The sequence below is a fragment of the Perca fluviatilis genome, chromosome 6 (genome assembly GCF_010015445.1).
Source record: "Perca fluviatilis chromosome 6, GENO_Pfluv_1.0, whole genome shotgun sequence".
Classification (NCBI taxonomy): Eukaryota; Metazoa; Chordata; class Actinopteri; order Perciformes; family Percidae; genus Perca; species Perca fluviatilis.
The window spans coordinates 1,650,339-1,772,234 of NC_053117.1; the positions used below are offsets into that span (position 1 = coordinate 1,650,339).

The window sequence follows — 121,896 nt, forward strand, 5'->3', positions numbered from 1 at the left end:
GATTGAAGGGAGCAGCTAACGATACCCCTAATGTTCACAAAAATGCATTAAATTGAAATCAAACATAGTTGTTAGCTTTATAAGACCTTGGGGTAGCTGATATATAAGTGGCGTGATGAAATTCAAACGGCAACTGGCATCCGGCTAGCCCCGAGCCCCGGTAGTAAGTAACTGAGAAACAGTGACTTTCACTGGGTATGGAGGTTGCCACTTTCTCTTCAGACTGTGTGGAGCTCCTAAAGTCCGACACGTCTTACCAAATTTGCAATTAGCCGTACATTTTAGTAAAATGGCCCATTTGAGCTTTATATAAAAAGATATAAGAAAAGAATATCATATCCTCCAATATTGAAAAACAAATAGTTTAAAATAAAATGTGTAGAAAAGAGAGTCAGAAGACAAGGAACCCCAGGATGTGTGGAAGTTTAAAGTTGGATACAAAATTTCCCAAGCTAACATCCAAGGAGCCTGTGCAAGCATAATGAATGAAGGTACAGACCACTACAAAAAGACCGGCCGTCTCAACAAAACCACACCAAGAGACCTGGAACTGCAGAATCTACAGCTGAGGTGGGAACTCTGTCATGGACACTCATACTGCACAAATCGGCTTTATGGAAGAGTGGCCAGAAGAAGCCATTTCTTAAAGATATCCAAAAGTGTCGTTTAAAGTTTGCCAAAAGCCACCTGGGAGACACACCAAACATGTGGAAGAAGGTGCTCTGGTCAGATGAAACAAAATCAAACTTTTTGGCAACAATGCAAAACGTTATGTTTGGGAAAAGAACACAGCTCATCACCCTGAACACACCATCCCCACTGTCAAACATGGTGGTGGCAGAATCATGGTTTGGGCCTGCTTTTCTTCAGCAGGGACAGGGAAGATGGTTAAAATTGATGGGAAGATGGATGGAGCCAAATACAGGACCATTCTGGAAGAAAACCTGATGGAGTCTGCAAAAGACCTGAGACTGGGATGGAGATTTGTCTTCCAACAAGACAATGATCAAAACATAAAGCAAAATCTACAATGGAATGGTTCACAAATAAACATATCCAGGTGTTAGAATGGCCAAGTCAAAGTCCAGACCTGAAGCAATCGAGAATCTGTGGAAAGACTGAAAACTGCTGTTCAAAACGCTCTCATCCAACCTCACTGAGCTCAAGCTGTTTGGCAAGGAGGAATGGGCAAAAATGTCTCTCGATGTGCAAACTGATAGAGACATACCCCAAGCGACTTACAGTGTAATCGCAGCAAAAGGTGGTACAAAGTATTAACTTAAGGGGCTGAATAATTTTGACTAATTCAGTTTTATTTGTTTAAATTTGAAACATAAATTTCGTTCCACTTATATTTGTCCCACTTGTTGTTGATTCTTACAAAATTACAGTTTTATATCTTTATGTTTGAGCCTGAAATGTGGCAAAAGGTCAAAAGTTCAAGGGAATACTTCAGACTATAGTTGAGTTTCAGAAGTGAATTTAATAACAAAATAGTAGACAATGTATAACTTTGCAGTGTCTGAAATATGAGACCTGCTTTCTCGTCTCCAATGTGTTTCTATGTGGTTCGCTCAAACCAATCAGCGTGCAGCTCATCTAAATATTCATGAGCATACCATATTTGGAAGAAAAGCTCTTGTTACAAATAGGGCCATATTCACATGGTAGTTAAGGGCCTAATAAAATAGCATTCAGGCAATTTTCAGCCCAACCAATGTTACATACCCTATTAGGAGACCTTAAGGAACAGTGTAAAATACCCTATAGCCTATAATCATTCTATCACCCCTTTAAAGTATCTCAATAAAGGAGAATAATGTACCGGTAGTCCTTAATGTCTAGGTCTATTGTATTTTATCAAAGCTGCACAGCTCAAATACTGTAGCTATATCGCTTCAAAGTTTGGTCAAGTGGAAAAGAAAAAAGACTGCAAATAATGTCCGAGCCAAGCGGGATCAAGGCATTTTTGACTCCTCACTAGGAAGGGCAGAGCCATGTAAGGTGCATACTGCTACTGCTGGTCCTGTGTTAGTTTATTTTATTATTTTCTGAGTAATGATTCAGAGGATGCCTGCCTACCTTAGAATGTTAAAGGGAACCAAACCTGTTCAGACAGCTGTCAGAGGATGTCAGAAGGCAGACCAGGAGCTCCGGGCCTGCCTTAACTAGCTGGCTGAGACACATTTGGTGGAGGTGTGAACAACTGTTTTGACATTCCCTTTTGTGAAGGGTTCTGCAGATTAACAAAAACTGTGTGAGGTGCAAAAACAACAACACGAGAAGCTAAGGTAGGTCATATATCGAGAGGCAGCGAATAAAAAAGGAATAAAAAAACAGCAACAGATATTTGCAGCTAAATATTGATGCAGTCAGACACGATTTACACAAGATATCTTGAGACAAAAATGATGACTTGTATATGATGACCAAACAGGTAGTGGCCTTTAGTGTTAAATTCACAATAGTCTAATAACCAAAAATCTCAGATAATATCTGGTCTCAATGATATGCATTTTATAACCTCCTGCTGAGTTCATCAAATCCAATTCTTCCCCATTCCAAAGCAGGGCATTAATGCTAGCATTTGTGGCTGCAGGCCAGTAGCGCGGTAGCACGCTTGCAGAGTCAACTACTCTGATGCCGTCCACAACAACCTCCACTGAGCACTTCACTTGCACTCCTCTCGTTTCTAGATCACAGTCCTGTCTGAAGGCTCCAGTGCTTTCAAAACAAGCATCTGTGAGCGAGGCGAGTCAATGGATTGTGGATTTTCTTAATAGGCAAAGGTTGTATCAGAAAAAAACCCTGCTACTCTCTTTGCAGATACCTGATACGGCTTCACACTCTCCTCTCTTACTGTCCCTATAAGCACATGACTGTACCTGTGCAATTTAATCAAGCTGTTTAATTTTGTGAAAAGCAGCAATATGACAAACTGAGAGGACAATGTGCTAATAACAACTTTGACTTGACTCAACTTTTATATTTTTTTAAGATTGTTTTTTGGCCATTTTAGGCCTTTATTTCTGACAGGACAGCTTAGACTTGAAAGGGGAGAGAGAGGGGGGAATGATATGCAGCAAAGGGCTGCAGGTCGGAGTTGAACCCATGGCCGCTGAGTGGAGGACTAAGCCTTTTTATATGAGCGCGTGCTCGACCAGGTGAGCTAACCAAGCGCCCGATCTAACATTTTTAAGACAGCAGAGACAAGGACTTTTACAAATACCCATAAGAACTGTAGTACTGTAAACATCGTGGGATTTAAAGGTCCTATGACATGCTGCTCTTTGGATGCTTTTATATAGGCCTCAGTGGTCCCCTAATACTGTATCTGAAGTCTCTTTTATATAGACCTTAGTGGTCCCCTAATACTGTATCTGAAGTCTCTTTTATATAGACCTTAGTGGTCCCCTAATACTGTATCTGAAGTCTCTTTTATATAGGCCTCAGTGGTCCCCTAATACTGTATCTGAAGTCTCTTTCCCGAAATTCAGCCTTGGTTGAAGGTGGAAGATGGGGATGTGGCCTTGACCAACTGCCATGCTTTGCTCGTTTGCAAACCATGATGTCTCTCTCTTTCTCATGGGCGGGCCAAATTCTCTGGGCGGGCAAAGCAGAGAAAGGGGAGGTAACCTTTCCCTTTATGACATACCTGTCAAGTATCCCGTTTTGGCCGGGAGAGTCCCGTATTTTACCCTTCTTTCCCGCCGTCCTCCCATATTAGTATTTTCCCGTAAATCTCCCGTATTTTAACCTGCGTTATTAAAAAGTAATAATACCCCGGGCCCGAGCGGAGTAAAAAAAAGAAAAAAAACATTCCCAATCTGAGCTCTGTCACTAGCCTCGCCATAACTGCCACCTGCAGTAGCCGACTACAGGTACTGTAGGTGGCTGTTGTCGCGAGGTTAGTCTGTGAGGTGAGATGAGTGTGAGATGGACGCTACGACAGAGACGGTGCGCTGCCAAAACTTATGAAGGCTTTACTATGCATTCCCCATAGAAATGCAAGTTGAGAAAGGGTGTTTAGCATGGTACGAAAGATTGTTACAGAGAATAGGAAGACGTTAGACAACAGAGCTGTTTGCGCTCTACTCTCATGTAACATGAACCACTCTGGCCCAGCCCACTAATACACTCCTTCCAAAACAGTCTTAAAGAATGCAAAGTCTGCAACAAATTTGTACAATAACTCACTAAAGAAAAGTAATGTGAAATTAAAAGAAACACTGTAAAAGAAAAGCAATATGAAATGAAAAGAATGTGTGGAATGAAAATAAAATGTAAATGTAAAGACAAGCAATGTTATAAATTGTAAATGTTTTCAGCATTCTGCATCAAGTGGTGATTTTAGCTTTCTTGTACACCTGTCTTAAAATGTGAGCCATACTGGAGCTTGGTTGGGGTGGTGGGACTGCTCGAGGTGGGCACCGGAAAATTCCCCTTATTTTCAAATCCAAAACTTGACAGGTATGCCTTATGACGTCATATAGAGAAGATTCAGATTGGCCCATTTCTAGCCACTTTGGGACCATAGGCAGGCTGGGGGAACTCATATTAATATTAAAAAACCTCATAAAGTGAAATTTTCAAGCCATGGGACATTTAATCAACACCAAACAGAGGACAACTCTTGTAATGTCAGCTCTATGTGTCACAACATAATTCCATCAAACACCTGGCCATAACCAAAGCATGGACCACAGAAACTACCTCAGTTTACGTGCTACCCTTCTAATATAAAACAAAAACAAAAAAAACAATACAGGATTAGGACGGGACAGGAGGTTTTTTTTGTGGGAGTGGGATGGGACAGGAGTGAAAATCCACTCCAGTCTCTAGTCCTCAACCTACACTGTAAAACATCATACAGAAATTTAGTGGAATTTACTAATATTTTCTCATTAACTACATTAAATGTAAATATATACATTTTATTAATTTAAACTATTAGTCTTGAATGGTGTTGAAGGTACTGCTGAGAGTTCACTCAACTCAATAAAATTAGTTTCTAAAGAAACATCATCAGCATTGGATAAGATAAGATAAGCTATTAGATACAACTTTATCACAAGGGAAATTGTTGTGCAGCATTTTAGCAGACCTCCCAGCATGCATTATTTTGAAGTTGAAACCCTCTTTTTTATGGAAATGGAAAATTGTGTGTCTTTAATAGGGATGCACAATGGACCTTTTTCACAGCAGACATGTTGACTTGTCATAGTAGGAAAAGCACAGCTGAAGTTGATAACCTTAACGATGGCTCAGTTCCATCAAGTGTCCCAGTAAGCTATTTCAGTGAGTCAGCATGCACAATACCAGGACCTCTCCTAAGTGGAATGCAGCCATCATTAATGGTTTTGAATACAGCTGTGCTTTTCCTACTATGACATGTCAACATGTCTGCCGTGAAAAAGGTCTATATATTGTTTTTTTTATAATCATTGCAATAGCAACATGCGCAATATACACATTGCAAAAGGCTGCAACATATCGCGATAGACACTTTTTGTGTTAATTGAAAGAAAATATCAGTAGTGCTGCCTTTTATATTCAATTCAATGTTCAATTTGTTCAATAAAAGAAGTTTAGAAATTATTTCCAACAAGCAACTTGTTGTACTTTAGAAGAATACTGAAAGCAGCAGAAATGCAGAATTCAGTACGTTATAATATCTGTTTATTTATCGCAAGTAGTATCGTTATCGCGATATTCAACGTTATCGCATATTTTCCTCATATCGTGCAGCCCCAGTCTTTAGTACATAAAGATAAGTAATGGTTGAAGGTTAGTGTCCTAAATTAGTTACTGTGAGCAATGCCACATGTTGGCGCCTCTCTAGAGCAGCTATGAGTGCTTCATGTCAAATGAAAAACTGACTCATCAAATGGAGATATAATAATATATATCTAATGTAAGTCAGCGTGACTCAACAGTTGTTGATTGAATTTAATATCTCAAGTTCAGTAAATTAACTCAGTTTAACATTTTCACGCTGAAGTAATTATTCAAGTAGTATAGTTAACTCATATCTTTAATTAAGGCAGCAGGGGAACTATTTTTTTTTTAAGTTGAGTCAGCTTAAAATGATTTACAGTATCCTTCTAAACCACCCATTTCCATATCCCCAAGCATGTTCTCACACAGTCACACACAATACAAAAACACACACCACCCTGTGATGACAGACTGTTAATCTGCCAATGGACAATGATATAAGATACTTAGGCTATTTACCAACCCAGCTGCATTTTGCACATCTGGATAATAACTGCATTTAATTTTGTATCATCTGATTTCCGAAATACTGATGCTTGAACTGCAAAATAAAATTGGTTATGTTGTCTTGAGTTAATTGTGAGTCAATTGTACATAGGAATGCACTACCAGTAGTTCAATGCCACGATAATTAATATAAAGAAAAAACAGTGTTTCTACACGAGGCTAGCTCTGATGTCATATTATGGTTACAAACAAGGTAAATAAATAAGTAAGTAGTTTATTATAAACATACATACAGTATGTATGTGTGGGTATCTACTATTATAAACTAATGCAATAACATGTAGCAAACCTGCACAAATGCAATTAATTTGTAGACACTGTATATTTTATGCTGTATTCAGTCAAATCCATATTACATAATGGCATGTTGGGTAATCTCTTTGTTCACAAGCAAATACCACTTACAGTTAATATAGCATTACAATATTTGGTAGCTAAATCAACTGCATAAGAGACGAACGGTTGCATTTGTTAATGATGAGCCTTGATGACAGGAAAGAGCCCCTGGCTGAGAAGTGCAAGGGGAGGTCAGATTATGGCTGCAGGCATCAACAAGTGCTGATCCCGCCAGTGTCCAGACACGGCGGAATCAAAGCTTATTCATTGAAAGCTTTACAACCAACACACATGCAAACAACATACCACACTCACCTTATCTGTGCCTCTAATCCGGCTGTTCTTCTTTGCTGTGACTAACCGTTGTCTCTGGCTCCACGCTACTTCCCACTGCGACTGTTTCAGGAGTTTCTCCATCTTGCAAGTCTTCTGACAACCCATTGTCCCCTGGCACATAAAAACAGATATCAGGTTAAGCCATAAAACAATCACATTACATCTCAATGATACCGTCCGTGTTTGTTACGAGCAATAACATACCATGACAGAATGGTTTGCATGCTTCCCCAAACGCTTGTCATAGTCAGCAGTGCCGGATGATGTCATAACTCCAGCATGTTCAGATTATAAATATCTGTATTCAGCAGAGTTACATAATAATGAATGTTGGATTATTGTTAGTACACAGACAGAAGAGACGGCACAGCTGCCGCAGGAAATACATAAAACTTAAGCATAAAGACGTTTGATGTATGTTTAGAGGATACATTTCATGAAATGAAAAATAATGTTTTCAAATGCACAGCTAGTTAAAACTATGATATATAAAGAAGATATTTAGATTGTCTACATAATTGGACTAGAGCCTATAATTACAATTTTCATTTAGCTTTAAAATGGTGATTCACAGTAGCTGTGGGCTATAATTTGTCTACAGACTAATAACACTGTACAAAATCCAGTAGATTTGTTTTATATTTTACTACCACCCACCTCAGATGCAGAATAAGCCAGGCTCCAGCAGAAATGAGACAGCAATTAAAACGTCCAGTGGGCCGGTCATTAGTTACACTACAGTTTCCACTGGGTCATCCAGGCCAGCGTTCTCCAAAACCACTGCAGAAGAGACTATTAGCTGTTGGATTTCCTTCCCAGTCAGCTCTAATTCCAGTTAGAGCAAGCACTCTATTGGACTATGCAATTCACTCTTATCGTTTTAATAACCCGATACATATCTCATACAGTGCACCCAGTAACAGAATAAATCTTTCTGCAGCCTTTAAATGAGAGTCGCTTCTACACAGGCCAAGTAATGTGATGCCTCTTGCATCAGAGACTGCAATATGAGGTTCACTGTTTTTTTCTCATTGGCCAGATAAATTTTGCCCAATGTCCATTTATATCAAATATATATATATAGAAGTCATTCCAAACAGTCCATTCTGTTTTCCATTATGTAAGTCTTGAGCAGCTTTTAAAATATGAAGGCTTAGAAGGTTATATCTGCACACTCATGAGCAGTTCCTGCAACTATAAACACAGGATTTGGCATCCAGTAAGAGTGTAACATGGTTTGTACTAGGGTTGGGCAATATGTTAAAATTTTACAACCGACCACAGTCAGCCCAAAAACTTCCGATTGGCGATATATATTTGTGTAGACATGTGTGCTTAAATAGAAGTAAAAGTAGACTAGCTCAACTACCTGAAAAAATGACTTGAGCGGGGAATAACTTAATAAGAAAAAGAAAACGAATACCAGCACACTTCTGTCTTTTCCCCACTTCTTTTACTTTGTGGATATGACTGCCATCATTTCAACCACAGCTATTCTTTCATAGGTAAAGGTAAAGAAGTATGGCTATGGTCAGTTTATGGTTTGTGATGAAATGTTACCTCATCATCTCCTGATTAGATAATCTCAGGGTTTTTCCTGACTCATCGGGCTTTGGGGGGTGACAACGCACGACAGTAAGTATGATTGATCCGCATACAGTAAATATATGCATTTGCCTGTAATTTCTGACAATTTGATAAACAGAAATGCCTATTATGCTTGAGTAAATGGAACCCTAATTAACAAAACTGCTTTTAAACGTTAAAATCACAGGGAGAGTCCGGTAGGCCCCTACAGCCTGACACTGGACGGTAAAACTGAGTTTAGCGCTCCTAATCAAGTTTATGTTCTGCTTGTTCAACAGTTGTTTGGTAAATTGCTAATAAACATATTCAGAGTGGATTTGAATTGCTATTCTTTCTCTAAATTTTTATCATTTTAGCACTGGTGGTCCTTTGGTGCTGGCTAAAACCTTTGGGGGGTGCGAAACATTGCTCTATGTAGGAAAAATCTGAATCTGCTAAATATAGACCACAACAATTTTCACAGTATCTGTTGAGCTGAATCCTAGAGATGAGCCTCAAAGAACTACACTTCCCAGAGTGCACAAGCAGCAGCCAACCTGCTGCTTGCCTGGTCATTATCACTGATTTGGATCACCTGTTAAGACATGGAGGTTCTCAGTCATTCAGAAAAACAAACTCCAGAGAGAAGTTGCTCCAAGTTCACTCGTATGTTCAGTCCAAAGACTCCAATGGTCAGTGAAATGTTTTATTTTATCACATGGTGTTTAAAATACTGCTTAGTATGTTTGAGGTATGATTATCTGCTATGTAAATTGGTTGAGGAACAGTGGTTAATTGATTCTGTGGTAAATGTGCTTGTCCTAAAACAATGTTCCAGTTTGAGAAAGTAAAAGTATAAGATACAAAAGTATAGTAACAAGTTAAAGATATTGTTGTTAAATTAAGTTAAATGTTAAATCTTTGTTAATGAATTTGGTAGTTCATGAAATTATCTTTTCTTTAGTTTGTGTAGCAGTCTGCAGTTTGTGGATAATTCAGTTAACGATTATTTAAATTGTTTAATTAAATATTTAAACTAAGTTTATTAATGTTTAAAGGTTTAAACTACTTTAAGTTCATTAATATGTTCTAATGTAAGTTAAATTCATTGAATGTTTAATATGTTTAACTAAAATGTTAACATTCTGTTCTGTCTTTAAAGGTTTACAACCTAAATCACTGAACAGACCAATCAACTGACAAAGCACAAGCAAAATAAAAGTGAGTTGGAAATTTGAGTTGTCCCTGTGTCCTTTGGATGGTGAACAAGAGTAGGACTTGACAGTTGTAAACCACGTGGAGCGGCCTGGCCCTGAGGATAAACGGCTTCAGATCCAGAAATAAGCTGTCGACGCAGAGGAAGTCAAGATGGCGGAAGATGTCCTGGGGAAGTCGGTCCAGCAGCTAAAAAAGGAGAGGACCACTGCAAAAGGCAGCTTCACCAGACAAGCCAACTTCATTTCAAGAGGAGCAAGCAGCATGCTTCAAGTGGAGTTAAAGGAGGAATTCTCTAAGCTGCTTCAGAAAGATGCTCGATGCCAATGATGACTACAGGATTGGACTGGAGGCTGACATTAAGACTGAGGATGAGGAAGCAGGTCTTGATGGACAGCAAGAGGCCGACATCAATAGATCTGTAAATGAAGGTGAAACAAAGTTGGCGGAAATAAGAGACATTGTTCAAACAAACCTGTGGTCGAGGTATGGGAGGAGTGAACTGCTTGTTGCGATCCTGGAAGCAGAAAAGAACAATGATAAAGCGGCTGAAGTACCTGTGGAAAGTGCCAATTTGGAGGGCTATGAAGTGCACCTCACTCTCCTGGAAAAGAGAATAAAAGAGGCTGTCTCAGCAATGTCAACATGGGAGAGATGGATCCCTGTAGAATCAAAGGACGAATTAGATGGAAGAGTGAAGGACGTAAGAGCATCCTACCACAGGCTTGAGTTAAGGAAAGCTGAATTTGCCACAGCACGGACGATGCAAGGCACAGGAGTGAAACTACTACCCCAACCGGCAACGTCTACACCAATAGTGAGAATCAAGCCTACCTCTCTACCTGTCTTCAATGGAAGCAAGAGAGAATATCACAGATGGAGGAAAGACTGGGAAAGCCTGCAAAAGCAGGGAGAGCCATCCGGATCACCTGAAGTTAAGAAAATTCAACTCCTGGAGAGTGGATGACAAAATCTCAAAAGACCTCAGACTTTCAACCTACGACACCGCCAATGACATGTTCAGAGTCCTGGAAAACAGATATGGCAACAAGTCAACCATCACAGTGGAAATTCTTGAAGAGCTGGAGAAGATGCCACATGTGAAGGGGAACCAGCCAAGAAAGGTTATCGACCTCATACAGTCAGTGGAGAAGGCCCTAGCAGATCTCACAGAGTTGGGAAACTCTGGAGCCATAGACAACCCACTGGTAATTAAAACCATTGAAAGCAAGTTGCCTGACTTTATTAAAAGAGACTGGTTGATGTTCGTGGTTGAACCCAGAAACAAGGTCACACCAGACAACCACTTTGTCATGCTCTTGAAGTTCCTGAAAAGTCAAGAAGAGATACTAGAGAGACTCGAACAGCTCAGAACTGTGGAGAAGGCGGAGAAAGCAGATCGTTCAGACAAGAAGTATGACAGAAAGATTGCCTCAACAAAAACCACAAAGAAGGAAGATCTTGATGAGGTATGTGGTGTCTGTGGTGACAGTGGGCATAACAACAAAATCTTCTTCTGTAGAAAGTTCAAAAAACTCAAGCTACCTGAAAAGAAAGCTGTATTGAGAAAGCTGGGAGCATGCAGAAAATGTCTTGGACGCCATGATGGAGATGGATACTACAGAGACACTTTCCTATGCAGAAACAAAGACTGTAAAAGGGAAGGCCGTGCCCCAGACCACCATTTTTTTCCTCTGCCCAAAAGGAGAAGTCAATAGAGGGGAAGAGAGAGAGAGTGGAAAGGACAGCAAAGGTGAAAGCAAACTGACGGAGGAACAAGAGGAGATCTTGTCTGAACTTTCCCCAGAAATGGCAGATCGATGCAGAAAGGCTTTCACCAACACCAACAAAACCACAGTCACACTCGATGCTTCAGGCCAGTCTGAGCTGCTGCAGAGAAATGGGCTCTCTGAACTTCCTGTAATCATGATGCTGATGAAAGTCACTGCAAACGCAGGGCAGAAGATTGGGACTTTAATTGACCTTGCTTCAGATACAAATTACATTACCCATAAGGCTGCTGAAAGACTAAGTTTAAGACATGAGAAGATAACTTTAGTTGTGCATGGGGTTGGTGGTATGACCATGGAGGTGAACACACAAAGGTATCTCCTCAAAGTCAGAGTCAAGACACCGAAAGGAACAGAGAGAGCTCATGAGATGGTCTGCTATGGCTTGGATGAAATTGCCAGAGTGCATCAAGTAATTGAACCTGAGAAGTTGAGGAAATTCTTCCCAGAGGTCAACCTGAAGGAATTGGAAAGGCCAGAAGAGGAACTTCTCATTAGCCACCGAGAGGGAAGACTCGCTCCCCAGAGGGTAAAAATCATTGGAGACCTCGTCTTGTGGGAGGGTCCATTGGGGAAGACAGTTGGTGGAGCACATCCCGACTTATTTGAAAAAGTGGAAGTTGCAGCATATGAGTCCAAAACGCACTTCGCTCGGTCCATGAGGACAGCAGCTGTCAAATATCAAGAAATCACAAGTCCAACAATTGACACAGACCAGCTACAGCAGGAGGACATGGCTCAGACCAGGTTTACGGCTGCCAGTAACCGTGAGTTCCTTGAGTGGTGGCACTGGGACCGCATCGGAGCTGCATGTGAGCCAAGATGTGGAGGATGCCGATGTGGAAACTGTCCACCAGGAGGAAAAGAAATGACCCTGGCAGAGGAGAGGGAGCTGGAGATCATTAAAGGAGGCCTCACCCACAAGAAGAAGGGGGATGCTCATACACCAGCTCCACATTGGGATGCGAAGTATCCGTGGACGGTGGATCCATCCTCTCTCCCAAACAACAAAGGTGCAGTCCAGGCCTGTTTTTTAAGGATGGAAAAGCAACTACACAGAGAGCCTGAATGGAAAGTCGCATATGCTACCCAGATTCATGAAATGGTCGAACGAGGCGCAGCCATGAAACTCACCAAAGAAATCATGGACAAGTGGAACGGACCAGTGTGGTACGTAAGCCACCTGGTGGCGCCAAACCCCCATTCGGTGACAACACCAGTTCGTATTGTATGGAACAGTAGCCAGAAATACAGAGGCGTGAGTATGAATGATCTTCTCCTGAAGGGACCAGACGTTCTCAACCCTATCAGAGCTGTCCTGCTGAGGTTCAGAGAAGGGACATATGCATCTCTAGGAGACATCAAAAAGATGTACAACTCTGTATGGCTAGAGGAGCGTGAGATGCACCTTCACAGGTTCCTCTGGAGGGACAGCCCAGATGAAGAGATAAGTGATTATGCAATTACCAAAGTCAACATTGGGGACAGACCTGCTGGTTGCATTGCTCAGCTGGCTATGAGGGAAACGGCACGCCTGCCCAAATTCCTTGACTTGGAGGAGGAGCGCAGAGTCATTGAAGAGGACAGTTATGTGGATGACCTCTTAACCCTTGTGTTGTCCTTCGGGTCCCAGTGACCCGAAGGACAACACAAGGATGATGTACTTCCGTTTACTTTTTTGAGAATTGCTCTCTAAACCCTGTTTTTTGTAAAGTAAGTAAGTAAAGTTTATTTCTAGAACACATTTAAACACAGTTTAAGCTGACCAAAATGCTGTACAAACAAGAACTAAGGTGCTGTATTAACCCTTGTTTAGAGAGCAATTCTCAACAAAGTAAACGGAAGTACATAATCCTTGTATTGTCCTTCGGGTCACTGGGACCCGAAGGACAACACAAGGGTTAACCTCCCAAAATGACCTGAATATACTTGACAAGCTCACAGCAAATGTTGAAGAGATCTTGAAAGCTGGAGGTTTCTTCCTCAAACCGTGGGTCAGGGCAAAGTGGGAGGCAAGGAATGGAGACCGAGGTTCCAACAAAGACCCAAGGTAAAACCTTAATCCTTCCAAATCAAATGAGGGACGAGGACAACAAAGCCTTGGGTATCGGCTACCAAATGGATGAAGACAAGCTCTACATGTTAACCTCAGTTAACTTTTCCAGAAGAAAGAAGATGAGAGTTGGAAACGATCTTCTCAACGAAGAAGTGAGAACAGAGACACCCAATCCACTGACTAGGAGGGCTCTTTTAAGCCAAGTGGCTGGACTGTACGACCCAATTGGCTTAGTCACACCTGCCAAACAGAAGGGAGCAATTCTTGTCAGAAAAGCATTCCAAGAGGGAGGGGGTGGGAAACTGACCCAAGAAACCTGGGACAAACCTCTCTCAGAAAGCCTCAGAGAAGAAGCCATACAGCTTTTTGAAGAATATGTGCAGCTTGGACTGGTGAAATTCCACAGGAGCCTCACACCAGCTGGCTGGGAAGGGAAACCTTGGGGCATCACATTCTCTGATGGAAGTGACAAAACCTATGGAGCTGTAATGTACTTAAGATGGGAGACAAGTCAAGGCACTAAAGTTCGATTTGTTGAATCAAAAGCCAAGCTGACACCCCTGGATCAGAAGGGAGAAGCTGTAAAAGCGGAGATGTGTGGTGCTGTCTTCGCAGCCAGGATCAAGAAGTATGTGGAAAAGCATGCTCGAATGAAGATCGAAAGATGGTTCCATCTACTTGACAGCCAAACAGTCTTGGGAGCCATTCAAAGAGTCAGTTATGGGTACAAAACCTTCTTTGCAAATAGAGTGGGTGAAATCCAGAAGGCTGGACCGGTTCAAGACTGGTGGTGGATCCGGGGAGACCTAAACATAGCTGACATCATAACAAGAGGGGGTGCTCCTGAAGATTTGATGGAGAATTCCACATGGCAAAACGGACCAGCATTCCTAAAGTGGCCAGTGGAGGAGTGGCCTATAAAATCATCTGGAGAGGTTGCAGCTCAAGCCAGGGAGAGTGTAAACAAGCTCCAGATGAAGGCATTCTCAGGTGCATTAACAAGAGCTCAAGCAAAGGCAGTTCAGCAGAAAGAAAAAAGCCAAAAAGGCACCCAGGAAAGTCCAAAGAGTGACACTCAAGACCCTCTGGTAAACCCAACTCTTCTTCTAGGAAGGAAGCCCACTAGCTGGGTTAAAGATCTTGTGGATGTAAGAAGATTCAGTAGCCTGTCCAAACTGGTGAGAGTCGTTGCCTGGGTTTGTCTGGCTGCTAAGCAGTGGCTGAAGAGAAAAGGCCGGGCCCCTAAACAGTCAAAGTGGGAGGTAGGACCAAGCAAGCTGTGCTGACTGTCAAAGAACATGAAGAGGCACTCAAAGACCTCTTCCTCGCAGCTCAAGATGGTGCAGTTTTTTCAGACACAACTCTTAGCAGACTGGCCGTATACAAATAGGTGAACTCTGGACTGCTAGTTTGTGGAGGCAGAATCCAGATGTTCAACGAAGATAAGACAGCAGTGCCAGTTTTGCCTTTTGATGCATGGGTGTCCACACTGCTGGCACACGAATCCCACAAAGCAAACCATGAGGGAGTGGCAGGAACCCTCCTCCGGATGAGGAAGAAAGCCTGGGTAATAAAAAGCCGTAGACTTGCCAAGAAAACGGTTGACAGCTGTGTGGTCTGCAGGAAAAACAAAGCAAGACAGTGTCAACAAATCATGGCTGATCTGCCTCTAGAGCGAACTGGCCCAGCTGCACCTTTTGAGTTTACCACCATGGACCTGTTCGGCCCTTATGAAGTAAAAGATGAGGTTAAGAAGAGAACCAGACTCAGAGTATGGGGAATAGTCTTCTGCTGCATGGCTTCCCGAGCCATACACACTGACGTGGTGAGTGACATGTCATCTGAAGGATTCCTGCTAGCCTATCAAAGATTCACTTCACTAAGACACCCCAGGAAACTCTGGTCAGACCCTGGCACCAACTTTGTGGGAGCCAGACCTGCACTGGAGAAGCTTCACAACTTCCTTAACCAACTAAACAAGTCTGAACTTGAAGACACAGCTGCCAAGCATGGTACAGAATGGTCATGGAAGATCCACCCTGCAGACTCTCCCCATAGGAATGGTGCAGAGGAGGCAGCTGTCAAAGTAGTGAAACGGGGGTTGAACAACCTTGGTGGAGATGGCGTTTTCACATGGGGAGAATTCCAAACCTTTCTTTTCATGGCAGCCAACCTTGCAAATGAGAGACCCATCGATGCAAGAACTCAAAGCAGAGAAGACTGTGTAGAGTACATCACCCCGAATTCCCTGCTTTTAGGACGTGGCAATCCAAAAGGAGACCCTGGAGATTTCCAGTTTGATGGCTACCCTTACAAAAGACTTAAACATATTCAAGCAGAGTTAAGCCATTTCTGGAAGAAGTGGAGCCAATTGGCTGGACCTAATCTGTTCATAAGGAATAGATGGCACACCAGAGAGCGAAATGTGGCTGTTGGAGACGTGGTCTGGTTGGCTGACCAAAATGCCTTGAGAGGACAGTACAAGCTGGCTAGAGTGGTTGGTGTCAATGCTGACGGCAAAGGCATCGTAAGGGATGTGCTTGTGAAGACTTTTCCCAGCTATCTTGTTCACATCACAAAGGCAAATGGCAAAGATGCGCCCACAAGAGCAAACAGTGAGAGAACCAAGAAGCTTAAAACCAAAATCCCAGCCACAATACTCCATAGAGATGTCAGACGCCTTGTCATTCTACTTCCCATTGAAGAACAAGCAGAAGTGTGAAGGGCTCGTGTGACCTCTCTGGATTTGAAAAAACCAGGAGCTCAAGTGGGAGGTGTTGGGCTGAATCCTAGAGATGAGCCTCAAAGAACTACACTTCCCAGAGTGCACAAGCAGCAGCCAACCTGCTGCTTGCCTGGTCAGTCATTATCACTGATTTGGATCACCTGTTAAGACATGGAGGTTCTCAGTCATTCGAAAAACAAACTCCAGAGAGAAGTTGCTCCAAGTTCACTCGTATGTTCAGTCCAAAGACTCCAATGGTCAGTGAAATGTTTTATTTTATCACATGGTGTTTAAAATACTGCTTAGTATGTTTGAGGTATGATTATCTGCTATGTAAATTGGATGAGGAACACAGTGGTTAATTGATTCTGTGGTAAATGTGCTTGTCCTAAAACAATGTTCCAGTTTGAGAAAGTAAAAGTATAAGATACAAAAGTATAGTAACAAGTTAAAGATATTGTTGTTAAATTAAGTTAAATGTTAAATCTTTGTTAATGAATTTGGTAGTTCATGAAATTATCTTTTCTTTAGTTTGTGTAGCAGTCTGCAGTTTGTGGATAATTCAGTTAACGATTATTTAAATTGTTTAATTAAATATTTAAACTAAGTTTATTAATGTTTAAAGGTTTAAACTACTTTAAGTTCATTAATATGTTCTAATGTAAGTTAAATTCATTGAATGTTTAATATGTTTAACTAAAATGTTAACATTCTGTTCTGTCTTTAAAGGTTTACAACCTAAATCACTGAACAGACCAATCAACTGACAAAGCACAAGCAAAATAAAAGTGAGTTGGAAATTTGAGTTGTCCCTGTGTCCTTTGGATGGTGAACAAGAGTAGGACTTGACAGTATCTCTCAAGATCACCAAGTTATTACATTACAATATTACATTAATAGTATACTCCAATAAGTATATAACATTTATAAATTTCATTTTTTGCTTGTTGTCGTTATGTTATGATTTTGCAAATAAATCAGCAAATCAGATATGCATGTCTATTATGTCAAAAAGTGAATATATAAAGACCATCTACATGTCACAGTGCCTTTAAAGGAACAGTTCAATGCTATAAATCAATCTAGTTTGTTTTGGTGTGAGCTGCTGCCCATTATTGTTGCCCAGAGATGATATACATGATGGAACTACAGTAGATGGCACTTGGCACGTCAAATATGGAAGCATAGAGGCATGTGTTTGTGGCTGACAGCGCAATATGTAAAGAGTAATGGCGTTCTCCTTGGCTGAGCTTTAACCATAGACTGTAAATATTAATATTAACTAGTCTATGGCTGTAATGTTAGCTAGCTCATCATGTCTCATGCCTCATTGAAGCTAATTAGGAGATAATGATGTGACGTTTCAAAATGAGTTGCCTATTAAAGTGCCCATATTATGAAAAAAACATCACTTTTCTGTGATTTGGGGTGTTATTTGGTGTCTCTGGTGCTTCCGCACACATACAAACTTTGAAAAAATAAAAAAAAACTGTGTCCTAATACATCCATGGTGTCCTGCCTTTAGTCTCCGGGTGAGCTGTTCATAATCTGCACGGCTTTCCATGTCACTAGCCGAAATGAGGGGGCTAGGGGGCTAACCGTTAGCATGCTAGCGCTAGCATGCTAGCTCATTCTCAATGGCAAAACAACACACACAAATTCACCCTAATCTACAAAATAAATTGTACAGAACTACTTACATGTCCCTGTTGTAATGTGTAAGGTCTACAACAATAGTATGATGTTTACGACAGTGACTTTTGCGGTACGACTGCCGTCATACGTTGGGTATAGAATGTTGGCACTAAGCCCGCGAAGGTAGTTGGTCAGTATTCAACGACTGTATGTATGTGACATACCTGAATATGTTATCACAGTAAAGCATACTAACTACTCAACCTACGTCTGGTCATTTCAAACACCGAAACGGGAACATCACACCTGTTCTGCAGGTATTCCACGCAAAGTTGGAAGTGCGCCCTCGTTTAGAAGAAGTCTCCCGGCTAATCCTGCCTTGTACTGACCGAAGCTGGAGAAACGGCTAGCTAGCTCATGTGGTCCTTACCTAGCTACTGCGGCTGCCAACAAAGATGTTACAGAAGTTGAGATGTCTCACTCTGTAGCTAAAACAGAGACCTGACACAGGGTGAAAATAGGAGCTGCAGCAATGTGCAATACAACAAAAATATGGTGTTTTTTGAAAATTAAACCATGTAAAGCTATTCTGATACAATGTCAAATAACAATTATGAACGTGAAAATGAGCATAATATGGGCCCTCCTTCGCTTTTACCTGAAGAAAACCATCTCTTTTTTTTCTCAAGTATAATTTGTCCTCTACTTCTCTGTCTCTCTTCATCAGGCTGCATGGATGACCATGACTAGTTAAATGGTTAATAAAGTCACAAAGACACGCAACAGTTAGCTTAATTAACGTTAGTAGTAGTTTTGGAGCATGAAATACTGTGTGCACTAATACAACAAACACACTTCCTGCTTCAATGTCAGCACGGTTCTCTGATGTACAGAGACCAGACCAGCCTTGTCACCCGGTGCTGGCTGCATTCTGCAGTGTTTGAAAGCCATAACGTTACTCTGTCAATTAATGGGGAAGGTACCATTTGTCATCTGAATTTCCCGCTGTAGCCATTTTTTCGCTATGAACAGGGTCATGAGGGGGCGTGGCTGCGGAAAGATAGTGACCAGCCTCAGCAGAGTAAAAGTAGGCCTATCGATGATGGTTTATGTCTAAAAAAATTATAAAAATACACATTCCAACAAGAACATTTTTTCAAAAACAAAAACGTACTTGACCATACCAGACCATACACTAAATCCAAATAAAGTATGTATAGTAATAAGTAACTAGGAAAACTAACAAGAAGCCTAACAATCTGAGAATTGGACACAGCGAGCATTTAACAGTACACTTTTCATTAGGAAACACTCATCAGGTCATTGTGATTGGTGTAAAAAAAGACAGTTTAACATATTCTAGTAATGTGCAAAAAATATACAGAGAGACAAATAATGATCACACAGTTACAGAAAACAGGGCAAATGGGGGTAAAGTATGTCTTCTAGACGCCAGTGTAAAAAGTAGGCCTATTTTAAAGTGTGGCCAGGAAGACTATATCAAGAAGGAAACGGTAATACAACATTAAGGATGCCAACTGTGCATCCTTAATGCTGCTTTAAAGAACAATGTGCTTCAAAGAACATTTTCTACATATACAGTATATATGAACACAATTCGATCATTCTCAATTCTGCTCGCTGTCACAGTAAGCATACTCTCACAGACTACAGTATGGAATATGCCTATACACTAATAATTTTCTTCATAATAGTGTTTTTTTTTAAACAAAAATACACTGATTACAATAAAACCCCCCACCATATCTCGCAAAATAGTATTTCTATACATTTGTTCTCCTTTTCCAAAGCTTCCAACACCTACATCTTGCCACAAAAATTACTGATCCAAATAAACTGCTGTGTCCAAGTTAAATCACAGTTCATAATATCACTTGACTTGACATGTAGGATGCCTTGCTCAGTCACATACAGACTTTAAAGACATCCACTGGCATTTCACTTTACTTGCACCTCTGAAGTTTCCTTTGATCTAATTCAAAGACAGAAAAGAACTTGGCCTCCGGGGATCTACTTCCACTTTCTTCACTAATCTTGTTTGGTTGATTACACGGAAGTCAAAAGCTTTGTGCAAAGTGCTTATTAGTCCTGAAGTAAACAGCACCCTCTGCTTCTTTCTGTTTTCCTCTTAACAAACTGAACCTCCAAATGTTTGGAGTGTTAAAAGAACAGAGAAAATAACCTTAATTCTGTCTGACAAATTCAGACTATTTATGACCGATATATACAACTGTATAACCTTTGAAATGAAAGGAAATAAACAAACAAAAAATACGCTTTGCAAAGTCTTTTTACACTTTATCTTTTATTTACATGGATTCATTATACTGTTTCAATATAAAATACAAGATATAACTTAGAATCAAATAAACAAAAGAATCAAATACCCAAATTTAAATGTGTGCTCTTGAAATAAAATCATCCAATAGTCCTACATTGTAGCATGACTTTTTTCACATTAATATTTCAGTCATCACACACCGTGATCGTTATAAATATAATATATTTAATAAGTTAAGGTTTCATATGAAATGTTAACAAGGCACTTTTGTAAGGTTGCTGATTTAGACTTATTGAATGAAGTGATCAATTCTGTTCGACTCGAAAAATATTTTTTTCTGATTGAGACAGTTTACTAGAAATGCTTGCAGAGAATTTTGTTTTTTTTACAATTTTCTATTTATAAAGGACTCCTGAGCTGCAGTAATTTTACATAAATATAGTAAATATATAAAAGGACAACAGAACATAAGGAGCATAAACTTAACATGTAATCACAAATTAAACATCAATTCATAAAGAGAATTGTCACAATATCATTTGAATATCAAAGACATTTTGGGGAAAACTCTTATTTGCTTTATTGTCAAGAGTAAGATGAGGAGATGGATATCATATCGCTCTCATGTCTGTACGCTAAATATGAAGCAGCAGCAGCTTAGCTTAGCACAAAGACTGGGAGCAAAGGAAAACAGCTAGCCTAGCTCTGTCCAAAGGTAACAAAATCAGACTACCACCATCTCTAAGGCTCAAAAACTAGCACATTATATCTTGTTTGTTTAATCTGTAAACAAACAAAAAAAGACCCATTGTGTTTTTTATGTGGGGCTATGTGCCAGGAGATGTGACTTCCTGGAGCTTCCGCTAGTTGTCTGGCAACCTATACTATGACAACAAGACTCCAGGAAGTCACTACGTCACTACGTCTACGGTGCAAAGTGGATCACGCACATCATACCTACTTCAGTGTGGTCATGTGATCCTCTCTGTAATGCTGTTGGATAGTGGATGTTCGAAAAGTTTCATCCCTGCAGGAGCTGACTACAGCTGACTGCTGTGAGGGTGTGACTGGTGAAACCCATCACTCATAGACTCCAACTATTATGATGAGTAAAAGGAGTAAACCTGCAACCCCACACATGGCAAGGCCGAGAAGTTTCTGTCAAAAAGAGAAGGAAAGAGACAACTGCGTTACGTAACCTTTAAACCATTCGACGGCTAAATGAATAAATGAATTCATGGTTATATAGATGAATGAATAGATGAATGAATGAATGAAAGTTGTGTTTAAGGAATGGACGTTGTTGATTAATTGTTACTCACACAGTAGTTCTCAAACAGGGGGTTTGGTTAGTCCAACAGACAGGCCAACAATTAGTGCAATCACAGCAAGCAGGATCAACAGAGCAAAGGCAAGGATAATGTATTTCTGCCAAGTGAAGAAGAGGGTGTTATTTGAACTTCAATTCAAAGTAGGATACCGTTAAAAAAAAGGCTATAAACAGATTCATATGGTAGTTGTGACTTTGATATCTTGTATAATTGACAATGTTTTATTTGTGACAATTTAGCAACACAGAGTTAGAAAGGCACACATACCCTCCGGGATTTTTTCTGGTATCTCACTGCTTTTTTGGTCTCTTCTTTTGCACTACAAATGTATTCGACTGCATTGGAGACGTTCTTCTCAATGTTGTTAACCATATCCCCCTGTAAATGAAAGAATCATGATGCTTTTATTTATTGCATCTTTTATTGCGTTTTGTCTTGGTTAGGGTTGCAACGGTATACCGATTCCATGGTATGAAAATCATACCGTGTTTTTTTGCTTATCTACGGTATTGAACATTTTATTTTTTTATTTTTTCAAAAGTGAGTTTTTACACATATTTCCATAAAAAAGGTTTTAAATTTCAATTAAAATAAAGCGTTTGATCAACAACAATAACAAAAAAAAAATTCAGTTTTCATTCCTTTAAAGGTCAGGGTTAAGAATAATAATTGTGTAATACCACATTCCAGTGAAAACGGATACCGTGAAAATCTCACACCACTGCCACCCTAGTCTCGGTAGTATTGGTAAAGAAACGTAGTGGCTACATACTGGTACACTTGGGAGATATAGGAAGTGTCAAACTATTAGACGTTGAAAAATAAAGACTACATTTCTAATAGATAAAGAGAAGCTTTTACTAATAACCCTTTACAATTAGATGTAGCAGGTACCTGAGTTTCTACCAGCATTGCCATGTCCATGAACATCACATGGAGCTCTCTGATGCTCGACTCCAGACGCATGATGTCCTGGTGTCGCGACTCTATCTCATTTAGGGCCTGACGTGTGATCTGGGAATCAGAAATGATCTAAGGGAGAAAGACAGAGAGACAGGGTAAAATATTTTATCCCAAAGCACCAAACAAATGTTCCCAGCTGTGTGTGTAGAAAAAAAGGCCTGGCAGCACTCAACCCCACCCTAAATGTATTTCTCCATCACCACTAGATGGCATTAATAGCTTGTAACCCTGCAATAACAGTATACTGCGCACAGTAAAGCATGAGAAGACTTACATCAGATGTGAAGATAGATGGATTTCCGCTTTCTAACATGCCCTCCAGTTCTTCATTGGTGGTCACTTTTCCAGCTAAAATAATAAATAGCAGACAATGATTAACCAGCAATGAACCGAACCTAGAGAAGGGTTGTTAAAGACTTCTACTTCAACTGGATCCTAGATCTAAAGATGCCTCTGATTGCAACTTGAGGCCGTTTTTTTTAAATGTAAACTAAATGGTAGTTCCAAAACACCCAGATACTGGAGAAGAGGCATGATGCAGTTTCTGAAATTTGATAAAAAATAAGATATATTTTACAGGCCTGTGAAGATTTTATATTGAAAAGGCTGCAGCTACTGGTAGCTTGTTAGGAGAAAATTCAGAGTCCTTTTATTTTTGCTCTGGACTTTGATGCAGTATCTATCAGTCAAGTCAAGTCAGTGTTGCACTAATGTCAATAATGTAAACAACAAGTGTCTGTGCTTAGCCCTGGTACAATATATACTGTTGTGTGCTTAATCCCAGGATAATACAATACTGCTGTGTATAAAAGACTGTTTGTGGGAAAAAAAAAAGACCTTTTTGTCCCCCCCCCCCGCGAAAAAAAAAAATTTTTTCCCCCCCCGCCCGCCCGACACTGCTACAAACACAATGCTGACTTTTCCCCAAGTAGTAAGGATACATCACTTCCTCTTGGCTCTGTTTTTAGGCTTTAGAAAATCTAGCCCATGACAGGAGACTTTGGCCAATCACAAGTCATTTCAGAGATAGAGCGTTCCTATTGGCTGTTCTATTCCCGTGCGACAGAGAGTGGAAGGGGGCGGGGGAGCTGCAGGAAGAGGTTGGACTTTACTTCAAATTCTGGCGTTTTTTTGCTTTCTACCCACTGATCACCCTCTCCAACCCACACTGGTTAAACAGTAAGTGTGTGGCTACGACAGCTTTGGTGTCGAACGGACCACTACCGAAAATCTTTCCTGCCACATGCCATAAAACTGTACAATAATTTACAGCTGAGTGTGAGATAACTCTCTCATTACCTCACACATTACAGTATTGCACTATTATGCTACTTGCACATTTTTATTTTATTATTTATACTATGTAGGTTGTATATTTTTATTCTACGCTTGTATATACGTGTACATTCTTTTTCATTCCTCTAAGTATATTTTATCTTATCTTTCTGTATGTGTGCTGTGTCCATGTTAGTTGCTGCTGTGATAAAATCTATCTATCTATCTATCTATCTATCTATCTATCTATCTATAACTGCAGCTTTATGAATTCTTTTGTAAACCTACATTTTAAATACTAAACATTGATAGCAAAACATACTGCAATTTTAAACTACAACTTTTAGCGCAACAGTTGTTAACAATGCATTTATCAGTGGACTGCTAATTGAGATAATTCATTGTTGTCAGCTCCTGCTGTGGTTTTCAGTGTATTGCCGGATAAGGGTTGTATTTGTGACTAATATTAGAAGTGTCTGAGGAACAAAAGAAAGCCAGCTGCCCTCATAGAGAAACAGCTGCTGAAACTCTATAAAGAGAAAGCTTTCTTTTCCTGGAGCCATGCTTCCTGTTGTACAAAACCCTCCCTGGAGATACAGATCTCTGTGCAGGTGCTTACTGTATGTCACACACCTTTTGCGTTGGCTATTCCTCAGAGAGTCTGAGCCAAACACAGCAAAACACAACACTATGACAACTCATCGATACACAGCAAGCATAAAAGTCACCGCTGAATGTGAATGAATGATGTAAGTCCACAACGGCACAGGCCGAGGTTCATGTGGCCGTGCCAAAGAGGTGAACTACTGTTACACAGGCGGCCCGAGCCCTCTGCCCGTTTCCCGGGAAACGCAAACACAACGAGGCATCTCCAGTATCAGGCTCTTCCGTCTGCAGCGTGGAGAACCAGAGCCTCTCATTACTGCTGGCCGCAGGGACTGTGAGAGCCAGTCCTATTTTTTGCTTTGCGCTATTGTCTCGTGTTACTCAATGTGCATAATACAATGCACCTAATGCACCACACACTGTCTTTGCATTCGTTTGTCAATGTAATTCTGAACAGAGATGACCGAACAAAAAGTGGAAAATGGTGGACCAACTAATACGCTTGTATGAATGCTAATACACCTATATTGTTATTTACGCTGTATATTGTGGATTCTGTAGTTGTTGCTAGTTTACACATCCTGTTAATGCTGTACTCCTCATTTCCATTTATCTTTGTTTCTCAGTACCTAACTCTTGCTAGTCATGGATCTTTTTTCTATAAACCGGTTGGTGCTCTATTGTATAGCCTATTCTTTGATTAATTCTACTACTACAACTACTGCTCATTTAAGTTCCATCAAAACTCCCAACACATTGAAAATCTACTGTTTGGATGTGATCCATTGTGACTTTGGTTTGTGCAAAAGAGAACTTTGACATGAGAAGAAACCTGAAACAAATCCATCCAGAGAAGGAGAGAGGAAACCGGTGTGGTCTGTTTCCTGGATCCTAACGTGCTAACACAGCTTCAAGGTTTTATTTGTCTCTTTTATCTCTAGATTTACAAATCTTGACCATTCAACCAAATTCAAGCAATTGATGTGTTTAAAAAAAATAGGAGTATTTCCTGTTTGTAGTAACAATTTACTTTCATTATCATAACTTTAAAGTTTCAAAGACTACTAAGCCTCATGAGGGTTTAGGGGGTCCGTTATTTTTCACGTACTTATCTCCAGCTGTCTCTGGATCCTTCCTTTGCTTCTTTCCCGAAAGGACACTTGAGTCTCATTGTACTGGGTCATGACCTCCACAAACTTCCTGGACAGCACTGTGTGCTTAGGACAAGTGAAAAAAACAAGGACAGAGGGTGAGAATGTGGGCATTTCCGACTGCAGAATTGAATGACTTACTACCCTAATAGCAGTTCTGTACAAGATACTTACACTATTGAAATTAAAAGTACATTTGAATGCTCTTAATGATTATGCACCATCATATCTTGAAGAGCTCATAGTACCCTGTTGCCCCACTAGAGCACTGCACTCTCAGAATGCAGGGTTACTTCTGGTTCCAAGAGTCTCCGGAAGTAAAATGGGAGCCTGAGCTTTCAGCTACCAGGCTCCTCTCCTGTGGAACCAGCTCCCAGTTTCGATTCGGGAGGCAGCCATCGTCTCCACGTTTAAGAGTAAGTTTGAAACTCTTCTCTTTGATAAAGCTTATAGTAAGGGCTGGCCCAGGTTCGCCTTGGACCAACCCTTAATTATGCTGCTATAGGTTTAAGACTGCTGGGGAACTTCCTATGACACACTTAGCTCCTCTCTCCTCCTCCCTCTTTCATTCTGTGTGCATTCATGTCCCATTAATGCATGTTATTAATTTGGGGGGGGTGGCTTTTTCCCCGGAGTCCTTGTGTTTTCTCGCCTCGCAGATTTCCTTGGATTGTGGTGGCGCCTGGATCGTGTTAGCAGCTGCTGCTGTGGTCCTGCTCGACGCCCTGCTACGCCTCGCACTGCTTCTACTAATATTACTAGTCATAGTTCTATTATCTTCATTGTTACTATAATTGCCACTGTTCATCATGCCAACTGCTATAATTATTATGAATCATATTCCTATATATCTGTACCTGTGTATCTGGGTCCCAACCGGCAGCGGCAGATGGCCGCCCACCGAGAGCCAGGGTCTGCCTGAGGTTTCTGCCTGTTTAAAGGAAGTTTTTCCTAGCCACTGTCGCAACTTGCTCTTGGGGGGAATTGTTGGGTCTCTGTAAATTATAGTGTGGTCTAGACCTACTCTACCTGTAAAGTGTCCCGAGATAACCTCTGTTATGATTTGACACTATGAATAAAATTGAATAGAATTTAATTAAATTAAATGAGTATAAAATTAAAAGAAATGCAATGCCAATCAACACATCTTGTTAATAGTGAATGTGGCAGGTAAAGTTGTGAATTTCATAGTAAATAATTATAATACTCTAACATCTTGGATAAATCTATACAAAAACATTTCCCCCAACTGACAGATGATGATGATGATGATGATGATGATGATGATGATGATGAGGATGATGATGATGATCATGTATGAGCAGGAAAGTGTGTATGTGAGGAGTTAGCATTCATCAGCTTGTTTCCTGACCTGTGTTTTCTGGATCCTGAAGTCAACAGAGGATCTGTTAGCTACATCATCTTTGGGCAAACTTTGCTCCATGGCTTGAGAGAGAGAGAGAGAGAGAGAGAGAGAGAGAGAGAGAGAGAGAGAGAGAATAGAATAGAATACTTTATTCATCCCCATAGGGAAATTCACATGTCTAGGAGCTCAAAGAAGCAACCACATTTGCACACTAAAACACTAAAGTTATGATACATTAAACAACAGCAGGCAACATCTCCTTTGGTATGGTGTAGTCAATAAACAAGTGTGACAATCATGTCATAGTTGGACTCACATTTGAGTTTAGTTCGCACCACGTTGGCATTCCCTTTGATGTCATTGGTCAGTGCATCCAGTTGGTCCTTTGTTCCTTCGCACGAACACAAATAGGGAAACACGTCAGACTTGGTTTGGTGATGAGGAAAAATAAAGTCATTCAGCTAATCACTTTGCCTCTTTCTTTCTTCTGTAAATATTGGATTTGCTGTGATTTCATCTTGTAACTTGGCAACAACCCTTTTGGCAATATTACAGAGGTCACACACAGCACCAGCTCTTTGTTCCTTCCCTTGTGACCATTTTCCACGTCATGGATCTTAAAACACTGTACTGTGTTACATTAAATATAATCACTGAGGATGCCAGGGCACTGTAAACTGGCTCTTTGTCTTGCAGGGTCCTCAGGCTCACACACTGAACAAAGCCATTAGAAATACTTTGAAACTATATCTGATTAGTAAGAGAGATGGTACATTGTACACTGGTTGCCTGCAAACATTTGCAAATGACAGCATGTTTGAATTCCCGACTGTTAAAAGGTTCCTGACAGAACAAGTCAGAGCCCAAACTACGATGGTTTGTGAGTTTTGGGGCAAAACAGAGCCGTTTCCTTCACAGGTTTCCGGCCGGGCAGCCATTCATATACAATGAGGAGGAAAATGTAACAAAGGAAGTGAGACATTTTCACTCTGCGCCTCACAAGTCAAACTCCAGCCAAGCAGCTCTCAATAAAACTGAATGCACAAATGAATCCCTTGAAAACTACACAGACATGTCAACATTGAAATTGAAATGCCCTCGGAATTCTATCATAAAGACACACACTTACTGTCATCTGGGTTGGGTGCAGACAGGATCATGCTGTGCACCTTCCTCACCTCTTCCACTTGGTAGGAGATCTTATCAATGAGTCCTCTGACTTCTTCTACCTGAATCCATCAATAACACATCAGTATCTTGATCCCCAAACCTGTGCACATACTGGAAGTTGCAGTGATGATACCCACCCTTCTGAAGAAGCTCTCCATGAAGCCATCTCTGTCCACTGCGACTGCAACGTCCTCCTCTGCTCGTGCCCTACTCTGCACGGATGAAAAACGTGCGTGAATGACTTTTTGTGCAGCCAGAATGTCTTTACCTGTCAAGGTGTATATACAGTTAAAGCAAGACACTCACAGCAGTCAGTTCAGCCAATCGATCCTTCATCACACCGGCCAGCTTGTCTCCCGCCCAGATAATTCTAGTAAAAGATCTGGGTCATCCTGTATGTCTCCATGTGTAGAGTTAACATTGATCCACCTTACTGTGCACTATGAGGTCGAGACGGCTGAATTGGGCTAAGGAACAACAGCAGGCCTACGTTAACAGCGTTATTGAGGCGAGATAAATAGGTAGAGAGCGCGCCAGGCCTTCAAAAGTTTTAATAAAAAATAACGGTCGAAAGTGATTGTTTCTGGTCGTGTCGATATTTCTCACCGCACAAGCGCCAGGTCCACAATATCTCTTTCCCCGGGATCCGCCTCTCTCTCTCTCTCTCTCTCTCTCTCTCTCTCTCTCTCTCTCTCTCTCTCCCCGCCTCAGGGGGTTGGAGAAACTATAGTCCACCCCCCTTCAATTAAATTTGATCGGACCGTCAACAAACTGCATTAATGTAATCATATTCTGTTTTTGGGAGGGTCGGCATTAGAAAAGGAGGAATATTACATTACCTCCATTAAAAACTACAAGTATTAGTCTTTTTTGTGGTTTATTATACGAAAACCACAGTGATTTTTATCAGATGATGAATATTAGTTTGACAGCAAACACACCACCAGGCAGTCATACGAGAAGGTTTAATAAATAATAGATGCGCACAGCTGGTTGGACGCTAAACTACTGGCTATCTGGCCACACGGTGGCGCTGCTTACCTTGATATGTAAGCAAGTGGCCCTTGGCAGCCTGGAACATGACTAGTAGAGCTTCTAATGACTCCCCCACCTGTGGGTATCCTCCCAAACTATCACTATTTCACTTACAAAAACTACAAGAAAGACGAAGTGTGACCCACATCTCATTCGACACATTTGACATGACCACGATATGTCTGCAGGAATTTACAGTGTGAAGTAAGTTATCATATTTAGTAAATCTTCGAGTGGTTGAAATGTAATTAACCAAACCTATGAGGTCACTTCTAAACGGTTATACTTAGTGTTGCAGATACTGTATCTGTGCGACTCCAGTGATTTCTGGGTCTGCTTGCCTTTCAGAAAGCACCCATCAGCAGCATCCCTGTTGTTCCCAGAGAGTCCTGGGTGTTGTCCTGTAATTTAACCCAATATCGAAACTAGTCATGAGAGCACATGTTCATACGTATATTTTATCTAAACACCATTTGGATCGCACAGTGCAGATCCTGATCTCATTCATTCCCCGCGCAATCTCCAATTACGCATAAGTCATGCCATTTACGCACAGTTCCAACGCCCCTCCTCAGAAGATCCAAAAAATGACATCACGTTTTGCAATTCCCACGTTCAGTCCAACAAGCCAGTAAGGAGCTTCTCTTCTCCTGGCCATTTCCAGATGCAGCCACAGAAACACAAAGAAACAAGTACTAGTTTACTGTATCACGGATTACAGTTTTCTGCGTGGAAGTTAAAGTTGGTGTTCAGAATTTTATCATGAGAGGAACACTTCTGACGTTTTCCTGCCTCGTGCCAGAACACTAAATTGAATAATTTTTTTTGTTCTGGTACTGTAATTATTATTTATCCATATTTCAAAGATTGGACACATGGACTGATCAGAAATTTTCACAGCTTGGAATAATGAGTGACTCCTCCTGGATTCATCTTTGTTTGGGGATTTAATAGTTGTTTTCAGAAAAGACGTGTGTATGGTACATTTTTCAAAAGCTATGGAATTTCCTTTACGAATTCATCTTTTTTCAGCTTTTGTCTCCTGTATCAAGGTAAGATCATAAACACAACTATAGTCCCATCCTCTCATGTCATAGTCGGATCATCTTTTCTATAGCACCCTTTACAAATACATTTTATTTTTTTATTTACAGGTTTATGCTCAAGTGGTGAAGCATCCAGGTAGTAATGCTTGATTGCTTTCATTTTTCCACACTTTTGTGGAAGTTTTAAGTTGCCAAATTAAAATAAGATGACATTGCACAACTAAATACTAGATAAGAAATACATAGTGAACTGTAAAAGTGTTTCACCATCTGCTCACTGCCAAACTAGAAAAATGTGATTGATTTGTTCACTGCCCTACTCATTAATCAGAATAGTTTGTATAACTTTTACAGCTGTTGGGTTCATTATTATCAATCTTTTAATCCTCCTAAAATCCCAAATGGAGTGCCAGGAAAATCAGTTTTGAGTCATGGGACAGAGCTTGATTGGGGGGAAAGCCCTTTCTGGATGCTTGTTTACCCGTGAACTCTCCGTCCAGGCCTGCAGGTGTTGGCCACGGCCTCACATTATTGGCCTCTTGATGCTGTGGACGGAATCCATGAACTGTGGGACCAGATTGGAAACAGACCAGGTTATGTTAACGGAAGTAACATAAGTATGTGCATACATAAATAGATTGTGTATACTCATATGAATGCACCACCTAAATGTCTTGCTCTCTGCATGTACTCCACCACCCACCTTCCAGCCACAGCCATCATTCTTTTTTTTGTGTGCTGCTGTGTTCAGAGTGTTTATATTGTATGTCAGATTTATCACTGAAATTATAGAACACAATATTCATTTGGTGTGTGATGTAACTTATGATTTAAAATGCTGCAATACTTTACATCCCATAATCTGGAGGTGATAAAGGTATGAAAAATGTAGCGATTAGATCATTATTCTGCATCTTAGAGTTGTTTTAATTGGTGACGGACTGAAAGACAATAAAGTCTTCCACATGCATCGAGTTTGCAGCCGTGTGACTTTGTCACTATGTACCTTTTCATACAAATGTTTAAGTTGTAGAGGGATCAGGTATAGACTTGAGTCTGATGTGTGGAGTCACTCTGAGTTAAGGAAAATCCTCAAGTGAAGAGGAAAAGACCTCTTTGAGCGCTGCTGCCTCTGTGCACTCAGCTCAGCATCACTCTGTCTCATACCTGCACACCACGTCCCTCCTGTTGTCTTCCTCTCACTGTTCTCTTGTGTCCCCTGTTATGTGTCTATATAGGTGTGAATCACTGTTTCTCTCCGTTGTCTTTGTCCAGCTCTCAGAATCCACAACCACACTGTGCTCCCTTCCTCCCATAACTCTTCCTATGTGTATACCAATGACTCTGCCTACACTAACATTTCTGCAACAGTAGGTGAGAATCAATCACTTTCACCTCACTGAAATTAATTTGTGCATCACTCACCTGTGCTCTCTGTTGTCCTATCTGTATCTACACACGGTTGAGCGTGCGTTTCACACATTTCTCCTTGATCTGTCTTTTGTCTGTGCAACACGAGATGAGGAATTCTTAGCCTTTTAGTTGTATGTTATTGTTCATTAGCTTTAGTCAAACCAGAGTTGTTACATATTGATACATCTAAGCCACTTGTTTAATGCATTTGTATTCTTTTATGAGATACCAAGAAAGCTGTAAAACCCTCATCATCAGTTGCACAAAACAATTTATGATTTGTTGACTATTAAGGGACTTTGGATAATTTGATTTGTTGGGTGAACAGAGAACTGAACATCTGGATTATAAGTAAGTAGACCCCCTGGCTAGCTCATAATTTTCAAGCGAAATGATGCCCTTGATTTGTGCTTTGCTGCAGATATTGTTGAAGGAATGGTCAACAAGGGCATCTTTCTGAATGGAGATAACGGCGGTACCTTTCTCCACTTTGGAAACTACCAGAACTCTTGTATTAGTGACCCTACTTGGTGTGGTCCTGAGGGTGAGTGCACAGTCATTTCTGTACACGGCAATTTGGCGAAACCCTAATTATTTTAACCCCATTTCAGTCTTGTATTTATGGCTACAGGTGATTTTTCATCACTTTTTCTAGGAATTACCTTCTCCTTTTTTTGGAAAAACCATGAGGCAGAGTCACGTTTTGCTGTAGCCTCTGGAGGGAAAGTTATCTCTAATGGCTTCTCTGTCTACACCAATAACTATGGAGGATACGTGGAGTTTTACACTCGAGGTAACAACCACAGATGGAAGGCCAACATCAGAGTTCCAGGTACTGTGGATGAATTTGCCTTTTTTTATTACACACTGTTTTCCCATAGGCACCCATATGGAATGTATTTTGGTCTTGGAAATATATATTTTTTGGTTTTCAACCATAAATTGTTAGTTAGGTAATTGCATTCAAGGTTTTGTTAACTGAAACCAGATGTAGCCGCAGACAGTTGATTTGGCAAGTCAAGGGTATTTCTTTTTATCTTTTGCTGTATCACAAAACATATAATTATTATGGACGTGTAATAAGATGTGGTCATTTCCCTCTTAATAACAATAATGTTTGGTGATTAGAAAACGCCAAGTTGGATGACATTTGAAAAATAATAATGGTCTGAGTATGACCAATACTTTGACTTGTGAGAATAAAGATTGGATTTAAATGAGATGAAAAGATTTGGTAAACTGTTTAGACAAAATGGAAAAAGGCTTAAGGTTATGTGAAACTTTTACAGCCCACTGAGCCCAGTATTTTGTTCTCAAATGACTTCTGTCATCTTGTTTTTGCTGCAATTACTCAAGGTTGTGTTCACCGGGCGTCATAACTCAATTTAGATTTGAGTGTTCTGTTACAGAGATCCAACTTCATCTGGTTCTCATACAGCGTGACCATGGATGTATTAAGAGAACGAGTGTGACATGTCGAAGTCTCTGGACATCGGTCACTTCTCTCTCATGTGTGAGGAAAAGCCTTGAGGGTGATAGGTTAAACCTTGAGGTGCCATATTACCAATACAATTATCACTGAAGGCTAAGAATGTTACATTAGACATCTCTACATGAAGTGAAAGTTATAGCATTTAAGTGGGGGTGGTCTTTGGCACAGATGGTTCATATTCTAACTACAAATGAGATGTGCGCTTGGTTGTTTTGCTCTTTTGGTGGAAGTGTTTTCAGATGTGTTGTCTAATGGCCCGGGACTCCTTCTTGTCAATTTACTTCAGAGATACAAGGAAGTAAGTTCTTTGTAGTGTAAAATTTACTGGAGAGAGCTTGGACCAGAACAGACCCTGGCCTCAAGTTGTAACAAAGTCAAATGCAGTGTTTTGAGCTGAAACTAAGAGTCAATTAAATAATTAGATTTAAATGAATCAGCAACTATTCTGTTTAGCAATTAGCATCTTTTTAAGCCGTTTTTAACCAAGCTAGCATTACTCCAGATGCTAGCCTGCAAAGGACATCCTATCAAACATAACGTTAGGTGTAGCTGGCTACTTTGTGTTGCTAGGCTAGCAAACGTTAGCAAGCTAACACCTTAACCCCTATACAGTCTGTACACCCTGACCCTATACAGTCTATGCTCTAAACTAAGATGGTGGTTAACATGGTTAACATTATACCTGATAAACATAGCATGTTAACATTTTTATTGTAGCATGTTAATATAAGCATTTAACGTTAGCTCAAAGCACCGCTTTGCATCACAGGGCCGCTATCATGGCTGTATACTCTCAACCAAAATGCAAATATTTCCTGCTTCCACCTGTAAGTTTAACATATGGCAGTTAGCTGAACATATTTGAGTTGAAGACTGTTTGGACTAAACAAGCAATTTGCATACACCCTTAGACTGTATTTAATAGTGCTCTTGGAAACTACAATGGGACATTTTACAGAGAAGTTGATTCATTGATTAATCGAGACAATAATCTGCAGATTAACAGAAAAGTTAGAACATCATTATTCTATGTCACTATCAGCAGCAACAAAAAATATTTTAGAGGAAAAACATTATTGATACAGTACCTGAATGTCTGTGTCCTGCTCAGTTTTCATTATTCTCTTTCTTTTAGTCACCCACTCTTGCATTTGTTGCCTTAACTGTGTTGCAGTGCTTTACAATTCTACATAAATCATATATAGGCTACTATAGTATGTTTCCTCTTTCAGGGCCTTACTGGACCCACATTCTCTTCACATGGACAACAAAGGATGGTCTGAAAGTATATATTAATGGGACCTTCATTGCTGGTGACACAGCTGGCAGTGTCTCAGAGAACTATGGGGACCCATACCCAGACCTTGTCATCGGAACTAGAAACGACAGAGCATCTGGTCACTATGTAACAGGCGCCTTTGATGAGTTTGTCATCTGGGAAAGGGCCCTTTCATCTCACGAGATCTTGCTCTACTACAGTGCAGCCATAGGTAGGACATCACGCTCTACTGGAAAAGTATTTTAATGCCATTCTACGACATGGCTTATCTCTTACAATGCTTTTCTCCCTCTTGACTGTGCTCTGAGGAAACTGGGGTTAAAAAGCAATTTCCGTCCTTGTCCTCACTACATTCCATCCACAGCATTCATGCATAACAATAAGATATTAAACTATACAAATATACCCCAGCTCCCTGTTAAATGGCTCTTCTTGCACAAAACATTTCCATGACCTTCACCATGTAAGTGCCATGGCTCACATAGTTCTGCCTTATAAGTATTTATAAGAGTGCAGAAGCATGTTGGGTTGCAGGGGCAGATCATTTTGATTTAATGTGACAGGTTATAATGCGCTAGGACAAAAAAAAAACAGTCTTGACTGTTTTTAATCTCTTGCCTCATTTGGTCAGAGTGCCATAAATGGACAACAACATGTTGACATTAATTTATGAAAACCTTTAAATAATAAAATTAAACTGTGTGATAATACATATTACCAAATTCCATGAAATGGCTGAAACCTGGTGAAATTTAGCTATAATTTTTTTTTTGCATTTTAGGCCTTTATTTTTGACAGGACAGCTTAGACATGAAAGGGGGGGAATGACATGCAGCAAAGGGCCGCAGGTCGGAACTGAACCCGCGGCCGCTGCGTTGAGGACTGTATATGTGCGCAAGCTCTACCAGGTGAGCTACCCATGTGTCCAGCTGAATCACCTTTTGCTGCATATGAAACATACTGATTAGTGACGGGCCACGCTGCCTCTTGCATTGTGTGTATGGTAAAAGTATATGAAAACTATCACTGTGCACTATTAGAGCTTCAACTGCTCACAATGTATGAAGCATGAAGTGCACGCTGCCTTGATTTTTACTCCGAAGTTGTTACCAAAAGCAATATATTTCGCAGACCATTACCAGACGCAAAGAGCCCGACTGTTATGGTTACAGAAAAATATTTTTACTTCTCCAGAGCACACATATAAAATGTTGCATTGAACCAAAGAAGAGCAGGAAAGGTTCAGGCTGATACCTCTCATGTACGTCCATATATGGCCATTTTCTGGTAGCTAGTTAGTGCTGTTTTTATCAAATGACAACAAAGACATAAAATTTATCTTATCCTTGTACAGAAGCAAGTGGCAGAGTATTATGTAGTTGATTATCCCAGTTTTGTGGAGGTTGTAATATATCTCCTTTCATGACTGGTTATGGTCCAGCCTCATAAACTGTAAGCTGTATGCTGATAAAACCCAGCTACATTACAGAGGCCTAGCCTGGTCAGGTACAAAGCGATGCTCTAATAACAAAAATGCTTCTCAAATGGGGATATCCAAACTAGAAAATGTAACACAATGTATACATGTCACATGTGTGGTAATATATTATAATAGAGCCCTTTGTATTGTCTTTTCTAGGCCAGGCCATGGTTTCTGTCACAACACCCAGACTCTCCAAAGAAATCACTTCAACTGCACCAACAGTCGTAAGTTTGTCAACTCTGACTCTGCAAGGCTCAATGGTCCACAACAACAAATGTGATACCTAAATGTAATTGTATGAACTACATGTGTGTATCATCTATTCATAAATATAGCATCCACATAGAAGTGGTATGAAAAATATGCAAACAGTTAATTTTCTTATTGAGCTGTTGTTTCCTTTCAAAGATAGAAAAGCTGGAAAAAAGGATTTTGAGAGCACATGTGAATAGATTCATCCTGTTTATTAAAGGGCTTTGGATGTTGAAAAGGGATAAAGGGATAAAGAAATAGAAGAAAGTGGAGACAGCTGCTCAACGCTATGCACAAAATGGCTCCCTGTAGGGCACTGGACTGAAAAAGAGCAACACTGAATCACTTGTCCAAAGAGTATCCCGAACTCAGGCTATCAGTCACTAAACATCCTGTGTATGTTGGAACTGTGTGCTTCTTCGGAAACTACCTCCTGATAGTAAACTTCATGTGATGCCTGATGTGTTGTCTCCCCAGACAGCCACTGAAGTGAGTCCTTCTGTCGTCAGCAGTAAGCACGAGGACGTCCAAAGCTCCCAGGACCTGGAGTCCTTGCCGATGTTGGGCTTTCTTAAGGCACTGCCCAATAGGACCATTCCTCACAACACTGCCAACAACCTCACACAGGTTTTGGAGCACAGTCCAACACACACACACACACACACACACACACACACACACACACACGTTTCACACAACCAGTTCACACACAGACACAATGCCCACCCATGTGCATATGATGCAACAGTTCCGTGATGTCCATTTTCTTCCACCCAGGCTTTTCTCAAAAGTGTGGAAGAAGTGCTGTCCTCTCCAGGGCTGCCTGAGGTAAATGAGTTCACACTGTTGTTGTGCAATGTTCAAACATGACATAATGTAACATATGCAATTTGGTGAAAACTTTAATCCAAGGCACTAAGGGGATCCATGAGTTTGAGATTTTAACACCACATATTTTGGCACAAGTGGTGCCAGCAGCTATAACAGTACCTGGCAGTGTACCCACACAGGATTACAGTATGTAGTCAAGCATAGTGGTGCAAATTGTATAAGACAGTGCTGCTGACTATTAGGCGCCCTACAACACAATGCTTTGAATGTAAATTTGCAGCGTCCTGTTACTGTCCTGTTACTCATCCTGGCCAAATCTCCGGGCTCTTATACACAAACACATTTTTGCCAGAAGAAAGACATTCTGAGCAAGTGTGTGGTTTCAGTACATTGAGTGCTCAGAACAAGCATGCTTGTTTTTGTAGGAGCAAGCTGAAACAGATGTTCACGTAGGAGAACGCAAAACTTGGACAGTGGATACAGTGTTCAGTAAAGCCCTCCTGTGATTGCCTTATCGTATCAGATTCATGCTGAGTGTTAGAAAATGTCTTTCTTTATCAAGTTTTTGTATGACTTGGATATCTACACTTTAGGCCTGTGTGTTGTTATTAAATTAGTCTATTTGTGCTACTGTCAGGCCACATAGCTTAGCACTACAGCTAAATGCTAAAAAGTAGTTTAGCATTTAGCATTATTCCATAATTGTCATTTGTAGCCACAGTGGCCACTGTTTAGCAAAAGTTAGCAAATTGTATTACTTTAAATGTTAATTTGTTTGATTTGCTAAAACTTTTTCGTTTATTAGTTTATTATTTCTCCAGCTTTATATTGCACTCCGATCAAGCTGGGGGACTCACAAGAGACAGTTTAAAAAGAATGGTCAAAATCAACACAAAATAGTGATATCACACTGGAAACCACATTTGCTATAATGCAGTAGCATCATTTCATTGTTCCTTTCTACCTGGTATTTTAAACTCCGGCATTTGTAACACATGCTTTCTGGACAATTTTACGCTGATGACATCATCACGGGTTTTCTCTTAGACTTTTGAAAGCTCCCTTCATAGCCACAGAAGACATTATACAACTTTTTCATGACAAATAAATTGGCCTTTGGGTGCCCCTTTAACTTGACCTATTTGTAAATGGAACCTGTGACGAAAAAGCTAAGAAAAATTGTGTCTGAAAGACAGAAATTGTTCTAAAGATGTGACGCCAGGTTGGCATAAGGCAATGCTGGATATTAAAGGCAGCGACTGAATTGATTGTTTTTCTGTTGGGTCATTATTTAGCAGCAGTCCATCCCTGTGGTCAGCGGTCTTATCGAGACCGTGGACAGAGTGATGGAACACATGGTGACTAACCTGGAGCCCAGCCCGAACTCTCTCATCTCTCTGGGTGGAACATCTTTTGTTGCAGGTCAGTATGCTGTCAGCTCTCCATAAGGTGACTCAATGTTTGTAGTTTGTGTAAGGGAAGACGGATATGGAGCATCAAGCTGACATCATTAGTTTTCTTACTCAGAGGACATTTGCGGGTCAGAAAAGCAAGAGGTCAAACCCCTCCGCTTTCCCTCTCGCGGGTGTGGGTCTTTGCATAATATTTTGTTTGCCACTAAGCTTGTTTGTGTCTTTCTCCCAAGAGTGGCTTCACATCGTTTATCCACCCCTGACAAAGCAGATGTGTCTCGACGCTTCTCAAGTCTGTTTTTTCTCAGCTTTTTCTAACCTCTGACCCCCGCAGATTACTCTCTGATGAAATTCCCACAGAACTACAACCTGCCACATTACCGCTTCCCCACACAAGGCAAGAGTTACATCTCCGTGCCCGGAGAGGCCTTCACCATGCAGTGTAAGTGCAGATATTACAGACGTTCAGCGACATGTCTTGAGTGATGCATAAAGCAGACCTGTCTAGATTCTCTGTATAAAAAGTAATAGCTTCTCTAGGTTGAGTGTGAATACTGCACTTTAGTCGTGGTCTGATTCTGCCAAGAGAAAGTTGTCCAGCTGGGAGGCTCTTGTTATTTGCCAGTAATTTATTATGCTTAGATTTAGGACTTATAACATAGCATACAGTGTAGGACAGGAGTGCCATGAGAGCTTTTGTGTGACTTTATGGTGCACCGTAGAAATCTAGCTATGACTTTAATGTTGGCAGTTACCCTTTTATTCAAAACAGAAAGAATGAGGGAGAGAGCACTTTTTCTCCACTTCCCTCTGTCATTAAAAAGAATGGACTCACATAGCGGAGTGAGGGAGAGCAGTAATTACGGTGGGCATTAAAACTCTTGTTTGTTTGACTTTGCGTTCAGGTCAGATACCCTTGGCTCCACCTGGCCGCTACATGCACTGTGTAGCCATACACTCACTGGAATAAAAAAACTCATTAAAGGACTCTTATCAGAAATGGAATATATGTTAGTGCTTGACACATTAGAGCCAGGACCAATTAACTCATAGCTCTAAATACCTGGCTGTATGAAATGCTCCAAGGGAAGGTTTTATATCCTAATTAAGTAGAGAGCATGCTATACATTAGTGTGTTTGGATACTATTATTATATTTTTCCTTATTCTTTCTTTTCCGTAGGAGAGTTGTACAAGTAAACCGGCCACCTTAAGATCTCTTGTGGGACTTGATGGAGGGCTTTCTGTCAGAACAATTTTTTGGAAGGTTGAAAGCTCTCCTGCAGCATATATACACCTCACATTTGTTTGACATCAGTGAGCTTTTGTTGTCATATTCAGCCGGCGACTGGGTAGAGGGCCTTTGAAAAGAGGAACAGGACCATTAAGGATTTCCTCCAATTTCATTGTTTATCTTGCAGTATTGAGAAGGGACTGAGCTGGATGATAGCTCAGATTAGGGGAGGGGGGACCAGACCTCCTTGCTCTCCCAGTGGAGTCATGTAGAGGTTTCATAAGATTTCCCAACATCCACGTGGTTTGCGGCCTTCTCCCTTTCACCCTTGTGCGAGTGTACGGTCGTCCTATTAGTCTGCCGGTGCCAGTGTGCGGCAGCAAGGCAGCGTTAATTAACTTCCCTTCTTTGTGAGCATTTTAGCAGCACTGCATTACATTCCCCTCCCGCTGACCAGGACGTTCAACTACTGTACGTTGTCTTCTGTTTTGTTTTTTTTCAGCTCAAACCACCATAGTTGGCCTCTTCTACCACAACATGCACAACTACTACAAGGAGATCAGCCCAGTCAAGACCAGGTAGGAGGACGGGAAAACACCCAATGTGGAAAGTCAGATATTGTTAGTCCAGTCCAATCATACCACTTTGGTTTTGGCCAGGGTTTTATCCAGGAAAATACATTCTAAACAAAATCTTTCAAGCAATTAAAAAAAAAAAATCTGGCTTCTCTCTCTGTACTTCCTGTGTGGTGCATCAGGTCCACTGGCACTAAGGCGCCCCTGCTTCCTGAACCACAGACAGGGTGATGCCTGGGGCCCGGGCCTTATCTGTCCTCTCGCCTATCTCTCATCTCACCACTCAACCTCCACTGACTGATACACCCTGCTATTAGCGCTACGTATCTCAATACTGGACCAGCTTGTCCACTCGTGCTGCAGTGTTTTCTAACCGAACATGACACAACAGCGATTAAGCAATCTGTTTCCCCCACTTTATACTTCATAGAAGTTGAAGTACAACACGTGAAATATGTGCCTGTACATTTGTAGATGTTTGTGACTGATTGTTTTTAATATGGCTCTGCGACTGGCCCGGCATCTCTGTGGGTGAGAATGTCCCCTCAGTATCATGATAGAGAGGTGATGCTTGTATGATCCCAATGTCACATATCAGATTGCCTTGAAAAACTATTGATGCAACGCTGCTTGCTGCTTGTCAGTTTGATTAATTATATAAACAGTCAGCTGATCAAAGTCCCACTTTAATGCTACTGCTCCGGGGCCCGTGTGTTACACTGGCAACACACATGTTGATGAGTACCAGATTAAAGTGGTTTTTTTTCCAGATTGATCTGACTCTATTGGCTAAATACGATACTCAACATTCAGAACAATAATATGGCAGTAAACAAATATTTGCGATGTAAAGATATAGTGGAGTAATAGCGTCCTGAGCAGAAAATAAAGTCACACTCCCTTTGTGTGTGTTGCAATCCCAGTTTCTCTGTTCTTTGTTTTGATAGCCGGTGCGCGTGTGTGCATGTTAGTGCATGTGGCCGTGAACAAACATAGGTATTTCACGTATTGGGGAACGGTCTGTGAGAGCCGTGTGGAGGCAATCCCAGCCCACTGTGTTTTTAGTATTTTGAGTACAGCCCCTTTAATGTACCTATTGACTTCTTCTTTCTGTCTCTTTCTTTTGTATTTTTATCTGTGGCTCTTATTTCTGCCATTATTTGTTCTTCCTGTCACGCTGCCTTTCTTTTTTTTTGTCTCTCAGGATTAACGAAGCAGCTGATTTCAAGAATCACAAGATCCAGGTAGCAAGCTGTCTGATCTCTCTAAAAGTGGAGCCTTCACCGGCGCTGTCAGTCAACCTCTCTGGAGCCCCACTCATCAAGATTGTCCTCACCCACATCCTGGTAAGAATCAACCCATACAATGTCCTTTCTCTGCTATCCTTTTTGTGTGAGTCAGTCATACTGGGAAAATTGAGTTCTTTTCCTGTTGGCGGGTGGTGTTGTTGGGTGTGGGACACCCACCTTATCAGAGGAAAGAGGGCCATGGTACATCTGTGGCTACAGTAGCCGGATCCCCCCATATGAAATCTATCAGCTCTATTTTTGGCGTTCTCTTATGTAAGAAAGTAAGTGTCTATCACTGACCAAGGCTTGTGCAGCTGGGCTCCCACCGGCACAAAGAGCGAAGCCTATTTTGGTTTTCATTAGGGTGCCTAACTCTTCCATCGCTGAGCATGTGGCTTCCAGAAAGCAAACTGATTATGGACATTTGAAGTGCAGGCTTAGGGCACTTTGAAAGGAACAATAACTTTCTTTTATGAACAACATATTTCTTTTGCTGCTTTATGGCAGGAGCTGTGCCAGTTTTCCATGGGAATTGCAGTCGAAACTCATCATGAAAATTAACTTAAAAATGTGTATCGCATTAGCTTGCTTTCCTGTAAAGTCAGAAATGTGGCAGTGTTCTTCACAGCCATGTATAATATATGTATACATATATTTTTTTTTATTATTTGCACATTAACAGGATTATGAAGCCATTTTCTTCATCCATATGAATTGAGTTAATATCCTATAAGACTATCATACAATAGCATTAATGAGGCAGTCGACTAAACCCCCAACAATGTGGCTCTGTTTAGTTTACAAGTCCTACAAGAATTATTCACTTTTCTATTGAAATGAATTACCAAAACATTTAGTTTCTCTCCTCACTCGTAAGAGCACAAATGAAAGCCATGCAGCTTTATGAAACCATGGTAATATTGCTTTGTTTGCCTTCACTTTCCCTAGTGAAATAAATGTTTATTCTGCAATCATCTGGCTTGGTTCGTGTGACAGTGATTACTGTGTTTGTTTAAGCAGACACCATGGGAGAGGGCTTATAATCTCCTTTGTTATGGGTGCGCTGGAAATGCTCACAAGCTCTGCTGTCCAGTGGAGTCAAGGTGTTTCTATTTTAGTGGGATTGCCTCTACCCCCGATCTAAGGATGAATCACGTTTCTTACATTCTTTCCCCTCGACCCCGTTACAAATAAGCTGTTATACTTATTACTAACGTGTACTGATTGGAACGCACCATGCCAGCATATTTCAATTTCATTTAGGCTGCATAGTTTGGACGATGAATTTCATTTAGGAGCTGGATTGTAATTTGGCACACAGCACTTTTGGCTGCGATCACATACAGAAAAAGGGTTGTTTTGCTTGAACTGTTTTGCTGCACAGACCTGTTGTTGGATTTAGTCGAAAACCGGCTATTTTTGGAGTTTTAATGTCTTTGGCAGCTGGTGGATACTTATCACCTCCCTAGCTTGGAGGCAGGGAGGGCGGCTCACACAGTATGAGGCCAACCTTTCCCATCATTGTTTATGTCGCTCTTTACTGTGTGCACAAGTTAAACCTCAAAGATTTCCTCGCATGGCACCAGTTCAGTGGCCGGGAGTAAGTGATTTGCAACTGACCTCTCTGTTTATCCCCAGAAAGTAGACAAACACCCAGTGACTTCATTAAAACCTAGCCGGGGGGGACTGAGTGTGTCTGAAGCAGAAATGTGTCAGCTTTCTCATCTGTCTTCTCTTGCTGTCATGGTAACAACAAGTCCTGTGTGCCATCTCTTGTTCTGTACAAAGAGTCACCTACCGTCATTGCTCAGACCCCAAATGTCATCCATTTTCTCTCTGACACCTGCCATGATAAAAAATGTATCGTACCGGGGATTGATGGAGTCACCAACTTGTAAAGAACCCTGTGTCATGGCAGGTACCACTCACTGAAGGTCTAAGCCATGTGCTTGGTGTCGGATTGACCCTGCGGTCTTGATTGATGCCCTCTGAGTACACCGAAACAGCCTGGTGAGGTCATGCCATTCCCAGCTGACTGAGTCAGAGCCGATGTGCCGCCATCACATGTTACGTGGCACGGAGCGGGTTTGATACCAGACAAGGTGTTATCAAGGCTGCTGGAGGCCCACATGCTTTCTCACGCCATTCAGCTGCAGTGTTGATTGGACCCTGGCTCCATCAGTGATTTATTACAGCTGTCTGACTCAGGTTTAGTTTGAGAGAGAAGAAGGGGAGAAAAGGGGAGGGTGGGGGGCATCGGGGTCCGTAGTTAAACATTAATACATACATAAAAAGGCCGAGACCTCCTCCCTGTCCGCTTCTTCCGTCAAAGCATCACGCTGATGGTATGAAGTGAATGAATGGAAAGATCGATTTCATGAGCAAAGTGGATTTATAGGGTCAAAACTGAGAGGATTTAAAAAACAGATTTTGACAAGCGGGCCTGACTTTACAGGCTTATAAAGCAGTGTGTTAGGTTGGCGGCTCCGTAAGAAGGGCCGAGGCGAAAGGGTGAAACTGGGTGGCAGCACTGGAAGAGCACTGGTGGCCTCTATCTGTCCCTCAAGTCACTTTTATTTCATTTCATTTGTGATGTAATGTAGAACTACGGATGATTAGTTTTAAAGAAATTGTTGGGGCGCCTGGATAGCTCACCTGGTGGAGCGTACGCCACATGTACAGAGGCTCGGTCCTTGTCGCAGCGGCCGCGGGTTTGACTCTAACCTGCGGCCCATTGCTGCATGTCATTCCCTCTCTCTCTCTCCCCTTTCACATCTTCAGCTGTCCTATATAATAAAGGCCTAAAATATATAAAAAAATAATCTTTCAACATTTTATTATTTTCTTTCTGGTGGAGTTAAATGAGAAGATTGACACCACTTACAGTATATCTGAATGTTAAATGTAAGGCTACAGCTAGCAGCTGATTATCATAGCTTAGCTTTAAGACTGGAAACAGTGGGGAACAGTTATTACAGATCTGTAATAATCAAACCAAAACAAAGTCCACCCACCAGCACCTCTACAGCTAACTAACAAAGCCAAACATTTTTTTAAACGGCACTGGTTTCGGAAGGGATTTTCCCCTTTTAATATCTAAATTGATTTCATTAAGAGTTTAAAGCCGAAACCAAGACAGCCATCTACGAGATGAATTGTGACCATAACACAAATGCTTCGGCGCAAAGGCCCATTTGAAAAAATGGGCAAAAAAATGGCAAAGGTACTAGTCTGTGTGTAGAGGCGATCAGGTACTTTAATGGCAACAGCACGCTCTCCTGTTTGCGGGTTTCCATGGTAACAGCGAGCTCCACCATTTGGGAGACATCGCTGTTATGCTTAGGATTGTGGGTAGTGTAGTACCTCTCCATGACATCGTGGACAAAAAAATGATTTTCCTAAAACAAGTTTGATATCGCACAGAGCTCCCAGCTGAGCAGAGCAGCACCGTGCACTGGCGCCACCGAGGGAAGCCAAACGCCGTCCACGCGTTCCCGCACAAACATAACACAGAGCTGGATTCAAATTGACAAAGTATCCCTTTAAGAGACAGACCTGAGAGCGGTATCAATCTTCTCATCTAACTCTCAGCCCAGAAACTAAATAAGTGGGTTTTTTTTCTCAAAATGTCAAACGTTTCCTCAAACATCTTTTCTACACACACTAAAACTTAAGAAAATTGGATTATTAAATGTATCAAACTGACTCGGATGACTACACCATTACTTATTATTATTGTCAGTTCAAATATTTAGTGACTGGACTAAGGCTTCCATTAAGCTGCATCCATCGGCTCCCTCCCATAATTTAAAGAGCATGTAAGAGAGTTTGGTGGGAAGTGAGTAAAGAGGTCAGGGGCAGAAGGGGAAATTGGGTGGCTTGTGTTGAGAAAGACGTCTAGACTTGTTGGAGCTAGCGGATCAATTGTTCTTTAACTTAGAAAATAAACATGCAAAGGTTATTTGACACTTGACCCATTGTGTATGCCAATGCTGGTATCAGTCCTTTCTGCCACAATAATAACCGCTCTTTTTTTGCAAGTCTTTTAATAACTCCCAGCACACGCCTAGCTTAAACCTTGTGGGCAAAATCTCTCCTCTGTCCCTCTCTCTCTCTCTCTCTCTCTCTCTCTCTCTCTCTCTCTCTCTCTCTCTCTCTCTCTCTCTCTCTCTCCCAACCACCCACACCCATCCATACACCAAGACGTATATAAACACAAGCTGTGTGAGCCCACACACTGATCAATCACAGATGGAGGTCTGGCTATTGCTATTCCTTTCTTGCCAAAAGATTTTAGAGTCTCTCTTCACGGCCCCTCCCGTTCGGCACCCCCTTGCTATCACCACTCAAGCCTCGCGACCACCACCTCTCTCGCTAACGTGCTGAACAGAGCAGAGCTTGAGCTCAGAGGAAAAGTAGAAAAGGTCCTGATTCTTTCTATGGCCTCAGATGATGTTCAGACACAAATTCAAAAACCTGTGGTTGTATGTCACCCTCCGTAAAAAGAAATTCAAGCATGTGAATATGTGACTTGATTGAAGATTTGTAGTTGTACAAAGAATTTGAGAAAAATGTCATCTGCAAGGTTATACAAAGACAAAAAGATGGACACAACTGAATGTGTGGAACAAGTAGGCCTATGCTATTTAGAAAAAAAAAAAAAATCACAAACAGCAGTGACATGAGGCCAATTTTAAATGAATAGAGTGGATGTGCAGGTTTTGATATATCATGTAAAAATCAGGGGGAATTGAAACTCCAGGAGAAAAGCAGGGAGAAGGGAAGGACAATCTAAAGGGTTGGCAAGCAGGGGATGCACATTTGATGATTTATCAGAATTAGATCATTTGTATTATATATAATGTGGCTTCTATATCGTTTATAATAGATTATCAGAGTGTTTTTGTGCAAGATTCGGTTGCGATTCACGGAAATAAAAGACAAGGCGTCCAAACGATCGCTCCAGATTGCAAGCCGTTCGCGGAGCTCCGTGGCACGTGCTGTGTGAACAGCACAATTGTTTAACACGGGCGCCATAAGGAAGGTGGCAGCACTTTAGCGGCAGATGTGAATTTTTCTATTTTATGTACTATTTCTTGTACGCGTTAAAACTTCTCTGCAAAGGCTCAAAATACAGCCCCTCGCCTAACAGATGTTCCTACAGAAAGCAGAGAAATATTATAGTGGCCTCACTTGAAAGCCTTGGGGGAAGCACATGAATTTATGCATGGAGAACCTCTCCCGTCTCCTTGTCGTGTGAGTTTACTTCTAAAAGTCATATGGGTTGTTTTGAACAGTTACTAGAAACAGTACAGTATTTCTGTGAACGTTCACCGCTCACCTTATCAAAAACAACCAACATTTCTGTTCTTTTTTTTTCTTTTTTTATTGTCCCCAGTTTTCCTCACACCCTGCCTGCATACCTATCAGCACGTCTAGTTTTTTTTTCTGTGTCTACCTCAGAGACTGAGTTGAGACCACAGCTGCATGCCTTATTACATTTCTTCTGGAGGCATGATCTCACTCAAGTCCAGTTGTGTTTTGCAGTATGGACTCAGGGTTGTGTCAGTGTGATGCGTTTATGTATTGACCTTAAGGTGCTTCAATGGGCAGGTTTTTCCTCAAGTTTTGATGTGGTTGCTGGATTGAGTACTGTTACACCATACCTTGGTATGCCTTTCCCAGACATACTGCAATAAAGTGTTTCCTTCCCTTACTAAATTTAAGAGCAGTCAATGTATTTTTTTTTTGGTGTGTGGGCGGGGGGCATGTATTGTTGCAGAACAATTTAGCCATTGTCAAAACCTGGCTACATTAGCCTTTCTGTTGATTTGTATTTTACCTTTCACCTACTGTACTGTACACCTCCACAAAACAGAAGATGATGGTAGCTTTAAATAATGTTTTGTCATTGTGTAGGGTGTTTTAATGCTGGTATGGACCCTGCTGACAGCTGGACTGTTAAAATTTGATATCTATACCGAATGCAGAAAGTGCAGTCCAAATTACACCCTGGCTCTCTGCTCTCAAATATTTGGAACGTGTAAGGGAAAAGGAGAAGATCGCTTACTTATTCACTCACACTGTTGTGTTGTTGTTTTTTTCTTCCTGCTTTTTAAATTTAGCATAACCAAAGCCTGTATTTAGACTTCTTTGCTCTTTTGCTCTTGGGGCTGCATATTCTTATACCAGTGCTGGGTGGAATGAGTGGGTGTGTGCAGGACTTTGTTCCCTTCATATTTATTCAAGGTCCACTCACTAGCCCTTTTATGTAGTGTTCAAGTGCATCTCATGTTCTTAAGCTAATATCAAGCTCTGGAAAACACAAGTAAATGGGACTCTGTTTTGTCAAACTACTGTTTTCCAAACTAAGGTCAATAATGCTAAATATTCCATATTCTTTCAGTTAGAACTCAGATCAGACTGGATAAATGTTATGGCGCTTTTCCATTACACGGTACCTGCTCGACTCGCCTCGACTCTACTCGCCATTACAAAAAAAAGTCCCTGGTACCTGCCAACAGGTACTTTCTTTAGTACCACATCAGTTGTAGCCACGCTGGTCATCAAAAGGCGAGTAAAGTCGAGGCGAGTCGAGCAGGTACCATGTAATGGAAAAACGCCATTAGTGTCCACTGTAACTGGAGGTAATAGGTTTTTTATATCTCTATTTGAGTTTGTTAACAGTAACACTTCTGGTAAATTGGTTGCGCTACAGCATAGTATACTGTACACAATAATGGTGATTTAAAAAACTTATATGTTACGATTTTCTGTGAAAGTCAGAAATGCTGGTGGTGAAACTTCAATAAACAATACATACATACAATACATTTCAGACATAAGTGTGTGTTTGTTTTTGTGTGTGTGTGTGTGTGTGTGTGTGTGTGTGTGTGTGTGTGTGTGTGTGTGTGTGTGTGTGTGTGTACTCTTTGGCTTGTATTTCTACCAGCATTAGCCTGTCTGTTTGGAATTGACTGTTGAAACAAGGATGATAGGTGGTGTGTAGCTCCATCTTTTCTTGATTTGTGCCCTGCTTGAGAACCAGCTGTCAAAATCTAAGATTTAAATTAGCCCAGAGTTGCTCGACGTCTAGGGATTTGCAGAGAAATATGCTGTCGGCGTTTTGCTGAAGCTAGCTCAACCACAGCGAGGCTCCGGCTTCCAGCTCTGGCAGTCACGGGAGGTCTGAAAGACACCAATGGGGACAGAGAAGCATGCATGCATACAAATTGCTGGGTTCTGCGTGTCATCTGCGACTTAAATGCTTTTGTGATGCATGAGAGTGTTTATTTTCATCCCTTGACGTTTTATCCAACAGGCTCAACGCAGTCATAAAACAGCGAAAGGATGAGGCGTGCTTTAGGGTTAGATCATGTACACATCAGACGGCAGCCAGCGGCTCTCATGCTGATGTTTGAGGCTTTTTGCTCCCAATCACAACTGATTGGTGTGGTGGTGTATGTCACTACCCGATGTGAGTCGAATGCAGATGTGAGTTGCGCATGCTCAGATTTAAACGGTTTACGGCATAACGCCAAGGGATCTGGATCCAAGGGGGTTGAACATCCTATGGCGCCATTTTAATGCTACAAATCGATCACCTCCCGTTAGCATTCCATTGACTGCCATTCATTTTGGCGTCACTTTGACAGCGAATAACTTTACATCTGAAGCGTTTAAAGACTCTATTTGTCTATTGTTTATTTCTAAAGAAACAAAACAACGTATAAAAGGCTCCATTACCTTGTGTCTCACATGTTATGGCTCCGTAGCAGACGCTTTTGTAAAAATAGGCTAACGATTGGGTCATAACCAAGCGATTTACTGTTGCACAGTAGAGGAATTACCGTATAGTACAGGAGAAGCTCGCAGGCAGTTTCAACTTACATTAGCTGTTTAGGTTTAATTACTAATGTTAACTAGCATTTTAGTTAGCAATAATTAGCCTGTGCCCATGTTATCTCCTTACATATACCTACACTCTCCATCTCTGTAAGATTGGGAATGATTGAGATTTACCTCGGCACAGCTACCAGAAGACTTTCAGACACGTTGCTCACGTCACATTTACGTTGTCTCTGTCAGTTTGAGGCTGCGCAGTAACGCTCAGCGCTCACCGGAAAAGTGCTTCTAATATCCTTCACTGGTCTCCGTCCAGAGCAACGGGCTCTGTTGGTCCATTTTATATATGTCAATGTCCGGATCCGGCAAACATTTAGCTATCTATGATTATTTGATTGCTAACGTTTGCTTAAAACGCAATTCAAGTGACAGCCTTTGTTGTGTTTGATTGCTAACTTGTAGCTAGCAGTGAACGAACTTTGTTATGTAGGTCCATTTTTATTGTATTGACATTACAGAAGTCAATCATTAGCAGGTTCTTGTAGGTTAATCTAGAATTGACATCAGGGATCATGCCGTGAAAATGTGATGCCTTACGCTAAATAATAAATTACTGCTATGTAATGTACCTATCTCTTTATTCTGTGGCTAACAGCAAAACAGATCTGCGTGAAGTCTCAAAGTGATGCATGCGCAACGTACATCTGCATTCGACTCACATCGGGTAGTGACAGTGTAAATGGCTGGTAGGGCAGTGTTTTCATTAGCAAGTCATCAGGACGCACCATTAAATATCTATTATTGAAAACACAATAATATTATACATGTGTTACGCTGATGACCTGGCAGCTAAGAGTGTTTGTTCTCTTTTAAAAGAGTTGCATCATGATTTACAGTTATACACCCTCCTGCACTTTTCAACAGAAATCCTGGTTAGTAACACAACAAGACTCACTCCATGTATTAAAGTGGCGGAAAGTAATTACGTGAATTTACTCTAGTATCATAATTTGGAAATACTTTTACGCTACTTTCTACTTTTACTCTACTACATTCCAAAGAGAAATATTTAGCTTTTTTACTCTGCAACATTTATATTCTACTTGCTTTTACATAATACATCTTTAAACACTAAACCAGTGGTTTTCGACATTTTTGGCTTGTGATCCCTTACAAACAGAATATCTGTCTAGTTAGGGCCTCTTGTCACATTTCAGATGTCTAGGAGTTGTAAGCATTTCCACCAAAGAGGGATTTCCACCCTCTAAACTTATTACATTTTAAAACTGTTTCAATCCCAAAGAGGTAAAATTATCCAATAGTTCGTAAAAAAGTAAATATTAGAGAAAAGTGGGGGGAAAAATGAATACACATTTAGCAGAACCTGATAGATTTTTTTTCTTTCTCACCCCATTAATCATTGAGGACCTCTCATTTATCTTATGACCCTTTGGAGGAGGCCCGGCCCCTAGGTTGAGAACCACTGCACCTGTAACTGCGTATAAAATAGGTCAACAACTACAGTGGTAACATTATGCATTACTATTGCAGTTTTTCTTGATTGTTTAAACACATTTCTTGAAATTATGCCTCCTTTTCTCAAAATTCTATCAAATATATCTTCTCACCCAATTCCTCAAACATCCTATCTTCAGGTCAAAATGAAGCTCTCCTCCTGCATGCCTGATCCACCCCTTGCACGCATCAACTAAAATGTCTATAGGCAGGCTTCATCCATAGCCTGGAGGAGGTGAACACAGTTCTCAGTCAAACACTTTACTGCCGAAAAAAAACTCCTCTATCAGGTTTAGAAAGGAAAAGTATGCAGCCAGAAAGATGTTCGAAAACCTCCTCCACCTCCTCCTCTTCCTTCACCTCCTCCTCCTCTCTGGTGTCCTTGCCTCCTTCCTTGATGTCTCTCTGGGTACATTGTTCCAAAACTGAATGAAGTGACTCTGGTCCTTTAATCTATCTATTGGAGGTTGTGATTGGTGTGTGATCAAATTTATAAATTGTCAATATTAAATGCTAGTGGTGTATGAGAAACGAAGGGATTTGTGTGTAGAGTTTTGCAGTGACAGTTCAACAAATCTGAATCGTGTCAAAACAGGGAAATAGTGTTTATAGTTTAGGGAAATGGGTATGCTTTTTGATAAATCAATCAAACTTTATTTCTATAGGGCATTTCATACAAGTTAATGTAACACAATGTGCTTCGTACAAAAGCGACTTTGTTCAATTAAACAAAAAAATATATATATACAAAACATGTATAGAACACAGGCACGCACACAGGTTTGTGGCACTATCTTTGTGGGGACACATCATTGACATAATGCATTCCCTAGCCCCTTACCCTAACCTTAACCATCACAACTAAATGCCTAACCTTAACCCTTACCCTTACCTTAACCATCACAACTAAATGCCTAACCTTAACCCTTACCCTCACCCTAACCATAACCTAATTCTATCCCTAATCCTAAAACCAAGTCTTAACCCTCAAACAGCCCTTTAAACTTGTGGGGTCCAGCATTTTGGCCCCACAAAGCTGTCAGGACCCCACAAGTATACTGGACTTTTTTTTCTTTTTTTGGACTCCACGAATATAGTTAAACAAGAACACACACACACACACACACACACACACAACACAAACTAAAGATTAACATAGAACAGCGACAAACTCAGTTATTCATAGACTTTTGTAAAAAGCAGGGTTTTTAGCCTGTTTTTAAAAGTGTTCAGAGTGGAAGCCTCTCTCAGTTCCACGGGCAGGATGTTCCATATCTTTGGGGCATGGACATAGAAAGCAGCCTCCCCAGCTCTTGAGTTACAGTGAGGGGTGGTTAAGAGACCGCTGCCTGTGGATCTGAGGGTTCTTGTTATCTAACGAGCATGTCTCTAATATACGGAGGTGCGAGAGCTTTATATAGTAGGAGCAGAATCTTAAAGTCAATTCTAGCCTTGACTTAGCCTGCTCAATTTTCATTTTCCTTCACTACTCCGTCTGGTTTTGCGGTATATTCTTGGGTTTTCTCTGGTCAAATATTTGGCGGTCCAATCAGCGAACAGAGGGAGTGGCTGAGAACGATGATGTTGAGGACGTGCGCTAAAAAGATGCGAGCGAAGCCATTCGGTCCGTTTAGCCAACTCTGCCGATTATCCAGAAGTTAAAGCCCGAGCAAGAACAATATTTGCTGAGTTGTGTTGGTGGCCATGATGTTGTGGCCCTCCTCCCCACGGGGTTTGGGAAAAGTTAGATTTTCCAGCTCGCGCTGTTAGTGGTGAAGGAGTTGGCTAAGGCTAACGCTAGCAATGCTAATGCTAAATATAAGCCGATAGTTGCTGCCGGTCTCCCCTAGGGTGACCAGATGTCCCGATTTGACCGGGACAGTCACGATTTTAAGTTGCTTGTCCCGAGTCCCGACAAAAGCATGTCGGGACGCTAAAATGTTCCGGTTTACACCAACCTAGGGCTGGGCGATATATCGAATATACTCGATATATCGCGGCTTGTAGTCCGTGCGATGTAGAAAATTACTATATCCTGAAACTCGGACATTTTTTTTTCCTTTGTTTTTTCCCCCTCTTGTCCTGTCCAGCATTGAAGCGCAAGCATAATGATTACCTTGATAACCTAAGTTAAGAAGCTTATTTTATTTTATTTTTGATGCTTGTTTGTACATTAACTTTTACATACTCGCGGACATTTAACTCCAAGCTTCTCACACTCTTTCTCGTCTTTCCCTCTCACAGAGAGACAAAACAAACGCACATAGTTACAAACGTCAGTCTGTCGCGCATGCAACGTCATACGCCCTCGACCAGCAGAAAGATAGCGGCAGCAGGTGCTAACGGTTACACATGGAGGAGGATGAATTAATAAAAAAAAGAAACAGCACAGGATCCATCGTCTGCCGGTGGTTTGGTTTCAAGAAGGAAGATGTTGAACAAACAACGGTGATATGCAAAATCTGTCGCTAAAGCATCGCTTCAAAATGTAGCAGTACATCAAATTTATATCACCATTTGAGAACCCACCCGCTAGAAAATGAAGAGTGCTTGAAACTCCGCACGACAACATCTCAGAGCGGTGCAATATCAAAGAAAGTGCCTAAGCAACCAGCACTCACGCAACTGAGTCTGGCCTCTTCTATTTCCAGATCAACGCCTTACGACAAAAACAGTCAAAAACAGAAGGAGATAACGTGTGCAGTAACCCACCACATCGCGAAAGACATGGCCCCGGTTAATGTTGTTGAAAAGCCCGGGTTCAGAAAGCTCATCAACACACTTGACCCAAGATATAATCTGCCGGGTCGCAAATATTTAGCAGAGAAAGCGCTGCCTGAGTTGTACATTAAAGTGAGGGAAGAGCTGGCCAGTCAGCTTGTAAATGTGACCCACTTCTCAACAACTGCCGACATATGGAGCAGCCGAACATGTGAGCCACCTCAGTTTGACGGTCCACTATATAGATAATTGAGGATCACACTGGCGGGATCATCGCACAAGGCCTGCAAGATGCTCTCATGTCATGGAATTTAAATGAAGCTCGTCAGGTGTGCATCACCACCGATAACGGCGCTAACATCGTCAAAGCTGTGAGCCTGAACCACAGGACACGTCTACAGTGTTTTGGCCATCGCCTGCATCTTGCAATTGGTGAGTGTTTTTACCACTGTGATAAAATAGTAATTATCTTTATTGATATATGAGAATAATGCTCAATCATCACTAAATTAATCACTTAATTATCTCATTAACTTTAACACTCTTGAGTGTTAATTTAACACTCATATTTTAACACTTTACACTCTTGAGTGTGGACTCATACACTCCCAGCCTCCAGGAGTGTTAATTTAACACCGCTCCATCTGAAAGCGGGTGATGGCGATTTACTACTAATCAAGGAACCGGCTTTACTGACGAGATGCGCCTAACAATATCGTGCGATATATCGCCCAGCCCTATGAGCAATGTTATAATAGCCTACTGCATGGTCATAACACAGAATTTAATGTTAACATATGTTTCCCATGCCAATAAAGCTGTATTGAATATTAGAGAGAGAGAGAGAGAGAATCCAGTGATTTTTTCAAAAAAGTACATACTGTACTATACTAGCTTAGGCACCTTAGAGTTACATGTTCTTTCTTTTTCTGCATTAGTGTGTCAGTAGACTGCTCTTTATTGTGCATTTTTTTATATTTTGAAACTTATATTTTTTGATAGCATCTTCACTTTTACGCAGTACTATATAAATAAATAATTACCAAGAATTAGTTTAGTGTTAGGCTGAGTGGATTTCTTCACAATTACTATACCCTTTTAAATTATTATAACATTTTAAATGTTTGTTTTCATTCTCAGAGAGAAGCATGAAGGACCCCCGTATTGACCGTGCTGTTGCTGTGTGCAAGAAGGTAGTGAGCAGCTTCTCTTTCAGTTGGAAGAGGAGGAGAGACCTGGCCAGCGCACGCAAGAGCTAAATCTCCCGGCACACCAGCTCATCAGTGAGTCTCCTACCAGGTGGGGATCCCGAGAGAAGATGATTGAGCGGGTACTGGAGCAGGAGCAAGCTATTTCTCAAGTCTTGGCTGCAGACAAGAAAACCCGGCATCTCGTTCTCACCTGGCAAGACCTGGAAGTTCTAGAGTCAGTGCACAAGGCTCTCAAACCTCTCCTGGAAATCACCAACGCTCCATCCGGTGAGAGCTATGTCACAGTGTCCTATGTCAAGCCTGTTCTCCATCTCTTCCAGTCCAGCCTCTTGGCACGTCAGGAGAATGACACCCCACTGACCCAGTCTATCAAAGCCTCCATCCTGGATTACCTGAGGGAGAAGTATTCTGATCCTTCCACTTTACGACCTGCTGGACATGGCAGGCTTAGTGGATCCCAGGTTCAAGATAACATACTGCACAGAAAAAAAGGTGGAGGCAATCAAGAGCAGAGCCATAACCGAGATGGAGGCAATGCTCTATGAGACTGATCAGGGCACAGCTGAGTTGGCTGCTTCACTGCCTCAAGATGCAACAACGGTATCACAGCCAGAAGAGCCACTAAGGAAGAAATCCCTGGGCAGCTTCTTTAAAACTGCAGCAACATCTTCCGCCACACTGTCGCAGAGAGAGCTTATTGAAAAAGAGTTGTCTGCCTACTTGCAGTCTGTTAATGTTGACAGTGAAGCAAATCCATTGCAGTGGTGGAACGACCATGAGGAAATGTTCCCAAACCTGAAAAATGTGGCAAAAAAATATCTGTGTGCCCACCACCAGTTCCCCATCGGAAAGGGTATTTAGTACCAGTGGTAACATAGTTACATGCCATCGAGCATCTCTCAAACCAGACGCCGTTGATAGGCTTGTGTTTTGGGCACAAAACCTCTAAACAACCTGGTATTCACTGGTTGTTGTTACAAAGGGACAACATAGTATGCACGAAATACAACTACATATTTTTTTACTTTTTATTTGTGCCATATATTTCATGCAGAAGAAACCAAAACTAAAGCTGCAAACTTTTCCATAATGGACCAGATTCACCTTTTGTGAATTGTTTTATGTTTAGGTATTGTGTTTGAAACCATAGGATTGTTTATTAAAAAACTAAAAGGAGGGTCCTTTTTATAAATACACTTTCTTTTCCAACATTTGATTTCCTATTATGCAGCTATTTTTTATTTTACTGATTTTGAAATTACCTGTGACATCCTGCACAAAAGCGCATTATATATATTTGTTTTAAATATCCTAGTGGCATTATGCACAACAGGTGCACTTAAATTTAGTGTTGTTTTGAAATGTCATCTTAATGACAACATGCACAAAAGGGCACTTTATTTGTTTTAAATTATTGTAGTGGCATTATGTACAAGAAGGGCACTTTAATTTTGTGTTTTGAAATGCCATGTGAGTTACAGCATGCACAAGCGTGCCCTAATGTCTTGTTTTGAAATGTTGTCTCTGACAACATTTTTGCACAAAACATGCACTTTCTGTTGACAATTTTATGTTTGTGCCACTCACTGTTTAATAAATACAATTATGTTAACTTTGACTTAGTTGTGATATCCCCTTTTTTGCATGAAAGTTTAAAATTAGCATATATTAATGCAGTATGAACAAGAATGTTTTAATGTAGACATATAGAATCATCATACTGGTGTGATTGTATGCATCAAAGTTTTAATTCAAGGCTAAGGCAAAATATCGAGATATATATCGCGTATCGTGACATGGCCTAAAAATATCGCGGTATTTATAAAAGGCCATATCGCCCAGCCCTACACCAACCACTATGAAATTGTCATGGTTAAACGGTTAAAATGCTGACAGCTAAACGGTTTAAAAGTGTGACTGTATTGTAGAGGATTCCAACAGCGGGACGTACAGCAGTATGCCGCTAAAGCTATGAGCTAAAAGACACAAACTAGCTAGCACTGGCTCACTGCTGTTGTCGGCAAAACAACACAGACGTGAATAAAGGTTGCGTTTATTTAAAACTGGTAAAACTCGTGGTGCATTCATAGTTATTGTAAAATACCCTTTTCTCATCTGTTTTTGTCATTTAACAGAAATTTACTGGTACAAGAAGTTATTGTTAAAAGTTATTGTTATTACATTTTTAATACATTTTTTAAATTCCCCCCTTTTTTTGTGACTCATAACCGTGAACCGATCCAACTGTGAGTTTTGTGATCTGTTGCACCCCTATACAAAACCATTCCAAATAATCAAATTGATATAAGGCAAAACAGGTTATTGAACTCATGTCAATTCCTGATGATTCATAACATATAAAGGAATTAAGTAATGCACAAATCATGAATTAATTCATGCATTAATTCATAATTCACGTACCCTTACCGTAAAGTGTTAACTTTAGTTCAAGCCTGTGGCAGCAGTTCCAAATAATTCTTTTAGTGCCATGCAATGAAAAATACCTTTTCACAAAGTTCAGTGGGTGCATTTTCCAAAAGAATGCTTTAATTCTGAAAAATAAAGTTGGTCCCCCACAAAACTCATGCAATGTCTTTTAATATTATTTCTTAGATATGTAGGCTACATACAAAGAAAATTCATGAATATTAACTGAGATACCCCATTATGTTGTGAGCAGTAGGCCTACGTGTGCTGTTGGTAAAATTGTGTCTAATCTGTCTGTGTCTATGTCTGGCACATGTTCACGTTAAAAAGCATGTGCGTGCAAGAGCACTACGGTCAAGCGCAAAGTGTCCCGGTTTTAGTTCCGGGAAATCTGGTCACCCTAGTCTCCCCTCTTGTTGCACATGCGCATGACATACGTCACGACCAAACATTAGTGATTGGTTATGGCAGATCCAGAGTGGCTCTGGGCAGAGCCCATAGTTTTAAACTTCAACAGAGTACCCACCTTCAAGGAAGTTAACACTTGTCAATGGAGAGTGGCCAGACTCTCTGTACAAATGAAATGTACGAGAGTCTGGTAGGACCAGGCTAGCCTTGACTGGGAGCCAGTGTAAAAGTCTAAGGACAGATGTAATGTGTTCAAACTTCTTTGTTCCAGTCAGAACACGTGCAAAAACTGTAACAATTTAATAATGTCCAATGAGATTATACATCAGTCACACAGGCCATTTTTTTCTGCAGAATGAGTACTTTTACTTTGATAAGTACAGTTTATGATAATACTTGTGTATTTTTACTGAAGTAAAATTATGAATGCAGGGCATTAACTTGTAATGTATTATTTTCACATTGTTGTACATGAAGTATCTAAATACGTCTTCCACCTCTGATAGCTGTTAGTCGACTAAGATTTCTTTGGTCGATTAGTCATGTTTAATGCTTTTTTTCATGCTGAATGACTTATTTCCAAGAAACTTATGAGTACTGTAATGGCGAAATTGCATTTAAGCATAATTCCTTATATTTTTATGTTTTATTTCTACTTTAATTCTCTTACAAATGCTGAAAGGGAGTTTATCTCATTTCCACATGTTGAAATCTGATTCATAAAGTCTGGACCATAATGTGAGCACTGTCTGTCTGAACAGATAGGGGGCTACAAGGTCACCCTAAAACTATCTCTAGTTTTCCCACGCCAGTTAAGATGTAACTGGGGGGGGTGAAAGTCGTACAGGGAGGAGGAGGCGAAATGGCTCCGAGATGTCTCTTGTGTTTTTTGATTGTCTTCATGTGTATCAGATTGCATGTAAAAACTGTAGCGTCATAATAAGCCAAGTGCGTATGTGCTGTCACTCTGAAGATGCATATAAGCCTGGTGTTCTGTTCACTCATTTGAGGAACTGACTCCACACTGGGCTGCGGCCTTTTGTGAAATCATGTTGCTCCTATATTTGCAAATATATCTTTAATAAAATACAAAAAACCTAACTTGGTTTAGTCTCCTTACTGTCTTATTTGTTTCACTTTACTAAACTCTCAAAACTTTACCCCTGCTGCAAAGGAAACTTCCACTACAGCACATCTCTAGTAAACACAAGATTTAAAGTTTTTGCATGATTCTTTGTGGAGAAACTCAGTTTTACAATCAACTAATCAATGAGTTGACAAAATTGAATGAGCAGCCCTAGATTTTTGACAGTTTTGTATTTCACTACCGTGGAAGTAGGGGTTAAAGTAGTTGAGGTTAAAGTAATCACTGCAGATGGAGCTGTGGTTGACAGCTGCACCAAGTGGGACATAGCGACATAGAAGCGCCAGAAACACCTTGACTTTCTATGATTTATCAGCCTCTCTCTCTCTGACCTCTCTCCTCTATCAGCCTGTCACTCTGTATCACTCTGCTGTCACTAGCTTTCACCCTCTTCCTTCTCTCTGCGTCTTTTCTCCTTACACGGCCCAAAGTGATTTCCAAGGCGATGTTTGCTGGCCTTCTGTTATTAATAAAGACTTGGAGCTCCAGCTCCAGCCTTGGCTGGTGGCGGAGGCCTCAGGGCACCCAGGGAACGGCGTGCGCACAAAGCTCGGCCAGATCTCCGAGTGCATTTTAACACTCACCCAGTAACTTTCAGGTTCTTGCACCTCTCCTCAGATATCAACTGGAAAACACACGCTGGATGTACCACAAACAGACAGTTGCTAGAGAGGAAGCGTGGCCAAACAGCACTCCTTATATGTGTGATGGTCTGTTAGACAATCTATATTTAGCTTGTGTCTGGTGCATATGATGGTTTGATAATGATGGATTGTTTCCCAAGAACAAGGGTTTACATTATGTGCTTAATGTGGATAATTAGTCTTCCTTCATTGCACAGGAACATTAAAGGGTCAGTGATTGTAGAGAGCAAATACAAGATAGGCTTACAGTGCGCCAATGGCAGTTAGTCTTTCATCCATCTGCTTTCATTTACACCCAACAAGCAATGTGAGTTATTAAAGCCCACAGGGGAGCAGTAAATTCACCCACGGGGGTTGCTTGCAGCTCGTCAAAGCTGGACGCCGGCTTGTGATGACAGGGTGCATTTACGGCGCTCCCATGGTTCTTGGACCCATTGTGCTGCCTACTCTAATGGGCCAGATGCATATCCATCCATTGCATTCATCTCAAGGGTCACAATAAGTGATGACTAAAGAGCTGCATGTGCGAAACAGACAGAATGAGAGCAACAATTTGGTTACACAGTGAAGTCAACGTATTGTGCTATGCTTTTCAATATGAATCACTGAGCCTATGGGCCAGGAAACAGACAGCCTGAGTGTCAGTTTCACTCTCTCTCTCACTTTTTCCAGAAGGAAATAGTGCAGACACAGTCCGTCTAATCATACACTTATTCAGTCTGAGAGTCAAGGCTTGTGGAATGAGAAGAGGTGTGCAGTCTCTCGGTATACACCCAACCAGCCAATGAAAGTGTTGTTTTCTTCAGATGACAGATTGAGGAGGGTAGTGGTTTGACCTGAAACCAGGGCCAAGCCCCAATTACTGCATTCTTGCACTGTAGCCATTAGCTCACTGTCTCCGGGGACTCCAAATCTCATATTAAGGAATGACACGGAAAAAGTGAGTTATAATCAAATAAGAATCTTGAAGACAGCAGGGATTTTAGCTCAGTGTAATAATCACCTTTGCTGAGTGTCGATCAGCGTCTTGTCTGTCCTTTAGTATGATGTCAGACCTCTTTAGGTGTTTTATTGGCATTTAAGCAACAACAAAGTGTCTTTATTTTAAGCAGAATTTGTAGGGTTTTAATCCTCTTTATTTAATGGTTTAAACTTTGTTTACTGGGTTTTGTACAAACATACAATTGTCATCAGAGCATTTATCAAAAATAATAATGAGGTTTATTCCTCTTCAGAGGGATTAAAAAAAAGCAAAATACACAGCATTTTCTACCCTTACTCTATCTAATATATCAAGATCTGATACCTCTTTTGAGCACATGCATGGAAAGAGAGCCAAAGATCACAAAGGAAAGAATGCTGCTGATTTGTGTCTGAAATATTCCACGTCGCTTCTTGATCAAAGCACATTTTCCGAACAGTTTTGCTGGAGTTTTGCTTGTAATTTAATGAGCCAGTACAATCCAAAAGCAAACGTTTTCCTGTGGCACATACTCACAATTAAGAGATCTCAATTTTCTTTTCTTTTTCAGACTAAAGAACAGCAAGAGCAAGTCCTAAATCAGAGCAATAAAGTCTTCCTCTACTGTGCTTTCTTGGACTACAGGTGGGTCTGTGTTCGTGATTTAGATGCAGCATGTCTCAATTATTCATTCAGATGTAGAGCCAAAGGGATTTTATATCTTGATTGTCAACTCATTGCATGCTCTTTGCTTAAGTCTAAAGGCTTTAAATTCTAAGAAATTACCAATGATTTGGAATAGGTGTACTTCCCTTTTCCCTATTCAAATGAAAAACAGCATCATGGGTTACATGTGTTCCTGTTTCAGTTTGTTGTATCTTGAGCAACAGCCCTCTGTTGAAAAAAAATGTTGATCTGAAAAATGGAGCCAAAACACTATTAAGAAAGCATAAATCATTTTAAAAAGGGAGTGTGTTTATGTTTGATTTCAAAGGCTTCCTCTCCTTACTCCCCTTTGCCCTGAAGCTCAAGAAAAATGTGAATTATTGGATTGCCCTGTCAGATTGCCCTGGTAAATTTGGCCCTGGTAAATTTGGCAAAAAATTGTGTGCTTCCCTTAATAGATCATGTTGAGTGCTCATTACCAGCAGTGTCCCTATAAAAACCTCTGAGTATATTGTATCTGTAAATAATACCTAATTGTCATCCTTTTCAGTTCAAAAGAGGGAGTATGGTCCAACGAAGGTTGTGTACGCTCAGATGGAAACATGACATACTCTGTGTGTTTGTGCAACCACCTTACCAACTTTGCCATACTTATGCAAGTGGTTCCCTTAAAGGTAGGATATTTAGCTACTTTTTAAAGCAGCTCCATTTATTTTCTTGCATATTAACCTTCTCAGAAGGAAAGACGGCACCGGCGCGCCCAAACGATATTTGGCAAAACTCCCACTCAAAAAGCGACATTACAAACTTTCATTTCAGACATTTATTCACTATTTTAATCACATATAACCTAAGACTTTGGTAAATTCATTTCAAGCACAACACACCATAAGTTAAGGTTTGTTTTCAAAATAGATTTGAGGAATTTCAAAAAGCAAACATCAATGTTTCAGCTTTAGGGCCAAATTATCCATTTACACATTGCTCTAGAAAAACATTGGGCGTCACTATCTGGAAAGCTTAGTTTGTCCTAACAATTTGATATGAAACATGGGGATTAGTTGTATGGGAATACCTTAAAAAAAGGTCAGTTTAAGAAGATATGTAAAAATGCCCTTAGACCTCAGAGGGTTAACAATGCATCACATCAGGCAGCGGTTGTCAGTGAAAAAAAAAAGCTTTGATGAACTGACAGCAGACAGGCAAAGTTAGCAAGTAGCCGGTGAACATAGTGGAGCATTTGTCAATCCAAACTAACCCTTTAAAACACCAAAATCACACAATAGCACAAACTAACTAACCGATAGAGGCAGCGGTAGATCACCAACTCCCGTGTCCAGTTCTTACAATACATCCATGGACCTGGTATTTTGCACACCAGCTCATTGTTAAAACTGTCACGGCTTACACTTGAATAGAATGGAGCCATTGTTATTGTTATTAGTAACACCTGTGCTTTTCCTGCTATGACGTATGAATCTGTTGGTAGGTAACAGTAAACTTCCCACTACTATTTAGAGGAAAGTGTATTGCTCTACCCCAGCCATATTCAAAAGTGGGTGGCTTCCTCTGTGTCTTTGTCACAAATAAGTACATTTGTAGGAACATAATTGGAGAGGAAGCACCGGTTAACCACACAGTAAACCACCAACCCGAAGCCCCCACTTCAGTCTTTTGGACAGTTTATCGTTCCTCCCTGTAGGGCAGTTGTAAGCAGACCTACACAGTCACAATGTCAGTTTCGCTGGTGGTTTTATGGTTCTAAGTACTTCGGACAACCATGATTAAGTGTGGTATTTTTGGGTTGTTGCACAGGTCAGTGGTCCGTTTCTCAAGGACTACACTCTCTCAAGAGAACTGTCCCTTTGAACCATTCTCCAAAAACTGTCCTCTTAAAACATCTGGGGTGATTCTCATTCTCTTCTCTGAACACAGTCCTGCACAGTATTTTAGAGAAGAAAACAAAAATCCCAATTTCTTTATTGTTTGTTTTTTTCAAGTTAGTGACAGTCACATAAACAATGTATTGTACAGATAAGTGATAACTAAAGGAGCTTTAAACCCATATACTGGACCTTCATCACACCTGTCTAACAGGTCCCTATAGCCCACCGACAAAAACAAACAAAAACCCAGCACTCATACTCGCACACACACACCAGAACAGTATTTGAGATTTTTTTACATTATCTGCATGTGGAGCAATTTGGAATGCCAAACGTGTGTGCATTGTCACCACAGTCTAACTCTTTGTTATCCAAGAATGTGTGCCATGAGAGTATGGTCAGCATCCACTATGGCTTCTTTAAATAGAAAATAGGACTTCTTATTGCAGCTGAGTGGGCCAACGTTGTATTTAAGGAGCAGAAGTCTATTTGATGCTATACTTTCCCTTAGCCAGTCTCTAATTAGTGGGTTGCCTCATCCCTCAGCTGCGAGGGAACATCCCACATATCCCTTTTTCTGGAAGGCTGAGACTCCTCTGCCCTCGTAATGACAAGGCACATGTGAAGACAGTTAATGGAGAATCAAACCCGACCTCTCAAAATAGCCTGAACTCCAAAACAACATCAATGGATGAGGCCGTACGCCATGGATATGTGCATATGAAGAAACACAGTCTGTCACTCTTTTTTTTTTTTAAGATTATTTTTTGGGCTTTTCCGCCTTTAATTGATAGGACAGCTAAGTGAGAAGGGGAGAGATGGGGAAGACATGCAGGAAATCGTCGGATCAGGTCAGACTCAAACCCTGGACCTCTGCGTCAAGGCATAAACCTCTAAGTATACGTGTGCCTGCTCTACCACTGAGCCAACCCGGCCACACTGTCCATCACTCTTAAGCTTCTTGGACAATATAAGTTTGCGTTTCCCAAAATCATAACAAAAAAAGTAATTGACTGCACATTTACGGTAAAAAAAACATACATCAAAAACTGTCATAGCATCATGTAAAATAAAAAAAAAACATAATTGTGTGAATACTTTTTTTTCAACTATAAACGTTTGGATTCCATCTTTGTTTTATTCTTTACACAAGAGGATTTAAACAGTTTTGCTAAAGCTTTATGACAGTGTGCCCGGTCTTGGAGAGTAGTCTGCCTGAGAAATACTAATGAGAGTCAGTATTGTGTTGATCATCATAAAGTACACAAGGACAGAGCCTTATAATTTCCTGGCTAATGATACAGGCTATATAAAACAGGCTTAACTAGCTTTTCTAGCATCCTTGACACAATGTACCGACCCACCATGTCGGCAAAATAATAATGTTTTTACATGTTGTCTTGTCCGTTGTTGATGGTGATGTGTCTCTGTACACAGCTCACTACTGGCCACAGGGTGGCACTATCAACCATCGGTTATGTCGGCTGCTCAATCTCCATCTTCTGTCTTGCCATCACTCTGGTCACTTTTGCAGTTCTGTCGTGAGTATCGTCACTTTAACAACCTTTACTGCACATCTGTATTTAAAACATTTACCTTTTTATATAAGTTGTATTAACAAAATGACCAAAGTACTAGAACAAGTTAATGTGATGATGTGCTGCTGCTGCTCTGCAGGTCAGTGAGTACCATTCGTAACCAACGCTACCACATCCATGCCAACCTGTCCTTCGCCATCCTGGTGGCTGAGATCTTACTGCTCATCAGCGCTCGCTTCGACCCGGGCACGGTACATCCACAGTACACATAATGTTGTTGATGATGATTATAATGTTAATAATGATAGATAGATAGATAGATAGATAGATAGATAGATAGATAGATAGATAGATAGATAGATTTCTATTGATCCCAAAATGGGAAATTACGGTGCTACAGCAGCAAAATATCAGACACACAGCGCACATACAGAATATACATGAAATAATAAATAGGGTAGAATACAAGAACAAATGTTCAAAAAATGAAGATAAAATATAGTGGAGAATTTACATACATACATATACAAGTTGGGAACAAAAATCTACAACTACTTTAAGGTGCTGTAGGTAGGATTGCGAAGATCCAGGACTCTAAAAGATTTGAACATCGACAACTTCTCAGTCCCAAAACATTCTCCAAAGCCCCTCCCCCCACAAGGGAGAATGAATGCGTGTGCATGAGCAGTGATTGACACGCAGTTAGACACCCCCCCTGGCCCTGATTGGTGCATCTGAACAGGGAGCTGTGGATTTTTGCAAATCCTACTACAGGCTGTAGGTGGTGCCAGAGGAGCCAGATTTTTTGTTTTAAATGACCTGCTTCAGGAGTTCTACTGGAACATAGGGTCAGTTTTAGCAAATATGACAGAAAGTTAGTTTTATAAGGTTTACCTGCTGAACCTTTAAATAGTATTTATAAAGATGTAAGTAAAACCTATGTTTGTGCAAGTTGTGCAGAATTGTGATGTATATGAATCGTATCAGTGATGAAGTGTCAAAAAGTTGTATTGCCTGTGCTAGGAATGACTTTCAGTAGTGGTCGGTGCGACATCGAAGCTGTCGGAGCCTCTTAGAGAAAGTGCTCTGCTTTCGACCAGTGTGTGTGTGGGGGGGGGGAGGGCAGTCGGGGTTATCCGTGATGGATAACAGCTTGTTCAGTAACCTCCACTCCATCACAGCTTCAAATGTCTCCTGTTTGCAGCCAATAACGGTGCCAGCCTTCCTGTCAGTTTGTTGAAGACAATAAATAAACAAATGTGATGATGATGATGAGGATGATGATGATGATGAGTGTTAAAATGAATGATGATTATTGTGGTGAGGATGGTGGGATTAGTGCCTTGTCATTTATTCTAATAATATTCATTAGAATAACAACGAGAGATTGTGTAACACTAAGTGAAATACAGTGTAAAGTGTAAAATGTGGTTAAGTTAAAGAACCACTAAATGATTAAAATCTAAAATGAAAGGTAATACATCTAAAATTAAAATCAATGCCTTTTAAAAATAATAATGCATACATACAAAATAATGGAGTGAATGTTTTGATGGTAAAAGGCCTTGTCCCCTGTCCCAGCTGCCTTGCAAAGTCATGGCTGTCCTGCTTCACTTCTTCTTTCTGAGCGCCTTCGCCTGGATGCTGGTGGAGGGCCTCCACCTCTACAGTATGGTGGTCAAGGTGTTTGGCTCTGAGGGCAGCAAGCACTTCTACTACTATGGCATTGGCTGGGGTAGGTCTGCTCGGCACTCTTTAATTACTACTATTAGATGGAAAACACAGGTGATATATCTGCCATATTGGCTTCAGAATATAACAAAGATACCTGTCTTGTTCCTTGTGTGTCATTTTCTTGTTTGTGTTCAAGAATGCACTGTCATCCTAATGTATTGTCCCTAATTTCACTCATTGTTCCTGCCTCTACCTAATGCCAGGCCATTACTATAAATATGATTTGGACATTTTTTTTTCAAGTGACCTCACTGGTCAAACGTCCCTTACGAAAAGTAAGCGACTCTGACCCTGTTGAATAAATCTGCTTGGAGTTGCATTCCAGCATAACAATTGCCTCCTCTGATCTGAGTGAACTGGAGTTTGATGGACAGATAAAAGGAATCTGGGACATTCGTATACTGTCTGTGGCTGCTGGGGAATGCAGAGTCTCTCCTTCACATGCTGAACCCATTAGTGGAAAAATGATCCCTTTTTTATTACTTCCTTTCTTCAGTCCAGAGTGATTTTTCATTTTGTGTGGCCAGCTATGAATTATATATGCTGGAGACTTGTCTGACAGTTAGAAGTATAGCTGTTATACATAAAAAGTAAATACTCGATTTCTAATTAATTGCGGCTGCTATCAGCTGTGTTGAAGGCTGTTGACTACTTTTTCTTTCAATTCCTCCTTCAAAGTAAAGGTTTCCTTGTAGTATAGCAGTATATATATATATATATATATATATATATATATATATATATATATATATATATTTTTTTTAGGGAAATTAGCAATTATTTGCACAGCAGAGAAATTAATCCACCACTGGGTTTACCTGTTTGCAAAGACAGGTGCTACAATGGCTGGAGTTTACCTTGTTGGACAATATAATGAGTGTCACAAGGTTTAAAAGGGCCACAAGGCTGTTTGCTAAAATGAACTGAGGCATACTTCCCGATGACACTGAGTTAAAATACCGCGGGAATTATGTTGTAATCACTTTTCGGCCTCGATGTGTCATAATGTACTGTACTGTCTTGGTGAAAGTCTTTTAGGTCTATTAGGTGGTTTTGAGGTGAATCCTAAATATTCATCACATTTCTGCCCCCAGGGCCCCATAGCATGTGAATCCAGTCATGGGTACTGTGTGACATCTTTAGTGAATGTGTAACGTGTGTTTCTTGTTCTCTCATCAGGCTCTCCATTGGTAATATGCGTGGTATCCATGACATCAGCTCTGAACAGTTATGGCGAGGTTGACAAGTAAGTATGACCTAGGGCTGGGCAATATATATTGATATTATATTGACATCAATATATGAAGCTAGATATCGTCTTACATTTTGGATATCGTGACATGACACTAATAAGTGTTGTCATTTCCTGGTTATAAAGGCTGCGTCACAGTAAAGTGATGTCATTTTCTGAACTTACCAGACTTTCTAGCTGTTTAAGTCTTTGCTTTTACCAACTTAGTCATTGTATCCACATTATTGGTGATTATTTATCAAAACTAAAATATATTGTATTTAAAAAAAAAAAAATTCAATATCGCCCAGTTCTAGTATGACCTGCACTTTGAAAAAATGAAATCCTGTGATTTATATGAAATTCATGTTATTCCCTCAAAGCTCGGTGGTATTGCATAAGAATGACATCACGTGTGGAAGAAATTGGAACTATCCAATGTGTTTAATGTCATTCAAAAGCTTTTCGTTCAACAGTAACTACACATGTCATTCCAGATTTACATCGCAGCATTATAGCATTTTGTTCTTTTTTACCCTTGCCCCCTGTCCTTGCTTTCTCAGCTGTTGGCTGTCACTGACGAATGGAGCCATCTGGGCATTTGTGGCACCGGCTCTTTTTGTCATTGTGGTGAGACAACAAATTAGCATTTGTCATTTTTTACAGTTCCCAATTTGCTGCATAATTTGATCTACAATTGAATCTATATATTTATTGTAGACGTATGTTCTATTCGAGGAGGAAAGAAACCAAATAATATCTCCTGTGCCCGTGTTAAATGTATTTCACATCTTTTCTGATTTCCAGGTGAACATTGGCATTCTGATATCCGTGACCAGGATCATATCTCGAATCAGCGGAGAGAGCTACAAGGTTCATGGAGACGCCAACGCAGTCAAGTGAGTTTATTTGTTTTCACGATCAGACGACAGTGCTTATTGTTCTCTTATTAAAAGCTTATCATTTAAACATGGTTGTCTCTTGCTTTGTTTCTAGGCTGACTGTGAAGGCGGTGGCTGTGCTCCTGCCTATACTCGGCATTTCCTGGATCTTTGGCGTTCTCGCTGTCAACACACACTCTTTGCCATTCCTGTATATTTTTGCTGTATTCAACTCGTTACAAGTAAGTTCTCACTACGGGACTTTTTCTTTTCCAAAATGTTTGCAGCCATTTGTGAAAGTGATGCTAAAGTTGAATTTTTTTCCTTTTTCTTTAGGGGTTCTTTGTCTTCTTGTTTCACTGTCTTCTCAACTCTGAGGTATGGTGCTAAACACATTAGATGTGTGTTTTAATGTTTTGATTTGTCACGTCTTGTGGGAGAAAATTGTACACATGCTAAAGCATCAATTAATGTTATCTATTCAATTAGCAGGGAAGGGAAGGGAAGGGACGATGTTCTCTGCTGCTGCCCCAATTTCTGATTTAGAGTGATAAGAGGTATTCGGCCTGACATTTGTCACCATTGTCTGGTATGGCTGTGCATCTTTCTGTAGGTCAGAGCTGCTTTCAAACACAAAACCAAGGTGTGGTCTCTTACCAGCAGTTCCATCCGAAACATCAATGTGAAGCCGTTCAACTCTGACATTGTGAGTGCTGCTGGTGTTAAAAGATTTGCTCAAACAATAATGAGCTGCTCAACTCTTAACTGCCTGAGTCTAACATTTTACTTCCCATCCTCTAGATGAATGGAAACAAGGAGGGTGTGACTCCCACCAAGATGAACACATGGGACAAAAGCAGCAACTCGGCTAATCGTATCGACCTCTCCGCCGTGTAGAACCATTTCTGTCCGTGACAGGAGAGCAGTCTGAAGCTCACTAGTGTAGAATGACAAACACTGGCCAGAGTATTCTCCCACTATGTTATGTAATGAATCAGACACTCATCTGCTCAAGTGAAAGTGATACTGTACCAATGGAGGTGTTGTGTAGCTGAATAATAGCTTCACCTTTTAAAGACAAACAGACTCTAAGGACTGTGCCTTATTATTATCTCATAAAAACATATTGTGTTCCCAAAAACGAGAGCAGAGATTTCTGAGGACGTCAGTGTGAGTCTTGACATCCAGGAGTGTAGTTCAGGGTCTAGCATCAATGCTCTGTGTGGTGGAGCTCCTAGATTCCATCTGACATCTGTATATTGCAGTTGATTTAGTAATTAGTGAGAGTTTATTTAACTGATGCTTATTTGCTTTCTTGCTGAAAGTTAGATGAAAAGACTGACACCACTTTCATGTCTGTTTAGTCAATATGAAGCCACCGCCAGCAGCTGGTTAGAAAGAAATACCAAGGAAAGCTGTATATTTTCCTTAGATATAGTGTTTGATTTATGCCTTAAAGCTATAGTGTGTAGTTTCTGCCGCCCCCATGAGGAATTCTAAGTAATGACAACAAAACTGTCGGCGCGTCCACATGATACAAGCCTACCGTGACCGCACCACCACAAAGGACTATAAATGAGCTTATTTTTTCCTGAATTATCTTCTCCAAGATTCACCTGATTTATACAGCTTTAATCCAACGTTGGGGACACAACAACTGCATGATAACAATGGCTGAAGCAGCAGTGAATTGGACCCTATGTAAATCTGATATAATGTATTTATTTATTTTGTGATTCTGAGTTCTCTATCATGTCTTCTGCAAAGTGTCACAGCTCAACAATCAGTATGTTCTCATGTTAAATTGTATGTCTATTTGTATGTTTTCCCTTTCAAAATGAACTGGTATATTTGCAGTACCTCACGTCTTAGTAAGCTGCAGTTTGTTATGCTTTTTGAGGAATCGTGAATACTGGCTGTGTTTTGGACACAATTCTGTGAAGTTTATGTTGTCTTTAGCTATTTCTGTTGCAAATTTATTTCCAATTTTCTTAAATTTTTTTTGTACAATGAAATATGTTCTACAGCAGAGGGACTTTACAAGGTTATTGCTTTTATTTCTTAAAATACTGTGAGAATAGAGGGAGATGACATCATTTATAATGTCATTGATCTTACACTGTACCAACATTAGGTTTCCTTTACTGTTAGTCACTCTGCGCTCACTTTTCATGTCAAATCTAAAGTTAGATATTTCAATATGCTTGTATGGCCTTTAATGATTGTTGTCTTATGGTACTATGGTTTGTGCTTCCAGTTATCTTTATTATAAAATCGTTTATGACAACAAATCAGCGTCATTTTTCTGTCTTTATTACATGATTTTAAACATCACGTTCACATTTGTATTATTTAACACTTCACTGTTTGGTGGATACACAAATACACAGAATACAATACTTTGAAAATAAAGCAACAGAAGGAATAAGATAGATTGTGTGTGTGTGTGTGTGTGTGTGTGTGTGTGTTTGTAACTGTGATTTACATGATTATTAATCAGTTTTTGCTAAGGATGGCTTTGAAGAATACCCAAACCTGAAAGATGCTGTCAGTGTGACTGATATGGAGCCATCCTGCATTATGCAAACAACTAGATGAGAGAAGTGTTAAAGGAAAGGTTCACAATTTCTCATGTCTGTCGTCAAACAGTTAGGTATATGTACATTGAAACAAGTTGCTTGCTGTAATCATTCATCCTGTTCATGTGGACTACATTCCAAAGTTTATCTGAAGATAATATGAGGCTTCAGCAGTACAAATTAGACAAATCAAGTGGGTATCTTCCGAAGTTATAGTCTTAGAACAAAATTCTCTCTTTGTGTTACTATCCCTCCACTGAACCTCAAGAAAGTCTGGAGAAACACAAAGGACATGTAGTAAAAAGACTAACTTTCCACTTCCACATTTTGTTTCCCATCTCTTACATTAGAAGCACATTAGGAAGGGATCTTATATAGATTATTTACTATAGCATACACCAGCGCATAAAAAAATAGTTGTGCTGCTTTACACCTAAAAGAAAAACACCAGCAACCATGACAGTAGCTACATTTGTAAAAGGGCTGCTTCTTGAGCGTTTAAACCTAAATCCGAGCCAAATTAAGTCATTGAATTACGAGTTTACGAGTTGTCCATGAAGGCGTCAGCATCAGAGCTCTGCCTGTCTGTTTGCGCATGCTCGCCGTGAGATATGAATAACTCTGGCAGCGCATGGGTAGAAAGGTGAGTAAGACAATAATATCTGAGCTCAGTGTCTAAAAACAAACAGCGTTTATAACACTAACGTGAGCTTTTAACTTCTACCGGTTCTAGAAAAGTAACAGGGACTAATTCGAATCGTTAAAAGGCACAGCGGGTTGCTAATAGTTTGTGACACAGTTGTTTTTTTTACTTTTTTTGTGTTGACAGAAACTTCTTAATGTTGTCATCGATATTTTCTTCGAGTATGAAGCTTGTCACGTGTGAAGACAGTTTTTTCCATCAATGACATGGGATTTACCGGCACGAGGGAAGTGTCGTGGGACTGTACGTCTTTTTCAGTTGGAGAGTCAACCTCTTGATACTTGAACGCATTTATTTTTTAATTATCCATATCCATGGAGTCTGTTGGGAAGTTTGAGTTCAACAGGAAAGACCTGATTGGTCACGGTGCCTTTGCAGTTGTGTTCAAAGGCAGACATAAAGAGGTAAGTTTTACATCTGAGACAAATTTGTCTTGTCTTTGTCTCATAATAAATGTAAGTCTGGTGTATTTATATCTTGCTTTTATTTTACTTTTCAAGAAACGTGACTGGGTAGTTGCTGTGAAATGTATTAACAAGAAAAACTTGGCCAAATCTCAGTCTCTGCTTGGTAAAGAAATCAAAATATTGAAGGTACTAAAGTTGACTTTTTATGTTGCCACACATCCTGTGTCAGTCTCTCTATGTACCTTTTTTAACTCCTATATCCACCTCCTCTAGGAACTCAAACATGAAAACATTGTCAGACTACTTGACTATCAGGTAAAGATGGTTTGTCTTCTCTTTTCCCCTCTCACCTGTCACACATCATCACAGACATAATGCTAAGTAACCGCACAGCAATACGCAGGTGCAGTACTGGGAGACTTTGCTGCCACATGTTGCACATGTTGCAAATGTTGACATGTTGCCGCAACATTGAGCGTCACCAGTCCACGTGATACAGACCTGGCTGTGGGACGTTGTAGTTTTTCATGGTTCTACTAGTGACCTCAGTGACCTGAACTGGATCTGTAGTTTATATTAAATGGAAGTTTTCTTTCTTCAAACGCATTATTCTAAAAGACTGAAAACTGGGTGGATGACCGATTTATTAGCATGATATTGATATTGTTTCACTGTGTGCCATAGACTAAATGAATATCCTTAAACTTTTAAGGAGGACACACCCACACACACACACACACACACACACACACACACACACAGCACATGCAATTAACCATTTGCTTAGTTTTCCTCAGTGTGTGCGCTATCCTCCTCTCACCTTACTGACACCTGGCACACACCAGACTAGGGCGAGCTGATCTCTCACTATTCCTGACAGATGGCAGGGTGCAGCCGGTTAAACAATGGCTTATAAAACACAGTCTTGAGTAGAGTCTCACAGCAGACAGGCACCAGCGTGCAAGACTAACGACTTTAGATGATACGTTTGAAGTCAGGCTGCAGTAGGCTTTTGTAGACCGCAATGTGTTTATTTACCTGGCATCGGCACAACCTGCTCCCTCTATTATCTGGTAAAGTGATACTTACTGCATGGTAATAGACAGGGTGTTATTAATACAAAAGTACACGTGGTAAACACTTCTTAGGTTTCTTTAATACACAGACTCTACTAGCTATAACTTGATATAAAAGACAAAGAAAAGAGGCAATTTGCTCCCCCACTCATTACTTCAATCACATGGGACTGACACCCTAAACTTCTCCCCTTTTTGCCCCAGCCCATGTCACCTCAAAACTCTGTGACTTGTTGAATCAGAGCGCCTAATTCGGGATGGGTCCTAAAAGATTCAGGGGGGCTGGACAGGGGCCATGATGGGGTACAGTTTCAGGCCCTGAGTTAACTGTTGGCACTGGGCCCAGAATTTCTAGAAGCGCAGCTGATTACAGGCCAAAAAGGAGTCAACTCGGTCTAAGAATTGGTGTCACTTGTTGCGCAACATGGGTACAGCTGCTATTGATAGATTAATAATTCCCCATCTTCCTCTACATTAAATAAATGTGATTTGTGTTTTTCACACTTTCAATCCGATTCTAAACATAAGTTTATTCCAGTTACTGTACTTTTTGAAAATAATAATAATAAGCATTTATCTGGTTTGATCAACAGGAAATGGGAGGATGTGTGTATCTCGTCATGGAGGTGAGTCGTGTTAGAAATTTGAATGCCTGGTCCGTGGAAATGAAAATGAAAAATCACATTCACTAACAAGGCAGCATTATCAAAGCTTCTATTAAGACTTGTCTGTCTCAACGTTTCAGTACTGCAATGGAGGCGACCTGGCAGAGTACCTTCACTGTAAGTTTGCCTACATCCTGCAGCGCTTAATATAGCTCAGGTCTCACTACTGTAAAGTTTTCTGTTTGACCTGTGGTCAAAGCAAAAAAAGAGGACGTTCACACTCCTCGGTGTTGAATTAGAGGATCACATTTACAGTTTGTTATCTGTAAACATGTTTGGAGCAGCTTACTGTTGCACTGGCAGGTCAGTTTGGGGTTTTAAGAGGCTTGGCTATGCTTTTTCAGTGAAATAATAGGATTTTGAGGAGGCAGAGCAGAACAACCATAGAATTCAGGTTTAGAAAACAGGTCAGTGGGTAAATGATTACTAATACTCCCAAGTGCTTAACACAGATCAAATTAAACTAATTAATTAAACTACCCCTAAAGTGTCCCCCTAAAAGTTTTTTAAAAAAAGCCAAAATAATTCCCAGCTTTTTCTTTTTGTGAATTTTGAATTCTCAGAATGCAATAGGCTATACACTGAAAATGTCCCCTGCCTCAAGTTTCAAAACCTGCTCCAAAATATAATGACGCAGCTTAGGGCATGGGGTTGATTTTTCTCAGGCTGAATTTACCTCGCTGGTGTCTATTCAAATACTAATATGGATCATTGGTCTAATTCTTTCACCTTGCCAGCGTCTCCTATTTTGTAGACTTGTTCATTCAGTGTCCCTGCCAAGGAGACATATCCAGCTATTTGCAGCACAACACTCAGTTTCTCTTGGCAAGGTTCGCAGAGCACCCACATGACCTCACCCATCTGCCACTCACTTATCCCCTGTGCTCCGATGGAAAAACACTGCAGCTAGAAATACTGAATATACTGGGAAGGGGCTGTGGGGGGGCCTTGACGTTAATATCCAAATGAAGCCCCCATCGTAAACAAAATTCTCTTCCACGAAGTGTGACAGTAGTGACACGGATGCGGTAAGAGTAGAGCATCTTCACCTTATATTATGTTGGAGTTTCTGGTGAGAAATTTTAAGTAAGATCAAGGACTGCAACTACCAATTATTTTCATTATAATTCATTTCTTGATTATTTTTCATTTGTCATTTCCATCAACAATTTCCCAAAACCAAAAGTGACGTCCTCAAATTGTTTGTATTGTCTGACTGAACAGTCCAAAATCCCAAAATATGTAGTTCAATACATAGAATACTAGAAAAAAACGAAAATATTCACATTTGAGATGCTATACCGGCAGTAAACATTTGTGCTTATGGCACTTGAGCGGTGCGCGAATGCTGGGATTAAATGCCGACAGTGTGTATCTACATACCATGCAATATGATAAACCTTCAGATTACTGCCATGCTAACTTCCTCCAAGATCATCTTATGTATTTCATCCCTCTGACCCTCAGCTAAGGGCACGTTAAGTGAGGACACCATCCGAGTATTCCTGCAGCAGATCGGTCAGGCCATGAAGATCCTGCAGAGCAAAGGCATCCTCCACAGAGACCTCAAACCCCAGAACATCTTGCTCTGCCACCCAGAGGGGCGCAGGTCCAGCCCCATCAATACATGCCTTAAGATAGGTAATGACTTCACTTTGCAGAGTATTATGCTGCCTTCCGACCAAAAAAAGCGATCCGGCGATTGGCCGCAGGGTTGTGCGATGGTGGGAGTGTCCCTGAAACGGCCCATTTGTGTGATGTCCTGTTGTGTTCTATAGACCCCTGCACACCCACATATACACACACACACACACACACACACACATGCGCGTGTATGACCCTCACCTTATTTCTCTCACCCTCCAGCTGACTTTGGGTTCGCACGTCATCTCCAGACAAACACTATGGCGGCCACGCTGTGTGGCTCTCCTATGTACATGGTGAGTATTAAGGTCTCTTACTTTTATGCGCCAACAAGCTGTACTGTCACCGTGTCCCTAAGCTGTAAGCTGTGTTTGTCTGGACACAGGCTCCTGAGGTCATCATGTCCCAGAACTACGATGCCAAGGCTGATCTGTGGAGCATAGGTACTATTGTCTACCAGTGTCTGACTGGAAAGGCGCCATTTTACGTAAGTGGCACTTAAAAGCGCGAGCACACACACACACGCAGATACAAAAACTGTAACATCACTCTTTTTAGGTGTTTAGGTAAATGAATTTAGCAATTTGCCAAGAAATGCTCCCGTCCTAGAAAGGCCAGACTCGTTATTGTCAACACTAAAACTGAACGCGATGTATCCCTTTTACAACACAGAGAAACAGGATCCACATTGCAACATTAAAAACCACCTGCCTGCTAGGTGGCACTCTCCCTGATCTCCAGTGTTAGTAGTTGGAAAATGCTGGAACAGCTTGACTACTTGTTAGGAAAGCACCTTGTTTACAGATTGGGGGGGGGGGGACATGGAGGAAATGGCTGTTGGCCATTTCTCCCAACCCAAAGCAAATATTGCTTCACAGCCCTGGGTAGTACTTTCTCCTGTTTACGTGGCTGCTCAGATGACACTGTTGAACTGTTATTTGCCGAATGCAAGCTCAGTTGTGAAATATGTAAAGACACGTGCTAATGTTTTGTCTCGTTTTTGGTCCCTTCTTTGTCTGAAGTCCATTTCTGTCCCCATATATGATCAGTTGAAGAAGAAGAAGAAGACACATTCTGTTTCATTGTTTTACCTTTTGTACCTATTGAGGTTATTTATGTTTAGTTTCCTTGAATGCATTTTCCCTGAGAATGAGGGGGAAGATTGACTGCTATTTCTGTCGGGCAGGTCTGTTAGTTTAGATAAATCCAAGGGTCAGTGTGAGGTTAGCTGCTGCTGCCGCTACTGCTGATGTTTACTTAGCTGGCTTAGCTGGCATCTCCAAGCATTCCACTTTGCCCTTGATGGGATCATCAAACACCCACACATTATTTATATTTGGATTATATGCTTTTTGGCATAACAATTATTTTTTATTTTATTTGTAATGATGTAGTCAAATAAATAGCTTCCACTATCATTTATTCAAATGCATATTTGTAAGGATGCAGGTGCATTCATTTGCATATGTTTATGTGTGTGTGCATGTGAGCAGTCATTTTCAAGTGTAACGTGTGTGTGTGTGTGTGTGTGTGTGTGTGTGTGTGTGTGTGTGTGTGTGTGTGTGTGTGTGTGTGTGTGTGTGTGTGTGTGTGTGTGTGTGTGTGTGTGTGTGTGTGTGTGTGTGTGTGTGTGTGTGTGTGTGTAGGCCAGCACCCCGCAAGAGCTCCGTTTGTTTTATGAAAGCAACAGGACCCTCCTACCCAGGTTAGTGGATGACCCCACGCCAACACACTTCTATACTGTACACACACAATACGCACAGGAAGATGATAGGAGGAGGGTGTAAACAGTGTGTTACCGGGAGAATGTGAATGCTGTTTGGAGTGCACACGGACAAGAGCAAGAGCACACGCAGGCACATGTACACACATATGGGCAATTAGCACTCAATAAAGCCCAAACCACCACTTAAAATAGTCCGTATGACAGCTGATCATTGAGAACTTTCTGTATCAGCCACACGCACCGAGTTGATATTTAAAAAATCTAACAAATGTATGATGCTAAATCGAGTGTCCTGCCTATGATATACAGGTATGTCTCTACATGAGGTGCTGCCCATGCGCAACGTGAAACTCTATTTATCTCACTTGATATAATTTGAAAAATGCCCTTACAATTAGTTCTCCTGGCTATTTAAAGTAATTTTGAAAAAAAAACACTGAAACACTGAAACCCTCAGGCTCAGAACTTGAACCTAGAAAGGGTTGAAAGGGATTTATGAATTGTTCTCCCACTGTTTTCATGATGTACTTGGCCAACCTGTGTTTGTTTTGTAGCCATGCTTGTCTTTTGCAGTGATAAAGTCAATTGATAAGACTCAGTGTAAGGAGGCATGTTTGTTGTTTTCTTGTCATTCTATATATAACGTGCTTCAAGCTGCCAGCTAGTGACCTGCACAGCACAACATTTTCCACATGACTTAACATAGCTTCACACAGACGTACACACACACACACACACACACACACACACACACACACACACACACACACACACACACACACACAGGTTTGTGGCACTATTTTTGTGGGGACCCATCATTGACATAATGCATTCCCTAGCCCCTTACCTTAACCTTAACCATCACAACTAAATGTCTAACCTTAACCCTTACCCTCACCCTAACCATAACCTAATTCTATCCCTAATCCTAAAACCAAGTCTTAACCCTCAAACAGCCCTTTAAACTTGTGGGGTCCAGCATTTTGGCCCCATAAAGCTGTCGGGACCCCACAAGTATACTGGACTCCCGTTTTTTGGACTCCACGAATTGTTAAACAAGAACACACACACACACACACACACACACACACACACACACACACACACACACACACACACACACACACACACACACTGTCTGTGTCATGATAGCCTGAGAGGTTTTGCAATGAAGCCGCAAATTAGATGAAAAATTCAAGCACTTTCTCTGAGCTTATGAAACAAAAGTGACCTAAATATTATGTATTTTAGGACCACATATATCATGCAAAAACCAGTGAACACACTGGAACAGCAATTTCAAAAATATGAATATAATAATAAATAAATATGAGAAAATAACCCACTTAATGGTTTTCTCCTCTTTTCCCAGCATCCCAAAGGAGACTTCTAGCAACCTACGACACCTGCTGTTGGGGCTGCTGCAGAGAAACCACAAAGAACGGATCGGCTTTGGTAAGCCACTGCCTTTTAACATTCAGAACTGCTTTTCATAATTTCATTTTAAAAAAGCCTCTCTTACATATAAGTATTTGCATTTGCAGATGAGTTTTTTCACCATCCTTTCTTGGAGACGAGCTCATCCACAAAGAAATGTAAGGACTGTATCTTATTTGTTGCTGTACAGCTTAGAATAAATAAAGGTGCTGTAGCCAGGGTCTAAATGCAAGCACATTTATGTTTGTGTTATGTATGTTTTCTTGACAGGCTCTCCAGCTACTGTGCTCCCCTACCCCAGTTCAGGCTCGGTCAGCTCCTCTAGCAGCTCCTCCACATCCCATCTGGCCTCTCCTCAAGTGTGTTCACCTCTCTTTAGTAGTTTTATAAAACAAAATCACTTGGTCAATGATGGAAAGTGTCTTACTTCTTTGTTATGAAAACAATAAAAATAAATACACAAAAAAATGATGTCTTTTTAAATAAAAACAGTAAGCTCATAGTGTATTAGTTTTCTTGTAATATATCATAGTTATTATTATTATTTAAACAGTTCTTTATTTTACACTCTCTTAGCATTCCGATGGAGAAATGCACCGACTTCCGCCCAAAGCGCAGTATTCCCCTACACAGGACGCCCCCGGCTTCCTGCTGAAAGATATAGCCAATCAAGACCTTAGGAACACCTCATCTTACACAGAGGACTATGTCATGGTGCCTGCCCAGTTTCTAAGTAAGACATGTAAACCTCACTCTATAGATATCTGTAATTCTTTTTTATTGTGCAGGTTTTTCTTCACATCAGCAAAAGGAGTCTGACTATTTCTATTTCATTGCTTTGTAGGTGAGTGCACATGTGAATTGGAAGTTGGGTCACCCATTGAGAGTTGCCTGATATACAGTGGGTGAGTAGTGCACAATATCTTGTAAGTTAATCAGTGCCATCATTTCTGAGAATATGATTGAATATGATGCTTTTTTTGATATGTACAAAAACAGATTTGTTTATAAATATTTTGCAAAAGTAATGTTATAAAATATTTTTCAATGTGCAGACAGAGCTAACAAATATCATTTTTAAGGAGCTCACTACTGGCTGAGAGAGGTCCCAGAAATGCAGGAAAGACTCCACCCTCGCCGCTGCTACACTCTCCCTCCAAGCCTGTTAGGTAAGAGAATGCCAGGCAGGTTCAGATTTTGGTTGGTAAAAGATGAAAGTGTTCTGAGATAGATGAGTAAGTTGAGTGTGAGTTTAAACCTAACAGTATCTGTATTCATTTTATGTCCAATATGAGAAAGTATGGGTTGAGAACATGTGCTTTTACTTTTTGTGAATTCCACTGTTTTTTGAATTGATTTATAAAAAATGGCATTCCTATTGTGTCTAATTCCTTTGCCTTCTCTTTCATCCATGCAGCAAGCCTGTTGAAATTGTTCGTAAATGCAGCCCCTCGGTGCCCATTCCTGTCCCAACTCAAATCCAAAACTACCAGCGTATTGAACAGAACCTGCAACCTGTCGGCATGCATGGCTCCACCAGGCATGTGCAGCCGCTTGGCTGTCTTATCTCTGCCCCCACCTCACCTCAGTGTCTTGTTATTACCCATTCTCTTCTGTCTTTTTCTAACTATATCTCATGTCATCCAGGGTCACACTCTGCTGTGCTAGCAGCAGCTCCCCACAATGTGGAGGCTGTAGAGCTCCAAGTCCAGGATTTGTCCTCAACTCCCCAGGGGTTGGAGGAGCCCGACCACTACAGTCCTCCCCACTAGGTAGTCACCTCAATCAGCTTTTGTTTCACCTATTTAGGGAGTGTTTGTTAAGCAGAGCTCTTCTACAGCAACGCTTTAGGTCACAATCCTACAGCTTAACACACTCCGTGGAAATTTGTCAGTGCAATGTCACTTGTTGTTGGCCACCAGAGCCATTTGGGTGTTAACAAAAATTACACCATCTGAAACACGTCACGTACAGTACATTCCCGGAGTTTTTATGTGGGGATGTTGCCATTTCATTTTCTCTGTACCCATATTCCCCTCTGCCTGACTCACGGTTTAATGGTTTAATCTTTTATAATACTCTGCACTCTAGTGGGAATGACCCCAAAGACCTCAGAGCAGATTCTCCCGCTCAGCACAAGAACTGGACTGCTCGCTGGCTCTCCTGACATGCAGGACACCTCCAGTCCCAAGGTCAGCATCTAAAACATCTAAATTAATACACACCATCATGTGCATTTCTTTCACAACGCACACAACATATTAGCTGGTGCAATTTTGTTTCACAAACAGCAAAAGTGACTATTTCATTACACTTTCTATGAGAGCAAAGGCTTTATCTACAAGTAGCTCACACAGCACAATCAAATTGATCGCCTAATTGTACAGTATACATGCTAGTATTTAAATTATGTTTTCAAAACTGTAATTTCCTAAACAGGGGGTTCATTCAAGAATGCCAAACCAAATCAGGACAGTCCTAGACCTGCAATCCCTTGACCCATGTCCTGCTTCCCAGACCCAACTCAGCAGGAAATCAGCCAATAGCAGTGGGCCTTTTAAAAGGTCTGACCAGTTTATTATTAATATATTATTATGAATATAACAATATAATCTGCAAAATCATATGAAATGTGAATTTGTATGTGTGTATTTCACTAATCCACATCTACTTAAGACTTGATTCATATAAAAATGTGCCATCTGGCACCTAGAGATGTCACACGGTATAAAAGATACTGTACGCTGTCTGATGAATTATTTAATGCTCTCGATGGTGTCTGTGGCTGTATTAAAGGTCCAGATCAGAGAGTGCAGGCAAGCTGTCTGACATGCTACTGAAGGCGGCCTTTGGAGCTCACCTTTTTGAAGAGGGAAGCGACGAGAGCCTCAACTGTGAGAAAAGCATGGATATAGCAGGTAGCATTGGAACAAATAGGACCAATTTTCTACTGATACTGTCTTTGTTCACCAGTATTTAAGACTTTGTAGCTGTTGTTTTAGTAGCCACATTTTTGAATTGCCCTTTAAAGTCATGCAAAGGGAATGCTTTATGTATAATGTAATAGTGAAATCAATACCTATTGTGAAATAAACACACACATCATTAGCAGGCAAGGTGAAGTGTTGTGTTCGCAACATGTAGAAGTTACAAAGTGCATATTTTGAAGCATCTACTGCTATGACCATAACCATGTCATTTACTTGGCTGCAGTTCAGCTGCACACTTCCCATGGACATCTTAGCCATTTGACCTAAACTCTTATTTTCTCCTACAGCTCCACCTACTGGTTGTCATAGAGGCTTTCAATACGCCGACAGCCCACCTCCTACGATTTTCACTATGGGTTCTCTGTCCAGAGGAGACACTCCTCCTGATACCACAAGGATGTTCTCAGGTAGATGTTCTAACGTGAATATTGACTTACTGTCAAGTGCAGTATTTTAGCTTGTGTTGTAGAAGGTTTGTGAGAAGTCCCTTAATTAAGTACATTTTTGAGTGATCCAATGAGGCTGTATTTTTTGTATTATTAACTGCTTTCTTCGGTTTAGAGTTAATTTCCACCACTTGTGCAAATTAAGTAAATTCAGTTTTCAAATTAACATAATCTAAAGCAAAACACGAGCACTGAGAGCCCCTTGTTAAGTGATTGCACCTTGGTTTGCACCTATGACTCGAAGAACACACCAGAGCTTTTCACCGGTCGAGTTAGGGACATTAGAGAGTTAGCGAGTAGCGTAGCCGCTGAAGCAGGCTATACGGATTGGTCTTATAATTACCTCATTCGAATAACCGGTCGATACCAGTATACATCTAGTATATGTTTGCACTCATAAACGATGTTGATTGTAACAGCTAAGTTTGCGTAAATAACACTTGCCTGCTGGCTTCTGCTCTCTGCTGTTGTTGTTGCTGTTAAGACGAGTGCTTAGACATCTAGCAATAATACAACCCAAAAGAGATGCAACAAAATATTTTTTTAATTTAACTTATTTTTTAAAATAAGTGCTGTAGTATAACTAGCAGGAGACAAGTAATAATTGAGGTAAGTTTGGAGACATTACCTTATTTAATCATTAAATTAATAAATATTTTTGTTGCATCTCTTTCGGTTGTTGTAATTTGTAGATGTCCCTAAGCACTCTTACGCCGGTAGTAACAGCAGCAGCAGCAGAGAGCAGAAGCCAGCAGGCAAGTGTTATTTACATAAACTTCTGGTGTACTTACAAACTTTACAATCCATCGTTTTATGAGTGCATAACCTATATATACTAGTGTAGACCTTTGGTATCATTTCGGGCATTATTAGTGGGGTAATGTTAAGAGACACTTCGGATCCATTAGCCTCTGCGCTAAGCTATTCAGCTGATAACGCTACGCTACGCTAACTCTCCCAATGTTAGACCCAGGTGAAAAAAGCTTCTGGGGGGGTGTTTGGCTCGAGGTCATGGTGCAAAGGACCCTAGGGTGAAATTACTCCGAACCATCACTTTAACCAGGTAAAATTTGAGGTAAATGGTCACTTGGGTAGCCCATATGTAGAGGTTTGCTCCTCTGCAAATAAATGAGGGCCTAAAATGACCCCAAATTTTTTTTAACATTGGGCAGGTAAAAGAACACACTGTGATTGTTTACATTCAAGCTTTGAAATCAAAATAATAATAAAACAACACATAAAAAAGAGCCACCTTGTTATTGTAATCCTAAAACGTGTCATCAGTTACTCCCATGCGCTCTTCATTACACGTATTTCCGCTGTTCAGGGTTCAGCTGTATTTGTTGTTGTCTGAAATGCAGGCTCCCCCAGCTACATTAACTCAGCCTGGCTACTGAACAGTCGCCTTCTCCGGGAAGGAAGCCGTAGAAACAGTGAGACTGAAGCCATGGACGCGACTCCACACAGCAGTCTGGTCTTTCACCCTCCAGAGCTCCCAGAAGATACACTGATGGAGGTACAGACGAATACTATGAGACGATACTGTGAGGTGAACCCTCCAGGTTGTTTTGAAGTTACAGTATTAATGTACATTTGAAGATGCAAATTTAGATTTCACATTAACAGTTTCGGTAGTCACAGTATGTGTTCCTTTCACAGCCGGCTCACACAGATGCTCTGAGTGACCTGCGATTCACTTTGGCTTTTGTCCTCTGTGTCATGGAATTGGCTTCTTCCAAGGACTCGGCGCTGGATGCCATCGGCAGTCCTGATGTTTCTTTTCTAGAGCAGAGCTTGGTGACGGATCAGATCAGCCTCCTGAGTAAAGAATGGAGGTGAGAGGTTTCGTACATTTTCTGTATGTATATATGTTCATATGCAATAGCTCCCTTCCTTCACAAATCTGCTTGGGAATGACTGCTGTTTCTTATGTGCATATTCCAGCTATGCAGAGCAGTTAGTGTTGTACATGAAAGCTGAAGAGTTTCTGTCATCAGCACTGCACAATGCTAAAGAGACTATCAAACAAGGCCGACTTCTCCCCTCTGCTACAGTCAAACAAGGTGAGACCAGTGACCTCTGGTTCTGAGTACTAAGCACTCTGCTTTTGTACACTTGAAAGGTGCCTGTTAAATGTTTGTAGTCCTTCAGGAAGAACAAGAGCTTTTGGGTGTTGTAGTCTAAAAAGAGAGCAGTGATCCATGTAGGTGGTCTAACTGAGTGAGAATTGGCATTCCATGTTAAAGCGTGATGACAAGGGTCAGTTTATCTGAATAATGAAATGTATTTGCATACTGTATTTCCTTTTTGCAGTGCTCAGGAAGCTGAATGAATTGTACAAGAGCTGTGTGACGTACTGTCGCACCCTCAACCATCGCCTGCAGACCTTCTTGCTTGACAAACAGAAGCTTATGGACCGCTTCAATGGACTTACAGCAGAGAAGCTCATCTACAGCCACACGGTGCACATGGTGAGCTCACCTCACAGCAGGGGATGTTGATATTCACTTAAAATCAGGTTCTGTCCAGCATATATCCAGTATGCATCTTTATCTTAGCCCTTAGAGTGTGTGTGTGTGTGTGTGTGTGTGTGTGTGTGTGTGTGTGTGTGTGTGTGTGTGTGTGTGTGTGTGTGTGTGTGTGTGTGTGTGTGTGTGTGTGTGTGTGTGTGTGTGTGTGTGTGTGTGTGTGTGTGTGTGTGTGTTCTTACTGCATTCAGGTACAGTGTGCTGCTCTAGATGAGATGTTCCACTATGGCACAGCATCAATCCAGCGCTACCACAAAGCCCTTTTGCTGATGGAGGGTCTGTCCCGGATCATCACAGAGCAGAAGGACATTGACAGCATCGATAAATGTATGTGGCAGCACTGTTGACACACAAACCACAAGATAGTAGTTTAATATGCTAGAATCAGACCACATATGAATTCCTCATGTAATCTTGCCTAGGTCTTGACGAGATTTTATTCTAATCTTAATTTGTTTCTGTTCTCAGGTAAGCAGTGTATTGAGCGACGCCTTTCTGCTCTGCAGAGTTAAACGTAGCAATGAGCTCTACAAATGCATTATCTTGCCTCATCCATCTGCCCTCAGTGTAGATGGAGCATCCTAGACTGTCAATACACACTAGCACTTTGATCTGTCTTAAGGAAAATGACCACTGGAGCATTTGCTCTTATCCCAAACGCCAGTCTGGAATCTTTACATAAATGCACAGAAAAGAAAAGTCTGGAAGTCCTGTTTTAGACAAGTTCTTGAAGATGTTTAAATGCCATGATTGTTTGAATACTTGGATCAGGTAAATTGTTCTAAGTATTTGTTTTGTTTTTTGTTACAGACTGTATATAATGATGCGTTGTTTTGTGTTTTGCACATAGAATAATCAGATTAAATAATAATTGATTTTAAAAATGTTGTACTTGAAACAATGATTATTTAGTTGTTCTTATACTCTGTATTTAAAGCGTTGGTGTTATGTGTACTATAAAAGTCTGGATATTTTGAATGAGATGACCAAATGTGTAGCATTAATAGTAAATGTGCCTGTTTTGTTTTGTTTAGTTTTTTACATTTTTCATCACAGCAGAGTAGTGGATGTAAAGTTAATGAAAGTATGTTTGACCTTATACAATATAAGTCATATCGACTTACATCATAGACTGCACTGCAATAAGTATGTTTTGACATTTGAATGGGATTTTAGTTAAACAACAACTGATCCAACAATGCTCTCCGTCAGGTGGTGATGTACTCAGTCATGAGATAATTAGTGTTATTAACTGCATGCCACATTGCTAATGTTTATCTGCTGTTTGTTTGTGTTTGTGTGTATGTGTGCACATTAGTTTGTATTTTCCCCCAGCTGTTTGGATTAATGTAAAAAGATTAATTTGTGAATGAATTTGTACATGATTTTGCCTGATAGTACACTAGTTTATTTAAATGACTTATTCAATATTTTGTGAAAATCTAAGTGTTAAAACGGAAGTTTGTTAGAATTGATCAAATTGCCTTTTCTACTAGTATTTTATGACTGCCAGTCAAATTTGCCAAAATGAATTGTTACACACTGTGTGATGAAAATAAATATTTATTGTTAAAACTATGAATTATCTGTTCGTTTGTACTTTGCATGCTAATGCTTAATCAGTATGTCTTGTTTGCCACAATATTTGACTTAAATTACAATTTTGACCGTTACAATTACACTTTTTCCTGAATTCCAAGCTCCAAATAGTTTCTTTAATTTGTGCGTTAATCACTTTCTAAGGACTAAATACAAAAAATAGGCCTCTTGACTTAAATATTTTTTATTAAAAATGTTTTAACCATAGATGTCATATGTCAATGATAGATGTATTAAGAGATCGTTTCATGGTTTAACCACTTCCTGGAGACAGATCGACATCCGGGTTACACAAAAGGTTGCTGCGGTCGCCATGTTGCTGAATGAAATTAGCTTCAAAACATTGAGTAGCCGCTAGCAATATCGATATTTTATTTTTTCGCGGAATACGATTTGTTACAGCATGTGCTTTATTGTAAATATGTCTTAGGATTTATGAAACTACTGCAGAAGCCCCATTCCCTGTAAGTAACACCGTTGAGGTGATAAAATGTATTTATTCATTGGCAGTTGGCCTGCTAGCAATAACAAGCTACCATCGTTAGCATTGGCTAGCACACGTCCCGTAGCAAGGGTCATTCTAATAGCTGAAATGGCACAGACAGCATTATTCTAGCTAGATATTACAGTTTAATATGTGAAATATACATTGGGTTTATTTATCACCCAACTCTTAGTCTATATCTAATTATTTTGACAATTGCGTGTGTTTATGTCTCATTGCACTACTACTAACTAGCTAGCGTTAGCTAGCAATGTTACGCCCCGGACCGAGCTGGTGGGAGCTAACGTTAACATCGTAACAAACAATGACAATTAAAACCAGTACCAAGAAAATACTGCTATATGTAGCTAGCTAGCTACTTTTTGTTGTAAATATAGTGCCGTTATTACGGTCTTAAAACGAGTGGTATAGCTACAGCAAACTAGTTTCTTTGCGCTGTAATTTACATTAACAATACAAGTCACCAGAAACGTTATATTACCTTTGTTTAATATGCAGGTTTGCTTTGGCTGATTCACAGCGGTAAACAAGATCAACCATCGTTTTTATTACAGGACAATCTATATCTGGCGATATATAACCTTAAATTTGAGTCTGGTGCTCGCTTACGTGCACACCGGTGTAAAGATGGGGTGTAGCTGTATTACGTTAAAAATGTATCTTAAAGTTTAAACATCTTAATATAAAACGTTAAAGTGCTTACAAGGTGTATGTTCTAGTCCTAAATATAACATCCCTTCCTTACTTTACTTTTAACAGGCCCTCGCTGTAACGTTATAATAATGGGTGAAGTATAGTGCCCACCATTTGTTTGTTTGTTTATATCTACATTACTTAGTGTAAATGCATGTGGAGCTCTTCATGTGTATGTATTTAAGATTGGTTATGTATAACAGTTTAATACAATAAGTGGGTGATGTGGAGAAAATCCTCTGTCATGATGGGTGTCCTTTTATATCAAGATATTGATGGTTGAGTTCATTTTCTGTTGAATAAATTGAGAAATAGTTTGTATATGAAATAAGACCAGAATGTTGGTTTTAGATTAATCCAGTAGAGACTACTGTCATGAATCATCACTAATGCGCATTAAGTTGCAACACTATACATCCAGAGATATTAAAGGTTTTGCTTGGGTATAAACGATATGGCATAATCTCTTGACAGTTCACATATGCATATTGTCTGTATGTTTTATAGAGAACCTTATTTAAAATACAATTCTTTAATATGTTTAAAATCTGGGACCATGTTGGGTGACCTACCAGAAAAAGCCTTCTGTCGGTTTTCTTTTTGGGGCACGTTCAATAGGTAAAAATCACTTATTGTTGTGCTTTGCTGTGCCCTTTCTATAGATTATTGTGTTTAGACATAGTAACAGTGTCACGCAATGCACCATGGAAGTGGATCACAGAATATGCAACGACAACTTCAGAGATCCAAGTCTGTCAGTGGGGCTGAAGCAGAGGAGCAGCAGCAGCCCACCACCATGGCGGTCACACAGCAGCAAGCTACAGTTAACCACCCTCAATCTCCTGTGACCACATTTTCTTCTGCTCCCAGCCCTTCAGCTCCCCAGTCGCCCAATTATCAGATAATCATGAGTCGTAGCCCAGTCACTGGCCAGAATATGAACATCACATTACAAAATGTGGGGCAGATGGTGACTGGTAACCAGCAACTCACCCTAACCCCACTTCCCATCCAGAACCCAGCATCCCCTGGCTTCCAGCATACTACGCCTCAGTGGAGGTTTGAGCATGCTCCATCCTCCTACATCCAGGTCACCTCACCTGTGCCCCAGCCCTTGCAGCCCCAAAGTCCCACCCAGCACAGCCCAGTCCCTCTGCAAGGTGTGACAAGGCCAGGAGCACCTGCAACAGCATTGGGTGTGTGTGGACAGAGTCCAACACGATTTGTTGAAGCTGGTATGTTAGTGCGACAAATCAGTTTAGGCAGTCCATCGGGAAGTGGCCACTTTGTTTACCAGGAAGGGACTGGACTAGCCCAGATTGCCCAAGCCACAACTGGTCAGATACAGCTGGCCTCTCCAGGAACACCAGGCTCTGTGAGGGAACGCCGGCTCTCTCAGCCTCACTCACAGACTGGAGGCACCATCCACCACCTCGGACCTCAAAGTCCTGTGGCCAGCGGTACTGTTCTCCCCACTTTAGGCAGTCCTGGTCACATCACCACTTCCAACCTACCTCCACAGATCAGCAGTATCATTCAAGGACAGCTGGCACGCCCTATGATATTTGAGAAGACGTCGCAGGGTGTGGTTGCTGGAGTAGGAACTACAGCCACGGCATCATTCAGTATACCCTCCTCCATTCCACCGTCTAGCCCATCCCTCACCAGTCCAACCCAAGGGATCCCCAACAATCCTCTTGCACCCACCAGCATGTCTGTAGCCACTATAAAGAAGCAGGCTCCCAAGAAGTTAGAGGAAATTGCTCCTTCTACTCCTGAGATTGCCCATCTGAGAAAACTGTGCCTGGAGCACAACACCAAGAAGATGGAGAACCTGAAAGAAGTGTTCAAAGAATACCTTATCGAGCTTTTCTTTCTGCAGCACCTCCAAGGTAACATGATGGACTATGTAGCTTTTAAGAAGAAGCCCTGTGTTCCTTTGTATACTTACTTGAGACAGAACGACTTGGACCTTGAAGATGAAGAGGAAGAAGAAGAACAGTCTGAGGTCATTAATGATGAGGTATAACGTTGGATCAAGTAGAAAATTTACAATTACAAAATTGTACGTTCATTCATTTCATAATGAATATTGTTCATCTCTTAAATCTGTGTCTTTTTCAGGTAAAGGTTGTTACTGGAAAGGATGGCCAAGCAGTGACACCAGTTGCCATAGCAACACAGCTTCCTCCCAATGTTTCTGCAGCTTTTTCTGTCCAACAGCAGTTTCAGGTGATAGATGCACGCTTGTTCAAGCACTTATTACAATGAAATGATCTATTGTTTATTTCTTAAATTCTATTGAGTATCTTTATTGCTAATCCCTCACTAATTCCTTGAGAGTTTTCCTTTTTGCAGGGACACCAAGGGGCTGTTGCTGGCACAATTACCAACCCTGGAGACATGGATGCCTTTAAGAGGCAACAGGCTATGGTGCAAGCAGGTAGGGCAAGGATCGTAGACTCCTGTCTCTCCTATGTTGCTTTGTTTCCTCCCTGTTTGCTTTATTTTCTGTTTGTTTTCTTTTATCCCTCTAATTGCTTCTGCTTTTAGATATTTGGCATCCTCTACTAGCGCTTTGTGTTGAAGTCTTAACCCAAGGAAGAAGAGGTGACCTGTAAGGTCTTCCGAAGGTCATTGCTCTGTGCCGAGTGCTTTTTTTTGCGTTATGAGGGTATTGTGTGTTTTAAATCCCAGATCAGGCTAAGAGGTCCCGGATTGACGTTGGTCGCCATGGGCTGATTTTCCAGCATCCTGGTGTAGCTCTAGGATCACCTGGCGTTCCACTCCAGCAGCTTATGCCAACTGCGCAAGGTAGGAGTGCTACTACCAGGCCGTTCTGTGTTCTGTTCGATGCTGCTGGACGTATCCCCTTCCTCAAACTAAGGAGATTTAAAAAAAAAAAAAAAAAAAAAAAGGTGAATCACAACATCCATCTTCTACAAACAAACTTCAAGCAGCATCAACAAACTTCTTCATCCATCTGCTGGATTTCTCAGCAGTCCACATGAAGTTCAGGCATAGCTGTACCAACACCAGCTCTCTCTGTCAGGATAAATGGGGAAGAAGACAATCCAAGTCTGAAGAAGAGTAGCCACTCAATGGGAAGATGCCATGTCTTATGATTTTCCTTTTTTGTTTTAACTATTGATCACCCGTCGTTATCCATCTCTTCTTTTCTGAAGTTTGTTCCTGTTAGTCATCTTTATTTGGACAGACCTTCCCGTGCTGATGGATTTTCATCTTATTTGGAGGTGGATCACAGAAAGTGGGAACCCTGTGGCAATACATTCACTTTCCAATGGGTTTTGCTTGTTTTCCCATTTTATGAATCCACATGTCATGCTTCCTTTTGGTTTCCCATTGTCATTCCTTCACAAATCTTTTTCTCCCCGATTGTCCGTCCTTGTATCATCAACAGGGATACAAAGTCATCAATCTTAAATTCATTCTTTACATCGTCAAGAATGTCTTTATTTATCTCATGTTCACATTTAGTTCATTTCCTTCCATGTTATTTCATGGCATTTTATTCTGACTTGGCTTCTTTCCCTCAGTCTAAGTAGGAGGGGGATCATGTGGAGGAGTTGCATTCACGGAACAGGTTTTTGCGATTGTGGTGTTATGGGTGTGTCAGGGCCAGGTGTTGATGGCGTCTAGGCAAGGTGGTGTGACGTGCAGGGAGGTAAGGCAGGTGCTGCTTTAGTGTGCACAGCTCCGCTCAGGCCTGCTGTCTGCAAGACCCCATGTGTGTCTTTTTGCTCACCTCTGTGCTTTGTCGCTATGTGAGGCATCCAGATGCCTTGGTTACGGCTAAAATGACATCGCTTCATGCATGCCAATCATATGGTGTTTTTGTGAGTGTCCGCTCTTTTGTTTCCCTTTCTTCTCCCTGTCTCTTTATTATCAGATTATTATTCCTTTGTAACTTTTCTATTCTTCCTCTCTAAAAACTTCTTATTGCACGTATAATTTTTGATGTTTTTAACCATATTCTCAACATTTGAAATGCAATATTGTGGTTTTGCATTAATCAAAGTAGTATTTTATTTGAGAGACATGTAGATTCTCACATTGATTTCATTTATCTGTAATCATTTTGCTGTATGACTCATTAGTTTCCGCTCTGACCATCAGGAAGTATTACACTACTGTTTATTCATACAATTCAGTACATCTAGTTCAAGGTTCTGAGGAGCTCGCATAGCTGAAGCTCAAACTGTCATTTAAAATGTAAAACTACTCATTTATTATCTACTCAGTAGCTTAAAAATATATAACTTGATATATATTGCTATATATATTCTCTCAAATATATATTGAGGGAAAGCTACCACTTAATGGCATTTAAAAGCTTTTTATTCAAGCAAGACATTTACAAAACACTTCACCTAAGATGCCAAGATTGTCGACTTGATTTTTACCATCTTTCTTTGTGTGCTTTCTATACCACCCCTTTCTTTGTCCTAATTTGGTTACCATGTGTACAGGCGGGATGCCGCCTACTCCTCAAGCGGTTCAGATTGCAGGACAGAAGCAGAACCAGCAACAATACGACCCATCCAAAGGACCTCCAGTGCAGAATGCAGCCAGCTTGCACACCCCTCCTCCCCAGCTGCCAGGCAGGTTGCCCCAAGGTGCCCTTCCTATGGCAGGCCTGTCCATGACACACTCTCAGCAGGCACAGTTAGTGGAGAACACAGCTCAGTCTGGTGGTCAGCTCCAGGCACAGGTGAAGGTGCAGGCAGTTGGGCCTGTCCTGGCCACAGTAAACCCACACACACAGCTCCAGGCCCAACTGCAGCAGCAGTTGCAGCCAGGTCTTCATCTCCAGTTGCAGCCCCAGCCGCAACAATCCCAGGCCATAATGCCGTCAGGACAAGTGGTCAGTTTGCCTTAAACCATGCAAATTAAGTTTTCATGTATGTTTTTGACTAAATGGTGAGACTGCAAATTGTTTTCTCCCTTCATTATAGACGGTGGCACTTGCTCGCCCTGGTACAGAATCAAACCAGCCAGTTCAGAGGATTATGACCAACTCAATATCCATGGCATCCTTGTCTCCTGCTCCCAATTCTGTTCCAACCCCCCATACTGCAAGTCCGCTCCGCCCCCTTGGCCTCAACATCAACCCAAGTACCCAATCCAAACTGACTGGCACCAATGGCATATCCACAGTCAAAATCGGTGGCTTTGGTCAAAGTGCGACCATGCAGTCCTCACAGGAGGGTTCTCAAGATAAGCAAGTTGAGCAGGCCAAACTGGTGAGTTCCCTTAGCACAGTGGTTCCCAAACTTTTTCTGCCAGGCCTCCCTCTGTTTACACTTATTGCTAGTAGTTTTTTTTCATGTTTTTTTTTTTTGTATAAACATCTGTTTGCCATGTCAATAAAGCCCCTTTGAATTAAATTGAGATCATGTTTCTCCGTGAAGGGGTGAGAGATAAGAAGGAGAGATGCGCAACAATCAGCAGTTTTTCTGTAAAGGTCAACGAGGCACAATGCGATTCGACTGGGAGATTGTCAGTCGGCTCCTTAGATGAAATTGTGTTCACCGCTACATATTTTCTTTTTCTTTTTTTTCTTTGTTTTGGTAGTTGTGGTGTTTGGTGTAGCTTTACAGACGATCTGCTTTACAGACGATCTGCTTTACAGACGATCTGCTTTACAGACGATAAAGTTGTTATTACAGTATGTATAATTATAACTTCCGTTTGTTGTAACTGTTTCTATTTACCAGGAGAGTCAAGTCCATCAGCGCATCTCTGAGCTAAGGAAGGAGGGCCAGTGGTCAGCCAGTAGGCTCCCCAAGCTTATGGAGGCCTCACGTCCAAAGTCCCACTGGGACTACCTCCTGGAGGAAATGCAGTGGATGGCAGCTGACTTTGCCCAGGAGAGGAGATGGAAAGAAGCTGCTGCTAAGAAGGTATTGGCAGGCATTTAATGGGAAATTACACATCATCTAGGGCCCTATGAAATCCGTTTTTTTTTTTTTTAGCAGTTTCGGATTTGCTTGTTTTCTTTTCACTTCTAAGCAGTATTGACCTTTTTAAAAACTCAGTGACACAAACTCACAATTCAGCTTTTTTATTTAAACTGTTAATATATAAAATTACCTAAATAAAAGCTAATTGGATGCTCACCTATAACAATGTTGAGGACACTGCGATCTCGGATATCAGAGGTTTTGTTGACAACAACGAAGATTTTCTCTCCACGGATCTCTTGCAGCACTTTTTGCATGTGCTGGTCAAAGACCCGCGGCAGGTGGGTCTGCCTGCTGGCGTTGTCTGGAAGCACGCCTCCCTGCTTGCAATGTTTAACAAGAAACGGACGTATCCTCTTCATTTTCTCTAGCGGTATGTCAGCTTCAGCACATGTTGCAACAAAATCTTCCACAAACTCACGCCTTGCATCTATTGATTTTGTCGTTGCCTCAATGGTAACCTGGAGGGATTTTCCCGCTGTAGATTTAGCTTTGTTCTTGAGATGAGCTTGACAAAACTTACAAAACAGTTGTTGTCCAGACTCATAGTAGTCGTTGGGGTATTGTTCAGCCCGGTATTTAGCAGTTAATTCAGAGTTTCTTAATTTTTTTGCCACCGTTGTCTTATCGGGAGTTGCCACTCGCTTTGACATTTTTTCCCTCGCAACAAACTCAATGTGAACGTGATGATGTATGGTTACTAGGCAACAGGCTGTGCCATTTGGCCACGGTTTAGGTAGAGACCTGTCTCTGCTTGTTGTTCAGACCTTTCTACGCTTGTTTTAAACTGAAAAATGAGAAGGAAGTAAAAAAAAAATTGTTTATTTAATATGTCAACAAAATATATGCAAATTCCGTGCGATTCCACGTGTATAACAGAATTCCATTTTCATGTGTAGATTCCGCGATTCTGTCCGTGTTTTCCGCATCACTTAAATCATAGGGCCCTAATCATCCCAAGGAGTCACTGCAGAAACTGTTGTCTTGTTGAAAGCCAAACTGTCTCAATGTGTCTCCGCTACAGCTTGTTCGCACATGTGCCCGTTACCATCAAGAGCAGAAGAAAAGTGAAGAGAGGTCAAAGAAAGAAAGAGAAATTCATCTTCGTCACATTGCCAGCACAATTGCCCGAGAAGTGGAATTCTTCTGGTCAAACATTGAGCAGGTATGTTTATTCATTAATATATTTATATTTCCTAATTATGAAACACTTAAATAATTTATAAATTATAACAGTGTTTTTACCAGTTTTAATCCGGTATTTCTTCTGTCAGGTTGTGGAAATTAAACTCCAGTTTGAAATTTACGAGAAGAGGCTAAAAGCACTCAGCTTACAGAAAGCCTCACCTAAAGGTAGGTCCCACTGAGAAACTACCATAAATAAAATAAAACACAATACATTTCCTTTATATCATAAGCTTTTACTTTCCCACCCATTGGTTCCGGTTCAAAGATAAACTGTGCTGATCTAGCTTGCCTGTAACTACTTTTTTAATAACTAAATTTTTTGTAATGCACTTAAATTACTTGTGTTACAGTACCTGGTCATTCAGCAGCAGTTAAAGCTGATAAAGAGGTAAGTGCTGCACTGACACTAATGAAGGCCGACGCAAGTGCACCTATTGCATCAAATTTTTTATATATATATTTTTGTCTTTCTTTTTAAAGGAGATGGCGACCTCAACTAAAAAAAGAAAATCAAGTTCGTCCTTGGTTGATGAACGTGGTATGTGTCATACTATGGAAGAAAAGATAATAACATGGATGTTTAAAGTGTTGCCTTTACTCTGCAGAATTATTTGCAACTTTTCATTATTTGTCTTTCTTTTTTTTGTGTCCCAGATGAAGAGAGCACCATAGAGGAACAGGAGGCCATGGAGGGGGAAGCAGACCACAAAGCAGAGTTGGTTGACCTGGCTAAAGATGGTACTTATTTATTTAACTTCTTTGTCTATGTGAAGAGTTGGGGTACCTGGGCTACACAAAACATACTGACCCTATACTGCCCGAAGTAGTGTTACCAACACAGACGTTTTGCAAAAAGTAACCTTATCTGAACAAAAAATTGCTGTATATGGACAGAAATTGTGTTAATTAATGTAACGTATTAATTACAGTACAGGCCAAAAGTTTGGACACACCTTCTCATTCAATGTGTTTCTTTATTTTCATGACTATTGACATTGTAGATTCTCACTGAAGGCATCAAAACTATGAATGAACACACATGGAATTATGTACTTAACAAAAAAGTGTGAAATAACTGAAAACATGTCTTATATTTTAGATTCCTCAAAGTAGCCACCCTTTGCTTTTTTTGATAACTCTGCAAACCCTTGGTGTTCTCTCAATGAGCTTCATGAGGTAGTCACCTGAAATGGTTTTAACTTCACAGGTGTGCTTTGTCAGAGTTAATTAGTGGAATTTCTTTCCCTTATTAATAAAAAAGCAAAGGGTGACTACTTTGAAGAATCTAAAATATAAGACATGTTTTCAGTTATTTCACACTTTTTTGTTAAGATATAATTCATAGAGAATAACATAGACATAATTCCATATGTGTTTATTCATAGTTTTGATGCCTTCAGTGATAATCTACAATGTAAATAGTCATGAAAATAAAAAGGAAACGCATTGAATGAGAAGGTGTGTCCAAACTTTTGGCCTGTACTGTATGTCACATGTTTGTTAACAAACCTGCTGTACGCTACTGTTGCCCATAATGGTTAGTTGAACACACATTTGGTATTTATACTGTGAAAGTACTGTATTCTTGGGCAATGTATCATGTTCAAATTACAAATTAAAAAAACAAATTACACCTCTAAGTTTACCATACAAGTACCAGTACTACTTGTCTCTGTGTTTGTATTGCTTACTCAGATGCTTTTGTATTTGGCTTTTAGCTGAGATGCCTCTTGATGCTTTGAAGAAGCAGTATGCTGGCGCCTACATCGACAGCTTTGAGTGGCCTCAGCCTAGTCCTCATAGTGATGAGGATGGCATGGAAGAGACTGAAGGTGCCTTTATAATTTTAAAAATGAAGTTGTTAGGTTCATGCTCATACCTGTTTTAGCTAATGGTTGTGAATGATGTGATGTGTGAAACAGTTGATATTCTTTACTTTCCAGAAATGGAGTGTCCTGCAGGCAGTCCACCTGAGGCAGTGTTGATTGACTCCCTGCTTAGTGTGGACCAGTACCGGGGTGCTGATAAAGCCACTTCCTCTGACTCTGATAGAAAGCCTGCCAGAGACATAGCGGAAGTGGCTGCTGCAACAGAGCTCATCCTGCCCAAGGGCAGCTTCAGGACCACTTCCTCAGTAAGAGACACATGCGCGCCCAAACACAAAAAAGAAAAATATGCCTTTTATTATTTTTTCACTGATCTTTTATTTTACTAGACCCGCAACCCAGCTCCTTTTCTACTGCGTGGGTCGCTGCGAGAGTATCAGCAAATTGGTGTGGACTGGCTGGTAAACCTTCACAAGAAACACCTCAATGGCATCCTTGCTGATGAGACGGGCCTTGGCAAGACCGTGCAGACGGTGGCTTACATGGCCCAATTAGCTGGCCAGGAGGGTATGCCTCTGTTATACATGATTTTTTTAACAGTGAATATTGTTTTTAATTTGTTTTTAATTAATTGTTATTATGCAAGTGAACGTCACAAAGACGTAGTAATTTTTTTTGTCCACAGGCATCTGGGGACCCCACCTTATAGTAGTAAGGACGTGCAAGTTGCTAAATTGGGAGGTGGAGTTCAAGCGCTGGTGTCCTGGCCTTAAGGTCCTTGTGTACCTTGGCAACAGAAGGGACCGCAGATCTAAGAGAATGGTATTTAAACAACAAATATTGTCAACATAAAAGTCCTTTTTTTTTTTTTTTTTTTTTTTTTTTTTCTTTCAATGAACGGCTGTAAATGTGATAAAAAAATTTTTATATCTACAGTGGTGGGGAGACGCCAACAGCTTCCATGTATGTGTGACATCCTACAAGCTGCTGATGAAAGACCAGAGTCATTTTCTGAGGAGAAGGTGGAGACACCTTGTCCTAGACGAGGTGCAGCTCATCAAAAACATGACTCCGAAACACTGGGAAACAATCTTTGCTCTTAGAAGGTGAGCTGGGTGATGAAAATGATTATAATTTCAGTTTCTCAAAAATCAGGATTATAGTTTTTCAGGTTTGTTAATTCATTTGTAATCTGTAATGTGAATCAGGGTTAACAAGCTTTTTAGTTTTTCTGATGATAACAGCGCTAAGAGCTGTTAAGGAGTGACAGATATCCATGTGCATGTTTCCATGTCAGGGATTTTAGTCTTTCTTTGTGAAATAGCTTTTAATATTCTGTCAGATGCTTTTAACAAGGTTCAGTTGACTGAGTAAGTGAGATGTTCTTTGCGCATCTTGCAGTGAGCAGAGGATTCTCCTCATCAACACTCCTCTACAAAATACTCTAAAGGAGTTGTGGACCATGATCCACTTCCTTTTGCCAGGAATCACCAGGTCCTACTCGGACTTCCCTGTTAAGGCAGGCACAGACCAGAACCAGGACTACTGCCATAAACTGGTCATCCGTCTGCACAGGGTGAGTATAGCGCCTGCAAATTCCTCTGACGATTAAACTGTGTCACATTAAATTTCTGAAACATGATTGATTTTGTCTCACCTGCGATCCTTTCACCTTACATATGAAATGCTCTTACTCCTAACTGTAGATGATCCAGCCTTTCATTCTGAGGCGCTCCAAAAGGGACGTGGAGAAACAGCTGCCCAAGAAGTACGAGCATATCCTAAAGTGCCGTCTCTCCACCAGACAGAAGAGCCTTTATGAGGATATCCTCACTCAACCAGGGTGAGATATTTGCTTCACACAGTTATATTGTGATTGTGATTTCAGTGTAATGTTTTCCCTAGCGCTGAAAGTAATATTTGACCTTACCATGAATGATTTGGGCTTTACAACTACTAGAGTTTGAAGACATGCTAAAAATAGAATCCACACATTGTACTGTAAATCAGAGGATTTATAAATGAATCACAAACTGTTTTATTTGTGAAAGGTGAAAGATAAACCTATAATATTGGTTGCTTCTTTTTTTTATTTTTTTTTTTTATTATTAACTGTTCATAATCATGTCTTCTGTCTCGGTGTACTCCCCTAGAGCTCAGGAGGCGCTGAAGACAGGTCATTTTGTCAGCGTGCTTCAGGTCTTGATGCAGTTGCAACGAGTGTGTAACCACCCTGAGCTGGTGGCACCCAGAGAGACCAGCAGCTCCTACTTCTGCTCCTCTCTGCAATACAACGTCCCATCACTTGTGCTGGGAGCTCTTCAGAATGACTCAAGCAAGGTATACACTTGTTCTTTGCATTGCTGATGTGCACCAAGATGTTTGCTAGCCCTGTTGTGACATTGTGAAATAGATACGGTGGTTTATTGGTATCATTGGACAGACAAAGTGAGCTGTATTAAGACATTACTTTGGGCTCTGGCAACTTGTGATTGGCATTTGTCATTATTGTTTGACTTTTTAAATTCATCTAATAATCCATAATACAAGTAATCATTGGTTTCTTCTTAGTTGAATACACTGTCCTCCCTTTTAATACTTTTTACTTTTTCTATTTGTTTGCTTGTCTGTTTTTTGTTTGAGACCCTGCCTGTATGTCTTTTTTTAATGTTACATAATTCCTTCTTCTAGGTTTTTGAAACTTGTGCATATGTTGAATTTGTTAAAATGTGAATATTAGTAATCTAAAAAAAAAATCGTAATCAATCTGCATTGATCCGCTTCTGCTCTTGTCTTTTATCTCATTATTCTCTTAGATCGCAAACATGTCCATATTCGATCTTATCAATAACGAGAACAGACTGACTCGGTATCAGACTGAAGAGGCGGTACCTAAACTAAAGATCACTCAGCAGCTCATAGAGGAGATCCACAATGCTCCAGAACCACCGCCACGACCCAAGCCATGTCCAATAAAACCCATGAGGTCAGCAATAAAATCGCCAAATATCCAAGTAACTTGTCCTGATTGATTGGGAGATCCATGGACATTTTCAAATTGCTCTGAAATGTAAACCTAATATTGTGATATTAATATTCTGGCATCAAAACGACGATCATTTAATTTTTTTTCTGATTTTAGGTTGTTCCAGCCAGTGCAGTATGGGACAAAGCCAGAAGGTCGCCTGGCTGCCATCACAAGTGCAGCAGGCCAACGTCCTCTAACAAGCTCTCCCGCTACTAGCACCTCTGTTTCCACCACCAACCTGTCAGCCCAGGCCAGGGGCAAATCCCCTGTCACCACTGCAACTACTACAGCCACTTCTCATGGTAAGACCATTTTAGGAGTATTACTCTGTAAAGGACAGGCCTTTTTTGTTATTCCAGATGGTGTCCTCTAACATCAAACTGTAAAAGACAAACTGAACCACCCTTAGCTGTTTTGTTGGTGCCTTAACTAGTGTGTAATGTGCTTATACTAGTTAGCTTACACTAGTTACCTTGTGTTAGATATTGTGTTATGCTTCATGATTGTGACACTTTATTTAAATTAACCTGATTTACTTTGTCATGCTTAAAAAAATCCAAGCTGTGCCCATACTGTCATATGTTGTTATTCCTAGTGTTTGCAGCACATTTTAAAAACATATACAGTGTGTACATATTTATGCACAGTGCTGCAAATTTTAAAGATCTGGTTCTCTTTCTACAACTAGATGGAGAGGTTTGGGACACTGGCAGGTTTCACGTCCAGAGGTTTCATTTGTTTAGATTTATACTTCCATGCAGCACCTAATGTTAGCACAGCCAGGATATAATGAAAGAAGCAATGGTCAGTTGCCGACTTGGTCTGATTTAGCAACTTTTTAGACCCTAATGTATTTAAAAAAAAAGCCGCAAGCAACAAATTTGGCGACTTTAGGCCATCAGGGGAAAGGCGAGATATATTAATTGTAATTCATTTTCATTCATGCTGCTCAGTGAAATCACAGTCCCCGGCTCTTCTGCCAACAGCATGGGGTCTCTCTCCCGCTCCCCTTTAGCCGTGAGCAGCAGGTAGTTATCCGACACAGCCACTAAGCTTTATGCAAATGAGCGTATGACGTCTCCTGGCGACTTTTTAGAGTTTTGGAGCTAATCCTAGCTACTTTCATTGGAAAAGACTTGGTAACACTGGCAGCAGTTATAGTAAACCTTACAGATGAAGAGCTGCAGGCAAAAGACACTTACTGCAGTTTAGATGATTTTTGGCTGCCACTGAATAAACCCACACAGATGGAACTAATGCTCTAGAGATGCACAATTACTGTCACACCAACTTTGTCCATTGTCAGTTAATAGATTTTTGATCAGTCAATCTGTCCGTTAATAATCAATAACATCTCTAATCCTGCTTGCTGTGTTGGCCCACTACTGCGGAGTGATTTATATGGAGGAAATTGTTTGATCGTACTGATGATTTGACTAAATATTGGGTTACCCCTAACATGTAGTCCCATACCCCATTGCCTTGTGCTTCACAGCGGTTGGAACAGCTACTCAGAGAGCCCAGACTACACCTCCTGTCAGCAGCAGCAGCAACACTGCCGCCTCCACTGTAGCCTCCTCTGGGAACAGTGGCATTGGACAGCATGTGTTGGGGGCTTCCTCTGTGTCCTTGGGCCAGACCTTAGCTGGCACAGTTGTGGGATCTATAGCTCCCATCAGTCAGCCTGCATTAGCACAGGTCCCCAGGCCAACTCTAGCCCCCAGCCATGCCATCCAGCCCAGCTTACTGTCCCAGAGGCTGGTTCTTACATCTCAGGCCCAGGCACGGTTGCCTAGTAAGTGGCCTCCCCTTCCTTTTAGCGTTTCCCCTCCACCTCTGGCACAACAGTATGGGCTGCTTACACTGAGGCCTTTACTTGGGGCACTGCTGATATGTTTAGTCTGCACTAATCCAGATAAATGGCTTTGTACATAGACTCAAACTTGCAATGGTAGCAGCACTGGTGGTGCAGCAATTTTGGTCATGGTAGAGACGCCATGCATCAATAGTTACAATACAACTCATGATAATTATTTAAAAAAAGCTCCCCATAAGATTAGAGCTGTAGCCATATCAGCAGCATCTCCACAGCCTCAGCATTCTCCAATTTCTTTCTTGAAACCTGCATGTACACTATGAACGACCCACTTATGTTATACCACACATCACTACACTATTTAACTTAATTATTATGTCCTCCCCCTCCTTTTAATATTTTTTTTCCTCCCAGTTTACTAATATTCTTTTGTCTCTTGCATCAGCCCAGCTGCAGGAAGAAATCCCAAAGCTTTGGTTGTTTTTTTGTTTGTTTTTCCTTTGCTAATGTTATGATTGCACTCTGATGTTGAGCATCACTGCAAAGCATGTGGAAATGTTCCCACAAATTGTCATCCCTTTCCGCCTCAAATGTGAACAGAGAAAACTTTTCAGTTACAATGCACAATATTCAAATAGGGAAACAGTTTTTTTTTTAAATGGTCTTATTGGTTCTGTTGTTTCAGAATTGTTTTGTGTGAATTAAGGTTGCTGAAACCCTTTGAATTAGGGCTTGGGTATCGTCACTGATTTCCTGAATCAATTTGATATCAATTCACAAGGTCCCAATTTGATTCTTTTTTTGATTCAATAACATTTTGATTAGGGCTATTTCAGTTGCAAAACCAATTTTGCTTGGATATGAAAGAGATTCTACAATTGAACAAGGTTCCCTCTAAGTATTAATGTTTCAATTAAGAATTGACCCCAAGGTATTTGCACTTTTTATTTAACATAAACACTCTTCAGCAGTCAACACAATAAAGTGCAACTCTACACTCTACAAGTATTGACTGACATTTCATTCAGATATATTGATATATTTAAAAATGGCCATGCTAGCTTTTTCCCTTGCCAAAATGTAGACTCTTTGGACCCTTCCCGACAAGCTAGCATGGCATAGTTTGTACCAATGTATTCCTTAGGTCTTCTTGTTTCATATAATACAGACCGAGATTGATCTTGGATTTTTTGAATCGATATCGGATCATTAGATTTTTTTTAAACCCGGCCCTAATGCAATTCTTGACGAACACTTTTTACTTACCATTGTCGCCCAGTAGGTACATTTTGTGATAATGTGTGAGCATATATCAGTGATTTGAAACTTGACTTAATGATTCATTCACACTAAGGCAATGTTCACACTTGGCGTTTTTTATTTTTTATTTTTTTTATTTAAGATGCCAGCGTACATTATAATCCTACGGAGTAAACCGTGTTTTCAAAAAAGTCCTGAACGCTTTTTAAACACCACCGCCATAGTTTTTTTTCTGCAGCTCAGAGCATCTTTTTGAAGTTAAAAAAAAAAACTTCAAAAAAATTAAGCCCTACGCCAAGCGCTTTTTTGACAGCTGACCAACAACAAGCGGAGTAGCGAGACCTGTCGTTACTATAACAACCAGAAAAAATGGAGAAGGTGCCGATAGATAGACTTGTGCTAGTGTCAGAGCACCACTCCCTCTCTACAGCTTTGTTTTATCTAGCACCGCTCCACATCTCGGATACTGTAGCAGTAGCTGTTGTCATAGCAACAAAAGACGCTCTCGGCTGCATTTTGGAACCAAAACGCTGCAATCTTTTTTTCTTTTCCTTTTATTCGAAAGCGCCCTACTCAACTTTTTCTTGTCAAAAAAGACTCCAAGTGTGATAATGGCCTAATATCTTGTGCCCACTAATTAGCAATGTGTGCCTTTATAAATACTTTTTATAACTATTTATTTTTATAACTATTTATAACCTGTGTGTGTGAATTAACATAATCTACAGAAACAATCTATTAAGGGATGCCAAAAATAACTGTTGTTTAACAGCCAAAACCCAAAGTATATCCAAAATATATATGAACTATTTAGTTTGCCCACAGCCTATATGTGTGTGTGTGTGTATGTGTGTATATATATATATATATATATATATATATATATATATATATATAGAATTATATTATTAAATGTACTATCAAACATTTCAGTTCACTAATATCTTTGAGTACTTTTTGATGGCTTATAATAATTGTTGTTGTTACTTAAAATTGGCATGATACTGATAAATACACTTCCAGGCAGAGGTTTCCTTCCACTTTTAATTAACAGTATATCATTGTTTGACACCAATCCCTAAGTATACTTCTTTGAAAAGGCATCAAGTGCAGTGCTTTATGTGTATGTTTCAAGCTCTCTGTCTCACCTGAGGATTGTCCTTACAGCCATTTTCTTTCCCCTTCAGGGTTTGTAAAAGTAGGAGCTGCTATGGTTCTGTTGTGGAGGACGGCTGTACTTGTGCCACTGATTAATCCACCCTGGTTCTGCATGTCTTGTCTTTTTTTCACCCTTTAACTAACTGATGCAGAGTATATTGTTTATTAAAACGTCCAGGCATTTCAGCTGACTTTATAATGCTGTCTTTGATTTATTGTTGTCTGTTCTTCCTTTCCGTTGAAGGTGGAGATGTGGTGAAGATCGCCCAGCTGGCCAATATTGCAGGCAGTCAGAATCGTATCTCCCAGCCAGAGACTCCTGTCACTCTGCAGTTCCAGGGTAACAAGTTCACTTTGTCCCCCAGCCAGCTCCGCCAGCTCACCACCGGACAGCCCTTGCAGCTCCAAGGTACACTCGGTAATGTACATCCCATTGTCACACTTTTATCCCAACATAATTCTTTCATTTGTGTCCTTTTGACGTTTAGACCTTTTATATCGAACTATGGATGCTTATTCTACTTGTCTACAAGTCCTCAAGACATTGGAGGCGTCCTGGTGGCCTAACGCTTAAGATGCGTACCATGTAATTGCAACTTCCTGGTTTGATTCTGGCGGAGAACCTTTGTTCTATGCCATCCTCCTCTCTCCCCGTGTTTCCTGTCTTTCTGTTATCAGCTGTCAGTAAAAGCTAAATGCCAAAAAGCCGTTATGTCTTGATTACAGTTAAAGATAAACATTTTGTCCTGAAGTCCAATTGGAATTAAATAAATAAAAAATGTCTGCTACAGCATACATATCTTACATTACATGTCTTTTAGCATTTATACAAAGCAACTTCTAATTTAGTGCTTTCAACAATGAAGGTACAAACAGCAGGAATCAAGTGCAAGCACATTAGCTTCAAATAAGCCAAACTACAAAGAGTAGAAATATCTCTGTATATCCCCTGTCCTGTGTTGTTCTTCAGGGAGAACATTTTATTTTGGGGTTTCATGATGGTACACCCTAGTTTTGCATTGAATACCATTAGGTATCTGTGTAGGTAGATGGAGACCTATTTTGTTTAAACAGCAAATCAAATCTTGCATAAAGCAGTGACGTTAGTGTTCTATCATGGGAAGAGCAGACAATCACACTAAGCCAGAGAGCAGCCAGCTACACAACACAAGAGCCACAGACTCTGAACAACAACCCACACGTCTTTTTATCTAACTTACACACATGAACGCAGGTCTTGTCCTGCACCATAGCTTGTTATAAGCACGAAACATTCACGCTCCAAAAGTGCACTGCTAAAATCAGTTTGCAGGCTAGATGGCTAATTAGCTGCTCAGCTGTAGCACACTAAACAACCTGTGAATGTACCTGCAAATGTCACTTTGGTCTGTTTAGGTTTTGGTGTGGTTATTACTCTTTAACACCATGCTGTCTGCCTATGACATGTCGGCTACAGCACAATGACTTTTTTGACTTTCAGTTGGACTTTATATGTCAGTAGTTTTAATTGTGTTGCAATTTCCTTGATGTACTTGTTGTTTTATGCAAACCTCAATTCTGATAGCATCAAAGTTTTATTTTTCACATTTATTTTAATGGCCAAGTGGGTTTTAACTGCCACTCTAGCTAGTTTTAGGTTGTTTTATTTTTTTTAAGAAGGTGTCTCTTATATTTGTTGCTTAATGTGTGTCATGGATTTAGGCAACATCCTGCAGATTGTGTCAGCTCCAGGGCAGCAGATCATCAGGCCCCAGGGATCCATGGTAATGCAAACAATGCCACAAGCTCTCCCTGCCACCAATGCCTCAGCTACACCTGGCACACCTCATCCTACCCTGTCAACAGCCCAACAAGGTAACTCACTCACAGTGAAGAAATTGCATTATCATCTCTGATTAATCAGTCAATCTCTTAATCACTTACTTAGTAACATCATCTAGTACAAATATTATAATAATGTTCTAAGTTAATACATTCACAATAGCACTTTTTGTAAATTGATAGAATTGATTCTTCTATTGACGTATTTTTCTTTTTAAGCATTGGGTGTAACTACAAATGCCATATCAGCCCCCAAGCTCACTACTGCATCTCATGCTGGTTCTCAGGTCAGTCCATCGCTTTTAAGCCAAGTCATGTTTTCAATGTCCGGTTTCACTTTTTTAATAATCTGAAGTCAAAAGTATTTTCCATCATGCAAACAAAAATTTTGAATGAAAATAAATAATAGTGGTTGGTTTTACCATCTCTCACTGTAATGTTCAGGAGTCTTCAGAAGAAAAGACTCAGCAGCTGAAGGAGCGTTTGAGCCGCCTGTTTGAAGCAAACGAGCGACGCTGTAGCCGCAGAGTGTTGTATGGTTCAGACTTGCTGCAGGCTTGTACTTTGAGCACAGAGCCTGGTCACTCTGCCCTGACTGCTGGTGGCTGGAGGTGGGTGGGCAGAGAGAGCTGCCTCAGGGCCCAGAGAACCTGCGTGGCTACCACCTCCACACTGCAGTCCACTCTGCTCTCTGTGGAGGACCGCCTGGACGCTGCCAACAGCCTTATCAAGAGGTACTTCAGCTCAGTATTGAAACCTCCTTTAGTCTATGCTCCACATGTTGTTTGAAACCATCATGAAAACACCTTTTATGCAGTATTAAAAATAACCACAATCTCTACCACCATCTTGTAAAAGAAATTTACAACTTACCCAATAGGCTTTTATGACATGAAATTCCACATCTTTTATTTCATAATCCAAATAATGATCTGATTGATTATTGTCATGTTTTAGGCTGGTATGTGTGATGCCTCCAGCTGTAGCCCCACCTCCTCACCTGTATGCAGCCAATCCCCCGGTTCCCTACAGCCTTGAGCAGAAGTCCCTTCACCGTCGGCTACAGAAGGCCTCAGCCCCCCACAGTGCTGACGTCCACCACTTGGCGCCCAGGCATCTCCTACGTTTTTCTGACCTGCAGCTAATGCAGATGGATTCAGGTTAGCGCAGCACCTTTTTTGATAATGTTTTATATGCAGCAAGCTGAGACTGCAAAATGTATGAAAAGCTTCAAGTTAACTAACTAATATGTATCACGTGTAAGAAAAACCACTGTTATCCCTCTGCCTACACAGGGTGAATGACTCATCCCACGGTTGGCTTAATCAAATCAAGAAAATAGTCTCTCTATACAAATCCATCTCTTGTACACAGTAAATGCACAATATTTAAATATAATTTAAAAAGACCAATTTAAATATTGTAAAACCTGCTGGTATTACAAAGAAAAATGCACTGGTTAATTTGCGCACATTTTACTCTTTATAGTTACTGTAACTTTACAACTAAAATAAACTTCTCTGCAGCTGGGTTAAACCCTCGCTGAAACACCAAACATCTGACCATGCTAAATGTAATAACTTTTGATATTTTTCTTTTCCAAAGGTAAACTGGAAGCTCTTGCCATTCTGCTGCAGAAGCTTAGGTCAGACAGCCGCCGTGTCCTCATCTTTACACAGATGGTGAAGATGCTAGACATCCTGGAGGCCTTCCTAGATTACAGGCAACTCACTTATGTGCGGGTCGATGAAAGCTTCACTCCTGATGAACGACAGGTAAAGTAATTGCCGCCACTTACATTGGTTCTGACAAGCCATACCAACTATTGTCATAGAGAGCGATGGGGCCAGTTCTTGACCAGTAGTTGGCAAGCATGTGTCATGAAGGGTGTAGGGATGCAGCTATCGATTATTTTAGTAATCGAGTATTCTACTGATTATTCCATCGATTAATCAAGTAATTGGATAAGAAATACTTCTGCTTTATAGTAAACAGCAATAGTAAATATACAAAAGAGAGGTTTCCTTTTTAGAAAAAGCTACATTTTTATTGCCTAAATTGCGTACAAAAACAGGGATAAATGCTAATATTTTTAAGCACTGGCCACATGGGCCTGCAAGCCCCTTATTTTCTTGGCAGAAGTACATTTTTGGTGGCCCAAATGTAAATCTTTTCGACCCCCCCCCCCTCCCCTTAATGCCTCTGGCTCTTTACACTGGATATGCAAAAGAGCTGTCCACTAAGCCCAGGTAAATGTGACCGTACAAAGCTTACAGCAGGGCTATTCTACTACACTGTTCATTCACATGTAGCCATGAGGATTTACCGCTCTAGCGGAGAGGGGCTGGTTTGTCTCCGGCAACAGCTAAGTTTACACGAATTTGTCAAAATTTCAGTATTCGTAGTAATCATCCATGCATTACATAGATTAAACGAAGCTTTGAGGCAAAGAATTTTCCATCAAGGATTTTTAGTAATCAAATTATTGGAGTTACTCAAGGATGCATTTTAGCCCTACAAAAGTGTATGTATGTTTTCTGTATTTCCTCCTTGATCCATGATCCAAGAAAGTGTTTATGCTTTGTCTTGCATATTTGCAGGTCAAGTGTTAAATAGGCAGTGGTTACACTTTTCTTTTCAATGCAACTTTTGTGATTGGATGCCCCAGATCGGGAACTTATCTGTCAGCAACAGGTCAAATGTTAACTAGGGATGCACCGAATATTTGGCCACCGAATATTTTCGGCCGAAAATGGCCCAAAAGGGCATTTTCGGTTTTCCGCCGAAATACTTTTATCACCGAAACAATACGGCCGAAAATGTTGTGATGACGCAAACCAAAACCGCGATCTGCACGTGTGTCAGTACCCGTTCCACCTGCAAAGCGTCCCCTAAGCAAAGAGGTTGAGACGGACCACGGAGTGAAAACAATGAAAAGTGCTCTTAGAGTCTGTCAGCACACGTTTCAGTGAGATCTATTCGGAAACTCTGCACTTCATCGCGACTGGACTTGATCCGCGTTATAAAGACCATTACTTGAATGCTGAAATAAAGCAGGGCGCACGAGAAATGATCCAGGCCGCGATGGATGCAGAGAACCCGCGTGGAGACGGAGCGCGCACGGAGCAGCGCCCAGCGCAGGAGGAGATCAGAGCGCAGAAAAAAAGACAGGCTCTGTGTCTCTCTGTACCAGATAAGGGGCTTGCACCCTCGTTGTCTATGTTCAATGAAATCCTGCAAGAAAGTGCCTCAAATAATAATAATAATAATAATAATAATAGGTAAGCTATTCTGTTCTTAGGCTACTATATACTGTATGTGACTATCAGATTGTAGCCATATTTCTGCTAGATGTTTTTTTAATTAAACTTTAATATTAATTTATACAATTGCAATGCCTTGATTTTAGTAAAGTTAGTACAGAGTCATAGCCATAAATGCAATGGTACTAATAACTGGCATAATTTCTTTCGGTGTTTCGGTTTTTGGTCTTGGTTTCCTCTTTTTCGGTTTTCGGTTTCGGCCAAGAATTTTCATTTCGGTGCATCCCTAATGGTAACTTAGGAGGTAATTTAACCTTGATTTTATAATATTAATTTGGCATGCAGTTCACGCACCAGTTAAAAATGTGTCTAAATAAAAACTCAACTCCTGGCATTTGGTCCTGTTTTTTTTTTTTTGCCACTGTTATGGAATAAGGAAATGACGAGAGTAAAAGACAAACCAGCTTTAAAAGTGGCGTGTTTTTCTTTTTAAATAAGTGCTGTGTCGTGGATCTAATTCATGTCGATGTGAAGAGTAGTTCATATGGATTGGATGGACATATGGATTTAAATGGAATTAAAAACCGTCATTTAAGAGAATAGAAAATAAAAGCAGGCTAATATGGAATAAGACTAAATAAAATACAAGAATAAAAGTTACAGTGCAGTGTAAGAAATTAATAATTATTTGATTTAATAGGTTGTAGAGATGGGTTTGGGAGGGAAGAGGGAGGTATAGAGGGGTTTTATTTTGTGTGATGTGCAACATGTTCTAAATAACCAACTAAATATTCTAAGTACATAGGATAAATAGGTTTGGACTTATTTTTTTACCACTGAGAGAAAGTAAGTAAAAATGTGCCGTTGGGTAAAATTCAGTCCTATTATTAGTTCAAATGTGAACAGTACCCAACCCTAATAGAGATACGATCGTGAATTCGGGATCCTGCCTGAAAACAACCTGATATATTTTTGCCATATCGCCCATCCCTAGGACAAACTATTGCTCTCTTCCCTCCCTGCTGGATTTTGTTCAACTGGGGCCTTAAGAGATGCAGACATTAGTTGAGATCACAGTCTGGGCTCATGGGTTTACGTCTTTTCTGTTTGCTGCTGCATACTTTTTCCAAGTGTACAGTAAATTGTTTCTACTGCCTAAACTATCAAATAAAATCCGAAATGCTTCTGTCCTGATTTGTCCTGAACCTATTTTCCATTATGTAATCCTTGCAGTCACATCACAATGTATGATAAAGCTGAGATGAAACTTAAATAAGCCTGTGGGGAATTTAATTGTTGTGTAAAAACTGTAGATTACATTGGAGAGGGTTTAAGGTATAAAGTTTGCTTCACACCACTTGGATTAGCAAAGAAAATACATGAAATAAGTGAAATTCTAAAAGTGTATTGTCAACAACTTCTTTCTTAGCCTTTGTCCCAGTCTGTAAACATTCTTGGTGTTGTGTCCCTGCAGGAGAATATGAAGAAGTTTAACAGGAACAGGAATGTGTTCTGTAGCATCTTGACCAAACGCTGCTGCTCTGCAGTTGGGACTTTGTTTGACGCAGACACCATCATCTTTTATGACACGGATCTCAATCCAAGCATGGATGCCCGCTGCCAGGAGTGGTGTGACAAAATAGGACGCTCCAAGGATATACACATATACAGGTGATATTATCAGTACAGGGAAATCTGTTTTAATTTTTCTTTATTTTATGTTCCTTAACACAAGACTGTAGAGGTAACCTTTTCCTCTTAAACATTGATTAATGGCTATTTACCTTTTGTACCGATGTTTTGTTTGATGTTTTGCACTCCATACCACCATGTGCGGTCTAAGAGTAAATAAGTAAATCTAAAAAATCGATATTTAAGGACTTTGGTGCTACTCCTGGTTATGTTTTGTGTGTTGCCCAGGTTAGAGAGTGGAAACTCCATTGAAGAGAAGCTGCTGAAGAATGGCACCAAGGACCTGATCAGAGAGGTGGCTGCCCAGGGTACTGACTACACCTTGGCTTTCCTCACACAAGTAAGATGAACTCACTAAGGGCTTATCCTGGAGCTTCAGAAACTCTACACAAGTCTACATTTATTCAAATTATGAAAGCCTTTTTTGTGCATAAATCAGTAAAGTTGTAATTTCCTCCACCCATGGACCAAGACCCATTACTATTCTTTAATTATATAGTAACAGACCGGACATTGTTTGTTTTCAGCGGACAATACAGGATCTGTTTGAGGTGGAGGCAGGCTCAGGGGAGAAGGTGGAGGAGTTTGTGGTTCTTCACCAGGAGCCGTCGGCCTCTGAGGCCATCTCTCCCAGAGTGGCTAGACCCTACATCCAGGCTCTCCACAGCATAAACCTGGATGCCCTGCCAGCGAAGGAAGAACAGCAGGAGGAGGAAGAGCTGGCAGGCAAGGAGTCAACAGAAGACAACCAGGAGTCAGAGAGCCAAGCTCAAGAAGAGCCTGCTCAGAAAGAGGAGCTGAATGCAGTCATGGAACAGGTACCTTTTTTACTTTTTTCATATACCATTTGGAAATTAGAGGAAGTGGAAAAGTAGTATTGCCAGAAATACTTTGGAAAGTGTGTGTGTGTATGTATGTATGTACGTGTGTGTGTATACAGTACAGGCCAAAAGTTTGGACACACCTTCTCATTCAATGCGTTTCCTTTTTATTTTCATGACTATTTACATTGTAGATTCTCACTGAAGGCATCAAAACTATGAATGAACACATATGGAATTATGTACTTAACAAAAAAGTGTGAAATAACTGAAAGCATGTCTTATATTTTAGATTCTTCAAAGTAGCCACCCTTTGCTTTTTTATTAATAAGGGAAAAACTTCCACTAATGAACCCTGACAAAGCACACCTGTGAAGGTAAAACCATTTCAGGTGACTACCTCATGAAGCTCATTGAGAGAACACCAAGGGTTTGCAGAGTTACCAAAAAAAGCAAAGGGTGGCTACTTTGAAGAATCTAAAATATAAGACATGTTTTCAGTTATTTCACACTTTTTTGTTAAGTACATAAGTCCATATGTGTTCATTCATAGTTTTGATGCCTTCAGTGAGAATCTACAATGTAAATAGTCGTGAAAATAAAGAAACACATTGAATGAGAAGGTGTGTCCAAACTTTTGGCCTGTACTGTATGTGTGTGTATATTGAAATGCTGTTTGTTTGTCTTGCTGAGTTTATATTTGCATTTACTTCCCTAACCTTTTAACAGCTCACGCCAATTGAAAGGTATGCCCTGCATTACCTGGAGTACCTCCACATCAGTGATGATGAAACTGCTCTCAAGGTAACTTAAATCGTATTGTAACCAAATATTTCTTTTTTTATTATATAGATTTAAGGTATTTACAGATTTACTGTAGTATAGATGTGAAAATAAATTTGACTGATTGATACATGTTTATTTTCCTCAGGAGCGGCTGGAGTGCTCTAAGAGAGGCTGGGAGCTGCAGCAGCTGCAGAAGCTAAAGGAGGAGGAGGAGGAGCGGCGGCAGATTATGGACGGAGATGAAGATCTCTTCACCTACACCAGAGAGGATGCCTACAACATGGTGGGTGGCCATTGTGATCTCTGCTAATCAAACAAGAAGTGAATTGTGCTGCACTGCTGTTGACATGAACCTTTTCTTTGTGTTTCAACAGGAGTATGTATTTGATACAGAGGACGGCCATACAGAAATCATGCCGGTAAGACACCAATTGTGATGTATGAAAAAATAAATAAAAATATGCTTACCATTTTTAGTGGTGTCCTGACAATGGTTATTAATGGTTATTTTTTTAGAATAGCATCAGTAACTATGGATTAGGCTCTTCACTATTCTTTCTAATTTGATTGTGTTGAGGCACATTATAAAGTCCTGCTCTGCCTTCTGGCTATGTCCTAACTTGGGATTTTTTTTCAACACAGCTTTGGACTCCACCCACACCACCACAAGATGACAATGACATTTACATCGACTCTGTGATGATGCTGATGTATGACACCACACCCATGCCAGAGTCCAAGCTGCCTCCTATCTACATCCGCAAGGAGCACAAGAGACTCAAGATGGACCCCTCAGGTAAGACAAGATTTTTCCTTAACTCCTTTGTACAAAAATGTCAGTCCTGCACTACATATTTAGTAACCTGTATATCTACTGCAAACATTTATTTTTGCTCTAAATAGTAGTTTCTTTTTTTTCAGACAAGGAATTGTTGTAAATCCTGGAGTAAATTTGTATTTAAAAAGAGTTTTTAAGAATAGATTGCAGATTTGTTTGGTTTCTCTGTCCTTACTCGAGTGTGTTTGTCAAGCAGCAGCCAGAAAGAAGAAGAAGGGCCATGGGGAGACGGTCATTCCTCCACGCTCCCTTTTCGAAAAAGCCAGCATGCTTAAAGTTCGCCGCGAGGGTAAAGACCAGAAAAAGAACTTCTCCCTCAAGCAGCAGGCGCCCTTTGCCAAGCCCCTACCCTCGCTGGTTAAACCTGCCATGGAGGCTAGCCAGGACAACCCAGAGTGGCTCATCAGTGAGGACTGGGCTCTGCTTCAGGTATTGGCCCCACTAACTGCTTCCCTGATGATCTTTCTTCCCAAGCTGAGTTGATATGTCTTGAATTGCACTTCGCTTAATGAAACAAATTATACTATATGTTCAAATGTCTGAATATCATTGCTGTGTGTCTGACAGGCTGTAAAGCAGCTGTTGGAGTTGCCTCTGAACCTGACAATCGTGTCTCCTGCCCACACTCCTAATTGGGATCTGGTGAGCGATGTGGTGAACTCCTGCAGCCGTATCTACCGCTCGCCCAAACAGTGTCGCAACCGCTACGAGAATGTCATCATTCCCAGAGAAGAGGGCAAGGTAATGGAGAGAGAATACAGAGTCACCCTACTTTGCCGTAAAACTGGTTTACTCACCTTGTACTTGTTTGCCTAAACCATATCTTTAATATTTTCAGTTGGTGTATGAGGCTAACCCTAAGAAGAAAACTAAGAGCATATACAAGGTACCCTATCCTGGCCTTTGTATTTGATAAGTGTTTCTTTGCTCTTAAACTCCTGCCTAACTTTTGTTCTGTGTTTCTTTGTATCGTGTGTCTGTGTACACGCGTAGTCTAAGAACAGCCGCCCTCTAAGAACCTGTCAGATCTACACACAGGATGACAATGCCACTCACATTCAGCTCTACAACAGCCGCTTTGAACTCATGAAGATCATTGCCAGCAAGAGGAGCCCACCAATCAAACCACTGTAAGCACTGATGATTGTCTGTTAGCAATGAATGCACAAGTCTCATCAAGGAGCTAACACCAAAGCAGGAGATTTACAAAACTGGAAAGAAAAGCTTTTCATGGCATGAAATGCTTTTCATGAATTTCGAGCAATTATTTAGATCTAGGAAATAGTGAAATCAAGTTCAGGTGGGATATGTATTTAAGTAATTTATACTACCTACAGGCTCGGCATGAATCCATTCCAGAAGAATCCCAAACATGCCTCGGTTTTGGCAGAAAGGTGTGTTTAATTTCGCCATTTTTGTACGATTGTCATCTAAATTTTTTAATCTAGAAACAAAGAAAAAAGTACAACATTGTTTTTCTTTTCTTCAGTGGGATTAGCTACGACAAGCCCCTACCTCCCATTCAGGTGGCATCTCAACGTGCTGAAAGGATTGCCAAGGAGAAAAAGGTTGTTGTTGGTGATGTAATTGTCGACAATGGGCGTTAATCAGGAGCACCTGCTTTGTCTTTCATCTCTGTCAGATCCAAGTATTGCTTGTTTTCATCTTTACTGAAATGTTTGCATTTGTGTTTGATTTTGTGCATTGTGTGTGTTTGCAGGCCATTGCAGAACAGCAGAAGGCTCAGCAGTTAGCCCAGCAGCAGCAGGCTGGAACCCCCCAGGCTGCAGTCGGCCAGGCACAGACTCCTGCTGCTGGCCAGGCTCAGGTCCCTCAGGCTGCCACAGTGCCCGGAGCTGCTTCTGTGCCTAATGCAGCTGTTCTGGTGAGAATCAAAACACCTGCCAAACAATATCTTCTACATACAGTGAGATCTAAAACAAGCCACTTTACCTAGTGAAGGCTCTTACACATATGGTTGATGTTTTTCAGGCTGGAGCCATAAAAAATGCTACTGTGGGCACAACCATCCAGGCTGGTACGCTGACACACATATGGTTCACATTACAGAGCTGTTGATGTTCCAATAGTTAATTTATTTCTCTTTGTTTCTTCCAGCCACTGTAGGGGGGAATGTGATTGTGAACACAGTAGCTGGAGTTCCTCCAAGTCCCTTCCAGGCCAACAAACGCCTGGCATCTTCAGTCATACCAGGCACCCTGTCTGTGAGTCATGCTCATTTATCACTGCTGCGTAACTCAGCCACCTACTGACTAACAAGAATTCATGACACAAATAGCCTTTGGATTAGCATGAAGCAGAATGCACACCCACGACTCCCTGTAGACAGAATGATCATTAAAAGTGTAGGATCCTTTGCTCATTGTGTTGCTGTTTTTGTTGTTGTTGATCCAGCCTGCCGGTGCAGCTGGAGCGCAGGTGGTCCACGCACAACAGAGGGCTGTTACGGCTGCTGCTGCTGCTGCCCCTGCTGAGGTGGTCGCCATAGCTACCGGTCAGGGCGTTCGAGCCGTTACTCCAGTGACAGCATCTGCAGTAGTTTCTACCACTCTGAGCCCCGTGCAGTCACAGACTCGCCCACTGGTCTCTCAGGTCACACCAGGTACTTAACTGAACACAGACTTTTCTCTGACAAAACATCTATCTAAGTACCCATTACTGTTTGACAGACCCGACTTATCTGCTGTCCTCCATCCAGCCACAGGTTTGCAGTTGCAACAAGCAAAGCCTCTTACCCCAGCCCAGCTGCAGATGCTCCGACAGCAGCAGCAGCAGCAACAGCAGCAGCTGCAGCACCAACAGCAGGCTGCTTCCCCACAGATCAAAACTGTAGGCAAACCCCAGGTACACCACCAGTGTCTTTACACAATAGCTACACAAAATGCAATGCTATGGGTAATGTGTTTAACAAATCTTGGGAAATTAATGCTGGAGTTGTCGATTCCATCCAGCTTTTCTAATTAGTGTCTCATTATTTAACATGGTGTTATAAGAGTAGTGTGGGCTTTTTCAAGAATAGCTCAGTCTGTAGCTACTGTGTGGTCAAGTAAAAGAGATTGATGGCGGATGTGGTCAGGGCACAAAGATGTAGACAATCATAGCAGAGAATAAATTAACAGTTTAGGTTGTCATGTGGTAGTAAATGTACAGTGTAGGTTTTAGTTTGTCTCTGAATAAAGGCTGCAGTCTTGAACCCCATTTTCGTTACATAAGATGCACCGAAACCGTTTTTAACAATCTATTAAAAATAAGTATGTGCAGCAGAGCCACAAACATTGTTTCAGCAAACTATTTGAAGAATAATTCACACTTCTTTGCCAAACGATCGCATCATTTTGATGAGCAGTCATTGACATGAACAATATGGATTTAGGTTTAGTTGCAAAGCCAAATGCAACAGTACTGCTGTGTGGCATAAAATGAACAGAAATGTTATGTGGCAATTAATAGTCAACTAAAATGTCATGATTGTGACAGCCCTAGGTATGGGTCACTTTGAGAAATGTTAATCACCGTTTATGTCTGTTGGATAAATCTGACATATTAGCAGCTGTAACTGAGATGTTTTTTATTAGTATAATTAAAGTGATGGCGGTACTTCAGGTTTACCTAATAAATAGTCGGAGGAGGGTCTGGCTAGTCCACACAGCATTCCGGGATGGGAGAAAAACAGGCTCTGGTTTATTGGCATTTATTTAAACCAATCACAATCGTCTTGGGCGGTGCTAAGCTCCACACCGAACCTCTGCAAAATAGCCTCAGGAAGGAGCTTGTTTTGGTGAAACATCGTGCGAGAGAAACAACTCCCGGAATGTGATGGATAAAGACTGCCTAGTAAACAATACAGTGAAACCGTGTAAGGGTTATAATAACAAAATGTGTAGTTAACTTACCTTTAACTGGTAATCTGTGTGTTTACAGGAGTTGTTAAAGATGCACAAACATAAGCAGCTGCAGCTGCAGCAGCAGCAGGTAGCTGCAGCAGTGGCAGCAGCCCAGAGCCAACAGGCTGCAGGGGCTCAGCAGGCCGCCCAGGTGCAGCCTGCACAGGCTGCCCAAGCCAATCCCCAGCTAGCAGCTGTGGCAGCACCCAGACCTGGAGCCGTGCTGACCGGCACCACTGTTGCCAACCTGCAGGTGGCCAGACTGGTAAGATTGTGAAAAGGAATCTTTTGGAAGTAATTGAGAAATCTTGCATCATAGGTCCCCACCGCATGAATCAAAAGACAAGATGGATTGTATTACTAACAATCTACCTACAGAAATCTCAAGTTATTGCTGATGTATTACATAATCATAGAAAAAGTAAGTAGTAAGTAAGTTGTAAATTGTGTATTTTGGTCCACCGTTGCTCGGACATTGTGCTCTGTTTATTTCGTGTCCTGTTCTTTCCTGTGTTCATGTCAGGGATCGAGGTCGTGGCAGCACTAATACTGCTTGTGTTTCCTTTCACAGACTCGAGTGCCCACTCAGGGCCAGATTCAGGCCCAGGCAGGACAGACGGCCCAGGTGACCCTCACCAAGCCTCCTGTGGTCTCTGTGCCAGCTGTGGTCTCATCAGCTGGTGTCACTACACTGCCAGTCACTGTAGCAAGCATTAGTGTTGCTATTGGTCAGCCCCAAAAAACAGGTGTGTTAAATCTCTTTGACTGTAGATATATATTTTTTGACTTTGACTTGATTGTTGCTCCATATGTCCATTACAAGCTAATTAACAGTTGAAAATGATGAGCTAAAGTTTTTTATTTATGTTATAATAATCATATATACCTGTTCTAGCTCAATATATGATAGACCACTAATTAGAATCCAAAGACAATTGTATTCGTTGTTGATTGGGTTTGCATCATTTGTGTTAGACATCCTTTCTGGTACCCCCTCAAAAACGAGATGATAATCTCAAGGGGTTTATCCTAACACACATCCTGTAACTGGGAGAAATGTTCTGCTGTTATCATTATCACAAATGTCTGATATGTCCTAAAGTTCCAATACGTTATTCTTTCTGCTCTCTGTCAGGTGGGCCTGTGCTGACGCCATCGTTCCCCCAGATGCAGGTCCAGCAGCTGCTTCAGATGAAGAAGCAGCAGCAGGCAGCAGCAGTTCAGGCAGCAGCCCAGCAGAAGGCGGGGCAGCCGCAGCAAGGGCAGACCACTGTACAGCAGAAGGTAAACCCACCCCACCAACAGACCATTTGGTTAGGAGTCTCGGTCTACAACAGAAGCAACAAATAGGCATATAAACAGATTTTTATACGTACATTCAGTATTGTTTAGTTGGGTTTTAAGGATGAAACCGTTCAAAGAAAAATCCAAACTGTTCGGTCCGCTAGTCACGGTTCGGGCATGTATTGTTTGGTTCATTTTAGCCTCATAGATTTCAGTCAAAAAGGTTTGTGCAGAAAAAAAAACTAACTAAACCACCAACTAAAGTGGAGGGAAAGCCTTGCACTGTAAACCACATTTGGCGTGGATGAGGTGCCGAGTGCAGCTGTCACTCAGTATGGGAGCAGTACGTATTTAGGGCCCTATTTTAAAGATCTGAAACGCAAGTATCAAATGTGAAACGCAAGTAGCTTTGTGGGCGGATCTCGGCCGCTGTTGCTATGATACCGGCGGGATAAATGACTCTTGCGCCCGACGCAAATCTAAAATGGGTTGGTCTGAAGTAGCTAGGTGTGGTTTGGGCGTAACGTGCAATAAACCAATCAGAGCGTCATCTCACATTCCCTTTAAGAGCAGGGCGCTTGTTCCATGGCAGACTGCTATTATGACGGCGGATTTGCCTGGCGCACGCCAGCGGGAGCTGTCCAGGATGCGGCAAAGACTCGTCTTGACCGGGTGGCGATGTTGCTGCTCCTCTCGGGCCCATCTCCTCAAGTCTGGAGAGGATTGCTGCGGCCATGGAGCATGGGCCTCCAAACGCACCACCTGCTCCTTTTGTGCCCCTTCCTCCTCCCCCCACTCCATCTCCGTCCACCCGCTCCACCAGGAGCGCATCGCGCATTACTCCCGGACCAGATCCCTCCGGAGTGTCCAATCCCACCGTAGTTCAACATCACGTCTCCTTAAGTCCTCTAATATTTCCTCATTTATGTCATCAACACGTCCATGATTCATGGAAATGTTGTGTAAAACACAACAAGCCACAAAGAATGCTGGGACTTTTTGAGGATTGTACTGTACGTTGTGCACACGCTACATTATGGCCAAGCATGCGCCCCAACGCGCCACTGACTTTAGACCAGGTTTTTCGTGGTCAATGGCGGAATTGTTTTCTGAAACTGCAAAATAGCACCAGGGAACGTTTGCGCCGGAACACGCCTCCTCTTTTCGCTGAACCGCCCCCGGGAGCGCAAATACATTCCCTAATTTACCGACGTGCGTCTGTGGAGGGAAAAGTCCGCTGTGCGTCGGGTGCAAAATAGGAATGATACATGCGTCGGCGTACAAAGGCAATTGCGCTGAGTGCAAGATAGGGCCCTTAGTGTTACCTGACAATGACATTAAAACAAATTGGTTGATAAAGCGGCGACTGTGTGCAAGCACTGTGCAACACGTGTGGCTTATGCTAGCAGCAATATTTCCAATATCATGGTGCATGTCCGTGGACAGCGCAGGAGGAGAGAGTCGGGTAGGAAACAACAACAAGCCATATTCCTTCCATTGTATTTAAAATACTGCACTTTAATTTCAAGTGGAAAAATTCATCTTTCCATTAATTGAGATGTTAAAAGGCTACTGTTGTTTAAAACTATTCTAGTGCTGGTTGAGCTCATGCTTCAATTTAAGTTGATGGCCAGTCTATAATGTGGCCATCAACAAAGCTGCATTTTCTTTTTTTTTTTGTTGCTCTAATTAAAAAATGTATTCTTTTAATGAAGATTTGACAACGAAGAAGTGTGTATGTTCCTTATGTTCTAAGCCGGAATTCTGTTAGGGCAAACAGTTTACTTTTTTTGCCAAATAAATGATTGAAAAGCATGTTTAACAGTACCAAAACGTACCTGGACTAAAAACCGTAAATCCAAAAATCCAAAACCGTAAATCCAAAACCGTTCCACCCCTATTGGGTGTGATTACCACTGTGGTATACTTTTTGTAAAGTGTATTAGTTCAGTAAAAAAAATCAGAATTCATTAGAAAGATGAATTGAATGAAGTAACTGTGGCTTTGTCATTTCCCTTAGATCGGCAGCCAGCAGGTTACCGTGCAGGCAGCGCAGCCAGCCCAGCAGCAGCAGCAGAAGGTGACCTACGCTACCACCACCCAACTCCAACCGGGAATCAAGACCCAGTTCTTTACTACATCTATCGCCCAGGCTCAGAAACCCACTGGAGCCCAACAAATCCAGGTACATCATCACTGGCGGTCATGACCGCAAAACAAATATTTGCAGATAAACGGGGGCTTTGTGTGTTGATATGAGATATTCTTGTTTACTTCTCTTATCAGGTGGCTAAGCTCCCACAAATAGTGCAGCAGCAACCCACCGTGGCCAATCTTCAACAAATCGTGTCTTCTCCTCAGCAGGTAAGGGTTTAAGGCTGAGCCTCTGTATGGCTGATCACTTGAATGTGAGGTAAACACTGTCCCTAAGCTGCTTTACAGACTTTTGACCTCCTTATAAGCCTCACAAGCTCAACTGCCTGCCAGAGGAAAATGGGCTAAAACTTATCGTTCTCTCATCATTTTTACATGCTGCCTTCATGTCACATGCTTTTGTTTTTTTATAGTCTGTTCAAAAGGCTAAAACTATGATGGCCTTCTTTTCATTTTTTTTTTTTTTAACATTCATCAAGAGTTTTGTTATTATTGCATAAAGCGTTTGAATGCAGTGGAATGGATCACATCCAAGCTCTGAAACAGGACCGATTCCATCTGTTTGTTTGTGTTGCTCGTCTTCAGCTCCAGGCCCAGACCGTGACTCTGACCCAGGCAGCCACGTCTTCTCCGGCTCAGGTGCAGATGATTCCGGCTGGGACGGCGCAGGTAGTCCAGCAGAAGATCATCCAGCAGCAGGTGGTGACTACGGCCACCTCACCCCAGATCCAGACGCCTCCCCCCCACAGCCCCGCCCAGCAGCCTGCGGCCCCCTCTGCTGAGTCCCCGGTGCAGCAGCCCGCTCAGCCCCAACAGCCCACCAAGGGTCAGGCTCGCCAGGGTGGCATCAGGGCCAAAACTCCTGCAAAGCCCAGCGGGGGAAGCAGCTAGGAGAGACCGCTAACGAAACAGAACTCGCCCAACGTGTTTTCCTGCAGTACAGATGTGACGGTACTGACGTTGTGCCGAAGCGTTCTTATGGATCCCACAGCAGCTAATGCCAGAGACAGACTTTCGCGCGACATTGCTAATCACCGCAAACCTTTACCTCACCCAAACCATCTCTAACCTAAAGTGATTGGAACGGCGTTCAACATAATCATTTCAGTATTCATACCTAAACTTTTTCGGCAGATCAACCACAACACTGCTGCCCATAATTTTGGTGGGATCCATAATTTTGCTCCACTGAGTCAACGTTGTTACTTCCATTCTTTATTTGTGTCATGAAATGTGGAATGTTTCATACCATTACCGCAACTCCCCCAAAAAAAAATACACATATACTGCCGAATACATGAAACGACGGACAGAAAAGTCATGCCTTCAATAATTTTTTTATGATGATTATCCTTATTATTCTAAAAAACTTTTTCCTTGTTGTCTATACATACTGAATGGAGAATAATGCACGTTCCTTTAGTCATTTGTTTTTTATTGCAGCAAATACACTGTAAACATGTACTTTAGTATTTTGTGTTTTCTCATAAATTGTCTTTTTTTATCAATGTCAAGTAAAAAAAAAAGAAAAACCTGTAAATATCAATGAAAAACATTTGTACTTGTAAAGTAGTCGTGTTTTCATTGGGTTTTTTCAGCCTAATTGTAATAAAGTGTTTTGTTTTTATACACAAAAAATCATCTTTTTTTCCTTTCATTTTTTTTTTTCTCATTAAAACCATTGTAAGTACTTTGAAATCGTGTGAAATCGACTTCTTATAACGCATCCCCTAGTTTGTTATAGCATCTGCAATCCTGTTTTTTTTTTTTTTTGCCTTCAACAGTGATCTGAGACTTTATTGGTTGTAACTAAA

The 121,896-nt window shown here is 40.9% G+C and overlaps 6 protein-coding genes across 36 annotated transcripts in view; 4 read left to right on the forward strand and 2 right to left on the reverse strand.

The window, feature by feature from the left end:
* Window positions 1-7,710, reverse strand: part of rimbp2 (RIMS binding protein 2) — a 125,996-nt gene extending 118,286 nt beyond the window's left edge. For 11 of the 21 annotated variants that reach the window (XR_005639501.1, XM_039803395.1, XM_039803394.1 and 8 more), the window contains exons 1-3: window positions 7,615-7,709; window positions 7,162-7,255; window positions 6,937-7,068 (exon numbers count right to left, since the gene is read on the reverse strand). Coding sequence is in view for 20 of the 21 variants with exons in the window: in XM_039803395.1 (XP_039659329.1) it covers window positions 6,937-7,068; window positions 7,162-7,227 (198 nt within the window). In the remaining variant the exon portion in view is untranslated. Of the gene's footprint in view, window positions 1-6,936; window positions 7,069-7,161; window positions 7,256-7,614 lie in introns of those variants that run through there. The other 10 variants (XM_039803414.1, XM_039803415.1, XM_039803410.1 and 7 more) reach the window with 5 other exon arrangements.
* A 6,935-nt stretch (window positions 7,711-14,645) lies between these two features.
* On the forward strand, window positions 14,646-17,194 carry LOC120560673. 2 transcript variants are annotated; one of them, XM_039803423.1, is made up of 2 exons: window positions 14,646-16,566; window positions 17,039-17,194. In XM_039803423.1, the coding sequence occupies exon 1, from the start codon at window positions 15,014-15,016 to the stop codon at window positions 16,304-16,306; it is 1,293 nt and encodes a 430-aa protein (XP_039659357.1). In that variant the 5' UTR covers window positions 14,646-15,013; the 3' UTR covers window positions 16,307-16,566; window positions 17,039-17,194. The 2 variants fall into 2 exon arrangements, with proteins under 2 accessions (XP_039659357.1, XP_039659358.1); XM_039803424.1 differs by having other exon boundaries at window positions 14,646-16,442.
* A 3,083-nt stretch (window positions 17,195-20,277) lies between these two features.
* stx2b (syntaxin 2b) lies at window positions 20,278-28,767 on the reverse strand. Of its 3 annotated transcripts, none has more exons than XM_039803427.1 (11): window positions 28,415-28,767; window positions 28,246-28,315; window positions 28,068-28,167; window positions 27,255-27,329; window positions 26,945-27,018; window positions 25,530-25,638; window positions 22,815-22,888; window positions 22,472-22,609; window positions 21,845-21,955; window positions 21,569-21,674; window positions 20,278-21,404 (listed from the first exon to the last, which is right to left on the reverse strand). In XM_039803427.1, exons 2-10 carry the CDS (start codon window positions 28,264-28,266, stop codon window positions 21,579-21,581), a joined length of 798 nt encoding a protein of 265 aa, XP_039659361.1. In that variant the 5' UTR covers window positions 28,267-28,315; window positions 28,415-28,767; the 3' UTR covers window positions 20,278-21,404; window positions 21,569-21,578. The 3 variants fall into 3 exon arrangements, with proteins under 3 accessions (XP_039659361.1, XP_039659359.1, XP_039659360.1); XM_039803425.1 differs by having other exon boundaries at window positions 20,279-21,404; window positions 28,246-28,320; XM_039803426.1 differs by lacking the exon at window positions 21,569-21,674 and having other exon boundaries at window positions 20,280-21,404; window positions 28,246-28,320; window positions 28,415-28,766.
* A 975-nt stretch (window positions 28,768-29,742) lies between these two features.
* adgrd1 (adhesion G protein-coupled receptor D1) lies at window positions 29,743-70,555 on the forward strand. 3 transcript variants are annotated; one of them, XM_039803416.1, is made up of 26 exons: window positions 29,743-30,195; window positions 30,298-30,325; window positions 30,690-30,806; window positions 31,465-31,563; window positions 32,024-32,146; window positions 32,258-32,434; window positions 34,327-34,584; window positions 36,013-36,080; window positions 36,586-36,735; window positions 36,886-36,936; window positions 38,235-38,361; window positions 38,686-38,793; window positions 40,087-40,162; window positions 41,364-41,505; window positions 60,896-60,969; window positions 61,541-61,664; window positions 64,314-64,417; window positions 64,554-64,665; window positions 65,996-66,149; window positions 67,328-67,394; window positions 67,943-68,009; window positions 68,187-68,278; window positions 68,376-68,502; window positions 68,597-68,638; window positions 68,874-68,966; window positions 69,062-70,555. In XM_039803416.1, the coding sequence occupies exons 1-26, from the start codon at window positions 30,121-30,123 to the stop codon at window positions 69,155-69,157; spliced, it is 2,751 nt and encodes a 916-aa protein (XP_039659350.1). In that variant the 5' UTR covers window positions 29,743-30,120; the 3' UTR covers window positions 69,158-70,555. The 3 variants fall into 3 exon arrangements, with proteins under 3 accessions (XP_039659350.1, XP_039659351.1, XP_039659353.1); XM_039803417.1 differs by having other exon boundaries at window positions 38,238-38,361; XM_039803419.1 differs by lacking the exon at window positions 31,465-31,563 and having other exon boundaries at window positions 29,745-30,195.
* A 911-nt stretch (window positions 70,556-71,466) lies between these two features.
* ulk1a (unc-51 like autophagy activating kinase 1a) lies at window positions 71,467-85,277 on the forward strand. The gene is made up of 27 exons (XM_039803420.1): window positions 71,467-71,946; window positions 72,043-72,135; window positions 72,223-72,264; window positions 73,619-73,651; window positions 73,771-73,807; window positions 75,158-75,331; window positions 75,557-75,630; window positions 75,720-75,821; window positions 76,981-77,039; window positions 78,433-78,515; window positions 78,605-78,655; window positions 78,768-78,856; window positions 79,074-79,230; window positions 79,342-79,402; window positions 79,580-79,666; window positions 79,915-80,037; window positions 80,145-80,269; window positions 80,589-80,689; window positions 80,937-81,061; window positions 81,294-81,415; window positions 81,775-81,894; window positions 83,295-83,449; window positions 83,593-83,768; window positions 83,878-83,996; window positions 84,247-84,404; window positions 84,653-84,788; window positions 84,930-85,277. Exons 1-27 carry the CDS (start codon window positions 71,857-71,859, stop codon window positions 84,971-84,973), a joined length of 2,736 nt encoding a protein of 911 aa, XP_039659354.1. The 5' UTR covers window positions 71,467-71,856; the 3' UTR covers window positions 84,974-85,277.
* Window positions 85,278-86,339: 1,062 nt separating this feature from the next.
* Window positions 86,340-121,335, forward strand: ep400 (E1A binding protein p400). 6 transcript variants are annotated; one of them, XM_039803064.1, is made up of 54 exons: window positions 86,340-86,524; window positions 87,921-89,281; window positions 89,383-89,490; window positions 89,617-89,701; window positions 89,956-90,072; window positions 91,749-92,143; window positions 92,235-92,522; window positions 92,997-93,182; window positions 94,267-94,407; window positions 94,517-94,595; window positions 94,781-94,818; window positions 94,911-94,968; window positions 95,085-95,168; window positions 96,149-96,262; window positions 96,374-96,564; window positions 96,646-96,823; window positions 96,942-97,078; window positions 97,193-97,362; window positions 97,658-97,832; window positions 97,963-98,099; window positions 98,410-98,596; window positions 99,073-99,242; window positions 99,399-99,586; window positions 100,780-101,079; window positions 103,763-103,936; window positions 105,220-105,372; window positions 105,559-105,626; window positions 105,784-106,073; window positions 106,297-106,499; window positions 106,945-107,114; window positions 110,077-110,273; window positions 110,523-110,634; window positions 110,822-111,112; window positions 111,845-111,919; window positions 112,047-112,184; window positions 112,276-112,320; window positions 112,544-112,697; window positions 112,936-113,168; window positions 113,307-113,480; window positions 113,578-113,625; window positions 113,733-113,869; window positions 114,077-114,133; window positions 114,229-114,322; window positions 114,460-114,624; window positions 114,732-114,777; window positions 114,858-114,964; window positions 115,155-115,362; window positions 115,459-115,604; window positions 116,682-116,909; window positions 117,216-117,390; window positions 117,780-117,928; window positions 119,949-120,113; window positions 120,215-120,292; window positions 120,668-121,335. In XM_039803064.1, the coding sequence occupies exons 2-54, from the start codon at window positions 87,956-87,958 to the stop codon at window positions 120,971-120,973; spliced, it is 9,438 nt and encodes a 3,145-aa protein (XP_039658998.1). In that variant the 5' UTR covers window positions 86,340-86,524; window positions 87,921-87,955; the 3' UTR covers window positions 120,974-121,335. The 6 variants fall into 6 exon arrangements, with proteins under 6 accessions (XP_039658998.1, XP_039659000.1, XP_039658999.1 ...); XM_039803066.1 differs by having other exon boundaries at window positions 114,229-114,307; XM_039803065.1 differs by having other exon boundaries at window positions 103,763-103,927.
* The last annotated feature ends 561 nt before the right edge of the window (window positions 121,336-121,896 follow it).

Excerpts from the sequence above, each read along its gene's own strand:
- stx2b (XM_039803425.1), bottom strand. The coding sequence starts at position 28,444 with ATGAAGGATCGATTGGCTGAACTGACTGCT. Across the intron at positions 25,639-26,944 it reads TCAGGATCCAGAAAACACAG|CACACAGTGCTGTCCAGGAA; the intron begins GTCAGGAAACAA and ends ACTTGTCCTAAG. Across the intron at positions 22,889-25,529 it reads CCAGAGACAGCTGGAGATAA|CTGGAAAAGTGACCACCAAT; the intron begins GTACGTGAAAAA and ends TTATTATTTTAG.
- ulk1a (XM_039803420.1), top strand. The coding sequence starts at position 71,857 with ATGGAGTCTGTTGGGAAGTTTGAGTTCAACAGGAAAGACCTGATTGGT. Across the intron at positions 72,265-73,618 it reads TCAGACTACTTGACTATCAG|GAAATGGGAGGATGTGTGTA; the intron begins GTAAAGATGGTT and ends TTTGATCAACAG. Across the intron at positions 73,652-73,770 it reads GTGTGTATCTCGTCATGGAG|TACTGCAATGGAGGCGACCT; the intron begins GTGAGTCGTGTT and ends TCAACGTTTCAG.
- LOC120560673 (XM_039803423.1), top strand. The coding sequence starts at position 15,014 with ATGTTCAACGAAGATAAGACAGCAGTGCCAGTTTTGCCTTTTGATGCA.
- adgrd1 (XM_039803416.1), top strand. The coding sequence starts at position 30,121 with ATGGTACATTTTTCAAAAGCTATGGAATTTCCTTTACGAATTCATCTT. Across the intron at positions 30,196-30,297 it reads CTTTTGTCTCCTGTATCAAG|GTTTATGCTCAAGTGGTGAA; the intron begins GTAAGATCATAA and ends TTTTATTTACAG. Across the intron at positions 36,937-38,234 it reads CCTCTCCAGGGCTGCCTGAG|CAGCAGTCCATCCCTGTGGT; the intron begins GTAAATGAGTTC and ends GTCATTATTTAG.
- ep400 (XM_039803064.1), top strand. The coding sequence starts at position 87,956 with ATGCACCATGGAAGTGGATCACAGAATATGCAACGACAACTTCAGAGA. Across the intron at positions 97,363-97,657 it reads ACAATCTTTGCTCTTAGAAG|TGAGCAGAGGATTCTCCTCA; the intron begins GTGAGCTGGGTG and ends CGCATCTTGCAG. Across the intron at positions 112,321-112,543 it reads GCCATACAGAAATCATGCCG|CTTTGGACTCCACCCACACC; the intron begins GTAAGACACCAA and ends TTTTCAACACAG.